At 39.9% G+C, this 144,179-nt stretch overlaps 1 protein-coding gene across 2 annotated transcripts; it reads right to left on the reverse strand.

The window, feature by feature from the left end:
- Positions 1-9,976: 9,976 nt before the first annotated feature.
- LRRC3B (leucine rich repeat containing 3B) lies at positions 9,977-91,979 on the reverse strand. Of its 2 annotated transcripts, none has more exons than XM_054595840.1 (3): positions 91,832-91,979; positions 67,404-67,490; positions 9,977-11,164 (listed from the first exon to the last, which is right to left on the reverse strand). In XM_054595840.1, the coding sequence occupies exon 3, from the start codon at positions 10,998-11,000 to the stop codon at positions 10,221-10,223; it is 780 nt and encodes a 259-aa protein (XP_054451815.1). In that variant the 5' UTR covers positions 11,001-11,164; positions 67,404-67,490; positions 91,832-91,979; the 3' UTR covers positions 9,977-10,220. The 2 variants fall into 2 exon arrangements, with proteins under 2 accessions (XP_054451815.1, XP_054451816.1); XM_054595841.1 differs by lacking the exon at positions 91,832-91,979 and adding an exon at positions 89,556-89,618.
- Positions 91,980-144,179: the final 52,200 nt, after the last annotated feature.

Genomic DNA, 144,179 nt, shown 5'->3' on the forward strand with positions numbered 1-144,179 from the left:
CTCTCCACCGCCACAATCCCTGCCCAGGACACTAGTGTCTTTCCTGTGAATTTAGTGCAACAAAGCTCGGGCTCTAGGCTTCAGTCATCCGCTGACCCTGACAATTCTCTCAGACTACTGCGCCAGTTAGTCTCCCGAAATGTAAAGTTGATCCCACTGTCATCCTATGAGTGTCCAGGAGATGAAGACGGGAAAGGCAGGAACCTAGTGGGCTTGGGGGATAGAAGCAAGAGATTATTCGGGAAAGCTGAACAAGACTGATCAGGAAAGGCCAGGGCAGCATTGAGGAGTTTGGCCTGGACATTATTGAGGGTGAAATGGGGTGTCATCTAATGTATCTGAACAATATGCACAGTACATTCTTTTATGTACAATTTTATATATGTATGTACACAGAGAGAGGCCCAGAAAATAGTTCACAATATTAAGAGTAGTTATTTCTGAGTAGTGGGATTTGGAGTAATATATACTTTCTTTTTCATGCTCTTTGATACTATTCTCATTTTCTACGTGATTCTGTGGTCTTGGATTTTTAAACATTGAACTTATTTTCATTTTGCAAGCAAAATAAAATAAGTCCTGAGCTCTTTCTTACCACTCCACAAGGCAAAGTAAAACTCAGGGTTAAATGGGCCTTCATGCACTTGAGGCTCTCAGAGTAGCCGAATCTGTGGCCTAATGAACTGTTTCCTTATATAGGCTTCCCATTGTCTCTGGCTTCTAAGTTCCTTGCCTACAGAAGTCTTTTGAGTCTCTTAACCAGCTGTACTGCAGTCCCTGATAGTGTGCCATCGACCAAATGGTGAGCCGATTCTAATTACAGTGTTTTATTGCTCTTTGAGAAGTGAGAGACAAGAGCCATCCTTTACCATCTTGGTCAGAGTTTTCAAAGCCCCGAATCAGAGAATTGATCATTGGCATTATAAACTGAGCTAATCTACTGTGAAAACTGCTGGAAAGGAACTCATTTAAACCCTTCTCATGGTAAGGCCCCTGCTCTTAAGGACAACTGTTTAATGGAGTCATTGGGATTTTTAGCTCTGAGGAAAGTTCCTAATGAAGCTGGGATAGGAGGTGGAGTAGGATTTCGGATGTTATTTGGATGTAATTAAATGTGGGGCACACAGATAATTATATCATTCTTCCAATTAAGATTCTTTATTACCTATGGCTAATCTGGAAAAGAAGCCCGCACAATCCTATCACTTATTCATTTTGTCTTTTTGCTCTCATATATCTATATGGATGTCCACATTTCTCAGAATTACACTTATTTTTCAGCATGGAGTCATTTCTGGAAGAAAGAGATAGCTCCATTTTAAAAGCAAAGTTGTCTGTAAAAACTGAAGGCAACACAGAAATCCAGATGGGTGATGGCATTAATTCATTGCATTTCCTGCAAAATACTCGCTGGTAATCAAGGGTTAAGGTAATGCATTAGTTTGTTAACACTGCTGTAATAGACTACCACAGACTGGGTTACTTAAACAACAGAAATTTCTCTGGCTTGTGGCTCAGTGGATTGAGCACTGGCCTGTGAACCAAAGGGTCACGGGTTTGATTCCCAGTCAGGGCACCTGCCTGGGTTGGCAGGCCAGGGCCCTGGTGGGGGGCATGTGGGAGGCAACCACACATTGATGTGTCTCTCCCTCTCTTTCTCTCTTCCTTCTTCTCTCTCTAAAAATAAATACGTAAAATCTTTTAAAAAAAACAGAAATGTACTTTTTCATAGTTCTGGAAATCTAAGATCAGGATGTCGGCAGTTTTGATTTCTTCGGAGGCCTCTCTCCTTGCAGACGGCCGCCTTCTTGTTGTGTCCTCACAGGGCCTTTCTGGGACACTCATCCCTGGTATGTCCTGATCTTCTTTTCTTATAAGGACACGACTCCTAGTGGGTTAGGGTCCACCCTAAAGGGCTCATTTTAACTTAATTGTCTTTTTAAAAGGCTTTCTCTCTAAATACAGTCCTGTTCTGAGACATAGGGTGTTAGGAATTCAGCCTATAACTTTTTTTTCGTGCAGAATATTTTATTTTATATATTTTTAAAGATTTTTAAAATCTATTTTTAGACATAGGGGAAGGGAGGGAGAAAGAAAGGGAAAGAAACGTCAATGTGTGTGCCTCTCACGTGCCCCCTAGTGGGGACCTGGCCCGCAATCCAGGCCTGTGCCCTGACTGGGAAAGGAACCTGTGGTTCACAGGCTGACACTCAATAGGCTGAACCACATCAGCCAGGGCATCAACATATAATTTTTGAGAGGAACAAAATTCAGCTTATAACATATGACACCAGTTGGAAAGAGTAAATAGAAAAATAGCAAACACCCAATAAAATACTAACTATTGCTTGTTGTATTATAATATCAGAAACACTGACAATATAATCTGCCAGCTTTGAGTAGAGATAAATGTGAACTTCTTCTCACCCCAGAAAACTGAATGTTCTTTGGAACCAGATCATTACTCTTTTCTGTTCCCTGAGGCGTCTCCAAAGGCATTAATGACTCATAAATGAGAAGTGGATAGAGCAAGAACGTTGTTGTCCCAGCTCTCTCAGTTGTTACCTGGAGATACCTTGGGTGGGTCACTTAGCATCTCTGAATCTCAGTTCTGTCATTTGGAAAATGATGTTATCATACGCTCTCTCCTTCCTTCCAAAGTGGGTGGGGGAATCATATGACAAATAGCTATTGGGGGCTGTGGAATTGTGAGGCTTGAACTTCTGTTTGCTCTTAAATCTTGGTGATTCAGGTGTAGTGTCATAGAAAAGGATGACTGGATATCAAACTGTTTTGGCACATGGAAGCAAGGGGGAACAAATTATAAGAAATCAGAACTTAAGCAATATATAACAGGAAATGAGTGGAATAATCTAGAAATTTGAGGAAAATGTAAAAGGCAAAAAATAAACATAATTTTTTTGTTTCATTATATAAATGGTTTGAAGGATCTAAAAGAGATATTTATAAAATAGAAAAAGGCAAATAATAAATTAAAAAGTCAGAATAACTGATATTGTACATGCTGCAGCAGACGAAAAGTAGAAGAAATTAAACTGTAGCTCAATGGGCTATGAGATGATATAAAGTTACTATATTAGAAGCACAGGTTTCTTTTTTTTTTTCCTTTTAATTTTCTGGCATGTGAGGTAAAAGGGAAACTTTATCGTGGGTTCACATGACACTCACTCTTTATGATGGGAAAGCAGTTTATTTTTTTAAGGGTAGCAAAGTTTCTTCAAGCACAATGTTTGAGGAGAGATTCTCAGTTCAGGACGTCCTGTTAGTCAGTGACCAGTGATTGATTGATCACCAACTAATCACCCTAAATCGCCACAGAAGAGAGGAGCCAACAGAACACAAAAAGGCCTGAGCCCAGCCTTCGGGGGCTCTGGTTCAGTAGGCCTGGGTAAGGCATTAGTACTTACATCTTTCAAAAGCTGTCTCAGGCCGCCAGATCATTAGCCAGCCATGGAGCACATTGACATAGGGCATCCTCGGGTATCTTAGTTTGGGTTCTTCCAATTAGCAGGCATTGGGACGGTGATTTTGAGTGCAAAGAGTTTATTTGGGAGATGAAGGAGACACTGATAGATGAATGTGGAAATGAGACAGGGAAGGAAAGACCCCCGAAATACTGCCCCACCAAGCCTGTTACCATGATGGGTAAGTGGAGCTTCATCATGCTGGGGAAACTCTGTAACACAGCGTAGGATGCATGTTTCCAAGAGCAAAGGAGCAGAGCATTTAAACACCAAGTCCCCAGTGGTCATCACTGAAGTATTGTTCCCAGACGGTGACAACTCCCTAGCATCTTCAGCTTTCTCTGTCAGTGGCAAAGTGTGCTGTGATAGCCAGAGAAAATCCTCATGCAAATGTATGCAGGAGGTACCAGTTGGAATTTGGCTGGTGGACATGCAGTTGTGGGAGTGAGGGTCAATGTGGCTACCACAAAGCAATGCATTGGACACGACCCTTGCCACCGTCCCAGGAGCAACAGAGGAACCGAGGGGCATCATTCCCTTGATTGAGAACTGTATTCATGTCTGCCCTTCCCAAGAGCATGGCTTACTCTTTGCATGGGATTTCAGGGCTGGGCACAGAGGGGTGGATGTGAAGAGAGGATGAACCACTGTGGTCCCCAAACACCAGGCTCTGCTAACTGCTGAGTAAGCTATTACTTTTTCCTATGAACCTCATTTCTCTCTTGAGCAAATAAAAAATGTATTATCCTATCCTCCTCCATTTATTATTATAGGCCTTAAGATGAGACTTCACAAGACTTAAGGATGAGGTATAACTAGGAAATGTGGCTTAGGTGGAACAAACGACTTTGCAGGTAGCTCAACCTGGCCCTACTATTGCACATCAGCTGTGTGGTCTTGGGCCAAATACCTTCTGGGTCTTCGTTTTCTCATCTGTAAAATGGGAACCATGATAATGCCTACTTGGCAGGACTGTTGTGAAAACCAGAGAAGGTAGGAACAGATGGAAGGAACACTATGCCAGGTAAATGATAGGTTTGGTTAGGGAGAGGTGAAATTATTTGACAAAAGGTCCTTTTGTTTGTAAAAGGTTCTTTATCTGTGATTTATACACAGGGCTGCTTCAGTTCATGTGTCCATGTGAAGAGAGGTCAGTGGCGAAGGGCTGAACATGTCAGTTTCAGTCAGTCCTGTTTGCTCCCCTAAAGCCTTGCTTCCAGGTAGCACTTTCCCAAGTTTTGGTTCTTCGTTTCTCATTTCACATTCCCCTCTTGCTACTGTAGCTCATGCCTCTTACAGAGACAGGGAATTGGCAAGACTGTCAGTGAGGATGAAAGCCTTGGAGACAGCCAGCACCTCACGTGTATTTTTCTTACTGAAGCAATGTGGACAACCCCAAGAAAGCCAGAGGAGCCCCATTCTACTTTCTATGGACCATTTAAAAAAAAAATCTGTTCAGCAATCAATGCCATTAACTCAAGAGCTGGCTTGTTAGTCTTTAGATCAACAGCCAGATTTCAGATTGCCTTTTATTTCACAAACCCTTTTCTGAGAGTAAAAAAATAAATGAAATCTCAAAGCAAAAAATAGAATGCTGGTCCTAACCGCAGGGAGACCCACGAATGTATTCTTTTGCAGCCTACCTTTTATGGTCGGATCTGGAAAACTTTTGCCAGTTGGATGCTCATGCATCCACAGGCAAAGAAAGTAAATGCACTGATTCTTTTTTTTTTTAAATAATGAGCAAAATTTAGAATATTCATCAGCCAAAGAAGGAGCATAGCTCACAAACTTGATTAACTCAGTAGCTGTAAGTAAGAGGCATAAATGTTTTCACTAAACTTGGAGACAGCCCAATAATTTCCCCAGAAACTTGAAACCTGGGCCACCCATGAATCAAACTACTGATAGGTAGATTTTGTTTTCAGTGTTCTTAGTATCTCTTTTCCCGATCCTTTCAGGACCCAATTCTCTGTTACTCCAAGGTGCACCTGGACACACACACACACACACACACACACACACACACACACACACACATTTCTTAAGTGATTCATGCTAGTTCTGGTTCTTTCAATGTTGACAGAGTTAGAGCAATAAATACAAGTGGATTTCCTTTCACTGTCATCCCCCTCTTCCCTGGGTTGGAAGGAAAACGTCTTAGACCTTGAGAAATCTCCCCTGCTGTGTCTCTGTGACCCACTAATTCATTTGGTGTGTTTGTGACCATCTGTAAAATGAGTGTGGGCAAACATGGGAGGAGGAATTCAGGTCTTCCTTTTCCCTCAATTCTGATTCACCTATCCAGCTTTGGGAGAGCGCTGAGGAGGGCATTTCCAAATATGTTGTAAATCAGTTGGCCTCTGGTTTGCTTTTCTGGGTCAGACCCAGCCAACTCGTTGAATCAGTGATAGCACTTGGGGAAGCCAGGTTAACAGAGCTCTGGAGATGGAGAAGAACCTGGTTTCAGGGCACTCATTCCCCCACTGCCAGCAGGACTGCGCTTGGCCATTCAGGGTTTACATCGCTGCTCGAGGTAACAAATGCTAATCAACTCTTCCTCCCCAGGAAGTTGCACCAAGGTCATTTTCTCCATGTCTCCCCTGGAAAACCAGACTGTGCACAGTGTTGAGCATGTTATTCAGGGGCTATTTTTTTTTTTTTGAAAAAGAAACAAATTCTCTCATTATATCTGGGAGAAATAAGCAGCTTTTAAGAGTCATGGATGTTCTTTATTACAGCTGATTGACAATGTAGGAATCTTAAATGTCTTCTGAATCCACAGAGAAATGACTGCCCATAGTCAGTGGCATTTTCATGGTGTATATTATTATGCTGATCTGTTTCTTTGAAGATTGGGAAACAGTTTATTGTGAGGGACACTGGATGGGGACTATGGAGACATGAGTGTCAGTCCCCAAACTGCAAGAGTTTCCATTTCAAAACTCATAAAATCAGTGGGTGAGATTTTCCCTAGGATTCTTCTAGTCCTGAAATGTCAGGACTTTGCCTATCTCTAGTACATTTAATTAAGCATCTTTTTCCTTCTTTATCTGTGCCAGATACATGAGAGAACTTAACTATATGATTTGAAAGTCTTGAGCCAATAAGGAAAACCTACCCACATCCCAGACTGCCTTATGCTTGTTGATGTCAGAACAAGAATTATTGTGGGTAATCAGAGGAGGACCTGAAAAAGAACAGTGTGTACCTGGCAGAATTTGTATATCAGTGCGTACGATTTGCCAGCGTGTTCTTGAAAGTTTAATCTTCCATTACATAACTTTTTATTCCTTTCTTAAAAATGTTCCAGTTGGGTTGGCATGTTTTATGATTTCCCTTGCTTCAGAGATTAGCACATTGTCAGTGATTAGATTAAAATCCCCAGGTACTTTTTTAGTTTAAAAGGCGGAGGTTGGGATATGAAAGGGGAAGGTTGAGCAAAGAAGTTGTTATTTAAAATATTTAGAAAGTAAGAAGGTATGTGCCTTAGATAATGAGATTAATTTGGAAAACGTTACAGTCCTAAAATAGGTAGTTCTCTATGTATTCAAACACCTGCAAAGGTTTGAAAAATTAAGAAGCAAGTTGGGGTCAAAATCAGAGCATCCATATTGGGCCTTTTTCTACATAGCCATGACCCTCAGTAAGCTGTCCCTGCTCGTTGGCATCATGAGCTGCTGGTCCATTGGGGTGCAGCATCCGTACAAGCTGCTGAGAAGAGCATTTCCTTTCATTCTGGTCATGAAGGAGTCCTATAGCCTGTTACTTATTCAAGAAAAAAGAGAATTTTCTCCTTCAATTGATTTTAAATGAAAAAGATAATAAATTTTATTAAATAGTGAAATGGATCTGATTTATTATTTCAGAAAAAGTATTTGCGCTTATGGCACTGTTAGTGGAAAATCTACATATAAAAATCGAGCAAGAGGATAATTATTAACCTAGGAGGCATCTCTTAACTCTATGTATGCAGAGAATTACAAACTAAAATGTGGGAATTTAACTTTGCCACATCTGAATAAGAATAGGACTATACTATAACACTCCCCAGAAATTTTTACTATATACAGTGCTTACTGTATATAGTGCTTTCCTATGTATAGTACTTGGCTAATTGGCCATTAGCAAAATAAGTTTATATTAGCAAAATTTTAGAAGGAGCAACCTGGAATGGTTATGCAATTCGTGAAAGTTTTTCTAAAATGAATGTGACTCACACACTGAAATAAATACAATTTATTTAAAAATTTAAAGGGTTATCTCAGCAAAGGCTTGCTTTTCCTATTCTTTAGGTGAAAGATAGGGGGTGTATGCAGGTAGGCATCTTTTTACAGTAGTACTCACAGAGACCTATTATAATAATGTCCTCCAGGGGGCGTTAAATCTTCAGCAAAACTCCAAATTCACCAGTAGGCCTTTAAATCCAGTTAGCAAAAGCAGACAGTCCAGCTCTCTTCTCACTGGAATGCAGGAGTTCTGGGGCCCATATCCTGAATTTCACATCTCAGTCTTCTAGAGTAGGCTGCACAGTTTTTAGAAAGACTAGGATGGCATGAAACGCCCATGCCTTGGAGTGTGCGCACCAGTGTAGTCTGGCCACGTGGCTCTGAATGCCCTACAACAGGACTTGGGTTGGCTGACCCTCATGGTTCATGTTGGTAACCCTTTTAGAGACAACTGATATGTTTAAAAACTGTAGTGCCTTTTAAGGGCAGAAATGTGATTCCTGGAGGCCCAAAGGTAACCTGATATGGATTGAAGAAGGTGATGTGGGTCAAAATGGCAAAGGATACCTCCTTCCTCCTTAAGCCCACAAAGCACTATTTTTTTCTGTTATTTTTAAACGAAATCATCATGTAGGGGCCTGAAAACCTCTAAGTCTAGGCAACCAGCAACTTTCCATAGTAAAGTCTACGACTATAAAGTAACGCAGTATGGTGGTTAAGAGGTCTGTAGGTTCTGGAGTTGACTGATTGGGTTTCCTTATCTGCTTTGCCTATTATAAGCTCTAGGGTCCTGAATTCATTGCTTAAAACTCCCATGTCTCTGATTCCTCATGCACAAACTACCTCCTAGGGTAAGTGTAAGGATTAACTAAAAGAATCTCAAAAAAGTACTTGGGGCATAGTAAGTGTTCCATAAATGCAATCAGTGACTCCTATTCCTGAGTCTGGAACTGAAATCCCCATGGTATGGCTCCAATTTGTCTCTCGCTTCTCCCCTATGTAGACTCCTTCATCCCAAACACCTGCCTACACTTTTATCCTTCTGCTTCTTCTACCTCCCTTGGCTAAATCACCAACTGATGATATCCCACCCAAATTTCAAGGATTAACTGTAATGTTAGCTTAATGCCCTTTCTCCTCCCAAACCCTGTAATTCTCTCCTTTAAGAAGTGAGCTTTCCTGCCCTGGCTGGCATGGCTTAGTGACTGAGTGCTGGCCTACAAACCAAAGGGTTACTGGTTTGATTCCCAGTCAGGACACATGCCTGGGCTGTAGGCCAGGTCCCCAGTAGAGAGTGCATGAAGAGGCAACCGCACATTGATATTTCTCTCCCTCTCATTCTCTTTCCCTCCCCCTTTCTCTAAAAATTAATAAAGTCTTTTTAAAAAAACAACCCAAACCGATCTTTCCTCTATTTCTGAACAATATCAGGGACATAATAGTTTGTTAAAATTTATAGAACTGTACACCTAATATGGGTGCATTTTTAAATATGCAGATTATACCTCTTTAAACCAACCCAGTAGGAACATAATGAGAAGACCTCAATTTTGGAGAAAGATTTTGTTCAAATTCAACTTCTGATACTTTCTACCTGGCAGGGCATTGAACCTCTTTCACCTGCAGTTTCCTCTTACTTAAATAGGGTACAGTTGTTGCTTTTCCTCCTGTTGTAATAGCTTAAAGACATAATAGTATAAAAATGCCTTGCCCAGTGCTTACACACAGCTGATGTTGTGTGACTATGAGGACCTTGCTTTTTAGCACAGCTATTTCTATGTTGGTCACACACCCCTGTCCATTAGAAGGTAATGTTGGGAACAGAATATGGTCTGCCTTTCTCTTTTCTGTGTTTTTAGAATAAAGTAGAAGTGGTGCGTTTAGCTATAAAAAGACCTTTATAGCTAAACACACTAGTTTTCAGATAACAAACATTTAGAGGCATCCCGATCGATTAAGCCTCTGCCGGACACCGCTCTGTGTATTATCACCTGGGTTTACCAAGGGTTGGTATTCGAAAGTCTGACAGATACTTGGTGAATAATTCAGCTATGGCTCCCCTGAGAACAGTAGGGTTTAATAACACATCTTTCATTATCAGCTCTGTAGGTTCACCAGGGTTGTTCGTCTCTTTTTAAAGCAATGGGATGACTATACTGTTTTCTTGACCAATAAGTCACTCTGTTTTCCATGGTTCAAAGTTAAGCTTTTATTTGGTTTTAAATTAAAAAAATAAATTTCATTATTAAATAGTGAGATGGAGCTAACTAATGTTCAGATAGTAGCGGACTCAGGGATATACCACGGGGGGTACAATGGAGAGGTGGATCACCTAAACTAAAATCATTTGTTATGTTGTCACATCTGTTAAAAGTTCAACAGTGGCATAATTCAAAAGAAACTCAGATACAAAGTTTTAAATGTTTACAATGGATGGGAGAAGTAAACCACTTATTCTACTGCAATTGCACACAGATTTCTTTCTCAATGCCAGTCACTTTGGACACTATACCACAGTGCTAATGTCGTCGGGTTCATCCGCTTTCTTTTGCCTGCTTGGCAGGGATTTCAAGTATTCAAGGTGTCTGCGGGCATCCTCCTGATTTTGCCTCACATAATACACCACATATGAGATCACCATGGTGAACCAGCCAAACATGGTGACCAGCATGGCATAATCGGTAGTTTTTTTAGGGAGGTTACAAAGGTCAGCATCATTGGCAGCGTTGAGAAATGGCCTCCCCGCATGTTCATCCAACACGGATGTCTTGCAGATCACGTTGTGGGCCGTCTCGTGATTGGACGCCATGCTCCGCAGAACTTGCTGTAGAGTACAGTCGCAGTGCCAGGGGTTATTGGCAATTCTGGCCCTGGCCTTCAGGTTATTGAAGGCATTTTTGTGCACACTTTGAATCCGGTTGTCAGACAAGTCCAGAGTCTGCAAAGTTTCAGCTACTCCTTTGAAGGCATGCTCATCGATAAACTCAATGCCGTTTTTGGACAGGTTGAGAACTCTCAGTTGATGGAGGTCCTTAAAAATCTCATTGGGAATAGACGTGATCTGATTGGAGTCCAGATACAATAAGACTGTTTCAGGAGGAAGATCTCTAGGTATTTCCTTGAGATTTGCATTGCTGCAGGTGACATTTAAGCCCCCAGAGGAAGAACACAGACAGCCCTTGGGACACATACTGGCAGAATGAAAGCACAGTATCATAAGAACAAAACTTTGGAGGAGGAGACACATGGAGAGGGAACGGGTTAACCACAGGTCTACCAGATTCATGCTGGAATGTCCGCATAATCACAAGCCCATTCCTCATTTACTCCAACAAACAAGCGTGGCAACGGTTCCAGCCCTGTCCACACCGTTAATTTCCTTCTTGCGTGGTTCAAAAGGCTGCCACTAACACATGTGTCTCTTCATTATTCCTGTCCTTGCTTGGATACCTAAGGGAAAGCGAAACAGATGCAATTAGCTCTTTTGCAAAGGGAAGTACATTGCAATTAAAAGTATTCTCAGGCACCTGGCATTCTGTGTGGACAGGAGAGTTGGTTACGCAGGTAATTTCCATTAATACCACTGGGATTTATCTGCGTAATGGGAATCTCCTGTTCAAATCCCAGTTGCTGGGGAAGAAAACTGTCAATAAATGAAAACGTATCTGAATTATGTTGCCTTGTTTTTAGTTGTGCAGAATTAGAGCAAACGGTCCAGGTTTCTCTTGTCTCTATTGGTTCTTCTGAATCCATTCTAATGTCTACAACAGTAAACTTTAATTACACCTTTCTCCCTACAATAGCACGCACTAATGCAATTTAGCCCCGCATTTGGGCTACAATGAAAAATAACAATGATATTTCACAGGTAATGACTATAGATAGTAGTATCTGTCATGGCTTTTGACATTCCAATTTGGAATATTTTCTCTTATAGACATAAGAAATGAATGAATAAATTCCAACCTTCACAACAAAATGTTTCTAGGGATGTCAGCCCAGAATCTCCAAAAGAGTTCCCTCTCCTGTAACCTCCTGATTTTACATTATACCTGGGGGGATGCCCTTAACTGAATTTCCAAAGGATTCTCTTTCTGTTTTCTAAACAACATACCCCCTCCCAAATAGATCTTTAAATATGACACATACCTCCATGCCTTTTAAAATTTTTTTAAATTGATTTTTAGAGAGGTAAGGAAGGGGGGAGAGAAATACCAATCTGTTCCACATATTTATGCATTCGTTGGTTGCTTCTTGTATGTGCCCTGACCAGAGAGCCAACCTGCAACCTTGGCGTATTGGCATGACACTCTAACCAAATGAGCTACTCAACCAGGGCCTCTCCAAGCCTTTTTAAAATATAAGATTAGAAATAAGAAATAATAGCATCTAAGATTTCCCCAATAACCTATTATTTCCTTCCAGCAATAAATACAGGGTGGGGCAAAAGTAGGTTTACAGTTGTTCATATGGAAAATAATACAATAATTAATAAGTAATACAAGAATTAACTGTTTCATGTACTCACAACTGTCAACCTACTTTTGCCCCACCCTTATAAGTGTTTGAAGGGGCCTCAGAAATTGCAAAAATTAGGTAATATGAGCAAAGTTATGAGCTTACTCAAAAACAGAGATGAGAATGTAAGGTAACCTTCAAAGCCACTCTACCCTGTGGAGAGGAGAGGCATCTTCGGGGCCAGTTTGCAGAGGAGGCAAGCAGATCTGGGAGAGATTTTGTGACTTGCCCAAGGTCAAATAGCGTGTAGGTGGTAAAGAAAGGACTCAAGCCAAAGACTTCGTTCTGACTCATTAATCTCGCAACTCTTTCTGCTATCTCCAAAGCTCTGTTCCAGTTCCATCTGTTCTAGAAGGACAGTCAGGATCCAGGGAACATTGCTTGTGATTCCTGATGTTGTTATGTTGCAGCTCAATCCCAAGTGGAATACCCCATGGAGCTACATGGAAGGGGCTTTCTGCCTTGTGTAGGGAATCCATCCCTGACCTCAGAGTTTTCTCTCTCAGGACTGATGCAGCAACCTACATCCCTCTTTTTTTTTTTTTTTTAAAGATTTTACTTATTTTTAGAGAGGGGAAGAGACGGAGAAAGAGGAGAGAAACATGACTGTGTGGTTGCATTTCACACGCCCCCTGCTGGGGACCTGGCCTGCAAGCCAGGCATGTGCCCTACACTGGGAATCAAACCAGTAAAGCTCTGGTTCGCAGGCTGGTGCTCAATCCACCGAGCCATACCGGTTAGGCTCATCCCTCTTACAGCAGTGAGCAACAACATCTTTCAGCATGAGCAACAAATGACGCTCTGCAAACTTATCTTTTCTAAAGATCCCAGATGGAGAAATACAGAGGGAAACGACTTCAAATATCACCAAACTCACAGAAGAGAAGATTAATGTGAGCTGAAAACATAATGAACTGGGTTGTTAATCATGAAAAAAATGAGATTAGTGACAGCAGACTAGTGTAGATGTGCTTTTGGAATCCTGAGTCCCTTAAATGCCAGAGAATGCTAAAGAAGGACCCCTAGCCTTACTAGGCCATCCATCAATAGCTCATTTCTATTGCAGTGAAATTTTCTCTTCCTTCCATGTTGTCCTTCAAAAGTGGCATTTGGGGAGTCTAGGAATTGTCTAAATGGGAGAGAGAGAGAGAGAATAAACAGGTGTGGAGAGGAGGACACTCAGAGGAAAGAGGGCAACAGAAGGACAAGGCAAAGGGTCCTAGGAGAAGGGCACGGGAGAGGGGAGAAATGAATGTGATTAGACAAAATAAAGGGTGTCCATATCATCAAGCAACTTCCGCCAACTGAGTACATATGGCTAGCCTAAATCCTGCTCAAGGGTGGGAGGCCTTCTCTGGAGGACACTCCATGTCTCTCCAGAGGCAAATTAAGAATCTATCTGAAGAGAATTGTGTTCTAATTTAGACTATAAGCTTCATGAAGGAAGAGACTTCTTTTGCCTCATACAGGAACAACAGTAAACAAAAGCAGAAACTACACTGGATGTGTATTGCAGCTTTAATCTTCAGCAACAGTGTGCTGCTGGGCGAGTTGTTTAACCTCACTAAATCTCATTCCCCATACCTTCGTGTAAAGATTTAAAAAGTACCTAATTACAAGGTTGATTTGAGAATTATACAAGATAATCCATGTGAAGCATTTAGCATAATTCTTAATAGGTAGTATAGAGATGGATAATTATTAGCTATAGTTACTATTATTATCCTAGATACATTCCCAACTTCTAGCATAGAGCCTTACATGTAGTAAGGAATAAACACCTATTGTATGAATGAACCAATGAAGTACTGAAGCATCTAGCTGTGCTTTTTCTTCCTTACGGTAATTACTTTTGTTATTATTAATATAAACATTAGCCCATGAAATATCTATTGGTTTTATATTTCAACATGAGGGTTTTGGAAAAAAATCCTGAGTGCAGGCTCCTGGTTGATGAAAGGCAGAATGGGATTCTTTCTTAGTAGGCTCCTCCAGATTTAATCATGGTTTCTCCAGAATGGTCAATCCAATGGCCACAGTCACAGATAAGAAATGGTTGGGGCATATCCTGAGCTTTCCACATCAGAGTGCAATCCTTATTGAAATGGCATCCTTCCTGCCCCAAATGGTCCACCTACACACTAGATGGAATGCCTATTAGGAGTACAAATGCAGAGTATCCCTTGCATTTCAAGAGGCAGGACTCAACCTCAGTATTTCATTTTTTCTCCCTATAATGTTTGATAAAAGGAACATAAAGCTTTTGGGATTGGCTAGATTGCTGGGAGCTATGACTCAGCCTCTAGAGCCTCCACCCTCAGCTGGGACAAAGTGACAAGAGATACAGGATGTAGAAAGAGGAGCCCTTGGATGTCCAGGAGGCAGATAGTAAGGCCAAAGATATCGAGTCAAGGTCATCTTCAACAGATGATGGATAGAAGAGCTGCCTCTTCACTCTATTATGCTGAAATACCATTTCAGAAAGAGATTGCCATATTGTTATTGCCCTAAATTACTGGCTAGGGGAACAGTGGTTCTTGAAATAGGAAAACATGGGAAAATGTGACTTGGAGCAAAAAAAGTGGGTATTCTTCTGATATTGTGCAGCAGAGTACAGAGCCAAAGGGGAGCCTGAAAACCTCAGACTTTCTCCTTCTCTGTTTCCAGTTAGTCCTACTCACAAACCCAAAGTAGCAAACAAAGAGTGAGCAGAACAAACAGAAGGCCTGAGGTCCTCCTGGTCTGGGCAACAATAACAGCAGCAATTACTGCGTGTCCTTCTGATGAGGAACAAGACCCATCAGAGGGATAGACCAAATCCTACAGCATCTTTTCTCCTTCCTAACTCCCCATCTGCAATTCTCAACTCATTAGACTATTCTGTCCTTATCCCCTCATCTCCTTCTAATAGGTCTGGGGCAATCAGGAAGCTACAGTATTTCTGGATGTGGTGTCCAGGAATACCACACACGAATGAGCTGTGCCCCTAAGGACGGCTATTTTATCCCGGGTCCCGTGCCTTGCTCATACTCTCCTGTCACCCATGCTTCTGGGATACAGGAATTAATGTCGGGGTAGGGTGTAAACCATCAAACACTGTTTCCTGAAGAAAAAAAGTGGGGCCCTTAGCAGACTGCCTGAGAAGGCTTCTCTTTTAGTAGTTGATTAACATCCCTGTTTTCCCTCCTGTTTCTTCCATCACATCATTAGAGGACTCTCAATGTTTCTAACCCCAAAGCTTTCATTAACTCTTCTGAGATAACAGAGTGTATCAATTCAGAGAGAAATACCAGACACTTCAATTTCTTCCAATTACAGTCCATGTAATTCAGCTACCAAACAAAAGAATTTGATTAAAAAGCAAAAGCAAAACAGAAGTTCTTTCAATTCAAGACAAATAATTCAAATCAATGAGAAAAAACTTATAAATTTAAATAGTTAAAATTAAAATTCCTGTATGACAAAAAGTAAGACCATACACAAAGTGAAAGAACCATACACAAAGTGAAAGATGATTTAAAAACAAGGGCTTATTTCCTTAACATAAAGAAGTTCTTATGAAGGAATAGGAACTGATCCAGTGGAAAGATAGATAGAAAAATCACCAGTAAATCAGATGAAAAGATTCTTGATCTCACTGACAGTAAAATAAATTCAAGTTAACGTACCTATCATCTTGGTTTAAATTAGGAAAAATATCTAATGTCAATAAAAGTGGGAAGAACAAAGCACCCTCAGACACTTGATGAGGGGATAAGTTGGGGCACTCTTTCTGTATGAGCAATTTAGGAATATCTATCAAAGATAAAATTTTAGAACGAGATAGACTAACTTGTACTGATGTAAAGTTCTCCAAAGATGAAGACAAAAAGCAGCTTGAATAAAAAGAGCCCTTGGCATAAGCACAGCAAAAGTTACAAGTAGATTACAAAACAAATATCACCCAGAATCATCTGAAAAATCAAGTTATATGGAAGTACAACAACCAAGGAATTAAAGAAGCCACATTCATCCAGATGGGACACAGTACTAAGACAGGGAGTCAAAGCAGCTCTGCCTAATACACAGGAACAAACACAGGCAGGCTTCCAAAATAAGGAGACAAAGAAATAGGGCCCAAATGAAAGAAGAGAACAGAACTCCAGAAAAAGAACTAAATGAAATGGACATAAGCAACCTATCAGATGCAGAGTTCAAAACACCGATTAATAGGCTACTCAAGGAACTCATTGGATACTTCAGCATAAAAAAGATCCATGCAGAAGTGAAATTTACACTAACTGAAATAAAGAAAAATTTACAGGGAACCAATAGTAAAGAGGATGAAGACAAAAATCAAATCAATGATTTGGAACATAAGGAAGAAAAAAAATGTAATCAGAATAGCAATAAGAAAAAAGAATCCCCCAAAAAACAAGAATAGAATAAGGAGCCTCTGGGACATCTTCAAATGTACCAACAACTGAATCATAAGGGTGCCAGAAAGAGATGAGAAAGAGGAAGAAATTGAAAACTTATTTGAAAAAATAATGAAAGAAAACATCCCTAATTTGGTGAAAGAAATAGACATACAAGTCCAGGAAGCACAGAGAGTCCCAAACAAGATGGACACAAAAAGGCGCAAACTAAGACAAATCATAATTAAAATGCCAAAGGTAAAAGATAGGGAAAGAATCTTAAAAGCAGAAAAAGAAAAGCAGAAAATTACCTACAAAGGAGTTCCCATAAGACTGTCAGCTGATTTCTCAAAAGAAGCATTGCGGGCTAGAAGGTACTGGCAAGAAGTATTCAAGTGATGATAAAGGACCTACAACCTAGATTACTGTACCCAGCAAAGCTATAATTTAGGATTGAAGGACAGATAAAGTGCTTCCCAGGCAAGGTAAAGCTAAAGAAGTTCATCATCACCAAGTCCTTAATATATAAAATGTTAAAGGACTTATTTAAGAAAAAGAAGAAGATCAAAACTATGAACATTAAAATGGCAATAAATTCACAACTATCAACAGTTGAATCTAAAAAATAAATTAAGCGAACAGCAGAACATAAACAAAATCACATATATGGAGATCATTGGGAGGGAGGAGGGAGAGAAAGGGGGAAAAGGTACAAGGATAAAAAGTACAAATTTGTAGGTACTGAAAATAGACAGGGGGACGTTAAGAACAGTATAGGAAATGGAGTAGCCAAAGAACTTATATGCATGACCCACGGACATGAACTTAGGTGGGGGTGATTGCTGGAGGGAATGGGAGGTATCAGGTAAAGGAAGAAAAATTGGGACAACTGTAATAGCATAATCAATAAAATATATTTTAAAAAAGGATTCTTATAGCATAATCCCATTTGTGTAAAAAGTTTAAAAACAGAAGGTAAAAATGCAACCGTAGGTATATAATTTATATATTTACTTTTCTAAATGGCTGTGTAAGGAGCTATTAAAAGTGGTTAACTCTGGGGAGAGGAACTCAGGGCTGGCAGGGGAAAGAAACTGTCTTTTTATTTTATACCTTCTGTATGGTCTTAACTTCTTATGGTATGAAGGTGTTTTGTTTGTTTTTGTTTTATAATAAAGATTTAAAAGATTTAATACAAAAAGACAAAGAATTAGCTGGAAAACCAATCTGAATATACACCTCAGAAAGCCACTTTTGAGTACATAAAAGGGTTGATAAAATGACAATAAATACATATCTATCAAAATTTGAATTAAAAAAACCAAAATAAACGAACAGGCAGAACAGAGACAGACTCATAGACACAGAGATCATTCTGACGCTGGGCAGATGAGAGAGGAATTGGGGCACAGGGGGTGGGGGTGGGGGAATCTGTTAAAAAGTACATATTGGTAGTTATGGAATGGTCATGGAGATGTAAAATACAGCGTAGAGAATATAGTCAATAATATTCTAATAACTATGTATAGTGTCAGAGGGATATGAGACTTTTTGTTATTATATAAGTTAGTAATTTATGTAATGTGCAATCACTTGGGTGTACACCTGAAATGAATACAATAATGTATGTCAACCGTAATTGAAAATAAAAATGATAAAATAAGATTAAAATTAAAAAAGAGTTGGACAGAGGCGGCCAAGAGGGTCAGGCAAATGAGAAGACAATCAAGTTTTAAAAGCTGCACGTGTTTGAACATGCGAGCCCAAATACACCAATGAACAATTTTGAGGCCGTATATAAAAATAAAAGTCTAACTCATGGCCTGCAGTGACCAACCCCAATCAGCCAGGCCTTGATCAGTAACTGCCAGCTTCCCTAATTTTTGTCCCTGTTTCCAACTTCAGAATAACCACGGACAGCCACATCTGCTCCCCTAACAAATCCCAGAGGATGCTCTGGTTCTAATTAGCCTGCTGCCAGCCTCCCCATGCCAAGAGCCTTCATCAGGGCATACTGAAGCTGTTCGTTTTTCCCACTATAAAGCTTTTACACTTCCCTTCTCGCATTTGATTCTCTGCCAAATACAAGGGATCATGGTTAAGCCCCTTGCTATAAAAGGCTTGGAAAAAATGGCCTTTGCTTGTTCTCCTTTGGGGAGTGTTTGTTTATTTTCATAAACCCTAAAGTTTGAGTACATGATATTTTCAGTGCAATATTTCAAAAATTAGCTTTATCACCTATCATGGAAATTATATACTTATTTTTTAATATGCTCAGATCTTTTTATTATAAGCTACCTGTAGGTTGCATAAGCCATCAATGTGTGTAATTCCTGACCAGAAATTTAGGGAGACTTGGGACCTGAAAAATTCAGGTCGAATGAATTGTACAAGTAATTTTCTCTACTGTTGCTCTTTGAGGTCATGTTTGTAGATACTGCTCCTTCCTTCACATCTTTAGCACTGAGGCCTGCCACAAATTTTAGTTCTACATATCTATTCACAACCACCTCTCACCATCAGATTCCTCCAGGGGTTCAAACTGGGCATTCTGCAAAGTAAAATCACTTTCACCCTTCACCTCCACCCAGTTACCTTCCTTCTCTGCCGAAAATCACCCATTCTTCCCTCCTGCTTTTATTAAACAGTTTTTATTTTTATTTTCTCTTCTATCTCTCCCCTGCTTTATATTTCCACTGTCTCTTTCCTGTCCATCATAGTATTCTGAAAGCAGAAGAACTGCCTTCCAGACTGCCCGTGTACAGTCGGCCCTGGTCCCATCCCCCTCTACTGTCAGGGTAAAGGAACACTCTAATCAGGTATTCCCACTGGTCAAAAAGCTTTCATGCCCTGCTGTTGTCCACAGCAATCCTGCTTTTCCAGTCCTATCTCCCATCATACTTCCTTACCCAGGCACAGGAACCTGAGCTTAGTAACACAGATCAATGATTAAAAAGCTGAAATGGCATTTGAAATATGGGATTTATCAGGAACCATCCTCACAGAAGAGCTCTACAGTTTGCAATAGCTTTCCTGGCTTTAAATCTGACTATGGCAATCTGGCCCATGAGTCATGTAGGTGGTCCATTCCTAACAGCAGTATGATAATTTAGTTAAGGATATGAACTGATAGGCAGGCAGATACAGGACAACATGGAGGATCTTTATACTTAAAAAGAGTATAAGCTGCTTGCAGATCCAGAGCTGTTTAAGGCAGGGAGCTCCCCAAACCTTCAAACTCTCCTTTCTCTAATATCCTAGCCTACTATATTATTTATCATTTTCTTGTTCAATGAATATAGAAATCCTAAGTGAGGTGTCAAGTTTCTGTGTGAAGGTTGGCTGGTACATGTTTTGTGAATCTAACATCTTCTTACCCACTTTGATGGCAAAAGGAGTCAAGACATACCTATCCTGTCACCTCCCCAAGAAGAGGTGAGAGTTATTATATGACCCATGGAGGTAGACAGCAAAGTGTCCTAAAATAAGAACCAGATTGGCTCATTGTTTGATGATGGAGCTGGGTGATGTTTTAATGTTGGAGGGAGCCTTTACTCCCAGAGTTTATCAAAAAAGGGATGGGAACTGATTTCCTGTAGGTCAGACCTGGCCACCTGGGGGAGTGAGATCCCCAAGGGAGGATATCCTGTGTTCCAGAACTCAGTTTCAGGCACTGATTTTCCTCTTTTGAAACCTATTTCATAAAATAAACATTTAAGCAAATCCTCAATGTATTAGGGTGAAAAAACTCGACTCTTATGAACACATTGCCTCCTTTCTACATGACCTGATGCCCATAGATCTCCAGGGTGGATTTAAAAGTTCTTCCCACTCAGGAACACACTGGAAAAACAACCAACAAACAAAAAATCACTTTTTTTGAGCCATGATCTATCTTGCTATGGGTACTAAACATAGAATAAATATGACTATGTCTTTGCTAACATCTGTATTTATTATTCAACATGCAAGTTTATAGAGAGTCTGTGTGGGAACCCATATATCCAGTTTCTTTTTGCTATTCTATTATTATTATTTCTCAGCAAGTGCCTATGGCATTAACAATATTGATAGCTCTGCAAACTCTTAACACATAATCTACATAAATGTAGACTCCCAAAGACTTGTCAGGACCCAGAGGCAACCAGAAAGTTTTGGAAAGCAGTAATTTAGGCTGAACTCTCTTGCATTTCTATGTAGGATGAGTGACTGTTACCATTATTCAAAAATTGATTATGCTTAACCCTATCCATTGACTGGGTCAGAAGGGTACAGAATTGACGTCCAAAACTAGGGTTCAGAAACTGGATTCAAACCTTCTGAGGAATGAATTTTAAGAATTTAGTGAGTAATTAACACATCCATGCCTTAGCTGCCCAAGGACTAGGATCAATAATATCTACCTCACTGGTCTTGTCAATGACAAAATGAAATAGATATATGTGAAACATGCTTCGGAAACCATCAATGATCATTCAAAGATGATGTTCTGTTATGGGTTTCAGTATTTAGTTGTTCCTCTAAAATGTCAGATCATTCTTTTTCTAGAGAATTATTTTTTCACTAAGAATTATTTTATCACTAAGAAGTGATTCCCACACAATGGCTCCCAACCTTTTTGGCCCCAGGGACTGGTTTCATGGAAGGCAGTTTTTCCACAGTGGTGGGGGGGAGGTGGAGGAGGGGAGAGAGGAGGCAGAGCTCAGGCAGCAATGACAGTTGTGTCTGTGGATGGGGAGAAGGGAGGATCATGCTACAATATATTTAACCTGAATCTCATGGATAGAAAAGGATCTGACCAATCCAAAACTTGAGACATTTTACAGGGTGACTAGGGGTTTTTAAGGGTCATTGAAGGGAAGTAAGAGAAAATGAAAACAGGTTGCAGAGGTGTTCTAGATTAAAGGAAAAAGAGATGTGACCACTAAAGGCAATGCAAATGGACCTCTGGATTAAAAAAAATGCTAGGAAAGGTCATTATTGGAACAATTGGGTAAAATTTTAAATACAAACTGTATGTTAAGTATTATATCAAATTTACATTTCTTGAGCTTTATCATATGAGTGGGAAGGAGAGCTTGTTTGTTTTTAGGAGGCACGTGCTAAAGTATTTTTGGGTAAAGTGATAGGGCAACTGCAGCTTTCATATCATCCAGCAAAAACAAAACTATATTTATATGTGAAAATAGAGACAAATGTGGCAAAGAATTAACAATTGGTAAATGAAAAGTGACATGTAGAAAAGGGTTCATTGTACTAATTTTTCAATGTGTCTGAAAGTCTCCAGTTTTTCCAAATGAAAATTTGGATGAGGGGAGAGTATATCCTTAAAAATAAACAATAACAAAAATGAACTTTGAGAGGTGGAGAAATCCCATTTTAGGAATACTAGTCAGAGTGTGGCTGATATCCTTGTAGTGACACAAAATGGAAACCCAAGGTAAAACGAGCATTTTTTAAAATTGCATTTCATGCAAGACTAGAAAAAGGGTTGGCACACTGACACAGGACACATGGGAGGACCTGTTTTTCACTGGGCTGCTTGGAATGCATGGCTTGGCTACTTACTAATCATGTAATCTCTCTATCCCAAAATTTTCTCAGCTGAACATGGAGGGTAATAGTAGCTTCCACCTCAAAGAAAGCACACATGAAACACTTAGAAAGGCTTCTGTAACATGATAGACTCTTAGCAAGAGTTGCTATTACTGTCATTTCTATTACTACTGTTATCGTCATCATTATCATCCTCCTCCTCATCATAATATTACACTTTGCCTTCTCTCAGCTAGGACAATAATGTGGGATCTAGGGAGGGCTACCCTGCCCTTATTGCAGTAAGGGGAATAATTCTGATGGTGGCTAAAATTCCTGGGACATCTGCTATGTACAAGGCACTTAACCAAATGCTTTACTTTGAAAGTGGAGATAAATTTTGCCCCAGTTTCCTCATATCTCCTTTAGAGGACTTAGATGATGAGATTTAGGATTCTAAGATGATGATATTTAGATGAGATTTTGAATTTTGAGTTGTTGCTATAATGGGTTAAGACTTTTGGGGATGTTGGGATATGATGAACATATTTTCCATGGGGATGGGTGTAAATCTTTGGGGGCCAGAGAGTAGATCATGGCAGACTGAAAAATGTTCCCCAAAATATCTAGGTCCTTATTGCTAGAACTCATAAATGTAACATTTTATGGTAAAAGAGACTTTGGAAGTGTGATTAGGATTTTGAGATGAAGGGATTATCCTGGATCAACTGGGTGAGTCCTAAATGTAATTCCAAACACCCTTATATGAAGCATAATTGGGATAGTCGACACATAAGAGAATGAGGTAATATGAGTACTGAAGTGGAGATTGAAGTGATGTGGCCACAAGTCAAGAAATGCTGGCAGCCACGAGAAGCTGGAAGCATCAGGAATAAGTTCTCCCCTAGAGCCTGTGGATGGAATGCACCCTGCAGACAAATTGATTTTGGTCCAGTGAAACACTTCAAACTTCTGACCTTCTGAACTGTAGGAAAATAGATTTGTGTGATCTTAAGCCACACAATTTGTGGTAATTTGCTACAGCAGCCATAGAAAATGAACACAGGTGTTAATGGCATTCTATCCAACTCTCCATTACACAGGTTTAAGGACTTCTGCAGCAACTAATGCCTGGCTTAGCTCAGAGTCTCCTGGCAGCCAAAGGAAGAAGACAAGTATATCAAATTACAATATGGTCATTATCTAATATAATACAAAGTATTAGTTATTAGCAGAGCAAATCTTTTTCAAAACTTCTAAAAATTTTCAGAATTTTTAAAATATCCTATAAAAGGGCTACCATACAACATAATGGATGATATCATTAAATTTTCACTGATGATGTTTCTATATTCTTCTTTGGCTTTAGGCATAAGGTGAAATCACTGCTCTGTGAAAGACTTGTTAAGCCACAGGAAGCTAAATGATCATTTAGGAATGATGTATACTACAAATGCACAACAAAACAGAGATAGAATAATTAGGACGTCCCATATAATGTATGTGTGTGAGTGGGAGGTTCATAAAATTTACTATACGAAGACTCTGACAGTGAGAAGCAGTACTTGGACAACAGGCTCAAGCAGAAACTGTTCCAGACAAAATGAGACACAAGATCCTATTACTATACACAACATTCTGAAGAGTTAGGAGAGAACCTACGCAAATCTACAGTATGCCATTTCAAAAGAATATGTCAGTCCCTGACTAAGACTAAAACAACTTTTGTTTAGAGCTCACAGTCTTCCAGGACATCAACATAAATTTTCTTCTGTGGACTACTAACTTTTAATTTTAGAAATATTATAAAACAAATATGATTTTTATAAATTAAAGAGACTATCCAGAATTCAAACATCTAACAAATGAAATATTTTATTCTTCTACACCTAATAAAATATGCACACACACATATCATTTTATAATTGCCATTTTAGCATAGGTAATAATTTTTTTCTTTTCTAAGGTTCTAAATTGTCATGACATTTATCATTTTAACATCTGCATAATGCCTCAGTGAATGGAATTATATATTAGAGCTATTTAAATATTATTCTTTTGTTAGATATTCTGGTCTTCTCCCAATTTTGCTAATTATTTACCATAAATAATGTGAAATTGAAATGCATATTTTGAGTCAATAAATTTTCCCTGTCAGATAATTTTCTTAAGATAAATTCTGAGAGGTGAGACTACTTGAGTCAAAGGTTTCTCAACTTCTCATCCGAAATCTCTTCATGGTCTGTGATCAAGAGGGTCCCACCTTTTGGTGTGTCTGGGCCACACTGCAAAAAGAAGATTGTCTTGGGTCACACATTAAATACACAAACACTAATGAAAACTGATGAGCAAAAAAAAGGTTTAAGTAAATTTACGTGTTTGTGTTGGGCTGCATTCACAGGCATCCTGGTGGCTGCAAGTGGCTCATGGGGCTACAGGTTGGACACTTCTGGTACATCATTGAAAGAGCTATTGCAGAACAGATGGGCAATGTCTTTAAAATGACAGATTTTGTTATTTCTGTCCAGTTTATATTGAATGTGTGTCGATAGTGTCAAAACTAAACAATGTAGAGTTGTTCCATGGGGAAGGTCGCAGCTCCAAAAGGCTGAGTCTCCTTCCCCTACTTTCAACCATTGTGGATCTTAGTCATAGCGGCACTTGAAGGAGCTGGCTCTGTCCATTTTCTCCTTGGTCAGTGCAAAGCAGACCAGAGAAGCAGGATACTATTTTTGGTCAAAATTGGTATTTAAAAAACCTGTTTATTTTCAGTTCCTAAAACATTTTCTTGGCCATAGCCCACTATTTTTCTTAAGAGGAGTCACTGGGGGAAAATAATGCCCTGTATATGTTTTTGTTTTTTATTTAAAACATAACTGTGCAAAGATAAATGTATAAGATTGTTTCTTCACTAAGGCACCATTTGTCATAGCAAAAGCAAAAACAAAAATTAAAAAATAAACTGTACCATAAAAGTCCATCAGCCCATCACAAAAAAATTAAATATGGTACATCAGTACAGAAGAAAGAAGCAATCTACAGAGCTTGATTTAAAATAAAAAGGATCTCAAATATATATCAAGTGAAAAGTGTACATGTAGGATCACATTTATGGAAAGCAAAACAGAACTATCTATACACACACATGTCTAGTTAAAAAGTTATGGAAGAACAGCAAAAAATTGACAATAATCTTACCTCTTGGGGTTGGTTCTGGAGTTCATGGTAAGAAAAACAATTTTTATTTTTTATCTTATACCTTTTTCTATTACTGCAACTTTTGGTCATGAGCATGATCATAATAATAACTAGGTAATAAACAAAGGGATTAGCCAGTAGGCATTGACTGATAACCTGTTTTCTATTAGGAGCTGCAAGGATTACAAAATATGCAAGGTACGGTGTGTCTTTAAACCCGTTGAATCACCCTGGGCAGCCGTTGAAACTTGGCGAACCTCAGCAGGGTGTCCCAGTTATGGCACCACTGGGAGATCCTGGAAAGTGGATTAACTGCTCAGCTTCCCCAACTATAAATCAGAATAACACTTATTTCATGGGTTTGTAATATGATTCTGATAATGCCTACACCATAGCACATGTTATACACATATTATTAACCCCACATATACCTTCAAAGAGATCAGAATCAAGTTTAGATTTTCCAAGGGCTCTGTGGAATACTATGTGTCTGAGAGTTTTACCAAATGAATATTGTGAAGTCACGTAAGTCTGAGAAATGTCCTTTTTGAGAGTCACAATAGGCACCAGCCTTTAAATGTTCTGAAAAATTATAGCAAAGTCACCCATGAACTCAGCATTTCCTGAAAGTACTTGGTCCCCCTGCCAAAGGCCTCCCCATGCTCCATTATTTTGCAGCATAACCACCTACAGGATATGATATTTGCTAACCAGATCTAATTAAACCACATTTACTACTACTACTACTACTACTACTACTACTACTACTACTACTACTACTACACTCTTTACCCAAATATTCTGGAGTTGACAAGCTTTGCAAATAAAAATTCTATTTGCACTTGATTGTCTTAGCCTTTATAATATTACCACAGAGAAATAACCAACACCAAAAAGTTAATAATCCACAGCTATTTCTAAGGGTAATTTTGTTAAATTAAGGAAATGCCCCTTGATTAAAGTTCTTCATGCCAGTAAGGAGATGAAAAAGAATGGGTTAGAATTATGTTGAATTTTATCCTCTCCTTTTGCCTCATCCTCAGTCACCACTTTCATGTTTGAAAAGGCCATTAATGACATGCTCCCTAAAGGCCTTGAAAAGCTTACAGAGTGGTGTTTCAAAGGGCTTTGATATTAGACATACCTGAGTTTGTCTAACTTCGCCATTCCACCACTTTCTAGTTACCAATCAGTGCCAGTAACTCACTACTTACCACTTTTATGACTTTTAGAGAATGTTACTTAACATTGGACATCAATTTTTTTATCTATAAAATGGTCATGATAATTCTTATTTCACGTAGTATGGTGAATTGTCTTTAAAAAATGACTTCCACTATTTCTGATCCTGTATTATCCATCCTCTTTTGCAATGTAACCTGGAAGCCCCTCCCATCAAGAGGAGTCTACACCCTCCCTCCTTCAATCTAGGCTGTCTTTGGGATTTGCTTTGACCGCACATGAGGTGGAAATGACATTATGCCAGTTTTAAGCATAGGTCTTTACAAGAGGCCATGCTTACTCTTGCTTTTGATCTTGGAATTGCTGCTTCCCCCAGCTACCATGTGAAAAATCCCTGGCTAGCCTGCAGGATGATGAGTGGTCACATAAAGGAAAGGCCAGTTGTCCAACCAATGCACTCCAGCCTAGAGCCAGCCATGCTCCAAACATGTGAGAAAGCCCAGCCTAGACCATCAGAGCCAACTATCTGACCACAGAGTCATGAGAGAGCCCAGCCACAACCAGAAGAACCACCCAGTTACTCATGAATTTGTGAGCAATAATAAATGCCACTGAGTTTGGGAATACTAGTTATGTAGCAAAAGCTAGGTGATACACATGAGTATTTGAACAATTAAAAAAGTTGATATATTTATGTTTCTTATGACAAGGCTTATTAATATGTTTAACATATATATATACTAACAACTAATAGAACAGTATGCTTCTTAATAAAAGTCTAATAGAGAGCTCATTCAAGATTGTTGTAATTGCTCAATGTTGAAGGCCATTGGCAGTCAGGTTATCATTAGAAACTAAATTATTTAATTCCCTTTGCTGACCATGATAGTTAATAATGTTCCAAATCATCATGGTGACCTCCAAGTAACTCAGAAAAACTCATACACAGATGAAGGATATCCACCCAATTCCAAGGTCAAATCCAAATACTGCCTTTAATTACTGCTTGCTCACATAGCCTTGGTGCCTAGCACCGTGCCCGGTGTGGAGGCAGTGCTCTTCCAGGCATCAGGTTAGGGGGGAGGCCTCAGCTGTCACACTTTGTGAGTCTGAATCCCAGTTCCTTCAATCCCTTTGTCCTGTTTCAGTTTCCTCATCTGTAAAGGGGAATAATAGCCTTGCTTACTTTTTTCATTTGCAGTAAGGATTAAATCAGATTCCTTAGGTAAATTACTTTGAATAGTACTCAGCCCATGGTCAGTGCACAATAAATGTTGGTTATTTCTCCCTGTTGAGTGACTTTGGTTTTAAACACACTACAGAACACAGAGCCTGTGCAGAAGTTCTGGGCACATGTGTATAGCTGTCCTAGTGCTTGCTGGTCCTCTCAGGCTTTCAGAAGCCCTCCTGCAAACACTAAGACAAATATCAAAGAGACAACTACATAGAAAGCAGAGTTTCTAGAGATTCTGTGAATAATTTAAATGTCATGTCTCAGCAATCAGGATGAAACAGAACTGAAATAAATAACACTGTATTCATTCAGAACCTATGGCCAGCAGGTATGACACTTACAGGTGTGCACCTGTTGTTTTGTCTGCAAAAGATTCCATTAAACAAAACCCCCTCTGATGCAGGCACAAAGGGGAGGACCCCAAGCTACTGCTTTCTCCAATTTCATTTTGGCCACTCACCCCACCACAAACCTGTCATACCTGTGCTTTCACACAAATTCTCACCGAATAATTCAGGCTGATGACCTAAGGGTGACAAGTGGACCAGATTTCAATTAAAGGTGAATAGAGAACTTATTTGCCCTCAGGTTGTCTTTCCTTCTAGAACCTCATAATTTTTCCATTCCAGAACTCCTATCTATCAAACCACGGAGAGAATTGCTACCCCTCCAATTAGTTAACAGAAAACAAGGAGTATATAAATTATTCTCAACCTTCACCTAAATTTTCCTTAACTTCACATTTAGACTCTTCATTGTGTTAAACACTTTTGAATTTCATCTCCTCAATGATCACATAGGGGATCCTGTAAGATCAAAGTTGACCTCATTTATCCTGTGATAAGTATTTTTCAAAAAACTTAGGTCTTCCTTAAAGAAAAAGGCAGAATGGAAAAACCAACCAATATACACAGAACAATAATCATACAAAGAACTCACATGGGTATTATCGATTTAATTCTACCAGGAGGATCATCAGACAGGCTGCCTTCTGTTTACCTAGCTACGCTATGAGGCAGCCCTTGTAAGATCAATGGATTGGGTATAGTTTAAAGATACTCTTATATCTTCCTGTTCTATACCTGAGCCTTCTACCTTCTCAGTTAAACAGAAGCTTATCCCAAATATATTTTTTAAAAATCTTCCTTTCATAGTACAGAAACTCCACAAGACAAAAAAAATGAAGTCAGAACTAAAAAGATGGTTTATCTTTTCCATACTGTGTAGTTCACTGGAGTTCCACAGGGGAATGTGCAGCTTGATTTACCTCTGGGAATCACCCGGAAAAATTAACAGCTACCCAGGGACTTAGCTTGTGTCAACAACAAACCAAACACAACTTTCCAAACTCACTTAATTGTCTTCAGGATGCAGTGGGTCTTCCCCTATCTCCTTGCTCAGACATGATATGCCAGGTTACATAAAACTAAATTGGAATTCTCCATCCTAGCACTTACTCTGGCTCAGTGAAACAACCAGCCAGGTGAAGAGCAGCAAAGAATAAGACTTGGTCCAGCAAAGCTAAGAAAGTCAAGCAGAGGAGAGAGAGAGTCTTTTCTAGATAAAGATAATATAAACTCCATCCTGTCTCCTCTAAGTGCTTGCACAATTTTTAAAAAGAAAACCATCACTCCTTACCCCAGCACTTGTTGCCCTTCCTCTCTTTCTACTTCAGCAATTTCTAAAGTCACAAATAGGATGGTTGGACGGAACAGAGCAGAACATCCATGTGTGGGTAAGCCTGTGGACCACATGAATAGCCCATAGGCATCCCCACAGCTACCTTGGGACCAACAGCAGAGTACATGCTCAGTGAAAGGTCAGATGGCTGAAAATATAGCAAAAGCTTCTCAAGAAACTAATAATCTGATGAGATGGGAGCTGAGGTCCTGGAATTCAGCTACCCTCCCCTTACCAGTGGTGACTTCCACACCCCCAGTCCACCTGCAAGGCAGTCCCCATGGAATTGGAAGAGGAGACAGAGTCACTAAGTGAGCTGCTTCTTCTGCAATCAGGTTCTAAACAAAAACAGAGAGCCTCTCACACTGGGGAAATGAAGAAGGCAGAGTCTAATTCATGAAAACCAGTATCCAGCAAGATGAGGAGGATGATGTCTCTGCTCCCCACAAGCCACCCAAGGATGGCCATGATCACAGGAGGCCATGCTCTGAGATGGCTTGTTATTATTAACATCAGGATGGGTCCTGGTGTCCCAGATGCACTGTCATCAAGTCTGTGACACTGGCTTGGCCCATGAATTTCAGAGACATGTAGTCAAAACACGAAGGTAAAGTATTTATAGGGAGCAAGCAGCAGAGACAGACAGAATCTGTACCAAGGGGATTTTTCACTTTAATAAATTTGCAGCTTTGCCCTCATTGCCTATTTTGTGTCTCAGCTCTAGAAGATACATCTGCACCTGCAACCCCGCAGGACATGGAGTGTCTGAGAGTCTACACGGCCTCCCAGGGCTCAGCTGCCGGGAACTCCCTGGAGTGGGGGCGACTGTGACAGGGCCACAGGCACTGAGTTCTCTCCAGCTGCAGAAACAGATGATACTCATCCCATGATGGGGAAACCACGGCCTTGGCCACGTGAAGTGCTGATCTGTCTACCATCCAGGCTGTAGATTCTTGTCTGTTTGGGGGATCCAGGTGGGTCTGCTCCAACCGACCAATAATTAAATAGGGCTGAGGCTGCCCTGGCTCATCTACAGCCAGGATTAGGAAGAGTGATGGAAAAGTCTACTCTAGGCAGTAATTATGGGAGTGAGAAGGAAATGGTCATTATTCTCCACTGTGCTGGCAACTATTCCCTGGCTAGGCTGGACTTCCGCCGCCCCTGGCACAAAGAGCTAGCAGGACTGTTCTTCCCATGGTCTTTTATCAAAAATGGGTGCCTATTTTCTGCAAGGGACATTACTCTTATATACTGGACAGAGAAGGACAGAGGCTGGGTGTCTGGGTGTGAAAATATTTTTGAAGGCTCATCCTTTTCCTATTAATCTGTCATTGAAAAACTTTCATGTTTTGTCTTTCCCATGTACAGCACCCGAGCCTTTTTTGAGATGACCAAGATGAAAGCTTCCATGAGGTGTCTTTATAATGTCAACAAAAGGAAGACTGACAGAAATCTTTCCAGCGGCCACTCGTGGAACATCTCCATGTTTGGCGGTACTGTCTGGTGGCCGCAGGAATTAAAGCCATGGGAGATGAAGGAGACAAGGCTAATTCTTCATTATTCAAACTAAGGATCATCTCAACCCCAGAATTCTCTCCCCCGTCCAACTCCCTCCTCTGTCCTGGGTCACTTCCACTGCTCGTTATCACCAGTACCAAAGGGAAGGCAGAGGAAATGAAAGGAGACGAAATTCAAATGAATCTCTCTTGCCACTTGTTAGCAGTTCAGCTCACAAGTATACAAGGGGGAGGCAGCTGCAGCTCTTCTGTGGGTTTCAGTTCTTCATGCTATTCTTGTCCCCCCTGCTGCCAGGCAATATCGAGTGGGTTGCATGGAAATGATCTGTGGGATGAAAGAAGAAAGGAGGGGGGAGGGAAGCTCCCTCCAACAGTAGCTTCTTCAAAGAATAGGAAAGGGAATTATATGCTCAGTGGCAGCACGCCACATAGATTAGTCCAAATTGTATTAAACAAACTCCTGTTTGGAAGCATCTTATCCCCTTAGAACTAGAGGAACAGGGATGCTGAGACCATATTTAGAGCAGTTATAATGCAGAGGATGCACTGATTGTCATAGCAGCACAAAGAAAATGAGAAAATATTCTTAAAAGAGTGTGCCAAGGACAGCAGCAGCAGAACCAAGCAAAGGCTGTCTCAAAACCTTAAAGAATAATGAAAAGAGAGAAAAATACAGTACATGAAGATGTTTAAACCCACTCTCACCAACAACACAGAGAATACTGCAGGGGGAGGATGGGACCCTTGGGCAGAAGCAAATGTCCTCCTCTCTCTGAGCTTATGACACAAGAAGGGGTTGGACTATGATTACCAGTGTCCTGTCCTGCTCTGTGGTGCAGGTGTGCCACACAGATGCCCCTGCCATAAGGGGCTTCTCTCAGCTGCTGGGAATGATGGAGGCAGAGAACTTCCAGCTGTCAGATCCTATGGGGCATGTGTCCATGGCAGACTTACTTTGCCTTTCAGCCAAATAAATGACTACATCCAATGACTGACTACATCCAATGACCGACTAACATAGGAAGACAAAGGCCTGCACAACTTGGCCTAATGTGGGTCAGCTCTGAAGGGCCATTCTAGATCCAGGGCTGCTTGTGGGGTAGGCTGAGGCTACCACTGGGTCTGCATCACATCTCAGCTTTGCCCTCCCTCTAATCCATCCCATCCCATCCACAAATGTTGATCTCAAGGGTACCTCTTAATAAACCTCTTGCATGTGGAATCCCGTCTCCAGAATCTTCTCCCTTAAAAGCTCACCATGCAGTGGTTACTACTTCTTTCTCATCCTGCCTGGGATGCATAGCTTATTATTTTTTCTGAGCTGAAGATTCACGTTTGTGTATGCTGTTGGCATATGCAAGAAGAGAATCTATTGCAACTAGTCAAAGAAGAAATGCAAGTTGGGGGTGGGGTGGGACATGCAGGAAAGAAAAAAGGCTTTCAATAAGGTAAATGGAAATAGAATAGAGATTTGGCTTCAAATTTATTATAAAAAGATGCAGTATTGAAGGGACCATAAGGAACATGGAACTCCAAAAAGTCCTAACTACACCAGTCAAGAAATGTTTATGGCACCAAGCATTGGGAAGAAAACAGTGAAGAGAGACAGCATGGTGTTTACCTGGGAAAGGTAAGGGGTATAATCTGTGTGAATCCTCTGCCATACCTCAATCCATTAATGAACAAGTAACCTTTCTGGCTAAGCCTAGGACCATGATATTTTCTATTGGTGGGGAACTGTCTGCAGTACAATCTTAGAGAATGTTTGCCACCAGATAAAGATATCAAGAGCAGAGAGACTGGACTAAATTATTGACTGATCTGGACATACTCCCCCACTGAATGTCATTAGACACAGCCTTTAGACCCTATGTCTGAGAGGAGTAAAACAGGATACATCTCAATCAATGAAGATTCAAGAAACTAGATCTTCCTGAATTGTCTTATAGGAATTTTCCACCAACTGAACTGCCTAAGAAATTTAAGATAGAGCCAAAAAAATAGAATAATATGCAGTTATTTTTAAACAAGGTGAATGCATACACACTTGTACACATGCATACATATAGGCACATATGTAAGTCTACCACATCCTAATATTAAAAGGAAAAAAAAGCCAGTTGTAGAATAATGTACATGATTGTATAATTCCATTTTAATCAGCAAATACATACATAGCATCAGAAACTACATTGGATAATTTCACAATTACTAACTCATTGAACACATATAATCACCTTTTGAGCAATTTACAAATATACTCCCCATTTTCCAGTTGAGGAAATTGAAGCACAGAGAAGTTAGTTAATTTGCCCATGTCACAGAGTTAGCAAGTAGTTCAGCCAGAACTAGAATTGCTCGCTCTCTCATCAACATATTGAAGCTGGCCTTTGCAGAGAGGAAGTATATGATACCACCTAACATCTGGATGATGTCTTAGGGTTTACGTGTGTTTTACAGATATGTGGATGTCATTACAGTGCTTCACAAAATTTTCAGTGCTCCTTATGGGAAACAGTAGCATTACCTTTCTTCATCCTCTTTGAAGTTATGTGTGATCATGTGACCACTTTGGGTAATGAATTCTGAGCTGAACTTAGATAATTTTTAAGCACCCTCCCCTTCCCTTTGCATCTCAACCCCTTCCATCTTTTTGGACTAATCTGTAACTGAGAAAAGCAGATACCCTCACTGACTCATGCTGGGCATGCAGTGCAGACAAGGAATAAACTTTTGGCTTTTTAAGATGCTGAAATGGGGCTTATTTACTACTGCAGCATTACCAAACCCATCCTCACCATTACAGTATTTAATCTCCTTATACTAGTAAGATGGAAAGCCCTTGGACAGCCGATATTGAGGGTCAAGATCATTTTAGAAAAAAAGAACAACTTGAGCAAAATCAATAAGGCAACAAAGCATTTTTGAGCAAGTGCAAATATCCAGCCTGTGTGCGAATAGTGAAGTGCTGACCCGGGTAAAACCAGAATGCTGACTGCTATGTGAATAAGGAGTTCATTGTGAACTTATGAAAATATGTCTTTAGGAAGTTAGTAAGAGAAATGGGGCAAAGACCAGAAATTGTCAGAGAAAAGATAGAAAAGTGTACGCATAGATGCAGCATGTGTTATGGTCAAGGCCAAGACATCATCAAGATTTTCCTAACAACCTGCCCAATTCCTGGCGCTGCATGGTTCTTTCAATGCCATGCAGATTGAGGCTCAGACTTGATTTCATGGGAACTAGCTATACTGGCCTGTCCCATGCAATCTGCCTTCACCTTTGGGTCCTTGGCCACTATCAGAAAATGCAAAGCCTTCCCAGAGAGGGCTGGAACTTTCCCAACTTTATTTTTAAAAAAAGAGAGAGAGGAAAAAAAAAGATTCCAAGGGAATGTTCACCCTGTTGTGATGCTGACTGAATAACCAGAAAGCCATCCAAACTGGCTGATCCATCAGCAGAAATGGGACAAATCCACAGCAGACAACTCAGCCAGAACATCCTGGGACAGTAGAGAGAGGAACAAGCCTGCAGACTAAGGACCAGCCAATGCCAGACATCACCATTTCTTACACTCAGAGGAGCTGGCTCCAAGATTTGCCTGGCAAACTGCTGGAGAGTAAGAATGAAGATTTAGTCATGAGAAATTCAGCTGCAGGTAATTGGGGAAGAGTGGGTGTCCCACGTCTATACAATAAGCAGAGGAATACAAAATGGAAGTCTGGCCGGCTGCTCCCGGAGCCAGAATAACTGATGACTACGAGGCGAATGAGTGGTGGGGCGGTCCCACTCTGAGCAGGCAGTATTTTAGGAATGGAGGCTGGGATTGGTTTCAGTGCTTCAATAGATTAGAAGCCTCAGGTGTCTATGGATCCACATAGCCAGAGCCCTTATGTATTAGACCTTCAAAAATGGCTGTGCTTCCATTCCTGATCTGTACCCCAGAACACTTGATGGGGCCCTGCCATGACTCTCTCTGCTCCTTGGGAAATCCAACCCCCTGAGTACCCTTGCCAACCCCTTCTTCATTTCTCTAGACCTTGTAAGAGCTTGTGTTGGTCTAAATGGATGGGACCCCAGGAACTGTGACACTGCAACTGCTCAAATCTGGGTTTGCCAATATTTGGAGATTACAAACACCACTGCTGCAACTTACCCAACAGATGAGATGACTGTGATGTTAATGCCATCTTGCATCAAGCCAGTGCTTGCCGTGTCCCTACAGGTGTGATCTGAACTGCTTTCTCCTATCTGGATGGAGCAAGGGACGCCCTATAGCCTCATTCATTTCCCTCTCCCAGATCCTGACCTTTCTTAATCTCCTTCCATTTCCAAAATGTATGGCTGAAGTCTCAGCATGCCTTGGGACTGAGCATGATTAGAATATAAAAGATCTCAAAATTGAGTTGCTGGGGTTTAACTGGTATTTAAAAATGAAGACAGATTGTTTTTGCATGTCACTCTTAATACATGCTGTGGAATGCCTGTGTAGAGAAACACAGCATGTAAATTAGGAAATCGCAGATCTCGCATTGTTTTGGGTAAACACAATGGAAAAGTGAAATAAAAAATAGAGAGCTAATTGATGTAGGAGAACGAAAAACAGCAATTGTTTGATGCTAATGTTCTGTGGTGAACACCACATGCAATATGCAATGGCAGGCAGAGAACCAGCTCACTGGGGTAACGACACCCCCATGTAAGAACCCTGAGGTAAGGGGGCTTCACAGAAGTCCAGTGTGGCATTAAAGTGAACGATACCACCACCAAAGAGAACATCTGATTTTTCTCCAGGCTGGGGTCTGTCTCTCTAGTGACACCCATCCAAGAAACCTATTTTTCCATCTCAGTGACAGGACTTCCTGGGGGGAAATAAATAGCTTTACCCACCAGGAACAGAAGCAAAAGGCAATGTAGTTATGCAGTGAACCAGCTGACTAGAGAGCAACCAAAGCTGTTCTCTTCTGCAGGTGACAATGTGTGTATGCAGGAGTGGGGGTGGGGGGGCAAAGCAGAAAGGGGGAGTAAACTTGAGAATTTATAAGGGGAAGTGGCAATAATGGGACACAGATTGTGTGTAGGGGAGGTCTAAATCTTAGGCAGTGTATAAGAGAAACAAAATCAGCAGGAGATAAGTGGGTAGGAGGACAAAGAGCAGGGGCTGGCTGCAAAGCTGTTGCCATGTCCTGGGTGAGAAAAGATTGAGGGTTAGCTGTACAGCTAGGCTATGGTGTAAAATAGATCTGGTTAACTGCTAAATCTGGTCAACCCTGCACATACTGATTTATTAAGTGGGTTATTTGATTTAAATTTTCAGTTTGAGAGCCTTTGCCCATTTCAGAGATACTTTCATTCATACCAGGTTTGTCATCCATCTCAGTTTCAGGCAATTATTGACATCAATGATAATACAGTGATAACACTGATTATTATAATTGCAGTGGATGACATTTATTAGCCTTTACTTTGGACTCTCTGCTTTATACACATCAGCTCATCCTATCCCACCAGCAGAGCCATCGGGAAGGGTGGGAATGACTATTGTTCTATTTTACAGATGAGGAAGTCAAAGCTCAGAGAAGTTTGCTTGAGTCAGTGGCAGACCCAGAGAGGCTGACCACAGAGCCTGAGCTCATAAATGGTATGGAATATCCTCTTGCTGTGAAGAAGTAATGGGTTATGTCAACTCTTCTCTACTAGATCGTGAAGAAGAAAGTTTCATGTGCTAGAAATTTAGCTGAGGTTTTCAAGTTGATTTCCCTATATAACTACATCTTCAACATTATACTACTTTAGCCATAAAATCTACACTTATAATTTTTATGTTAACACAATTTAGTGCAATCCTAAAGGACTGACATTAGGTAATCTCTGTCTAGAACACTTTGATGTCAAAAGAAAAAGAAAAAGGACAAGCAAATGCCAATGAGAATAGGAACTCTATATTAGTTACCTCACTTTCTAATCTTTTCCTAATTCCTTCTAAAGCTATATTTTTAAAAGCCTAATCCAGACCACATTATTTGACTTGTCTTATGTAACATGTGACAAAAATATATGAAAGAACAAAAGGCTGGGTTTTCTCTTCTTGGTTAAATGTTACCTTTGGGTAGTAGCTTTCAAAGGAAAATCCTATAATTAATAATGAAATAGGGAAGACAAAGCTGAAATATTTGGAAGTCTGTGTTTTAAGATATGCCAAAATATGTCCTCCCTTTCGAGATGGACCATACTTTAATTCTTTTGATGACAATGGAACAAAAGATCTTGGAGATCAAGGAGGAGGAGCCAGCTATAGTTTCCTTTACCAAATGCAACACCCAAACACTTTTTACATGGGTTTTTGGCATTCTGTCAACACACAAAAGGTCAACTGTTTGAACAATTCTGGGCTGCAGAGCAGGCACAGCATATTTGTGACATGGAGTGACAGAGATGCTTTAGGAAACTAAAGAGGTCTTATGTGTGACATTTCTGGGCAACCCACCCTTCCAACAAAGGGGTAAGATGTAAAATCATATTTCTCAGTTCCTTCGGGGAGTTTACAATCTCTGCTCATGGTGTTAGACCTCGTCCAGAAGAAATGCCATCAAAACTATTTTTAAATTTTATTTGTGAAACAAAGACATAGTTGATTTTTAAGTAGATCAATGAGGTATATTTCAAAAGTGCACTTAGGTTGCTTTTAGCACTTGGCTCAGAAAACTATGGTACATTTACAAAATGGAATACTACACAGCAGAAAGAAAGAAGGAGCTCCTACCCTTCTCGAAAGCATGGGTGGAACTGGAGAGCATTATGCTAAGTGAAAAAAGCCAGGCGGTGAAAGGCAAATACTGTATGATTTCACCTATAAGTGGAACCTAATCAACAAAACAAACTAGTGAGCAAAATAGAACCAGAGACATGGAAATAAAGAACAAACTGACAGTGACCAGAGGGAAGAGGGAGGGGATAACAAGGGAAAGAAGGGGAAGGGTCATCAAGGAACATGTATAAAGGACCCGTGGACAAAGCCAAAGAGGGGTAGGATTGACGGTGGGAAGTAGGGGTGGGTGGGGCAGGGGAGAGTGGTGGGGAGAAAAAGGAGAGAACTGTACTTGAACAACAATAAAAAAAAAGTGCAACTTAGCAGGATTTTTAAACAGAAAGTTCCAGCACAGACCATTCATAAATACAATTTTCTTCATTAATGAATATTTTTATTGGGGAAGTTTTTAAGACCTTGGGACAATAATCATTATTTATTGATATCTCTGGGTTAACATAAGAAGGGACAATTTTTACATAGCAAGAACCAGGAGATTCAGATTCCTATGGAAAATTTCCTGGGAGCTCCCAGCAATTTCAGTTAATACTAAAGCTCTGCGCATCCTTTTTCCAATGTATTGAGTACATTTGACATTTCTTCCATAAAAACAAAACAGCTATTCTAAACTAGAATCTATAAATCATCAACTATGTAACTTTCGGCAAGTTACTTTAATCTCTCTGTACCTTGGTTTCTTTTCTGCAAAATGGGGACAACAATTGTCCCAACCTCAAGATTTACTTATCTGCTTCCACAGTCATTCCACTAATTCTCCGTCTGTCTTTTAGGTAGGGTAGTAAGGACCTGTGGCTCAAGTCTGCAGGTGAAATGGAAGCCAATATCACACAGGCCAGAAACTTTTGATAGTCTTGCAAAAGTAGTGCTCAGAATGTCCCTCTCATAGAAATAATAATAATAATAATAAACAACTGGCAGTGAAATGGATCTTCAGGGCAGCTATTCTCTTTTGCATCCTGCCATAACATGGACATTACCTATATTAATCTAATAATACATCCTTGAAGTTCTAAAAGGATAGCTTTCCATGCTGGATTATGGTGGGTAGGTGGTAAATTGGTGTCTGGTTTCTAAATCACAGCCTTTCTTCATAAAGTATGCCTCTGGGCTGGGCCTCACTGCTCTTCCAGGTCTCTGGGTGGAGAGTGGCAGTGGGAAAGGAAGTGTCTGAGGTTTCAAACAAGGGATACTGGGTGAAGATGCCAGGGACGCTTCTGTGTCTCTTGCGTTTTGTGTGGAGGAGAGAATAAACCTTTAGAAGACAAGGAGGATGTGGAATGCTACTGGAGAGGAAAAACGTGACAAGTAAAATCCAACCACAATGAGTCCCACTCATAGCACAGGTGTTGCTGCATCCCAGAGTCCAGAACAGTTCCCCATAAAATGGAATATTTATCTTAGCAAATAATAATGGCATCCATTTATTCAACAACTATGCATTAGGAGCCTACCATGTGTCAGGCACTGATTAAGGAGCTGTAGCTGCAGAAATAAATACAACAGCATAACCCTTGTGTTCACAAGGCTTGCTTCCAACCAGCAAGACAGGCACGACCTCCCTATTTGACAAATGGTTCCTATGTCTAAACCTCAGTGACCACAAAGTATGGTGGGATGCAGGAAAGAGCTCAGGGCTGATGGACATGTGGTCCAGATTCGGCAGAGTGATTCCGGGCAGATGACCTAAGTGCTCTGAGGTTCTGTGAAAATACTCAGAAAATGAAAGCAAGACCATATGGTCTCTCATGCATCTTCTGTAGTCTTCACCTGTTAATTCTAAATAAAATACAGAGAGAAGATACTTTCCTATTCTGGCAAGAAAATCTTCAGAACAATCAATATAGAACGCTTAACACTACCGATGTAGGATTCTTCACGCTGTCCAACACACAGTTCTCATTTCCTAGAGGAAACGATGACTCACCATCACATTTCACTGGTCACCCCAGGACTCTGAGCTGTTCAAGAAATTATCCAGTCATGCTAACACTGTTCAAATTCCTAACCAGACTGGCCCAGCAGGTGTCTTTTTCCACTATCAGTAGAAACAGAGTGAAAAGGCTAAATAACTCTTTATACATTGATACCCAAATTCATTAAAGAACTATCCAAATAAAAGGCTCTTACGTTATTTTGGCTCTTCAGCAACAATGAGACATTTGGAAATTGAAATTTTGTAATTTTAAGAGAGAAGACAGACCCTGGACAAGTTTTTTTTTTTTTTTTCATTTCTTTCCCCTTGAAATACAAAACAACACCTGGGAAAACAAGGATTATTTTTAAAAATAAAAAATAGTAAAACAAAAAATAAATCCCAGAATCCCAAGTAGTCTGGGTTTTTGTTACTTTATAGTTTCCTTGACCTTTAGTAACTTTCTTAAAAGTCAAAAGTAGCATGAAATTAGATACTTAGGACAACTAATTCAGGGGCCATTTTTCTTGGGCGCCCTGGAGTGAGAAGCTGATTCACACCTGAACCTTCGTCTTTCACCCATCATGACTCCATCTCACCTGAGACCCAAAGGTGTAGACAGCAGGCGAGTGGGCCACAAGGACAGGGAAGCTCTTGTACCTTAGGATGGCTTTGTTGCCCTTGTCCTTCCCTGGCCTATGGACCAGCAGCACTTACATTCTTAGAAATACAGCATCTCAGGTTCCACTCAAGACCTACTATATAAGGACCTGCATTTTGTGCATTAAGGTCTGATTCTCTCTGTCTGAGCATCCTCTGCAGGCTCAAGGAAGAAAGCAAGTGAGCACTGTAGGGGGTAATGTAGCAGCTGATGGAGAAAATGAAACTAAGGGATTCCTACTCTCCTTCGTATGACATTCTTTTGCTTTTCCCCCCAACTCAGTCCTTGTTTTGCATCCCTTTTATTCATTCATTTGCCCTTTCAACAAACATTTTCTTATGAGCCTCCCCAAGTGCCAGGAACTTGGGGAGTGCCAGGAACTGCTCCCCAAGTTGAAGATATAGCAGTGAATATGAGAGACCAGATCCCTGCTCCCATAAAGCTTCACATTCTGGTGGAGGAGAGCAGGGCAAACAAAAGACAAAGTAACCATTGAAAGTTAGGGAGCAACAACTCCTGTGAATAATATTAATGCAAAACAGAAGAATGAGGTCTGGTGGTATGTGATGCCGCTATTTACAATAAGAGAATTGGGGGAAGCCTCTCCAAGGAGGTAACTTTTCAGCAGAGACATGGCTGAAGTAAAGAAATGGTCTATGAAGATAGGGGGGAACAGTGTTCAGGCAGGAGGAACAGCTTGTGCTAAGACCCTGTGGCTCCCTCAGCTTTTCACCTGTCTTTGAGGACAAGTAAAAAGTTCAGTGCAGCTGAAGCAAAGCAGGCAGGGGCACAGTAGTAGAGACAGGTTTGGGGAGGTCAGCAGGGGCCAGACCACAGAGGTCCTCAAAGACCGTGGTAGGGGGTTTTGGTTCTACTTTAAATGTATGATGAGAAGCTGCTGGAGGATTGTGAGCAGAGAAACAAAATGGTTTGGTTTCTACACTGAAGGGATAACTCTGGTTGCTGTGATCACACCTAGGCCATTTGCCATCACTTTTCCTGCAGAAGCACCTATGCCGCCATAGCTTGTCTATCCTTGAGGATTTTGTGCCCCCAGTTCAAGCATTTGATGATTGAATGAATAACTGAATGTATCCATGAATGAATGAATCATTCTAGCAGTCAAGATTTTGCCTACCCAAAGCAAATAATCCTCTGGTATGTCATTCATTAAGATCTTTTCTCATTAAATCTATATGGATTTGCTATAGGAGAACAGATATATCAACAGAAAGTCCGCTCAAATATTCCTGGAAGATCTAAGCTTCCTAGAGGGAACCTAGTTTTCACAGAAAGATACTGAGAAAATACACATTTTTTTCTCACAGGGAAAACTTGAGTATAAGAAAGGAATTCTTAACTCTTCCTCCTATAAAGCTCTTCTTCCGTTTTTATTCTCAAAGGCTTCCATGCTAAGTAAGCTTCAACAGACTGTGGATTGGGTATTGGATGACCTCCAAAGTTATTTTTATTGTTGTTTCTATGAATGTATGATTTTATGTCCTCCGATTATGGTGTTTTTCCAACCCTCTTACAGAATAAGCTTCAAAAACCAGCAAGCATTATGCTCAGCATGGGCTTTGAGGGTCCCCTGGCTCACAGGCACAAAATCTGGTCCATTGGGCACCAACACTGACCTACATCTGACTACTTTCAGATGTTCACAAATTTCACCAACAAGTCCTCTCTGGGGCTTTCATGTGTACCTAAAACAACTTCTAAATATCTTAGTCTGGCTACTTTATATTCAATAATTTTCTCTGCAAGTTAAATCATACACAGAATGACCTAGTTGTTTAACCAGGAAGCAGAGTTTTTTTGATGTGACAAACATTTTGGTTACTGGACAACAATTTATTTCAATGGGTTGAAGCCTAGAACTGGAAAGAGGGAGAGTACACAGTTACCACGTTTTTGAAAGATCTATAAACTGAGTTTAACAATGAGTCCTTGTTGCTCTATTGGGTTTTCAACTTTCTTGCATGAAAACAGATCTAGTTTTTAAAATCCATAACATTTTAACTCTTGGCCTTTCTGTTAGGGAAGGATGTGTGCAAATTTGCTCAAGTGTGCAACTATAGAAGAAAATATTTTAGGACAAAAGCTCGAAGGCCCAGGATGTGGTACTGGTTAAAATAATTTGCTTCACATCCTTGAGGCTCAATTTCTCTATCTGCAAAGTGAGGCTAATCTTCATACTCGAAATATAGGCATTATTTTTGTGAGATACATGAGAAGAGGACTGGGTCCACCTCGCCCAATGCTAAGCACACTGTGATGAAATTGGCATATATGCTATGAAGGCGCATTAAATGAAAGAATTGAAATATCACAATTCTCTGGCTAGTTCTTTCTATGTAATAATAAAGACATTAATGATTACTGAGCTTCTATTATGTTTCCAATATCACACTGAACTTTTTATGTGAATTATTGTTTTCCATTCTCTTAACCTAATGCGGTAGTAACTATGATTACCTCTATTTTATGAGGAAACTGAGACACAAAGTGATCAAATAACTTGCCTTAGGTCACATGATTAGCTGGTAGGACTAGGAATTCATACCAGATTCATTATTTCCTTCCAAAATAAAGACTTTTGCCTTTAGCTTATTATAAAAGCTTTGATGCCACAATAATTTCTTATATTTTCATAGCACATGTGGTATTTCATGGGATTCCCAACCAACCAACCTGGAAATATAATTAGCTTCATTTTATAAATTAAAAAACCCACAGACCAGAAAGAAGAAACAAGATACAAGTGGCAGTGTAAACAAAAAGTCAAGACTTCAGAATAAAAATACAATGAATGGCCTCTTGTATCACCCACTGTGACTGTCAAGTAAGCAATGGAATAGGAGGGAGGGGACAGGACTCAAAATCAAATCCCTTTAGCTTTTATGGGAGCTACACTACTAATATTCTGTCTGCATTCTAGGAGACTGATTCATGTCTCTTATTTCTACAAGGTAAAGTGATTAAATGATTTCTCTTTGGAACTGAGCATCTACCAGGAAATGTACATCCTTCCTTAACCCCCCATCTTTTCTCCTGTAATGAAAGTAATGGATTAATTAACAGCACACACAGGATAAAAATGAATGGGACAAAGGGGAGAAATGATTAGAATGAAGCACTAAACTGATAGCAAACTCAATCAAGTAGATAGAAAAAGGAATATTAATTCAAATAACTTCAAGAAAGATAAGCAGTGTGTATAGGAAGGAAAAGCCTTTTATTAAGCTCAGGGAAAAGTGATTAAAGTTGGAATATAATAGAAGGATGAGAAGGTCTTGATCTTTCACCTGGGAGCCAGTCCCCACCTGCCAAGTAACAGAGCAGAACACAAACAAAATAAACTAAAATAATTGGTTTGGAAGGGGTATCTGTTAACACTTAATTCTGCTTATGGAAAATCCAAGGAATCACCTTTCACCAGCAGCCATAAGACTTTGAGTAAGAGTCAACTTTGGGGAATGAAAAGTAATAAAAGTGTGTAATATTTTTTTTCTTTAGAATGGCAAATAAGACACCTCTTTTATTTTCCAAGTTATTGGTTTGTTCTGCTCCCATAAGACAGATTTAATGAAGAGAATAAATTTGAAAGAATAAAAAACAAATAATTAATAAAAGTTGAGGTTTAGTTCCATGATTCTTGGGGTCATAATGGTGTATAAATGTTAAAATCACCATCTCCTAATTTTATAGATACTAGTACATTTAAAAAATATTTTTGCTTCAATAATCAGATCTTTCATTTTCTGAATCTAGCTAAGACAGCTCAGGTTTGTTAATCTAGCTATGGAAGAAGGATCACCCAACTATGGAAACAATTTGCTTTACTTTAGCAAAAGAACATAAATGGAAAATCAAAGGCAAAAGGGGTGGTTCTGGAAGCACATGACTGACATGGGCTGAAATGTGATGTGGTAGAAGGAGCAATGACTCTGCAAGTCACTCATCCCCTCATCCTATTTTTGTGTCCACCTTCACAAGCACAAGGACCTCTTGGGAATACCAGTGCATCTGTAAACCTACCATAAAATAGTTGAATTTTTTAATATTCATTGACTGAAAAAAAATGACAGCAAAGTACTCTAAATTCAGTAGTGCTTCTGAATGAATTTGCACTTATTAATCTCAATAAATAGCATCTTTGTATGTTTACCCAATGGTTGAACATATGTGTGTCAAGGGGACATTAAATTGTTCAATCCATAGATAATGTTTGATAAATGGGTGGATATGAGGACCCTTGTAAGTAATCTGTGGCTCCCGAGGATTCTTCAGCTGCCACATGGGAACTAGTAAACCTTTTCTTTCTACTAAAGACTCCATGGTACAAAAATAGATTTTTAGAAGGCATTCCAGCATGCTATCTTGCAAGAACTTGCAGTCTATATGCATTGAAAAAGAGCCAAAGGATTATACACTAAAATGGTAACAGTATGTGTTTCTGGCTTAGAATAGTTTAGGGAGGTTTATTTTCTTTTCTGTATTTTCCAAATTTTCAGCAATAATGATGTGTTCCTTTCGCAGTAAAAACAAACAACAAAAAAGCTAAACAAAAACACTTAACCAAAGGTCTCCATGCCACTACATCAGGGAGGCCCTAGCAGTCCTCTGTAAACTTGGGAACCCAGATTCTTGGAAAACGCCCCCAATATTTGCTCTCACTCTCTCCTGGGGACCCATTCCTACAAAGTGATGTCGGAAACTATGGAAATCTAAATGCATATTCTACTACCATGACATATTATACAAAAACAAAGTTTGGGGCAAGAATTACTCCATTTTCATTGAACAAGTAATCCTGTCTCGCTCCTGCCTAAATCCTTTAATGGCTCCCCCATTGACCTGTAGGGTAATTTCATGCCCCAAAGCTTTCTGATACTGCCTCATGCCTCACCTTTCTGCTTAGTAACCAACTCTGGATCTGTCATGACCCTTAAAACCATCTTACATGCTACTTCTTTGGAGTTTAGTCACTTCCCAGAACACATCCTCTGGAAAAAAGACTCTCCAGTTCTCTTAATAGAGCTCACTTATGTAGGGAAAAAGAGAGCTTCACTATCGATACATTCCCAAGATAGGTTAAAAAGAAAATAAACCCATTTTTTAAATGGGTTTATCCATCATCTGGTTATTTGAAAAGTAGAGGTCCAAAACACTATTTATGCAAAAATTAATGACAGGTCCTAAACAGTGTTGAGTCCAAATACTTTACATTGATGAGTGACTGAAAATTGTTAGTAGCCCAATTATCTGTGTCTATACATGCAGGCGGGATGTACAACAGCACCAAGAATGGTAGTGACCACTATTTATCTCCCAGTTTTCAGTCAATTTTTGCTTGGTGCATGACCACCTGAAATAAAAATCATGTTCCGCAGCCTCCTCTGTAGTTATGAGTATCCATGTGACTAGGTTTTGGTCAAGGAGTTAAAGGGCAAGCATTGTGTTGTGCTGTACTTCAGATCTCATCAGTGGGAAGGTACACTCGTTCTTGTTCCATCCTATTGCATGGAATGCGGATGGGATGAATGATGAATGGATATTTATGAACCATTCTGGACAAGTAGGACGGGGGCATGCTCTAGAAATGACACAACAGTGAGTTGGAAGGGATTAGGTCCCTGAATGAGTAAGTTCTATAGCTCTCATTCCAGTTCTGGATTGCCTACTCTGAATCGTTTCTGGGTGAGAAAAGAATAAATCTTCAAGTCTGCAGGATAATTTCTTTTTTAAGATCTCTATACTTGTAGTCCAAACTAATCTTAAAGTATATATGAAATTTGTATGACAACCAAGCATTTCAGAAGGATACATAATTAGAACCCTTAATAAAATTAATAATGCACTAAGTTCACTGGGTGAGTATCATGTATTAGTGATATTTAGCAACTCATTTAGAAAGTTAACATCCTCATCAAATCTCCCAGGGGCTGAAAGGCCATAGGGTTGAGTATACCTGTCTAAACTGAGTTTCTTTTTTTCTTGAATGGGAGCCTTTACTAACAGTGTAAAAAAAATCACAGGAGTGTTCCCAGAATTCAAGGAGCCCAAGATTCACTACAAGACAGTTCAAATTCATTCTTAGTTTTAATGGGGTTGCAGGCAAAAATTATTAGTGACACTTTTCTTTTCAGCCTAAATCCCTATCTTTGAAAAAAATGTTATAGCTGATATAGTTCTAAAGTATAAAAATAGCGATTTCCATCTTACAAAATACCAAACCAATACTCCTCAAAACCATCAAGGTCATGAAAAACAAGAAAGGATTGAGAAATTGTTACAGACCAGAGGAGATGAGGGTGCATCAACTAATGGTGACACAGGTCCCAGACTGGATCCTGGGGGAAAAAAGCACTGTGGTGGAAATAATGGTGACATCCAGATAAAGCCTGCAGTTGGGTTGGCGTTCTGTGACAAATAAAGCCAATATAAGGTATGAACAATCAGGGGAACTTGGTGAAGGTACACAGAAACTCTCTTTCCTACCTCAGCAACTTTTCGTGTACACCTAAAATCATTCTAAATTTTAAATAACTTATTTAAAAATAGCAATATCTATTGGTAAGTGGTTGAAAGAATTGGCTGGAATAACAGGTATAAAGCCAAGGGATCTGTAGAGATCCACTGCAGATGGGATCTGAAGGGACCCAATAAAAGGCAATATCTTTCCTTCCAAGTGAGCTCTTAAGTCTCACCAATGCTTTTGTTATCAGATAATATCTTTGAAATGTACTTCTGTCTTGGTATGGCTGAAAAACTTATTTTCTTATCATGAACTTTCATAAATTTGAGGATGTTTTCCTGCTCTTTTCTTCTCTACCATTAATTATCTGTCATCAGTTTTTCCTCATAGTTACTCCTCATTCTTCCTTGAAATCTTTTCTCTCTGCACATAACACTAGATTTAGGATCTAAATCATACTAAATGTTCTCACAAAGGCATCCCATAATAAGCTTCTTTACAACAAAATCCCTCTTTTCTCCCTGGTTATCTCTCCCTCTCCTCTTCCCCAAGTTTCACACAGAGTAAGTTCTCAGTATGTTTCTGTTTAATTGATTTAAATGAACAAACTTGGACTACAGTGAAAGAATTGCTTCAAGATTCTTGAATGATTTATTACCTTTGCAAATATTTCAGCATGATGTCAGATTTAATTACAATGTTAAACTTTTATCTCTCTCATATTTATTTCAAAGCACCAAGTTAGACAGATTTTCCGGTACATGAGTTACTCCTGTGAACATCAGATGCTTCTGGGAGCTCCATGAACTCTGTCAAACAACCAGGATGAAAACAGTGAAGGAAACTGTTATAGTAAAACAAAATCATACCTAATGTTTGACCAGAATTCCCACAATTGCTAAAAGACTCCCTCACTTATTTCCAAAGAGTGTCTGGCAAATCAGCACTCTATTTTTAAAATTCTAGGTTCTTTCTTGCTCATTTAGCCAATTTTAATGTCTGGTTACAGATTTCTTATACCATATATATTTTATCATCTGTTGCCTCAACTCTCTTTTCTGTAGTTGCCAGTAATAAATTCCACTCTTTTCTGACAGATAACATTTTGAAGTTTGTTTTGGTAAATTATGATAAAAGAGAACACAATGAGTCAACTGGGAAGAAAAACACATCAATAAGACAAAACAGTGGTGCCTCTAGGAAATATATTTCTTAGCAGAACTGAATGAGGAACAAGAGAACAAAAGATGATAAGAAGAAATAGTTTAGTGCATGTGATTTTTAATCACAGCAAAGTGAAATTTCATTTAGAAGCTAAATGCTCAGTAAGTCGGTCCTCCAAATCCCAGTTGGCCTCGGGTTAGAAACGGGGCCAGCGGCACTCTGCTCTGGGCAGCTCGGACCCTCTCGGGCATTAGTCGGGACCCAACCCTTGGAAGCAGATGCTCTACCTTCATTACCAGGGACCCCTTGATGGGCTCAAGTTCACCAGCTTCTGGGGTACTTTCTCTCCCTAAAACCTAAACCCGTGCCTTCATTGTAAGATGACCCTCATGGTGCTAGAAGCCACTTCGCTTAATCCAGCACTTCTCAAAATATGATCCACAGACCAGAAGATTTGGCATCACCCAGGGACTCACTGGAAATGCAAATTCTTGGGTCCTACCCTGGATCTACTGAATCAGAAGCTCTAGGGATAGGGCTCAACAATCTGCATTGTAACAAGCTCTCTACTTGATCCTGACACATGCTCAATTTTAGCCTCACTGACCACAAGTGGAAAGCCAAGAGATGGCGAATTTATATTTTTGGGAAGAGGCAGCCTTTTGTCAATGCCAATAAATGTGGGAATATCAACACCTCAGCTGCCTCACCCCTGGGGGAGTACAAATCAGAGGTGGAATCCAAACTGTCTCCAGAACTACCATGCAGAACTGAATCAACATGACACTCTGTGGCATTCTCTTGATGCACAACCTTACTTGGCTTCCTTCCCTTCACTTTCTTGTCTCATTGCCCCACTCTCCTATCAATTTGTCCTAGGACCATATCCCAATAAATCATTTAACATGGATCTCCAGCTAAGAATCTGTTTCTAGGGGACTAAACCAAAAATACTTCTTTCAGGGAAAACTTCAATGTCATTGATTACAGCCCGGTGGCTCGAGGCATATATATACCAGCGGCTGCCCATAACAAGATAAATAAGAGTCTTTGACCTCAGAAAACTTAGGGCCAGTGGCAACAGTCGTAGGGAACAGACACATGAATGCATATTATAAATTTAACACTACTGAAATTCTCAACAGTGCTAAGAAAACATTTTTACCAAAATCCTTAAAAGAGGCAATAGGCCAACCTAACTTCTGAAGCGTGGACAAGAATTCATGAGTCGGGATATGAAAAGTGAAGAAAATATTTCAGCCAAAGCTGTGAACTAAAACGTGGAAATGAGGAACAGAGAAAAGCCATGCATCATTTGGTGCTCATGTGGTGTCAAGTTGAAATTGAAGATAGGCAGCTGATGAACTTGAAAAAATGAGAAAGTTCTAAAGCACAGGAAGACTCCTATATCCAGTTAAGCTGTGTGGGCTTTATGGTGTGGATGATGAGTATCCACTGATGAGTTTTAAGCATGACAGTAATACGTTCAGAAGTGCATAGAAAACTCCTTCTGGCTGAATTAAGAGGAGCAATTCCATCAGCAGGGAGACCAAGTCAAAGACTATAGTGATCATCTAAGCGAGACATAACGAGGGCCCAAACTCGAGGAGCATATGGAGCTCAAGAAATATTTAGGATGTGAAATTTGCTTTGGCTGAATAAATGTAGTCTTGAATGACAGGGAGGAATTAGGCAAGGCCAAATCCAGGTTTTCTGGCTTGAGTGAAAAAATTAACTTAGAGTCATAATCATTTCCATTTTACTAGTTCAGAGTGAGGACTAAAACATTCATGCTGAGAATTGCTCCCCTACCTTAGGAAAGCAAGATATAATTAATATTCTAAATCAACAGTCAATAGAAAACTCTGTTGGAGCTGAAAGACACAAGGCAGTTTTGATCAGCGCTGATACGGAATTGCCACAGATACAGAGGGGCTAGGGTTGCCAGGATATAATGGAAATGGGAGGAAGTTAAGGACTAAATGGGGACCCCTAAAGGGAACATGGTGGCAAAAAGTATTTATTAATCAGTACTAATGCTTTTCAATATTTCAACATCTGGTATGCAGGTACCATGCATGTTAGATGAGTAACAGTCCTAGAAAAGAAGAATGTTTTTCTTGTATGAAATTCTCCAAATCTCAGAACATGGAGTATGGAAGGAGTCTAAGAACAGTAATAAATTAAGCTAACTGAAATCAACAAAAACACCAGGCACAATCAATAAGCCCTTTCGGTTAAACACAAGTTAGGCATGATTACTTTAAATGGAAAGTTAATGAAATGTTTCATTCTTTTTTAATTAATAAAATTCTAAGTCAGGAGAAAATTAGACAAGTGACATGCAAAAGTTTACTAAAAGAACAAACAATAAAATGAAGACGTATGTGTGTATTATGTGGGAGAGACAAAAACATAACTGATTTGAGCTGTCAACAAGTCAAACTGAAAAATAAATTCCACAAGTTACTATTTGGAGAGAAACAAAGTTAACACCCAACTCTGGTATGTAAATATTCCAATTAAATGTGGCCCTTTTTCAAAGACAAACCATGATATATATTAATCAGTACAGAACTTTATTTATTAACCAGATGGAACTATATATTAATCAGTACTAATGTATTTTAATATTTCAACAACAGGTTTGCTGGTACCAGGCATATCAGATGAATATCAGTCCTAGCAGCCACTGTGGAAAGCAGTGCAGAATTTCCTCAAAAAGCTGAAAATGGAACTGCCTTTTGATCCAGGGATTCCCCTGCTGGGACTATACCCTAAGAATACCAAAATGCCAATACAAAAGAACCTATGCACCCCAATGTTCATAGCAGCACAATTTACAATAGCCAAGTGTTGGAAGCAACCTAAATGCCCATCAGTAGATGACTGGATCAAAAAGTTATGGTACATATACACAATGGAATACTACGCAGCAGAAAGAAAAAAAGAACTACTAAACTTCGTGACAGCATGGATGGAACTCGAGAGCATTATGCTAAGCGAAATAAACCAGGGAGCAAAGGACAAATACCATATGATCTCACCTATAAGTGGAACCTAACCAACAATACAAAGATGCAAGGAAAATAAGACCAGCAACACTGAAAGGAAAAGAAATCAACAGAGACAAGAGGGATGGAGGGAGAGGGGGCGGGGAAAAGGAAGGGAAGGGGAAAGTCAAGGAACATATAGAAAAGACTCATGGACAAAACCAGAGGGGAAGAGCTGAGGGAGGGAAGGAGGAAGGGGGCAAGGGAAAGTGGTGGGGGGGTAGGCAGAGACAAATGTATTTGAAAAAATAAATTAAAATAAAATTTAAAAAAAAAAGTCCTAGCAAACGAATGTTTTCCTTGTATTAAACTCTATCAACAAAGCCAAAAGATGCCTGCAAAAAGGGAAAAGCCCAGGGAAGTTGTTTGTAAAAGGGTTTTTACTGGTGTCTTAGTGTCTGGAGAGGCCTGAAGTACAACCCAATCTGGTCCCATCCTCTTGTTCCTGATGCATTAGTAGCAAAATGACAGAATGGCAGAGCCAGCACAAGAACTCAGTTCCCCCTCTGCCCAAGGGTCCAGACTCTTGAGTCTTAGAAAGACCCCCTTAGTAACACAGATGCACATGCTCACCTCTCTCCTTTCCCTCTACTCCATTTGACCTCACCTCCTTGGTATCCAAAATGAGAGAAATTCCATCAGGAAAGATCAGTTTCAGACTTTCACAAAAATAACAAAAATGTCAATGGGCTTCATCAGCCCACCATATTCAGAGAAGAGTCTTTCTGCTAGAGAAGCAGGTTGGGTTGGTAAGCACCACAGGCAGGGGTGGGAATCAAGAGTTATCTCTACCACAAAAGCAGCTACACTCTCTTCAAGAAATTTAGTTATAGACTTAAATCTCAGTTTGCATAAAGCAGAGCATGGTGTTAAAAACACACACATTTTTATCTATCTATCACCTGAGGACACGGACAAAAACAAGTCAGCATGAGCAATGCCATAGATACAGCAGAGCTGAAGAGCTGGATGGTAGGGAGATTTTAGAGGAGCTGGGGTTGCCAGGGTATAATGGAAATGGGAGGAAGTTAGGGGCTAAATGGCGGCCCCTTAAGGGGATACAGTGGCCAAAACTATTTTTTAATCAGTACTAATGTATTTCAATATGTCAACAACTGGCCTGCTAGCACCATGCATATCAGATGAATATCAGTTTTAGCAAACAAGAATATTTTTCTTGTATTAAACTCTCCAAATCCCAGAATGCAGAGGCCAAGTAGAGCATGGAAGAGAGTCTAAGGACAGTAATGAATTAAATTGACCATAATGATCTAGAAAACAGAAATGATAGGGCAGTCCACCATTAATAGCTAGAAGAAATGACAATTATCTAACTCAAGAGACGGCTAAAGGAGGAGTCTCATTATAAGATCTGAAATTCACATTTTTTTGAAATGGTGAGGTTAACATGACCAGTTTGTTGGAACCAATAAGTAAATGCTGGCGTGATACATGAAGGACAAGAGCATTTCTCAGAAAAGCCTCGACCTGAAGTTTTTGAGGACTCACAGAGACCAGAACCTATAATGAGGGGAGCAGAGTCACCAGGGCAAGTTCTCTACATAGGATGAGTAAACTCTCTCCCTTCTGGGTCTATCTGCACTTCCCTGACCTTCCAGCCTTGGCTAGATACAGTAATGTCAGAGACCAGCTTTGGATTTTGGTCTTGAGCTGAAGGAAGCTAAGATAATGAGAAAATACAGTGCACGAAATTGCATCAACCAAGTTCCAACTCTGATGATTTTCACAGAGCTGGCATGTGCAGGAGACGAGTGACCATTTTAAAAAATGCTGCAGTGTTAGTGTGCACAAAAACATTCATGACAGCAGTGTTTATGATAGCTAGTTGGGTAGACACACCACAGCACATCCACTCTATGTGATGTTACACAGCCATTAAAATGGTGTTTATAAAAACTTTATCATAATGCTAAATTTTTTAATATAGTCAATATGGAGGTTATAATATAACTAGCTGTACAGTATGATTGCAGCTAACTATAACAAAATACATAAAGATGTAAGAGTCACCAAATATTAATAGCATTTGGGTGCAGGGATTAAAATTTTGAGTGGCATTTCTTTATCATCTTATTTATTAATATTTTCCCAATTCATTTTAACAAATGAATAGAAAAAAACAGTGTGCTTTGGATAAATTGTAGGCACTTACACTAACAGAATTCTGTACATAGTAAATGTGGTCTTCAGATATAAATTATCCATCTGGCTCCAAATTGAAGCCATAACACTTTTTATTCTCTTCTCGCATGATCTTCCCTTAAACAAAGGCCATTGCAAAGTTAATGTGTGTGTGTTGTGTTTGTCCGCGTGTAGTGAGGGGATTTCAATTAAAGATGCACACACCTCTGGAGTCAGCATTTGCATGGGCTGGTTTGAAAGGCATCCATCATCCACTCAGGATATTACTGATATTGTTCAAATATCAAAAAAAAAAAAAAAAAAAGAGAGAGCGAGAGAAAGAAAGAAAGAGAAAGAAGAAAACTATTGGAGCTGTTAAGATTATACATGGGTTAATAATAATAGGTCAAAGATGAAATTATCTTAAAATTAACTGGAGAATTCTTATTGTTTTAAAGAAATATATACTATGCCACACACTATGACAGTATAACCTCCATCACAACCCTGTGAGCTTGGTACACTTATCATCTCCATTGTAAAGATGAGGAAACAGAGGCTAAGGCAAGATAGGTAACTCACTAAGGGTCATGCAGCTAAGAAATGGAAAAAGCAGGACTTGAGTCAAGTACTCTCAGTCCTCAAGTTCTGCCTCTTTGACCACTACTCCACATTGTCTGCATTTTTTGACACCAGAAATACACACCTAGATACCTCGACAGTCAGTAGGCCTCAGAGACCATCCTTGTCTATCAATTTTTGCTCTAGAACAAACCAGAGAAGGTAAGCGATGCACTGGAAGACACAGACACATATTGACCACTAGAGTTTCTTACACTGGCCAAGTCAAACACCTAAATGAACCCTATCTTAGAAGCCACAGTTAAAGAAAAGTGATGATGTAATTGTTTATGGTACTCTTTTTATGAAATCGTCTTTAAAGTGTTACCTATTTGTATGCATAAAATTCATTCCATCCTTGTTCCATTTTTAATTTGCTAATTTATTTAAGGAAGCTAATTCTATCTAACTCTAACATTTAATCTGAAAGACTTTAACCATTATCTTTTGCCTATAAGAAAACAAATTCTGATCTGGCTAAATGAAATGAAATAGAATAAAGTTCTAGTTTAAAATTCACTTGCTTTACTACTGTGGCTTTCTGACAAAAACAAAAGAAAAATAAAGTTTTAATTATAACTTTTTAAATGAATGATCACTTCCACCACATACATTGAGGAACCAGAGTCATAGAAACCTTGGCCCAAGCAACATAAGCAAAACCACAGCAATTCTTCCTCCTTCAAGCTCCCTATTCTCAAGGGCCCTGAAGTCTTAGGCTGAGTAGGGATGAAGTGATGCACAATGCGGAGAGGCGCCTTCTCTTATCTCCCACTAAAATTTAGAGGAAGAAAAGCGTGTGCAGCTGGAATATAAAGAGTCTAAGAAAAGTGAGGTTTTTTTGCAGAATGAGAAATATGCTGCAGTGAGACAAGGCAATAAGAAACATCATGGGCTAAATCTGACTGTAAAATTCTATGGTGAAATTGATTTCATGATGAAACACCTTTCCAAATGAAGAGCCAAATGCAAGAGGAGCTGGAGAATCATTTCATTTCAGATGGGCTGACACTGACAAGAAGAATTTACAGGGAATAATATTTCACAAAATGGGAATGAATGAAATCAGCTCATGGGTCTTCTATTGGTTTTTACCTTCTACAGAACATTCTATTTTCAGAAAACCTAAGGAAAGCAAATGAAAAAAGAATTTTTTGTTTGTGTGTTTTTTGAAGTGTTCAGGCAAAACAAGTTCCTCCAGAGGAGGCAGCAAATACATAGAAATATAGGCCAAAGAAACATGAATTGGCTATTTACACAATACTATTTAGAATATCTCAGCCCTGGCAAGGTGACTTGGTTGGAACATAATCCCGTTTACCAAAAGGCTGCAGATTCGATCCCAGATCAGGGCATATACCTAGGTTGAGGGTTTGATCCCCAGCTGGGGCGCATACAAGAGGCAACCAATCGGTATTTCTCACTCACACTGATGTCTCTTTCTCTTTTTCTCTTCCTTCCTCTCTCTTTAAAATCAATAAACATATCCTTGGGTGAAGATTAAAATCAAATCAAAGCAAATCAAGTCAAATATCTAAATGATAATCAAATGCTTCCATCTAATCCTAGAATGTGTCTGCACAGTTGTACATAATCTATAAAATTTCACATGCATTATCTTATTTTGACTTCTCAACAATTCTGAGCGGTTGCCAGGACACCATTAGGCTCATTTCATAGACGATGGAACTGAGACAGAGAGACCAGAGGATTTATTAAAGGGCAAATGCAAATTGTGGAATCTAAACCTGAACTCACATGTCCTGGTCACATGTAAATCTAGGAGAAGCATGGTAAGAGAGTGCAGCCCAGCAGCCAGCCTGCCCAGATTCAAAATCGGTCTGCCCAGCTTCAAAATCTAGGCTCTGTTGGTCTGGGCAGTATAAGAAATTAACCTTTCTTTGACTCAATTTCTTTATTTATAAAGCAGAGATAATAATAGTGCCTACTTCATAGGGTTGTTGTAAGGATAAAGTGAGTTAGTATTCATGAAATGCTTGGCATCTTGTAAGCACCATCCACGTGACTGTTATTATTAACATACCTATAGATATTTGGTTCCACCTCCTCTTTTAAATATAAAAATATGTTTGTGAAGTTATGTTTCCAATTTTTACACTTATATGTACTAAAACTCTCAACGTGCGGAGCAAAATCATTAGCAAGTTAGCATCTGACACCAACCCAGAGTCTTAATTGTCTGTGGCTCCTCGTACACCCCTGCTCTTACAGCCTACCATCCCTTCTGTCAGGTGATTGATTATAGTCATGCTCATCCCATCACTCAGATGGAATGGGATCTGCTATCTTCCTGTTTATTGTCACCATAGAGGGGATTTTAGAAGCAACACTGCCTAAATTATGCAAGTTTACAACGCCCCAGAGGAGCACTCTAAAGTACTGCAGATTGAAAAAACAAGAAAGATCCCACTTTCCTCCTGATGGCAATTTTTTAAATCTATTTCCACAAGTGCAGCCTGATGTGTACTCCTTATCACAGAGACCATGGCATCTGAAAATGTCTTGAATAAAGAATGAGGCCTTGGTAAGAATGGGCCCTGCGTTACCCCCAACTTTTTCCCTTCTTCTTAAGGTGTGGTAGCTGGACTAGGACCAGCAGGACCTGGGAAGCCTGTGAGAAACACCAGATCCCAGGCCCCACCTCAGAGTGACAGCATCAGCATTTGCATCTTAAAAAGATCTTAGGTTCCAGTACAGATGAGAGCTTCAGCAACACAAGGCAATCTCTCTGCATGCAGGTGGTTTATTTGCAATTTCACTTTTGCTGAAAGAGCCATTTAAAGAGTATAACACTCCACTAGTGGTCAGTGGCTGGGTAAAGTCAAGATTAGCCTAAATTTGATAGTCAGAACTATGATAAACTTCAGCAACCACTCTAGAACCAAAGACAGCCAGTCTCTTGCTGATTTTCTCTAATGTCTCTTGTTATTTACTTATTAAAGCTTGAAAAAGCAGATGTGGCCTCACCTGCCACAACCCAGAAAAAATACAAGAATGAGTCATCACACTCCATAATTAGATGAGCAGGCTTGGATTCATAGCTGGATGAGCCCAGAAATGAATGAAAAGCAAGGCCAGACAATCATCGCTCTGCAAAGCCGGGCTCAGAAGGCAACCTGGAAGGTAATAAGCATCTTGGCTGGAATGAAGAAATTTAAAAGACTCCACTAAGTTAAAAAAAAAGGGGGGGAGGGCAGGGTAATAACTTAATGAATCACTGTAACTCTGGAACCACTCAATGCCTGAAAGAAAGTCTGTGTCTGTTTAAATGACAAACACCATCCCTTCAGGAAAGTGACTTAGCAGAGAGAAAAGTAATGTGATCCCTCTGGATAAGCCCTACCCTCAAAGAGAGAGATGGGAGCTGCCAGAGCTCCAGGTTATGTCCTGAAGGAGTTAGTCACTAACCATTATTGTGCTGGCTTCCTGGTCACTTCTCTTAGGGAAGACAGTTTATTTTAAAACTGACTATAACTCAGTAAGTATGAATGGGGCAGCAAGGATATACCCAGCATGGTGGGAATGTCAGACGCGGAGGTGGTTCGGGCTGCTCTCTCAGGAATCTGCAGTCACTCATGGGGTGTTATTTTCATGCATAAATACTCTATTTCAGTTTTGAGAGGAGAGAAGGGCAAAGCTGGGAATATGGGATTTAGAAAGCACTCTCCAGGCAATGGGTCCTTAAACAGCAGGACCAGTGAGAACCCAAAACACACATTTTAATGTGTCTTTGACATTTGGTGGTTTTCAAATCCTTACTCATAGGCTATTGATTTGTATACACTCTGGGTACCTATAAAGAAGGTAAGGGAAGTGCTTTTCTGCCTTGATTTAACAGAAAAGGCTCTACAGCTCAGAGAACTGAATAAGTAAGTCATGCTTACATAGCCATGAAGGGGCAGAAAAAAGAATTGGAACTTGGATTCTCTATACCAATCTAGGTCTTTGTCTATTCTTCCATGCTTAGTCTTAAATTGCATGCCAAGAATATCCATGTGCCTATTTCACTCTAATTTTGACCACTGGTTATCTCATTGAGTAGAAAGCAGTGGGGGCTGGTAATATTCAGATGAGAAACTTGTCTAGTGGCTCTAGCAAAAGGGTCATCAGGATTGAAACCCCAGTCTTTGGATTCCTGGAATGGGGAGCTTACCGCTGCTTCCCCGATGTGAGTACTCTCAAATCCATTTCTTCATCTTCTCGGATACTTGGTTTGACTGCATTTTATCACTTTCCTTTCAATTCGGTGCAGCCATATGACTTAATTTTGGCCAATGGAATGAGAGTGCAAGGGATACACACCTCCTCTAAAGCTTGGTTCATAAAAGTATCACATGTACAGTCCTCTAAGCCTCTTTCTCTTCTAACTGGAATGGTGACAACAGTGATTGGAAATCATGTATTTGATAGCAGAGCCACAGTCTACCTAGGTCCCTGAGTGACTGCATGGATCAAAGTCACTTTCCCCTTCAACCTGACTACCAACCTCAAATTGTCCTGTGATTGAGAAATAAACTTTTGTTGTGCTGAGCCATGACACATTTGGGTCCATTTATTTTAGTGCTTAGATAATCTTGGCTATGATGTACAACCAGCTGTTTGGGGCAGCAGCAGCGGCCACGTACCCCTTGCTCTGCTTCATAGAGGCTATCAAGTCCATCCCTGCAGTGATTCTTTAGGGCACTCATAAATCATTGAGTCAAAATCACCTGGGGAGATAAGCAATTAGACACAGCCATTTGGAGGCAGTGTAGAAAAGTAGATGAGATCAGGCTTTGTGAGCAAATCTCAGTTTGAAGTCCGACTCTGTCATTTATTAGCTGTGCCAATTCTGGCTGGTCCCTTAGCCTCTCAGAGCCTTGGTTTCCTCATCTATAAAATGGTGATAATAAGTAGCCACTAGGTTATGGTGAATTTTAAGCCATATTACAAGTTGATATGATATGTTTGGCACAGACTCTGCCACATAAGGGATACTTGGTAACCTCTAGGAATTATTGATACTATTTAGCATGTGTGTGCCTTGCTGACCTTTTCAGTCACCACAACACAGCTTGAGTGTACCTGAAGGTCATTTGGGTAGTTGATAATGGAGTAGAGACATAAGCTCTTCTTCATTTGATATTCTAAAGAGTACAGAGCTATGGAAGGCAGTTAAGACAATTAAAAAGATAAAGGTAAGCGCTGTTGATGCAACCAGGAGAAATGAATTAGTGAAATGAAGAGAAGTTTATTTGTCTCTAGCATGCTGGATTTTACTAATAATCCTCGGTCAACCTGCCAGGTAGGATCTAGTCATTAGCAAGTGCCTAAGTCATGCCATTGCAGAAGGCTCTAGGTTGGATTTTACCAACAGTCTGCATAAACAAAACAGCATGTAACTCAAGATACAGACATTGTTATGCTTCTAAGAGGCTTCCAGAGAACTCCAGAAGGCTAAAAAGAGTTACATTTTCTTATCTATTGATCACTGGCTTTAGGATACAGTCACAATGTTTGCTTTATGATTGCAGACTTTTTTCCTTCATTACTATCTCTGCCTTGTAATTTTAAAACTTGACTTTGGAAATTTCCCATTTACCATAGTGCTTAGTGAATGTAACACAGATATATAGACACACACATGGACACCACAGGGTTTCCATTGCTCCAAATCTAATCAAACCATCACCAAAATAAAATGTGCCCATATAAAACTATAGCCATGCAGTACACTATTTTCAAATTCCGTGGCATTCTATATTCTCTTGTTATTCGATGTCGCATTTTAAAAATGACCATCTCTAAGTTCAAGTATATTTATTGACATTCTATGTTACCAGTTAAATTCATTCACATCTAGAGTAAGTTCATCCTTCCTGGGACTAACAAACCATCGGGAGCTGCCTTTTCTGCAGGCAGAATACAAGGAGATGATTAGACCTGAAAGCTCCTTCAAAAGTTCGCTGCTGTGACTTTTACTGTGATTCTCAGCCACGTTCCTTGCTTGTATTTTAGCATTAAAGCTGATGCATGGCAGACCATGACCCCGTTCTCTGGGATGGCACTGACAAAATGCTCATCACCCCCCTGCAGAGCCAACAAGGACCACTGGCCAAAGTCTGGTGCACCTGCTCCGAGCTGTCTCATCTCCATTCCTTCTACCCCATCCTCATGGCCATCACCCTGCATAGCTTACTTTGTCTTTAACACCACTTGCATATCTTTCCTTTCCATGAAGAGACTAGGCCTCAAACTCAGAATCGCTGGCAGATAAGAGTATCTAACAAGAAACAACTTGGTTTTATTTTTGTAGTATTAGTTTCTAAGACTCAATTTCTATTTATGAAAAGTAACACTAGTGTTCCACTGAGGATGCTTTAGAAGTATTAGATAAACAGATAGATTGATAGATATAGATGTATATTATATACAGATATATTTAAGTAAAAATAAGTAAGTCCATTTAAAAATATTAGGAAATTATATACACAATAAAACCATAAAGATGTAAGGTAATAACTAAAGGAAATGTCATTTTAAAGCAACATTAGCCTCCTAATGTGATGTAGGTTTATGGTTTATGCTTTCTTATAGGCACTTTTTGCACACTGGTACTCCATTCATTAAAAAGACAAATGAACACATAAACAAAAGACCTTCGCTGTCCAATAGTTACATTTGCCTGTGAAACTACACATATGATTTTATCAGCCTGGCATCCAGCCTCTTTTCAGCACTTTCTGAAACTCTCTGACATTCTCTGTTTCTTTATGCCTCCGGGCAACAGCCAGAAAGAAATCGATACTGCTTCACACACGCTTCCTTACCTCTGCTTCTGCTTGCACTGTCCTTCTGCCTAAACCACGCTCCTCACTCCCTGCCGAACAAGCCTTTGCTATTTCTCTCATCTCCGAAGTACTCCTAGAGCATGTCCGCATTTCCCTTGAGCATTTATTACACCTTACTTTATTTTATAGCTGTGTATCAAAACCTCCAGAGAGATCAGAAAATATCTCTGGTGCCTTAGCCCCGCCTTAGAAATCCTTGGTTAATGTGTATAGAGTATAGCCTTGGATTTGGAGGATTTTAGACACTTTCCAGGGGTCTGTAGCATGTGGCAGGGTTCAGGAGACATCCTAAGAGACATTTATGACCTTCCTTAGGCCCCTGCTTTGGACAGTCAGCTTTTTACGTTTGGCCACCGTGGTACAGATGGAATGGCAGTGGGGAAAAAACTCAAGAATCCATTTGCTCTTTCTGAACAGATCTGGGTCTGGGCTGCTAAGCCTGACCTGGTCTTATTCTAGCACATGCAAATCTCTGATGGATTTTTCATCATGATTCTGTCACATAATTGTGCAGATTATTAGAAACAGACCACCAGAAACAGGAAGGCATCACCGTAAATTCAGCCAGGCTTTGGACTGCTTCTGCACTTAGGAAACGTGTCCTGCAGGCTATTTTAGACTGTCACTTAGACACGAAAAAAACAAAACAAGTCATCTGATGTCACCAGGTATGGACCTTATAACTTCCTCCAATATCCACAAGATACAATTCATGTCTTTATAGACTAAATGCTATCAATTAGATGAACCATTGTTTTCAACATGGCACTTTTCAGTAGGAGGACTGTGCCTAATGCTTCCTGACACACACATGGGTACAGCCTGTTCTCAAAGACAAACAAGAGTGGATTTAAATGGGTAGCATTATAGGTCATAGTAAAATCTAACACCTGGTCCTGACCTGTAATCAGAGAAATGATTTAAGGGCCTAATAAACTCAGCATGATCAAGAGTTTTCAAAATCTCTGCTAGACTTCAGGTTATCTTACTGTTATTTAAAGGACGCTGTCAGCTTTGTTTTCTGTGAGTTCTTCCTTCTGACAGTTTACAGGTTTTGTTTTATATTCTACCTTTCTCAGCCTCCCCAAGGCTTAAATTGGTGAGAAATGACATGCCAGTTTCTCCTAAAACATTATTAATGACAGACCAATTTCTGAACTCACATGTATATTTCAAATCAGTCCTTCTGCTGTTTTTGTTATTCTGCCTGTAGAAAAATGACAGAAATTCTAGGTTTCATGGAGAAACAATCCTGACATAAGACAAGTCAGCTAAATTTAATGTCAGAGAGATGCATGTCATTTTCCTTTCATTAATTCCCACTAATATCTTCTTCTTCCTCGTTTTCCCTTTCCCCACCTATGTCTCTTCAAATTTTTTTTTATAGTCTTTCAGGCACTTTTGTTCTCTCTTCCTTAGTATATCCACTGACATCTTATCCATTCTTTTACCTCACGAGCTCAGCCTCTTCTTTTGGGGTGACCTCCCCCTAAGCGTGTATCTACCAGGGGACGCTGTCACCCCTTCACCTCCACCTGGGCCCTGGCAATGCCTTGCCCTGGTAGCAGTGAAAACAGCTCCTTCCAGAAACAGATCCAGCACGTTAAAGATACAAGCTTATGCCATAATAAAAATGTGTGTGCATATAAATCAGAACTGGAAAGGCAAGAACCCAGAAAAAAATTGAAAATATTTTGTAGTATTGTAAAATTTAGGGAGATGTTTTATTGAATTCCCTTGGTGTTGTTATAACTGTGTTAGTTGAATATTAAACTTTTAAATAAAAAGAGTATGCACTTTTAAAAATTTTCATAAAATCTCTAAAACATCTATGGATTATTTTTTAAAAGTTGGGTTGTGGGTGAATCATTCAAAGCGTGAGACAAAATAATGACTACCTTTGCAGAGGCTTACTTAGAACATGTACATTGGAAATGGTGTGTCCCCTTTGCATGAAAGGATTCTTATACACATGCCCCTGCAGAGGACCTTTATTCTTGCAGAATATTGAGCTGACCCTATTTTCTTGCCCCTCAGGAGCCTCATATTTAGTTCCCTGGCTCCTCTACGCTATTCCATGTGCTTCTCTCTTCTGCTCCACTTCACAGCTGTGCGATGATACCACACACTTTCCGGTAGCAGACGCTGCTAGAAGCAGGTGCCAAAGCAGCAGAGGCTGTGAGAAACGGAGAGAATGCCTCAGTGGGTGGGGCTCTGCCTCGCAGGCCCCCCTGTTCCTCTTTCCCAGTCCTGGGGACAGGACAGGCCTAGGTGATCACACAAGTATTGTCATTTTCTCATCTATAAAATGGCTTTTTGAGAATTCATTGAGGTAATACATATTAAAGGCCGAACTATAGTCAACTCTCAATATATGGTTATTTTTACTACACTGCCACCTTCTGAGTTAGCATTGCAGGCAAAATTGATCAGTAAGGATGCTGGGGCAATTTTCTATTTATTTCAAGAAAACCATGTTCTTTAGGATAGGCAGAAATGTACTTCTGTAACCCATGTGAAGATCTGTTTAAATGGGCCCCAGAGAGAAGAAAATAAAGGAACGGTGTCTGTGAGATATATTAGGACACTTCCCTCATTTACTCATTCACTCAACAGGTATTTATTGAGCATTGATTCCATGCTGAATGACCTTATAGGTCTCCAAGATACAGCACTGATAAAGCAAATTTCCTGACCCACTGAAGCTGAGACTAACAGGAGAAACAAACACTAACAAACACACACACACACACACACTCACATATAATATGTCAGGGGTGATAAGAGTTGTGGAGAAAAGGAACTTGGATAAGAATGACAAAGAGAGAGGTGTGTGGGGGTAGGGGCATGATCACATATCTTGGATGGTGATCAGAGAAAGCCTCTCTGATGAGGTGACATTTACATTTGTGTAAAGCCATGTCTGGAGACCTCAGAAATTGTTCTTCAGTAAAACAAGAACATCTGATGCATTGGAATTCTTACTATATATAACTCTAAGAGTAAGTCATTTTTAACACACCCCTCCTCTATATGGAAGAAATGACTTTCCATGATAATTATGAAATGGAACAAATATACTTCATGAACAAACTAAAATGTGCACACACCAAACAGAATCATATACTTGGAGGTATCCAAAAGTTAAGCACAAACCAAAACCATAAATGGTCATAGAGAATAGCAGAATTAATATAACTCAAAGTCTATCTATTTTTATAATCACTGTGCTCCACTGTTTGTTCCAAATCTATTGTTTAAATGCAAGAATACATGGTACCACAGAGCTGGAGCTATAAGCAGCGCCAGAGCAAGAGAAGGATCTGAGACCATTTGTCCTCCTTGTTCAGTAGATAACAGAGGCTGTGTGCCAGTCTGTATTATTGGGACTTCTCCGAATTAACTTCCATGTAGGCTACAGCATTTATTCAATAATAGTAATAATAATATGCTTTGCCGCTTGCTTGTATTATTAAAAGTTAACAGTAACAGAAATGCATATTTTGGGGAGGAAAAATATTTTATTACTGACATTGTTTAGATACTCCCGTGTTTGGAGATAAGAAGCAGAACAACTCTTAGCTGGTTTCATGATAGTTTTAAATCCTCCATGTGCCTGTTTATTGTCTGCCCCCACAAAATGCCATTTCTACTGTCTCACCCTAGATATGCCACTTGAGTGGGGGAGCCCTTTCTCTTCATTTCAGATCTAATATGCTCCCGCTTCCAAATACATTTCGCTCTCTTTCATAGACCATTTAGACTCTGGATAAAGCAGCCATATATCTGGATAAAGATATTCTGGAAGCAAAGTGATTTGACACAGTTTCTGAGTCTAAACAGAAAAACTTATTTGACTCATAAGACTGAAAAACTCAAGAACCATATGATTTCACTCATATGTGGGCTGTAAAACTGAAAGCAACAAATGAACAAGCAAGACAAAAACCAAACAAACAAAACATCATAGTCACAGACAATAGAATGGTGGTTACTGGAAGAAAAAGGGGTTGGAGCATAGTAGAGGGTAAGGGTAGTCAAATATACGGTGATGGGAGAAGTTTGACTTTGGGTGGTAAACACAACATGCAAAATACAGATGATATATCATAGAAATGGACCCTTAAAACTACATAAGTTTATTAACTGATGCCATCACAATAAACAATACAATTTTTTTTAAAGAAATGGAAACCACTTAGATTTCCTGTTTATTAGAAAGAGGCTTGCTTCACTTTTAAGAACATGTAACAGATATTTGCAGAATATCTATCATGTCTAAGATGGGAAGCTAGGCAGCGAACAGAGGCATACCAAGTTATGAGACATGGCCTTGGACCATAAGACATTTAGTCTTGGATAGAGCTTATAAAAGGCAAAATAGGAAAAAAAAATAGAGCAAATAAATTCAAGAGGAAAAAAATTTATTTAAACGGGGAGATTACTTTAATCAGAGGTGGTCAAGGAAAACATTTGCATTAGTACTTTACCTGTGTTTGGAAAGGAGGCAATAGCACCAGATAAATAAAAGAGGAGGGAGAAAGCCTTAAGTGGATACTACATTGGGGTATAAAATATGTACAGTACGTTCAAAGTCCATCAGTAGTGTGGATGATGTCCTGCACGAGCACTGAGGTGCTCCATGAGATACATTAGAAGAAGGAGGAGGCCATCGTGGGCCTTGAATGCCATCAAGGAATGTGACAATCAATAGCTGAGAGTCACCCAACACTTTAAGCAAGTAAATAACCAACTCCTAGTGGTATTTTAGGAAAATAAATCTGTTTGTAATATGAAGCAGGCACTGAGGTAGAGGGAGAAGATAAAGAACAAGCACATCTGAGAACAGGCATAAAATGATAGTTACCTGAACTGAGGAAATTCTCCTTCAAATATAATGGGAATGGATGGCCTTAGGTCAAACACTATCAAATTAAAACTCTGAGTTTGAATTTCTTTATTCAATTTGGGGAATATGAAGATGAGGTCCTGGGGAAAACTGTCACATGACTAGCATCTAGGAAAACTCTCTTAATTTGTTGATGTGGTATTCTGAACTAAAGATGAAATGTTCTGAACTAAAGTTTCCAAAGAAAGAGTACAAAAAAGTCAGGGAGGAGTTGAACATTCTCTTTGAATATTAGAGCTCAAATGTTAGTCTCTTCACAAAAGCCAGTGGAAGCTTTTTTTGTTCTCAAAAACAAGCAAACAAGTGAAAGAATCACTTGTGTGAGGTTCCAAGAAAATTTTGTCCTGTGGTTGGTCTTACCAGGTGCAGCCTGGCCTTGAGTTAGATGATACAACATGAAACCCTTGGACACACTCGGAAATTTAAGATCCATCTTCTATTTCTAATTGTTTTCTTGAAAACATAAGAAGCTTCAAGGGGGGGAAATGTGTTTAAATCCCCTGAATAAGCTATATTTCAGGGCTGTGCTTACATAGTGATTTCTCCTGTGCTAATTAACTCACCTCTCTTCTTCAAACAAAACTCCCTACAAAAAACTTCAGTTCTTCAAAACACAAAAATGCCTCTTCTTATTTTTGACTTGTCTTAAGGGAGAAAATGTAAGTTTAAGGTAGCAGACATTCAGTATATTTATCTTCATTATGGATAATGTATTCACTATAAGACATAGTCCATATTATAAATTTGGCGTTGCAATTGCTTGTTCAAGTCACTCAAATTAAAAAATAATATAATTTAAATATTTTTTGCATCAAAGTCCTTATGATATAGATATATATATATATTTATATATATTATTTTTTTCAGGAGATATGTGCATTTTTATGAGGGCATCTCTTGAAAGTCTAATGAGAAGACCCCATGTACCAGGAGGTAGGGACAGGATCGTGGTCTTCTGGAGAGGGGAAAGGAGAAATTGGATTGGCTGTGCACTCTCCTTTTCTGACTCAGTTTACCAAAATTCTTATACTTCAAAATAGAGGGAGATGATACATTTTGAGAGCCACAGGTGAAGTCATTCTCCTCAAATTCAAATTTTGGTTTCATTTTCTTAAACTAGAAATCTCAATTTTCACTGACACTTAACCCCCTTTTAATTTCCTGGGAAAACTGGGAATGGAGAGGGGAGAAGGCACAGCACCCTTGAACACTGTCTCTACATGGTGGCAGAGAGGAAGGGGTTTTGCCCTCTGAAATAAACATAATTTGCTGCCTGAATCAGTATATTTCAGGATGATTTGCTCACTGGTTAGAAAAACACACCTTTCTAAACATCATGAATAACGGATGGAGATTTCTAAAACTGCCTGTCCTTTCGCTCTACAATTTAAATCACTCTCTTTCCAATCCAACATACTACATCTTGATTGAAGACTGGAAAGGTTATAAACAGTAAAGAGTAAAACTTTTCCACAAAGGTAGATAGATGAAAAAATAATCCTCCTCCTGTCCATGGGCAAGAGGTCCCCAACAGCTCATTGTCACCGCCGCCCTCCTTCATCACAGAGTTGTCTTGAAAGAACACAAGGACCAAAAATAGTCCACAGCCATGGCCTTAGCTCCACTGTGCCTGCCACCAAGCTGAACCCCGTGCCTTTGTTTCCTGCCTCCCCCAAACCAAGCACAAGATGCCATTTTCTCTAAGACTAACTTGGCACGGGGAAGCTGTATGTAGCTTGAGTTCTTAATACAGTCTGTCTCGGAGGCCGGGCATTGTGTAAATGCTGCCTACTCTGTGTACTTACATCTGTAAACTGTTTGCTGAGTATCAGTTTCCAAGCTGGAGAATTTTTCATCTTGCTTCAAATTCCTCCAAGTTTCATTTGAAACCCCTGCCAATGAAAGCAGTTAAAGTATGTGTCAGAAATGTGAGACCTTCATAGAAAATGCCACAAGAACGTGAAAGGACACTTCAGGCAGGGGCAGAGGGAAGGGGTGCTTCAGGCAGAGAAGGCTTAATAATAACTGTTTGATCATTTCCAAACGACTCTCTAAAAACTATGTCATCTGACCTTCAGAACAGCCACCCAAACCTCTCCCATTAGGTGCAACAAATTTTTTGAGCACCTAATATGTACCAGCTGCTGGTATCCCCACAACAGTCAAGGTCTTTATTCCCATAGAACTCAGGGTTGAAAGGGGGAGACAGATAATAAACACAAACAAACAAATCATCAAGGTAACTTACGCAGTGAGAGGAGCCACGAAGAAAACCCATCAGGGTAATAGGTTAGAGAGTGACCAAGGGCGGGAAGGCTGCTCTGAGTGGTGACATTGGAGCTGAGAGCTAAACGTGAGTAGAACACCATGGGGTGATCTGTGGGGGGGGCATGCCAAGCAGAAGGAAGTGTGCGTTCAGCAGCTCAGAAGCAGGAATATGCTTGGCATGTTCTACAGACAGTAAGAAGACCAGCATGACTGACTGCAGCTGCGGGACAGAAGGGTGGGGGACTCCTTACTTGTGCGTGCGTGACCATGCCTAAAGGAAGGAGATGGAGGAGAAGGAGGAAATGAGGCTCGTATTTGTTGAATGTTTACGATGAGCCAGGTCTTGAGCCAAGTTCACAGTCATAGGTGGCAGGGCCGGGCCTCCGTCCAGGTTTTCTGACTCTAAATCCTTTAGTTTTATACTATACCATGCTGCCTGGCCCAACCCTGCCATCTGGAAGAACAGCTTTGGTTCACCCAGGTGGAAACAGAGGAAAGAGAAGCAACATTGATATTCAGAATCCCACATAGGATCTTTTTTACCTGCTGGCCTATCTCGTGAGTGATTTTATATGAAGGGCATATGTTGACCTGATTTTTAAAAATTGGAATTTCTCTCACACTAAGAAATATTGTTCCTACTTCCTGTCCTTGGTGGCCTCTCAGCTGGAGAATCAGCTGATGGATTCTACACTCTGGGATAAACTGAAGCACAGCAGATAGAGTACAATTATCAGATGTAACTGAAAAGGTGACTGAAAAAGGAAAAATAAAACATATTTAATGCCTCCAGGAAATGAATCCAAATAGACCTTGATCTTCATTACAAGGAGATTGCAATGTAAGTTCTTTCCCCCACCCGCCTTTAAGCAAGTTTGAATGCTCTCTCTGTCACTGTTTTCACATGAACCCAAATTGCTTTAGAAACCTGTCATATTAAATTAGCCAAAGCAGATAGTAATTCAGAGGGGTGCCAATGTGGCATTATTGAAAATTGCTGGTTGGAAGGCTTCCTTGCAGTATTATTCAGGAACAATAACTCACTTTCATCACCATGTGTCAGTATGAGCACATGATGAGCTTTGTGTGGTTTTTAAATTAAACTTCCTTAAAAGTCCATCATAAAGATAAAAAGTGCACAGAGAGCACCTGCATTTATCAATAAGAGAACAGGCAAACAAGAGCACACCTATGCGCTAGTCCCACTCTGTAGTGTCACTTGGTGTGAAATACATTGGAAACACTGACCCCATGGAAGCCTAGCAGATGTGTCCAGTTTCAGAAGATCCTAGACCTTGACATCAAGGACAAGCTCAAAGGCCATGGGAATTAGGACTACACAGCAGAGATGTTTAAAATAAAATAACTCTTCCTTGTGATATCAACGATCGATCATCTCCTCAGAGAGGCCTTCCATGACTACCTGCTTCATCACTCCCTGTCACGTTAACCTCATACTTTTTTTTTTTTACAAGACTTAGCAATTTTTTTATATCACCTGATTCATTTCATTTCTTGCTTGGCTACTTCTATCCCTCCCATTCCAGAAGGTAATCTCCATAAGAAGCAGGATCTTAACTGTCTTCATTTGCCCCAAGGAACAGCACTGGGGCCACAGTCAACAACAAATAAATATTTATTGAAGGACATTTGAATTCACAAAATATCTTTGTATACCAGAGCAGAGGCTATTCTGTCACAGTACTGATATATCAGCTGTAGGCTATAAGCCAGGCAGTCACCATGAACCGTCTGTCTTGGGTTCTGCTGACCAGAGACTGGCTTTGTGTCTACTGGTTACTTGGCGGAGGGAACATTAGTGGTGGAAAGGCTGCGGAGCTATTGTGGGTCTCGGCACGAATGTAAGTATGTTCCTCAGCAGGTCGAGAAAAACCATATCCCAAATCATCAATAAAACAAAAAGACAATCTACTGAATGGGAGAAGATATTTGCAAATGATACATGATAAAGAGTTACTATCCAAACTGTATAAGGAACTTTTGTAACTTAACATCAAAAAAAGTTTTTAAAATGGGCAGAAGACCTGAATAGACATTTCTCTAAAGAGGACATACAGATGGCCAACAGACGTATGAAAAGATGTTGAACATCACTAATCATCAGGAAAATGCAAATCAATTGTAAATTGGTGCAGCCAATATGGAAAACAGTGTGGGGATTCATCAAAAACTAAAAATAGAACTGCTGTAGAAGCCAGCAATTCCACTTCTGGGTATTTATTTAAAGAAAAAAATACTAATTTAAAAAGACATATGGGTCCTTATGTTCATTGCAGTATTATTCAGAATAGCCAAGATATGAAAGCAACATAGGTGTCTAATGATAGATGAATGGATAAAGAAGATGTGGTACATATATACAATGAAATATTATCTAGCCATAAAAAACAGAATAAAATCCTGCTATTTGCAACAACATGGATGGACCAAGAGGGTATTATGCTAAGTGAAATAAGTCAGACAGAAAAAGATAAATACCGTATAATTTCACTCATATGTGGAATCCAAACAACAACGAATAAACAAAACCAAACAGAAACAGATCCACAAATGCACAGAACAAGTTGACAGTTGTTAAAGGGAAAGAGGGTGATGGGTGAAATAAAAACAAGAAAAAAAATTTTTTAAATAGAGTGGAATAAGGAATAAAAAATAATGGTAAAAATTTTTAATTGTTATCTAATTCCTGAACACCTACTTCTTGATTTACACAATGAAATTCTTTTTAATTTTTATTGTATTTTTTCCATTACCATTTAACCTCCTTATATCCTTCTCACACAATGAAATTCTTAGATTATCTCTGCGACCTATCTCAAAAAGTCTATTATTTTCTTGCACCATTTTTGGGGAAAAATTTTAAGTCTAATAGTACAGAAAGGGAGCAAGAATTGCACAGTGAACACTCTGGGTTAACCAACTGTTAATAGTCTGTCACATTTGCTTTCTCTCTCTGTGTTCACATGTCTATGGTATATGTTGATGTATGTGGACACATATATCTGTGTCTGTGCATATGAATGTGCCTATGTGTGTTATGTGCATGTATATATCTCTGTGTGTTTATATGGGCCTTAGGTGTACATATGAGTATATGTAAATGTATTTATATTTTGGCTTAAACTATTAGAAAGTTAGTTGCAGATATTGATATACTTCATCCCTAAACACTTGAGCATGAATCTACTAAGACCACGGTTATGATACTATAATCATTACACTTCAGAAATTTAAAATTTCAAAGTATGCTATTCTCTAATATACAATTGTTTTTCAAATTTCCTTAAGTGTACCGAAGCATCCTTTATAACTAATATTTTATCCAGGGCCCAATCAAGGATCACACATTATATTTAACTCTCATATTTCTTTAATCTCCTTTTCTCTAGAATGGTTTCCCAGACATGGTCTTTTGGGTTCTGTTCATTTGTTTGTTTGTTTTGGCCTTTACAACATTGAGGTTTTTGTAGAGTCCAGTTGTTTTACAGATTTTCCCTTCATTCTAATTTGCCTGATTATTTCTCCTAATTATATCTGGTTAAAGTCTCACATTTGAAGTACCTAGCATGACCAAAATTAAGTAGATGTAAAATAACTCAAATTTCCAAACGAAATTTTTAGGGAGAAATAGCAAACCAATGAAGAATGAAACACTCTGACAGAGGTATCAGGCGTCACCTGATCAGACCTTGCCTGAATTTGTTCAAATCCTCCTAACACAATTAAGTTAGTGCTTCCCACACATTAGACACTCACATACTCCCTTCAAGAATTCTGCTGCATTGGAGTTCTACTTGTATTAGCATTTATGCAATCCTTCAATTCAATTGACTTATTTAAACTATTTCTTATCCTAAGAAGTAATACTGGTATGAGTGGTTTTGCTATGCTTACTCAATTTTTATAATGCCTATCAAAGTATACATAAATGCCAAAAAATATTCGTGCGCATCTATGAGGGGAGGACTCAAAATAACACAGCATTGTCTTCTGGAGGGCAGGCCCCTTATAGTACAGGCTTCAACTGTTAGGTAAGTGTCCTAGGAACCCATCTGTATCAGTGTACCAGCTGACATTGTTGTGAGAGATTATGTTCAGCTTCAGTGAATTTTTCTGAAGACTCTTTCCATGCATTTGCCCATTTCATGATGGGTGACTATAGATAGAAGCACTGTCAAGACGCAGTTTTGTCATGGGCAGCTTGGCTGCCAGCCGCACTTCTTGTTAAGACCCCCCCCCTGCCCGCACTGGGTTGAGTGTTCAGCAGTTTTTGACCAAAATCAGCATGACCCCCATGCCTCAATCCCCCACTCTCCCAATCTCTCCCTGAGCAAATATTTTTGTTTCCCTGGGTGAAAAAAGTCCTCAAAGGAAAACATTTTGCTGATGTGGAAAAGGTGGCCAAGAAACAGCAGAAGCACTAAAAGGCATCAAAATCGGGAAGTTCAAAACCTGTTTTCAGCAGTGGCGGAAACATCTTGATAGGTATATTGCATCAAGTGGAGAGTATTTTGAAGGTGACTGAAGTTTAAACATGTACGAATAAATACACAATTTTTATTAATAAATTCCGAGGTTTTTGGGGTCCCCCATCATACAACTACCTCCCACACCACAACAGAGGACTTAGGGAAACTCTGAGTAGAGTGTAGTCAGATTGCGGGGTGGGTGTCGTGCGTGTAGATAGAGTTGGCAGGAGAGGGGATGCCTTCTCAGAAACTAAGGAACAAGAAGGTGCCAAGGCTGGCAGGCCAAGCTGAGGACAACATCAAACAAATGACAAAACTGGCGATTCTTGAGAGACAGTGCTTCTATCTATAGTCCCCAGATGTCAGATTGATTGTTTCTCCATTCATTTTCCAACCGCCCTTAACAGGCAAGAAAGAAAAGCCTTCTCAGGCAAACTCGGACACTGATGGAACAACTGTGTCTTCTGGAAGATCGGTCTTTGTGGCCTGCAAAATATGCATATTGGAGCACAGGATTCCTGATATTTTACACCCTCTACATTTCCCAGAAGGAGACTGAGGTCCAGAAACATTTTGTGGACTGTCCAAGCTCATACTGCCAGTTGGTAGCAAACCAGGAACTTCATCCATGACTTCAGATGCTCAGACCAGTTCATTCCACTCCCCAGGCTGAGGCCTGAGCCTATATAGCTATTTTTATATAAAACCACCTATACATATACATATATAAAACCATATTTATACACATGCATACATATAATGACATCCATATATACCCATACACATTCACACACGTATACATGTAAAAAAATTCTAGCTTCCTGAGTCCCTCCTAAATTCTCTTTCAGCCACAAATGTGTCCAGCTCCAAAGAGATCATTCTCCAACTCTCACCTCTGTCATCTTTGCTACTTACCGAATGGCCACCTTTCTCTGTGTCCCTGCACATGCTTGGATGCTTTTAGTGACTCTGGCCATCCTAGGTTCTACCAATGTATGGTCACACTATAAAAAGCCAGAGTTAGACCCCCAGATAATTATTCTAGGACAGGACCTTCCACCACCTTTCCACCTCAGGTCAAACCCTCCGGAATAGAAAGGTGGCTCAGGGGTGAACTGAAAAACACCCCACACCCGAACAGGCAGCTGACAGACATTCAGCCACTTATTGGCCTAGGATCTCCTCAGGGACCTGCTCCTCTCTTTGGTCCCCACATCTAATAGGTTATTAAGTTCTGTAGCATCTGTCTCCTGAGCATCTCTCTCCATCCTCGCTTCGCCTTGCTGGTTCATACGCCTCGGTGCAGGTCCTCATTTTCCTCCCAACACTGTTATAAGATCTCCTTCATAATTCATGTGCACTGCCTGCCCACCAAGCCACCTTCTACATTAGTGGCTTTTAAAGGGTGGTGCAGGGACTCCTGGAGGTCCCTGAAATCCTTACAGGGTATCCATGAGGCCAAGACTGTATCTATAACATTGTAGGACTATCAACAGGACATAGACTATTCCCAGAGTATTATATCTAATACTAAAGATGGAAGTTGCCTTTGCTATCTTACTCTGTCACACGTGTACAGAGGAGTTTTCCAAAGTCTTTCTGACATGGGATATCACAACAGCGTAAATGCAGAAGCAGACATGAGAATCAGCCTGTCTTCGATTATGCCAGGCATTAAAGAGATGCGCAGAAATGTAAAAGGATGTTATTCTTCTCACAGAATTTTTGTTCTCGAAAACAAATTATTTTTCATATAAAAACATGTTTTTATGTTAACATGTAATGGGGTTATTGTGATTTTTAATGAATTAGTACCCATGTTTTCAATTTCTCTTTTAACTTCTAATATGGTAAATATGAATGATATAACACATAAACAAAAACTCTTTGGGATCCTCAATAATTGTTGAGCATCTAGAAGGTTTCTGACACCACAAAGTCTGAGAACCACTGCTTGACTTATTTTCTTAAAGCAAACTCATATTATCATGTTATTCCTCCATTTATAAACCACCGCTATCTGGAGGACAAAGTCCCTGCTATTTACCAAGGCCCTCAAGGCCATCACTGTGGCTTTATCTCTTCACAAAGGCTGTCACCCGCCTTACCACCTCACTACCCACCCCAACACACCCTATGCTCACGCCCCCTCCAGCCACCCCCCTGCGTAGGTTTCCTATGCCAACTACAGTGGTTTCATATTATGTTGACTTCATTCCATTTGGACCAAGTTTCCTGGAAGTCCCTTCCCTGTGGGGTTCAAGTTAAGGCTGGCCACAGTAGAAATCCGCATGAAATTTGGAAGCAGAAGTGAGACCTCAGCATTACACGTGAAAGGCAGTGTTGTGGCTCCCATACACTGTCACTGATGGTCTAACTTACCTCCTCAGCGAGGGCAGAGGTGGACTCCTATCTCACCCAGCTCCCACAGTGTTTCCACCCTGAGTCTCTGAGTTTGTGTGTGCGGCTCCTGGGTAAAGGATGCCAGCTGCTTCTACAGGCACAGGTTTCAGTTTGTCTTCCCAGGTGCCAGGGTATCCTTGCTTCCCCTCACTTCAGTCCTGCTTTTTCCCCTCTGAACCCTGCTGACCTAGAGCAACATCAGGCCCACTACCACCAGCAGCAGAGGCGATGCCTCTGTGGACCTCCTCATCAGCTTCCTTCACGGTCCTTGCTCAGTGATTTTTCTCTGCTCCGTCACTTGTGCTCCTTCACCTGTGCCCCACGAGACCTCCATAACCCAAGCAGCTCCCACAACTCTGCAAGGTCTGACCCCTCCAGGAAATCCATTATTCCATGTCATTCACAGTGGCTCTGCGTCCCTGTTGCAACCTAATTCAGGCTAAATCTCCAGGTGTCTTTCCCTTCCTCTCTAATGGAATCAATTTTATCTTTCCTAAATCAACCCAGGGTCTCAGAAGCCCTTTCAAACCATGCTCAGCAGCACACCACCCAGGTGGATCTGCCTCGTCTTCTTCATGCCCTTGCTGCACTCGGCACGTGCATGCAGCCTCCACCATAGTGCTTTATGGACTCGGTTTCCCACCGACGTCCCTCCGTCCTGTGTCTGCGAGCTGTCTAAGATCAGAGACAGGATCTCATGATCTATATCTCTATATCCCCAGTCCCTGGAACAAATGCATGCTTGTTAAATGACTTGAACACAGAGGAGGCAGAACAAACATGGCACTGTGGATTTCTAAATGTCAGACGCTGGGGAAGAGGATGAACGGGATAGGACAGCAGTGAAAAATTCCATTTTTCTAAGCTGGAGGGTTTGCATAGAGTTTGAAGGTTTTAAAGTCTAATGGGCATAAGACGTACTAAGGAGCTTGTTAAAAATGCAGATTCCTAGTACCACAGATATTCTGTGAATATGTGGATATTTCTGATATTCTGATTTAGTTGCTTCAGGACCTAGAACTCTTCAGTTTAACAAGTCACATTGTTCTGACCGAGGGGTTCCTCAGAACACACTGCTTAGGGCAGTGATTCTTAAATTAGGTTGCTCTGAATCACACAGTAGGAGAGGTAGGAAAAGCAAGGAAGACTTGATAAAAATGTAGTTTCCTGGGCCTCGCCCAAAGCTTGAGGCAGAGGTGTTTTGAGAGTGGTGGGTGTCCAGTGGGGCTGAGTCAGGAAACTCACTACCGTAGTCTAACTGCTTAGTCATAAGAACCTGAGGCAGCGGCATTACCTTCCTGTCTCCATCAAGTCATCTAAACTCATCCCTGAACCTGGCATCTACAAAGCCCAGAGCATATGGTGGCCCTGGGTGTAAATGATGCATACCAATAAGGAACGAACTTTTAGAGGGTCACATAAAAGGATCCTAAGGAGAAGAGAGGAAACTTTTGGAAAAATACTGAATTGACACAATAAAAGAATTGATTCATAGAAAGGTCAAAAAACTGGAAGCCGGGCAGCTTTCCCCGGTTTTTTCAGAGATTTTAACTGTCTCCACTGTGCCTATGGATCCTCTCCAGGTGTTTCCTCACGTCACCTAGACTTGCACCATCCAATATAGTAACTGCTAGACACGTGTGGTGACTGAGAGCTTGAAATGTGGCTAGTGAAACTGAAGAGCTAACTGTTTAATTTTGTTTGTGAATAATATAAATTTAAATCTAAAAATTAATCCTCAACCCAGTGACTGGAAAACATTTAAGTATAGTTGAAACAACTTTGATATGTAAATCTTCTTTTTGAATTGTAAATTTTATGAATTCTAAATACAAGTCGAGTGTTTCTGATAAAAATCCAGTGTTCAAGTACAATATACTGTAAGTATAAAATACGCTCTGGATTTTAAAGACTCAATATGAGGAAAAAATTCAATAAATTTTATTTTGACTCTGTGTTAAAGTGATAATCTTGGATATATTGGGTTAAGTGAAATTATTATTAAAATTAATTTCATCTTTTTCTTTTTACACATTTAATGTGGCTATTGGAAAATTTTAAATTACATAAAGAGCTAGCATCATATTTCTATTGGAAAAGTCTATTTAAGAATATGTGGAATGTGACTATTGAATGTCATCACTAAATATTTTGAAATTATCTTAGAATTTTACTTTACAGAAGGAAATGAGGGCCCCTCCATTGTCACTTTAGGGGGCTATCACTTGATTTCAAGGACACACTCATTCTGGAAAAGCAATCTTTTCAGGGTCTCATCCCCTCTTCCTTCTACCTACTATGGAGCAGCCTTCAGGGTAGCTGATGAGTTCCCTTCCAAAAAGAAGCCTTGGGATTTTCAAGTCCCAGTCTGATGTTTACGCACCTTTATCACCACATCACTCAGCAGACTTACTTCATATGACTCTGGCTTATTTTAAAATACCAGACCCACCCTAAAACAGTTGGAGAATTAATACTGATGAGAATATTCAAAATATTTTATTACTCTCTCTCAAAAAAAAAAAGATCCAATACTATTTTGAATAAAGGCAATAGCATCTCTTTCCTCAAAGGTCAGTTTTGAAGCTAACCACATTCTCTAGGTTGAATTCTGGCATGTTTCTTATACAAATTCTCACACAGAAAATGACATTCTTTTATAATACCTTCTGTGACTCTCATCTGTCTGAAAACTGCTTTGGTTGTAATTTTCCATATCATCAGGTGTTGACTCACACATTGAGACAGAGGTTTGTAACTCAGTCCATGGTCCCTCCGTGCAGCCATAGCTGGAATACAGGGCATCCACAATTGTGAAACACCTTTTCTGATTTTTTCCCATTGATCTCCAATGGGAATTTGATATTTCCATTCATATTAAAGGAAAACAACAGACTATACTACTATTATCATTACCTATCATGTCACCAATAAAAATCACAGCTTTTTTTTTTTTATATGACAACACAGTTGTTCCAGAAATCCTGAAATATCATTTATGCACATCAGGACTTTAAGATAATTATAGGTAATTCTTCTGATTATAGCTCCTCAACTCCTCATCTGGCAGTCGCCAAAGGCGACGGCTGCATCTTCTCATAGTGATCCAGACACCTAAGATGCTTTATGGTCTTCCTTATTTATACTTGTTTGTTCTTTATGGATAGATGAAAACAAGTCAGTCATTTAAATTATTTGTTACAGTTTTGCAAGCCTCAGCAGTCCAGACAAGACATTTTAATTCTCATAAGTTGTCATTGTCTTTTGAAATTTAATAGTCATGTGAGTTCTAAGTCTAGACAAGGCAAGTTCAAACACCTCAGATGGGTAAGTTAACTACCGAAGTGTGATATTTCAAGTAATTTTTAAAAATATTTTTGACAGGTTAGCCAGAGATACAGGTCATGCCAACTGTAAATTATGAGAGAATCAGTATATTTTGTGTATTTTTTATTTTTAATTTTAATTTCTGGTTTTTATAAGTCTGTGTACTTAAATTATTACATTTAAAATATAAGTTTACATTTAATTTTAACAAATTAAAGAATATTTGATTTTTACATTAAAAAAATAAAGAGTATATAGGTTTCCATAGACTGCCAAAAGGAAAGGTGGTTAAATAAAACCCCCTGACCTAGGCATTACCTTACCAGTGCAGGCCCCTGAATAGCCATGTGTTTTTAACTAGAGATACCTGCTATGTGTGGAATCCACAAATGTTACCTCGCGCTGGTCAGAGTCATGCTCACACATCCCACTCCACGCACAGCCAAGTGGAAAGAAGTGGTCTCTGTATTCCTTCTCTATTGTCAGTGCACACACACACACACACACACACACACACACAAGGAGAGACAAGAAGTTAAAAAAAGTCATGGTTTACAATTTCACATGCAAAAGACTCTGAAGTTAATGATGACTTAGAGGTTTTGAAGCTTCGAAAGCAAGCACTAACTTCCTAATAACTCAATAAATTACCATTATTTTTTTCTAGAAACCAGCCGACTCTTCCAACTTCAATATGAAAAGTGAATTAAAATCTTGCTTGTTATTACTGAAGCTATCTCCCTTTGTCAGTTGAATACAATATAAATGTATATTTAGAAACACTACAGCACCTACCACTTGAAAGCTATGCGGGGCTCACACAGGAAAATCGGGCTACGCAGAAGAAAGCGACGCATATTGGAGGCCCATATTTCTTAAGCACTGTTGTCCCAACATTTAGAAACACCCCAGCATAAAACAACGTTGTCACTTTTAGAAATTTTGTTCTGTTTTTTTTAAACACCAAAAGCAAGATTCAGCCCACAATTTAATATTGTCAATACATATTCTTCATTATACAACTGGCACGCCAACTGTTACCTAAGCACTTCAGATTCTTCAAATCCCACACCCACACATTCTGAACTCATCTGCACCCAGATATGAATAAAGATGAATAGCATCTTGAGGAAATAGCTTCTCCATTCTCAAATGGCAAAAGCCATGGAGCAAACTCCTTGTAGTGTCTAAGGGTTTGCTTAGACAGACAAGAAAGAACCCAAATGCCGCCATTGTTTTTTTTTCCAGAAAAATCACATCCTTCTATGGCAACCTGTCCATTGGGGATTTAAAATGAAAAGGTACCTCAGAAGTGCTTCCCAATATTGAGGTGTTATGATTCTCTTATAAATAAATTACATTTTTTATTTTTGCTAAACTTAAATTAATTAGGTTTTGGTAGGTCAGCAACCCGACTCAGCATCATTTGCTAGCATGCTGAGTAAATAGGAAACCATGCTGACTGTATTTATTTTACTATCATTACATCTCCATGGGGTGAGCTAGTAAAAAAATGCAGCCTGCTAACAGTTTGGTGATATATATACACACATACACATACAATAAATTAAAAAATTTTTTTTCTTCATCTCGAATCATGATTTCATGAGCTCCCCAACCCCTGACTGAGTTTTTTTCCAAATATTTCTTTATAAATTGGATATTTTCATTCCATTCATTAGTGTTCATTCATTCATTCAACAAGTAGCTATTTAGTGTCTACTGTGTACTGGGTTGGTGGTGAACATAGGTAAAGTGGTACAAAACAGGCACATTTTTGTTCAAAAAGATGTTTCACGAGGTCCCTACAAACCCAGGCTAACTTGCAGTAATTTCCTGTATCAGTCAGCTTGGAATCCTGTAACAAAATACCATATTCATAGACTCAGTAGAACAGGAATTTATTTTTCAGTTCTTGAGACTGGAAGTCCAAGGTCAAGGTGCTAACAAGGTCAATGTCTAGTGAGGGCTCTCTCCTCAAGTTGCAGAAGGCCACATTCTTGCTGTTTCCTCACAGGGCCTTTCCTCTGTGTTTGTAGAAGAAAGAGAGGAAGCAAGCTCTCCCGCTTCTTCTTAGCAGGGCACTAATCCCATCATGAGGTCCTCACACTTGTGAACACATCTAAACTTAATTACCACCCAAAGGCTCCACCTCCAAATACCATCACGTTAGGAGTTAGGACTTTGACCCTTCCTTAACAGCAAATGTATTATTTCATCTATAATGTTAATTCAACGGACCAAAATATTTCCAATCCATCTCCGAGTCGTGGGCCCTTGGCTATTTCGGAGCTTCTGCAGTGGGTAACAGGGACAGGGTCCTAGACAACAGCAGGGGATGAGAGTTAGAGGGGCATCAGACACCTCAGTACTAAGGGCCCAGGTGGCTTAGGGCTTGAAAGAGAATGAACTTGAGGCTCAGGCCAGCTCCTGAAGTAGAGGCGGTAAGATCTCTGCAGTGGGGCCAAAATCCATAACTGACGTGCTTGTGTAAACCAGGTATCCTTACTTCAAGGCCTGACTGCACCTATTGTTTCTTTTTGATCTTCATCCAGGGACATTTTTTTCATTGCTTTTAGAGAGAGAGTAAGGGCGTAGGGGAGAGATAAATATTGATTAGTTGCCTCTCAAAGGCTCCCCAGCCTGGGATAGAAACCACATTCTAAGTATGTGTCCTGACCAAGAATCAAACCCACAACCTTTTGGTGCACAGGACGACACTTCAACCAACTGAGTCACACTGGCCAGGGCAACCTGCTTGCATCTCTGAGGCTTCTCAGAATCAAGTTCAATCAAGCAATACAGCAAAACACATAAAGATAACACAAAATCAAAATAGCACTAAGATTCAGTGTATTTAAGATAAGCTTGTTTTTTTGTTTTTTGTTGTTGTTTTTTTTTTTTCCCCAAAACTGAGGTTATACAGTGCTTTTAACCAGCTGGAAACCAATTGGCTGGATGCATAGCCACCTCTCTGCTGTGTGAATGCCAGCATCCATCAAGCTCAGCCCCTCCACTAGAAATAATTTGACTCTTTTTAAGGTCCTATCATTTCTTTAAAAGCCTGCATGATCAAAGCCAGCTTGGAATGGAAAGAGATCAAAAGAGGGGAAATTACACAAAATGCAGGTACAGGTTTTAACATGGCCTAGGCTGATACCTAGGAGGGCTGACTTCCCCTCAGAGAACCCTCTTTCACCTTAGAGAAACAACACGCTCCGCGCAGAGGCTGCGCTCGCCTCTCCCCATGATCCTGGATCCATGCAGGAGCAATCGGTAACCCTTAGCTGGATCTCTGACACACAGACTTCCAAAATGGAATGTCAAGCTCCTTCGTGATGATTTTAACAGAAGGAAACACTACTCCTACATTTCTCTTCCCTCATCTATTGTTAAAATTAAAGAGGCAGGTGAGGACATTTGGGATGTCTTCAGGTGACTCAAATGAAGCTTGGGGCTGCAATGAATGTTGGCTGTGCCACGTAGGACTGGTGAATAATTCTAATGCGTGTCTTGTTCTTTCCAAGGGCTTCCATCTCCACAGTCCAAAGCCTCCTCAGTGCAAGGGATACAGGACGTGAAATATGATAACCATTTGGCAGAAACCAGAGCTCAGAGGGTTTAAGAGACTCTACTTGTGGTCATACAACTGATGGCAGAATTATATTCAAAATCTGGAATTCTGATTGTAGATGTTACTTTCTACAGGCTTGGAAACTCCACTCTCTGCAGGAGGCTGAATAGAGCCTGTGGATGACTTCTGTTTTTAATTGAATTAATTCTACCATTAAACAATAAGAGCTTGCACGTAAAATTCTGGATTCTGACTTTCTCTTTGAAAAATCCAGAGGTCTGACCTGTACTGGTGCAGGCAACAGTGGATCTTATAATAACCCACCTACGATCACAGGCCCCTCTCTCTCCGTCCATGATCTCATGCTCAGCTACAGAAAACTCTAAGAGCCGATGCTGTTCCCTCATCCATGCCTGTGCTCAGATAACTTCCCTCCTCCTGGTATGTCTCTATCTGTCTTGCCAGTTCGGAGGGTATACGTGATCAATCTTTCAGGATTCAGTTCAAATGCCCCCGGCTCCAGGAAGCCAATTCCCCTATCTCTAGAAAAACTAACCAGGCTTTGTTTGAGGCTCTTGAACATTTTCTTGTGCTTGTTTTATTGAACCTCTTTTCACATCACACATGCATATTCAGTGCTGAGCACATAGAAAGCAATCAATAATATTGTAATCACTCCTGAAAACAAAGACTTAGTGTTTCTCATGTGCCAGGCACTGTACAAAGCACCTTATACAATTTAACTCATTTAAGCCTCACAACTACCTATTATTATAAGCATTTTACATAGAGGAAACTGAGGCATATTAAAGGTCGGGAAATTTTCCTAGAGTCACTCATGTAGCTATTCAGTGGCAGGAGAGAAATTAGAATGGAGTTTGGTTATCTCTGGACAGACCGGTGGATGGTTGGTGGATGGACAGTTAGATGGATGGGAGGGAGAGAAAAGAGGGAGGGAAGGAAGGAGGGAGGGATGAACCATCAGGAAACAAATGGAGAGAGATGTGAAGGAGCACTTCCTCTTGTAGAAACTTCCAGTCTTTTGGGGAGGCAGAGGCAGTGCACTGTGTTGGTAAATTTTAACAGACTGTCTGGGGGAAAAAGCACTGCTTTGTAGTGTCTGATGGTTTCTGTGGTATAAATACTCCTACCATAGCTGATCTCAAGCTACCGACATGATATTACTGAATGGCGAGATGGGGGGAAGGCGTGTGAACAATTGCCTGTACTAACCAGAACAAAACCACCAGCATTGGCACACCAGGTTGTAGGATGTGCCAAAGAAACTGACAGATGCAGTGACAGGCAGGGCCATGTCATAAAGGACCCATCAAGCCATACTAAGGGTATGATCTTCCTCTATGCAACCAGGAGTAATTTAAAGGTTGTTAATAGGGAGTGACATGATTTATGTTTATAAAGAGTTGGACACAAGATGGACACACAGTCCAAATTTTAGAAATTTCTAGTTATCTTTCCTACATCATTTCTGGGTAACAATTATGACTGTAAGGAAACTTATCAATGGTTCCATTTCTTTCCTGCTCTATCCCTTTATCTGTCAGGTATTTTTTCTCCACTTTCTACTCATCCCCTTATTCTAGGCTCCCAGGAGGGCTCCAGGTGTCATAGACCCTCAAGACTAGTGTCCATCGATCGCTGTAGGATCTGTGGCCTGCAAGGGCTAGAAGGCCTAAGCCAAAAAGTGGGTCTGAACCAGCTTAAACAGAGAAGCCCACATATGGAGTAGAAATAAAACAATGCCAGGCACTTCGGCATTACAGGCCATCTAGCTGGAATGGGTTTTAGAAACCATTGAGCTTCCCAATCATCCTCTTGCTGGGGAAGTGGCATGGAGGGTAGCCCAAAGCCACTAGGCTGGCTACAACCAAAGCTGGAATTATAAGCAGGTCACCTGGTTCCCAGTCAAATACTCCACGTGCACATGAAGAGAGTGTTTTCTGAGATATTGCCTTCCCCCTGCAAAGTCAAAGGCTTTCTTCAAAGATCTTTTTCTTCCACTAAGCAGGTTCCACTTCACCAATTAGAACTGACAGAAACATGGTGATATCCTGGAGCAGGGACATTCTGTCACCCTCCCTCAACACAGGACAATATGAGCCATCTGTTTAGGAAACACTGCATGACCACAGTCCCCTCCCTATCCCTCAAGGCCTTATTGTCCAGTTTGAGAATTCTCTAGATCCTGGCCTTTTCCCATGGGTTTCCACCCACCTGCCTGTACCGAGGCCATTTCCTGATAACTAGGAAGTGGGCAGGGAAAGGGAGTAAAGCTTTAAAAGCCACTGTAGCAGCTCTGCTTTGAAAAAAAGAAAAATTGTTAGAGGGGAAGTTTAAATTTTTGGCTGAAATGCAATGCAGTCGGATAACTGAACCTCGCTTCAGGTGAAATTGGCCAAGGCTGCAGGGCATCTGGCCATGGGGCCATCGAAAACTGAAACGGAGGCCCTTGTTCACCCAGTTCCAAGTCAGAGAGCCTTCTGCTCTGATGAAGCTCGTTTCCAGTTCTTACAAAGCACCCCAAAGCCGGGCTGTGGCCCTGACAGGTGACCTTCTTTCAGCTAAAGCTATTCTCCCTTCCAATGCCAATCAGTCTCCACAACCATCATCCCCTACAAATAGGACAAAGAGAGCCAGTTCCTTGGGCCAGAGAAGTGAAAACTGGTTTGTGGAGAAAGATCTGAGAGAGAGACAAGCTCTTCCCAGGCCCATCCCAACTTACACCTGCTGTCTTAGGATAACAACTACGATCCTTTTCATTCTCAAAAGTATCCCAGTTGTAGAAAGTAAATTAGACAGTTGCCCCAGTCAAGGGTTCTTTGGGGGTCACACTTCTCTAAAGCATCTAGCAATAGAATTGATGGGATCCATGAACTCAAATGGAAAACAATCACTAATCTGCTCACTAACCTTGAGTGACAATTTAGCATTTCAGGTTATTATGAATGCAGGCCACAGGCGTCAAATGCAAGAGCAGTACCAACGATTTTGTCAACAATGTAAATCAGATATTTTCATATCACGACGCCATTGCTGCAGTCGCCTCACGGCAGCATTTATGCTCCTGCCTCCTGCAAAATCTCAGTAGCCCTTAGTCCCACCGGTAGATCTTGACACAATGTTTTATACAATTACCTAGAACATATAACGTTAAATACATACTATAATCATATATTGCATTTAACACATCATTCTGGAGTCCCTAAGCTTGTCAGACCACCAAAGCATGCCAAGGCATTAATGGGGTTAAAAGCCTTTGACCTGGGATTGAGAAGCCACATTAACAAGGGACAGGTGAATGTGAGAAAGAGAGAAAGAGACCGTGTCCTCTACTTGAGGCGCTAGCCTGCCTTTGAGTACTCCCGACCACGAGGAGTTATTTAGGTATGATACCTTGCCTTACACACCTCTTCTTCTTTATCACTCCTACTAGCTTTCTTTATCTTCTCTTATTTTTATGTCTTTTTTTTCTTATCTTTCAGTTTCAGTGTACTCTCAAGTATCTCTTCATCTTCCTGTGTTAATGGCTAGGTTCTCTTCCCTGGGTTATTTTCCCTGATGGCTTGACACACTTACCCCCTCCCCATTATTCCAAATCCCACCCCCACCCCTCAGCTGCCTCTCTGTTGCCTCTCTGGACCCTCATGGCCTGGTTGACAACAGCCACCCCGCTTTCATGAGTTTTGTAGTGAATACTTTGGGGCCCAAGAGTCGATACTATCTTTTCCATTATGGTAACGTATTAATTTTGTTTCTAGAAAGTGTTTTTGAGAAGAAACTAAAAAACAGACTGTCCACCCAAATAATCAACTATGAAACACTTCATGGCAGGAGGCCACATAACTTTGCAAATTCAAGTGCTAATATAATTTGCAGAAAGGATGGAAAACATTTCTTCTTGATAATCCCCATTGATCAGACTTGTAGGGAAGGTCCACAGAATGGGTAGGGATATTGCTTAGTCACTGCCAACAGGGGTAGCCCTCTGTAGCAGGCCTATACAAGGAATCCTTATCTAAAGCAGAACTGAGGTTAGAAGACTAAAGAGGCCAGTGTGACTTCATGACCTTTGTGTGTTAGCTTTGGACAAATATACGAGCGCCCTTACCAGGGGAAATATTTGTCCTGCAACAGCCATCTCTCCCAGCCAGATACTGCATATTTACATGCAGACTGAAATTCTATCAAAGACCTAAAAAAGAAGGAAGGAAAGAAGGAAGGAAGGAAGGAAGGGAAGGAGGGAGGGAGGGAGAGAGAGAGGGAGGGAAGGAGGAAAGGAGAGAGAAAAGGAGGAAGGAAAGGAGGAAGGAAGGAACTAATCTGCATTTGAAAACAGTTTTGTCAAGCGTTACTTCATATATGAGAATGACTCACAACATTTTATACTTTTATATTTGTTTCCATTTTATTTGTAATAAAAGGCACAAAGTCTTTTATAAAAACTGAAGTATAATGACACACGCATTGGACTAATAATGTTAACAAAAAAGGCAGCTCAGAGAGCTTTGGATAAAATGAAACCATAAATTTCATAAACTTTGCTGATCTGTTCATTCATCTTGTTAAAGATTATCAGCATGGTTCTTTTTAGTATTTACTAAACTGTTTTTATTAAATGAATTATAGAGCCCTTACTGATAATGTTATTCCCTTTGGGAAAGTAGTATGTTCCAAGTCTTTAAGCTTTTGAGAAGATTTCAGACTTCATTCTCATATAAAAAGGGCATTTCATGTGTCATGTTGTGATGTTTTAATTCACTAAGTTTTTATGAAGCATATATAGCTATAACTAGTATATACATCAGTCACAAAAGCTCCCATCCTGGTTCCCAACCACTTGTAGAATAAAGCTCTTCAAAGTGGCAATCTGTGGGTAAAATGCTAAAGTTCATAATCTTATGTTATTCAAATCTAAATGTAGATTAAGATATTATATATTTATTTAAAATAAAATCCATGAGCGTAAATCCTCTCAGGTTTTACTTAGTCATGTTTTTTTTGTTTGTTTGTTTCCCTTTGCTAACTTCTTCAAACTCTACAGAAACTTATTATTTGGCTCTTCTTGTTATTAAAAATAGATTGAATCCAGATGCTCTGGTTCTTGATTTTTTTTTTCATTTTTAATTATCTAACCAAAACTGAGAATTTTAATTCATACTATATATTGCATAAACATATTTATTCATTGTGTTTTGAATAAAAGAAGTATTTTTATCATCTTTTTCACAGATCATGTTGCTTAACAGTAATTGTTACTTCATCTATGAATATATATATGAATATATATGTATATATGATTTAAGATAAATGTACACTCAAAGAATTGCATGGGCCATTTAACACTATACACAGGAGTAAAATAATCAGAGGGGATGTGGACCTTGTAAATAAGAGGAGGCTACAGCTAACTCCCCTATGACCTCTGGAAAAGCTAGGAATTGAGGACAAGGATGCACGCCCATGTGCAAAAAGCTTCTCTTGCTGTGATTCCTAAAAAGACAGACCATTTTGTTTAGATTTTGTCTTACCCGATTTCAATAATGCACCTTTTTTTGTCTAACACCATGATAATCCAACTAAATCAATATCCCCACCTTCAGAGAGTTACGCTTCTGGGATGATCTGGTGTTCACTGGTTCTTCCTGAGGAGTGGGACAGCTGTGCATATTCCCCCTACTTACGCAAAAACAACGTTCATTTCTAATGAATGCTGCACAAAGTGTGCTTTCCTTGAGGTATCTGAGCATGCCGGAAGGCAGATCAGCCAACTCAAACCAGACGGCAGACTGAGGCGGTGGAAAGGAGGGAAAGGGCGAAGAGTGGCCCTGAGCTCAGGCTCTCCACAGCCATTGCAGTCACACCAAAGCCCTCGTTAGCCAAGCCCCACCTCCCTGACCATGGCTCCTGGCCAGGGCTATCTCTTCACCCCCACCTTTCCTCCCCCACCCCTACTCACTGCTGGAGGGCCTCTGTCCTGCTTGTCACAGCACCAGGGGTGAAAATCCTGTTCCAGGTGACATCAATGCACCAGGTTTCCACTATCTGCCTGTAATTCTTCCCCACCCCCCACCATGGGATACTGAGACACAGGCTTTTCCCGTTCCCCGCTCTGTCTCCTCCAGCGGACTGTTGTTTTGTCTCCAGGGGGAGGATATCTTGGTAATGCAGCTACAGGGGAAAGGCACGGGATATTCTTAGAAACCACATTTCTGTCCTACAGGAATGCGTAGGGGTATGTGGGAACCCTGAGTTCCTGGAGAAGGTCCCCTTTATGAAGGGGCTCAGTGGGTGAGAAAGTGGCAAAGAACTATTTTTCCTCTTTCTGAGCCCCAAGTACGTTTTGCCTGATTTACTTAAGCCTAAAGTTTAACCCAAGGGTCAGAAATCCAGAGGAAATAATAACAAATCATTTCATTGGATTCAAAAGGATTTTTCCCTTTGAAGTACCGTTTTCTCTTATTTTCAACAATAATTGGGAGTGGGGTAGGACAGACTTCCACAACTTGAAAGAAGAACTTTGCTAAAATGGTTGAGAATCCATTAATTTTTACTTAGAATCATCTTAAAAAGGTGGTATAGTTAGTCAATTTTTGTTGATTGGAAAGATAAACATTTTACTGCAATCTCTTGCAAAACAGGCAATTTGTGGTGGTTTATCCATTATATGATGGTGACTTTTTCTGGTTATGCTAATTGAGGCACTTATGAAAAATTAACAAAATGATCTATTTTTAACAAATGGTTTTTCGCTAGTTAATTAACTTTCCCTAATTGATTTTAAGATGCCGAGAAACAGCAGCAGTGAGCATAATATATTTGTGCACAAACACAGCTTATTTTGACCAGGGTCAGAAGACGTGGTTCCAACACTAGTTACTCTAGGGACACACTGAGTGGCCCTGCCCATCACTCAGTCTCCTCCCTACCCCTGGAGTGAGAGGGGTGATATCTGAGATCCCTTTAGCTACAACAGTCTGTGATTCCATCACTCAAAAGTGATTCATTTGCACAATATGGTGTCTGTGGTTTGTGACCACAGAGCAAATCTCTGCTCATGTATGGATCCCTCCTTCCATTTTTCCTCACATTTCAAAAGGCAATGTCTACCCAAAGGTTCAGAAAAGATGTCCAGTGTCAGCAGTCGAGTCCCTAAATCCGCTTCCAGTACCAGGATCCCATCCTGCCAAGAGGCAACCCAACAGACTCTGGGGGAAGTGAGATGTACCATCAGTCTCTCTGGAGCCCCAGCTTCAGGGGTGCATGGGCATGGGCTGACCCAGTCTTGCCACTGGGGAGGCCTCACCCACAATTCCTTGTGGGCAAAGGGTCTTTAGGACCAAATAGGCAGGGAGTGTGGGACACACCCAATGTTCTCTACTCATGAGAGAAACCTGCCCCACCACTTACTGGCTGGCTGACTGCAAGCAAATAATTTCTCCACCACTTAGTTTCCTCACCACTAAAATGGGAAAAATAACTTTAATTATCTTCCCGGGTTGCGAGTATTCAAACTACAACAGTGCACATACAACATCTAGAATGATGCCTGGCACAGAGTAAAGGCTCAATAAATGCTAGCGCTGGTTATTAATATTAGTACCTGTCTCCCCAGCATAGTTTCGCAACCTGAAAACAAAAACAATACAAAAACAAACAAACAGAAAAACAACCTTGGTATGGATTTGAATTCTTCTTCCTTCAAGAGTTCTCAGAGGACAGGCTCCAACCTGTTTCTACGTGCAAAGGGAAGTGGCCTGCGCTCAAATCCGGGTGATAAGCATCCAGGGAAAAAAAAAGAAGAAGAAGAAGAAATGGACCCTGGGGCATCAGAAGCTAAATCTTGCCGAGGGAGGGACTTAATTCTGGGGTCCTACCTCAGGTATCCAGGTAATTCAGAAGAAGCCAACGCTCTCTCCCCGACGCCTGGCCTGCGAGGGTGTGGCCTTCGTACTCGGGAGCACCTCCTGGAGCCAGAGCCGAGGGAATCCCCGTTCCCGCTCCTTGGGGCTTGCCGCTGGGCGACAGGGAACCGCTGCTCCGGGGGTGCCCCGGGATGGGGATGGGAGGACCGACCTCGGGACTCCTCCCCAGAGCCCTTGCAAGTCGAAATCTCTTCCCGGAGGGTCTAGCCCAGGAATGGGGTCCAAAAGAGGGGACTACGTTGAGCGGTGCTTTCTCCCAGTTGGTGCGGGAGGGCAGAAGGCGTCTACAGGGCAACTGCAGAGCCAGCCGTGCCCCTAAAAACCTGCACGTGGGAGGTTCGAACAGGGAGCACCAGAGGGTTTTACACGTCTCCAGATCCACGCAACCTCCAAATTCTTCTCTTATAGGTTGAGTAGGAAATGAGAACCGAACTCTAAGCCAAAGGAACCGCTAGTAGATGGGCGTGCACCCACTCAAAGAGAGAAGGGTTAAATGAGGTGCATCCAGGCCTTGGGCAGCCCAGTCAGTATGTGCCCCACCAGGATAAATGGGGCCTCGGGGGCTGCCCCTCTCTCTTTGCCACAGCGGCCTAAGCCCCCTCCCGCAAATGCTCTTCCATCTCAGACTGCTGGGGTGCAAAGGAGAAAAGAGACTTCGCTTCCTGCATCGACCAAAGCATCTGGAACAACCCGAAGGATCTACCTTGGGGCTGCAAACTGAACAGCCCACCTCCGCACGGGGCCCCGGATCTGCGGGGTCTTCCCTCACCCAGTGCCCACACCGCTTCACTCCTCACTCCCTGCAGCTCTGCGCCCCTGAGCCTCCCCCAGCGCAGCACGCGGACTCCCCCACTCCTTTGCTCCGCCCAGGTGCGATTTGCGGAGAGACGCGGGGGCGGGGGCTCCCAGTGCAGCCTTCACCCCTGTGCTCTCCTCCAACAGTTAGGACCCCTGTCTACTGTCTCTGCGCTGGGGAGTCTCCCCGTACTCCGCACACTTGTCTCCCCCGAGGGCCAGGAATCCCGTTCCCACCCTGCAGCGACGGAGGCGCCCTTAACTCCAGAGCACCTCTCAGGGAAGGTGGGCGTGGGTCTGCAGACCTGGCTGAGGAGATGGAAGGGTGTAGAAGCCGGTGCCAAGGAAAGGAGAGGGACTTAGGTCCTTATAGATCCAGGAAAAGCATCCCTGGTCCATGATCTAAACCACTCAGTCACCGCCCAAGACACCAACGCAATTCAGAATCTCGCCGGGAGGTTTGTTTCTCCAGGAGAGGGAGATAGCCCCATCCCAGTCACCCAGAAGCCTGCCTTCCCAAGGTCCCCGGGGCCCCAGGATTCCAGGGCTCCATTTCGTCTCTCTGAGCCTCCCCAAGCCTCCCCAGGTGCCCAGCCCCTCCCCCATCTGTATTTACACACCCGGCCAGCACCCTCCGGACTCCAATCCCTTTTCCTCCCTATCAGATATCTGTTCGGGACTGGCCCCTCGCCCGCATTAGCAGAGCCTTTTGGTCCCCCCTCAATTAGATGTATCCTCGACACTCAGCTTCCTTCTCTACCCGCAAGCAACCTTTTCCCTCCCAAAACCACTTACTTCACCCACCCGGATCTGCACTTGGCTTTCGCAGGGCGCAAAGCCGCAAGCCCCTCCAAAGGTTTCATTACCTAGTTGGGGGTGGCAAACGCAAGGATGCACCGACTTCCGCTGCGCTGGACAGAACCCCGGGGGTGGCCGCAGCCTTTTCCCACTCCCCACCTCTCCTATTCCACCATCTCGGCTCCTAAACTGCCCCTACAGGCAGGATGAGTACTGCTGAGTCCCAAACCCTCGCCTCTCTAGCGGGAGCTGCAGGGAGTGAAAAGTCGACTGACAAGAACACAGAAATGGGCAGATGTATTCGGCAAGGGAGGGGAACTGGGGGAAGGGCGCACATAGAAACTAGACCTGCAACTTGCACGGCACGGGGTGAGTACCGCGCGGAGGGGGCGGGGGTGCACAAAAGTTTGCAGACTATTGCGTGGCAGCTGGCTGCACGCGAGCAAAGAGGGTCGACTCCCCCTGGCCAGGAGGGCTGTCTCTAAGGGTCTGCGCTAAGGGGAGCAGGGGGTTTGGACCTGGCTCAGAAGTAGTGTTATAGTTCTCCTCTACTTGTTCCCGCAGGAACGACCTAGGCACCTGGACAAAGGGATGATACCGCGCTTTGCGAAAAGCAACAGGCGGCCGCACCTTACCTTGCGCCAGTCCCGGGCTGGGATGGCTGCTCCATCCTGGTGGCGCAGGGAGGAGGCGTTAGGTACGTGTGCCTGGGGGTGTGCGCGCTGCCAGAGCTGCAGCGCCGCTATCCGCACGCGGCTGCTAGCCGGGCTGCCCGCCCCAGACCGGTCGGGCTGGGCTGGCTGGTTCCCCCGCTGCGCCCGCTGGGTTGGTGCGCGGCGGCTGGAGCGCGGGATGCGGGCGGGCAGTGAGTGGCTCGGCTGGCGTCCTCCAGCACCTTCACCCGGAGCGGGTGCGGCCCCAGGCGCCCGTGCAGGGCACGGCTTGGCTCCAGCTGCTGCGGCGGCCGCTGCAAACCCTGCGCCGGGCCCGGGAGCCTCGCAGGAGGAGGAGACAAAGACGTGAGGGAGGCGAAGCGCCTCTCACCCAGATGCAATCGGCTCAATCGCTAGAGGGGAATCGCTTCCAAACCTGGGCTGGGGAGGAGGAAGGAGGGGCGAGAAGGCTGGGGACTGGAAAAAGCAGCAGGGACTAACGAATATGGTACAGCCCTACCACCACCTCGCCAGCGCTGCCCTCTCACCTCCCGGGTGCGGGTCCGAAATAGAGAGAGGGCGGGGGCTGAGCGTCTGCCGCCGGAGCTGAGGAGCTGAGGTGGGAGTGTTTAGCACCCCCTGCAGCCCTCGCCTGCCTTCCTCACACTCTCTCGCATAGCTTCACTCTCAGGATGCTATGGCCCCATTCTTTCTCTTGCTTTCCTAACTACTGAGATCAGAGCTAAATTAAGCTGGCAGAGAAGCAAAGCGTGGTGATGGGTTGATTGTCCTCTAACAGGGAAAAAGGAGAATGCTTAAAATCCATTTGACAAATGATTGCCTACTGGGTGCCAAGTACTGTACTAGGCTATTTGGAGGGATGGGGGGAGATGAATATGGTGAGATAGCCCCTCTGAAGATTCCTTGGTCGGATCTCAGAATGATCCCCTGCAGGTCTTGAAGCCCAAAGTTTTGGAATTGAGTCATGACCCCTGTTCCATAACCCCAACCAGTCCAGTTTACCAGAGCAGAAGGTATAAGAAGGATTCAAATTTTCCTCACCTTCCAGGGATAACTGGAAATGTGGAGCTGAAATAGAGTCTATATGCCCCTTTTAAGAAAGTGTGTGTTTTTAGATTAAAGCAAATTATTAGTTTTAGTAATGTTCTTATTTCATGATTTAATTTATTTATCAAATATGCACCAAAAAAAAAAAAAATCAATTTGGGCCAAAGGAATTGTCCATCCCAGCCATTATAAATACCTTCATTTTTTATAGCCTTTTCCAACTCCACACTTCATCCCTAACCCCAGGCAGAATTAATCTTTCTTTTGTCTTCACTGTCTTAGTTGTAGTTCTCAATCACTTGCAAAATTTACATATCTATAGATTTTTTTAAAGTAGACTTCTATTGTTTCACTCACCTGTGAGTATTACCTTCTTTCTTTTTTGGTTTCCATTGCAACATTCAGCATTTTTTTGTATCTAATGGGCATTCAAGGGAAGCTTAACCAGTTGAAGGTCATTTCCTGCTTTACACCCAGTTAAATCCCAGTGTCTCTAGAATTAAAGGGACTTGGTGATGAAATTTTTAAGAACTTGAGGCGGGGAGAGGATGCATATAATTATACTCACAGCCCCTTTGACCTAGAAATGTGAAACTGTCTCATTTATGTTTGTTTCTAAGCAATCTTTTTCCACTGACCATCCCACCTCTGTTTGCTGAATTTCCAAAGGCAAAGGAAGCCAAGCTGTTGCTCACCTGCCTAGAATAAAGGACAAGTACTGAGCTGCCAACACCTGGAGCAAACCCATTCAAGGTGGAAAATGACCAAAAAAATCTTTATCATTTTGTGACCTGTGTCAGCTTCGTTAAAAACTGGCCAAAGTTTCCCCATTTCCAGTGACATTCTCTTATTCTCGGTGAATTTTACAATCATTTGGAGAGTATTTTATTGCTGAGAGTTTAAAAATAGTTTGGGCTATTTAAAATTATTTAAAAATTTTTTTCTGTCCCCAGAACTTTCTACAGATTATACAGAATGAGTAACCTAGATCAGAGATGCACTATGAAAAGGTCTATAATGTTCAGGAGATTAGAAAAGATAACTCTTAAGATAACTCCTATTTCTAAGATGAGACAGTGATTAGGGAGGTTGTGGTTTGAAGTTTTGTTTATTTATTTTGTTTTGGTTTGGTTTTTTAAATGAGATTTTAGGACCCAGACATAGGTACATATGAATGGTAGGTAGGTAATTTGGTGTAATTTCTCTGAAGGGAAATTTGGCATTACTATTAAAAACATAAAATTTTTGCACACCATTGTCCCAACAACTTAACTTCTAGACTCAGGAAATAATCAAATATGTACAAACAAGATTGACCTACAAGGATATTTATTGCAGTGCTGTTTATACTGTTAGAAAATTGAAAAAAACAAAATCAAACTCAAATGTCTAACGAGAGGAATGGTGAAAGATTTTGAAAAACTGTAAGTACTAGTCAGACATTAAACTGTTGTTGTAAGTGAATAGGCAAATATTGTCATGAATGATGGTTGTAATTTTAGTTTAAAAATTCAGGTGTACAAGATGAGAGAATAGTAAAAATTACTAGTTGACAGATCTAGGTTTGGAGTCAGACATTTCTATGTGCTACCTGTGATCTAGACCTCCAAGACCTCAGCTGTATAATTGGGTAATGTTATTTGTCTCATAGTATTTTTGTGCTTTAAATGAAATAGTATTTATGAAGCACTTAGAACAGTGCCTAGTATATAATAAAATCTCAATATGTTTTGGGTTTTTTGGCAATCATTAAATGTATAAGGATGAGTTCATGGTACAGTGCATTTTCGTCACATAGGTATGTATTTAGACTCACGTCTAGAGAAATATACATTCCAGTATTAACAGTGTTTATGGCTGTTAGTACGGAGATTAAGGATTTCTTTTTTAAAATTTGTATAGTAATCAATAGCAGTGTAATTTGTTTTTAATTTAGTTTACTTTATGTTTTTTAAAAACTTCTGATAATTGACACAGGAAATCTGTAGACTTAGATGTTTTCTGCTTTAGTTGATTCACATAGTCATCAACAAGACTTGCTGACTACTGGTGTCACCCATGCTATAAAAAGGATAAATGACAGGGTATGGAGTTTGTCACCTCTGATATAAACTTAGATTTGTTTTGTAGCAACCAGGAGTCAAGTCCAGCTCAGCAAAATACACTGTTTAATATAAAGAGCTGATTGGTTGCTGCCTTGCCTTGTCTTGACAACCAATAAAAAAGAAGAGGAGAGAGGAGGTATCAGAAGCTATATTTGTAATGTTTGATTAGTGAATTAGAGAAGAAAGCCCAGCCTTGAAGGATCATGAGATTAAATGACCTTCATAGATACAGTAGTAGCCCTTTTGGGTCAGAGGTGGAGATTTTGTAAAAACTTGTCTATATATATTACAAATGTTAAAGATGCAAATGTTATAGAGACAAATACCATTTATTGGTGTTTTTAGTCTAACCCTTTTTAGAAATAGGAGTGCATCATTTTAAAATTAATATTTTAGAAATTTTGCATGTAAAGAAAATTTTCTTAAGTTTTGAATTGCCTTCTCCCTTTGAAACTCTATAGAGAAATGGAAATGCATTCCTCTAAACTCCTGAGTTAAGTTTCTAAAATCTGAATAATTGGGGTTTCTAAAACCTTGATGTCTAAAGAATAAAGGAATCAAGGCAAAAAGGTGTTACTGTCATGAATTTTTCGTGGAAGGTGTTCCAGTTAACTGTTCTTAATAACAAACCACCCTTGAACTTCTTGGCTTAAAAATAATAACAGTTTTTATTAGCCTGAATCTGGGTAGAATTTGGACAAGGCTCAGGGAGGGAAGCTCACTTCTGGCCCACTTAGGGCATTCAACTCAGGGCTGGAGGATTTGCTTCCCAAATGGCTCACTCACATGCCTTGCAGCCTGTGCTGGCTGTTGGCATTCACAGGAGCTGAGGGCCAAGGGCCTAACTTTCTCTCTACATGGGCTCCTCCATGTGCATCTCTCCATAGTTTCTCATGGATTTCCCCTCTTCATTGAAGTTGGGTTCACAAAGAGAGCTGTAGTAGAAATCAGACCTTCCCTGGATAATGAAAACATGAATAGTTAATGGCTACCCATTCTCTGCACATTCCAGTCTTCCCTCAGTATTATAAATTTTAATCCAGAACTCACAGGGCAAAGTAAACCAGTGAACTAGCTCATCATTTGAGTGATTTAGGCAAATAGATCAATTTTTCTGTCATTTATTGAGATCATTTAATTAAGAATAGAAAGAGTAGCTGGGAATATAAATTGGTGCCACCACTTCAGAAACTGGTATAGAGGTTTTTAAAAAAATTAAACATAGATCCACTGTATGATCCAGCAAATCCACTTCTGGGTATTCATCCAAAGGAAGTGAAATCATCATGTATAATGGTATGTCTGCACCCCTCTGTTCATTGCAGCATTATTTACATTAGCCAAGACATGGAAACAACCTAAATGTCCATTGATGGATGAATGGGTAAAACAAATGTAAGACACATACATACACACACAGAGGAATGTTTTTCAGCCATAAAAATGAAGGAAATCCTGCCATATGTCACAACACAACTTCAAGACTTCAAGAGCATTATGCTAAATGAAATAAGTCAGATAAGAACAAATAGTATATGATTTCACTTATATGTAGAATCTAAAACACGAACTCTTAGATACAGAGTACAGATCTGTGATTGCCAGTGGCAGGGATTTAGAGTAGGAGATATGGGTTTATTATTGATTTAAAAAAATTAGAAAACCACCCATGTAAATGAATTTATAAGAAATGTATATATGTAGATTTTAATGATGAATCTACATATTAAAGACCAAATTCCTTATGGTTTTCATGGGCCTCTGCAATTTAACTTTCTTCCCAGCCCTGTTTTATAGCTTCCTCTAGCTTGTCATGTTTATCCATCTTATTTGGGTCTTAGGATGACTTGCATTAAAGGTAGCTGTTGACAAGTTCACCTTTCCTGCTAAGCTTAAGTTCCATGAGAGAAGAGACTTTATTTCCAGCGGTTTATAACCCCAAAACTGTCTGCCCAGAGCCATGCATGCCCAGAGTAGATGCTTGATACGTGCTTATGGAAAAGATGAATAATTCAACACCCCTTGCCTTTCCAGCTCAGCCATCCTATCTCCAAAATGGCAATATTCCTCCTGAGCTGCTCCACAGGGGAGCTAATTAATTCTATGAAACTGGAAAGTGGTTTGAGGTTCCATGGTACTTTGGAAGCACTCAAGAACATTAACGTGTGCAATAAAGATATTACTATTACTTCTCTGACACCTAAGTGGTGAATAATCCATTTTAATGTGTTTGTTTTGACTATATTTGACCAATTTGCAGAAAATAATCTACTCATGGATACCTATGTGGACTGAATAAGATGAGGCCTCTTCTAGCTCTGTTGTTTCATTCATTTCTTCAGCTTCCAGAGCTGCTGTTCTACACGCTGCCTGCCAGGAAGGTGTCCACGATGAGAGGATTAGCCTTGTGAAGGATCCCTGTCTTGACAGGTAGTATGGGATTCTAGCAGTGCACTTGTAGCCCCTCCGCACCCACCATATAATTGGTGTGGGAATGACGTGTAAATACACAGCTGAATGACCAGTAGAGAATTCCTGTCTCAGGCTGTGACTATCAGAATCTCTTCCATGGAAATTTTAGATGAGAAAACTGGGAGAGCTGGGTCAGTCTCTTTGGTAGCTAAAGTGCAAGATGTAAACCGTAGCAGCCATGAACAGGCACGCTGTCTTCCATGTGGAGAAAGTCACATTGCAGCGTGAGTGACAAAGCTGCCACATGGGGACAGGTGTGAGAGGCACAGTGGTTCTCCGGAGGGTCTCAGTTCCTGGTCCCAGCTGCTTGGAGGGCCAGCCATGTGTCTGCATTTCCTAAAACTTTTTATTCATCCTCTGTTTTCACTAAATTCTCCTTTTTCCTTAAACTAGTTCAAATTTGGCTTCTGTCACTTGAGACCAAAAAAATTCCAGCTAATGCAATATCAAAGAAAGATTTGAGAAATCCTTCTAAGAATATGTTTGATTAAAGGTTGGAGAGAAAACCTTTGGGGACATTTTGATATGAAGCTGATATTTTGAGAAGTTAAAAGCCCAATGAATAACATAAATTAAGCTCTGTTTTGCCAGACAATGAAAATAGAACCTGACATGTACAAACAGAATTCCAGTATTTGTGATTTACTGGAACGATGGCTTCATGAAGACAGAGATTTCAATTCTTTGCCACTCTATGCCAATGACTGTAATAGAATTCTGCACATAGTAGGAATTTAATAAATATTGGTTGAATGAGTTAATGTATTTTTTGTTGCATCTCCTCCTTACTCCCAGTAAGAAATATGAAAAAAATACCCCACTACTTATTGAATTCACATTATAAACCAGCCACTGTAATAAAGATCATCAAACATCTCATTTTATTTGTTACCGGACTGTGAAGTGGACTGAGAGAACCTGCTCTCAGAGATTAAACAGTTTGCTCCAAGAGTTTGCACACAGATTCTATACATTGGGGTCAGGTTCTGAAACCAGGAGCATCAATCTCCACATTGTGTGCTTTCTCTACCACAATACAATCACATAGTAACACATTTCTTTAAAGGGCAGAAATCTCTATGAACTGAAAGGGGGTAGGGCTGCACTGGAATATTGCTTCATATATGATTCCAGTTTTAATTATCAAAGATTTAGTGAACACAGACTTTGTCATTATTTTTATAGACAAGTTCAGGGCTATGGTGCTACCTCCAGCTGCCCCCAGTCAATGCCTCATTGGAAGGTCTCATTATCAGGATGGAATCCCTCTTTTTCTTCCTGCCTTTCTCATAAGGAGATATTGTAACACTCCCAGGTGCACATAGTTTTTGGTGCCTCCACATCCCCTTGGCTTCACCATTCACAGTCCCACAGCTTCTACAGCAAGAACCAGCTACTCTATGCCTGGTCCCTTGAGGGTTAGCCTAGCAGGGCTACCCAGGGGACTGACTGCCCCACCCCCAGTGACTGATAAGAGTTGATGGGTAGATACCCTGCACACTACCCCTCTGTTGGTATGACTCTAAGGAATGTTCTACACTGTCTCCCAGAGATCCTCGCTGTGTCTGTGCCCTAAGTCCCCACAACACTAACTTGCCCTTTACTGGCTTCCTTCCTTTCCTTCCTTGCCTCACTCCTCTAGGCCTCTCCCAGAACTTTCCAAATAAACTACTCAAACTCTCACCTTTGTCTCATGGGTCAGCTTCTAGGGTAACCCAAACTAAGCCATCTCTCTGGCCCCTTCACTATGATCCCAAAGGGAGAAGATTGATGTGTTTGAAAGAAGGAACTGAGCATTATTTATTTATTGCATCCCTCTCTGGGAAATGGTAAGCCCACAGGACTTGCATGTTTGGATTGGCCTCTGCCATATGTTTAAGGACTTGCCCTCATGGGAAGGTCATTAGTCAGCAACTTGATGAATAAGTCAGCTTAATTTGGAAGTGATTCATTAGGTCAGTCTTCAGGACCTTATAGGTCTAAAATTATGTTCTTCAATCAGCTTTATCAGCAATATAATGGACCTTTTGATTCCATCAAGATTAGGTCAACATGATTCCTGAAAGCCAACAGATGGAAACAACCCAAATATACATCAACTAACAAATGGTTAGATGAAATATGTTATGTCCATAAAGTGGAATATTATTTGGCCATTGAAAAAATGAAGTACTGAATACATGCTACACATGGATTGACCTTGAAAACACTATGGTAAGTGAGAAAATTCAGTTATAAAATGCCACATGTTATACAATTATATTCATATATAAAATGCCACATATTATACAATTATATTCATATGCAATGTTCAGGAGATTTACAGACATAAAGTAGATTAGCAAGTAGTTGTTTAGGAATGGGGTGGGTGGGGGAGAGGGGAAGGGAAGAGACAGCTAAATGGTATGGGGTTTCTCTTTGAGGTCATAAAAATGTTCTAATATTGACTGGAGTGATAGTTGCTCTTATCTATAAATATACTAAAAACCATTGAAAGGTACACTTTAAATAGGTGAATTATATCTCAGTAGAACTCTTAAAGTCAAGTGCACATGGTGATGCAAAATGTCAAAAATAGGAGAAGCTGAGTGAAAAGTTTATGAGAATCCTATGTACCATCTTTGCAATTCTTCTGTAAATGTAAAACAATTTTGAAATAAACAGTTTTTATAATTGGATCTAAACTTGGGAAAGCCCAAATGTGGGAAGGTTCAAAACCTCTCTAACTCAGTTGATACTCATCTTATAACGTGCTTATTCGAATAAATTGAGATAATGGATGTGACACTAAAATATCTGGTGAATAGCCCCTCACCCCTCTCTGTACTAAAATAGGACCCTGGGTTCATAAGTCAGAATCACCACTGTGTCACAGGTATTTCCTTTCTCCCTGAGATCGCCTTTATCCTCCATGTCTCCCTGTTAATTCCAGGTGTAAAATTTATCCTGACAAGGTGTGCTCAGAGTTCAAGCAATAAAGTTAATACTCTTATTACTACAATTTAATAGGTACATGAGTCAGCTTAGTTTCAATGCCAGAGATTTTTGCGGGGGGCGGGGAGGGTAAATTTTTATAAACAATTGATGCCAAAGTGGTTCTCCTTAGCAATTAGTTGTTACTACTTTTTACATCCCATCCTAGCCACTTCCTCTGTTATTTGTGTTTTCTGAAAATGGTATCTTTCCATCAGACCCACGTCCCTGTCTGTAATTGCCGAAGCAGGCTTTCCTCTCCTCCTCCCGGGGCGCTTATGGAAGTAACACAATATTTCTGCTCGTTGGTCTGGAGTCAGTTCTGTATGTAATTATGGGGTTGATTTTCTTTTTTTGTATTGAAGTCTTCTCCACCTCCTGGGGGTGTTAGGGATGTGATGAGGTAGCTTTTCCTGTAGTCTCTGTTTCACGGTAAGAAGCCCAGGGCATTGGGGAAATGCCCTTGCTGGAGTGGAGGCTGGGTTTTCAATTCTCTCTCCAAATTTAAGGGACAAGGGAAGCTATGGACAAACCATTTAATGCCCAGGCTTCAGTGTTTTCCTCTGTAAATGGAGAGGACTGGCCTCAATCATCTCTCAAGTTCCTCTCAATCCTGACACCCTCCAAAATGCAAGCCTTTTTTTTTCCCCCTGAAGTTTACTGACAAGTAGTTGCCAAACATGGAGGAGTGCTGATATGTTGTTAGCTAATATTATCTCTCATCTGTCTGCAGCATCTTGATGGGAAATTGTCACTGGGAACAGCTCCATGTTCTGGTGTCTGTTCTGAGCAAAGGGTTAGAGAACACAGGCAGAGGGAATTCGGGAGAGGGAAGGTCTGTCCAGTATGGACAAGGATGGTGTTGTTTTGCCATGATGCCGAAGCGGATACAGAGAAACCAATGAAGGCTGGTCTCTGTGCCTGGGAGATGAGTATTACATAAGTGCAATTTTACTTTCTGTGCTAATCTCTGCTGAGGTAATTGCCGTCCTTCTTCTATTTTCAGTGTGTTGTTGGCAATGTTGCATGGCCTACTGACAGTTGTTCAATAAAAATAGAGATGATACTCAAGAGGAAAGTACAATATTCACATGTGGCCAATGTTATGTTTCTATGAGCCACAGTACTCGATTCCTCAAGAGTTGGATGGGGAGAGGCACTTACCAGCAAGCTTTACCAGGAATCAAGGCTGAGTTCTGTTTACAGGTTGCTAGATATGGCTGGCACACAGCTTGGTCCACAATGAGCCGTGCAACAACTACAGCAAGGGGGGATCTTTTCATGATGGAGACTGGAACTCATAATCTTCTCTCTGCTCATCATATATTCACCCCAAGCCATATTCACCCTTATTCAACATATACACCACCAAATAGAACCAAGTTTTTACCTCCTGAATATCTCTCCGATCATTCTATACCACATTATCAGCTCCCCACTCCGTGGTTGCCTTGATTCAGAACATTATTCTTTCTTACCTGAGTATTGGAACACCCTCCTGAAAGGCCTCGCTGCCCCCAGCTCTCCACCCACCCTCCCTTTCTTCTCAGCACTGCACCTGTAGTGAGCCCCTAGCCTGCAAATGTGACTGTGACATACTTTCCTCAAAATTCTTTAGTGGTTCATACTAAAATCTTTATTATACAGCCTACATTATACAGTCTCATTTATAAATCTTTAAATAAAATCTTTAATTATACAGTCTCATTATAATCTTCTGCATGACTATTTCAATAGCCCCACCCTCTGCCACTTCCCCTTTCTCTAAGGTTCAGTGATGTTAAGCTGCTCAAAGTACCCCTGGATTCACCACACTCTGGTGCTTCTCGCTGAGGTACTGCCCAGCATCTTGTCCTCATGCAGCCAGCTTCTCCACACCTTTTAGGTATCTCTCACCATATCATCCCTGAGTTGCCTTTCCAAACTCTCTGGGAAAACCTAAAGACTATTTCCTCCCCATTCCCAATGTTCTATGTACATACTTTCAATATATGGCAATAATGAAACAATCATTGTCATGGTAAACTCAGGTCTGATCATTTAAAGGCTGGGACTATGTGTTGGATTTTCAACTCTACCACCAAACCAGAGAAGAGGTCCCTAAAAAATGTGTAAGGGAGAGAATGGAAAATCACTTACTGAGCACTTATTAATACATTAATATATGTCAGGCTCCATGCTTGTGGTTTTGAGTGGTGGTAGACAGAAAGGGAAAGTAAGCTGTCTCTGACCTGCATCTGGCAGAATGAAAAAAGTAATGAGAGGATGGGCAGAGATATAATAATAAAAAATCATGCATATTGAAAATTCAATAAGCCAGAAAGTCCTCTAGTCTTGGTTAGAACTTAATAAATCATGGAAGGGAAGGCATACTAAAGTTAACATTAAGGAAATAAGAATTTGGACTCCTAATGACTTGTAGTCTCTGAGTGAATGGAAAGGCCCTGGAGACCTCAGTGTTAAACCCTCCTGGGATATTTGGGAATGACCTTGAAGATCAAGCATCTAAGATATGAAATAGATCAGGAACTATAGATGTTCTAAATCAGTGGAATCCTTGTAATCACTCTTTATGATCTGTGAAGATATTTAAAGGAATTCTTAAATGGATGACTTTATACCTGTAGAATTTAATTATCAGTCCTAGGAAAATTACTCTCTTGCTCTCTTTAAATCAAAGACTTTGACTTTGGTAGGGAGTGTTGGGACGTTAGGCTGGACAAAAAGCAGAGAGGAAATTATAGTGAGACTAGAAGACTATGCTGTGGAGTTAATATTTTATCACAAAGGGTGTGGGGGACCATTAAAGAATTTTGAACAAGCTATATCATAGTCACATTTGCAGACTAGAACTGCTGTATGCAAGATGAATGAGAGGTATAAATTCAGGGACGGGGACAGTGAGATCATTTAATGCTCTATTACAATACTCCAGGTGAGAAATGTTAGTGCTCTAAATCAATACCATAGACGGGGGGGATGGTAAGTCATCGACCAATAGAGGGAGATGGTGATGAAGCAAATGAAGATATCTGATGTTATCTAAGTACCCACACTATGATGCATTCCAATCATCCCTTCCCTGGGCTAACTCAGTGGGGTGTCGCTAGCATTTTAAAATGTCCATGGACAACAGAACCTCCACCCCACTGTGGCAGATACCATTGGCTACCCTACCACATGACCATTTTCCTCCCCACTATATTTTCAACAGAGCCCATATCTCACTATACAGGTTGAAAACCTGCTTTCCCCGAAGTCTTTGCCGTGAAGTATAAGCATCAGACATGATTCCTGTCAATGGAATCTAAGGGCAGTGTGCTACTAGTAATTTTTTTAGTAAATGCCTTTTTCCCTTTAAAAAGAATCATAGGAGAAAAAAATACTCCTCTCTTACTAGTCACACACTTTGCCATGCCTGCGTGTAATGTTTGGAATTATGGCAGCCATTTTGAGACCATGAGGGAAAAAAGCCTGAAGACAGAAGTTGTCATGTGGAGAAGAGAAAAAATGGAAAGACCCTGGATTCTTATTGATGTCATTTGACTTATGATGATGCTTGTAACCATCTACCTCCAAACTTTTGTTATGAGAGAATACAAAACATTGTTTTGAAAATGTTTGCCACTCAAAAGAGTGGTCAGTGGACCAACTATATTGAAATAACCTGGAATGTGCTAAAACTGCAAAATTTTGGTTACTATCCCAGAAGTACTGAATCAGAATTTTCATCTTAACAAGCTCCTTCGTACCAGCGTAAACCACTTTGAATTAGGTATTCTGCTACTTGGAGTTGGAAGCATCCTAATTCATATACTCACTATGCAGAGCTTTTATAAGTGAATTAACTGTACTTTCTTCTGTTATTCTATAATATTTGACCACTCCTCTATCATTTTGCCTTGTTTATGTAGTATAGTTAGGAATATCTATGAGAGTCTGACCCATATGACTTCATAAATTTCTTAAGAGGAGGCCTTATGTCCTGTTGACCTTTGTATTCCCCTTTCTGCCTAACATTAATCTAAGTGAAAATGAATATTCAAATATCTGCCAAACAAAAATAAATAAATAAATGGAATAATAATTTCTTTGCAATTCCTCTGGCCAATGAAAATTTTACACACCCCTCTAAATAGCTATAATGGATTCTAAAGTATGCTGGTGGTCTGCCTTAGGCTATAGATGTAGTCTATATTCTTAGTCAACCAATTTTCCAGGTGGAGCCCTGCTCCACAGAGATATTCAGAGTCAAGATGCTCACTAAATCCTGGGCCTTTTGCATGGTGGGCCAAATCACTGCCGTCTTCCCAAAGCTTAATTACCTTGTTGTCACTAGAATAATAAAAGTCATCTCAAGGTTTCTTCTATCAAAATCATCAGATCTAGCCCTCTTGGGATCACTCTATACATATGATGCTTAATTTAAAGTAATCAATGGCACAAATCAATTTACCATTTAGCATCCAGCATTGACCCCTGGATATGGCCAGGAAGGAAATCCCTGGCCCTCTGGAATTCAGAAAAAGCCAAAAAGGGGCTGGCACATTCAGCTGACTTAGCTTTTGTTAAAAGGCTCTGGCAGTAGCCACGCTTAGTGAAGCTAGAATGCTGGGATAAATATAGAAAATTGATTTGTCTTTTTCATTTAATAAAAAGCATTCACAGATTTTATAAAGCAGAAGCCCTGCATATAGGTCATCCAAATAGAGGACATCCACACACCAGACACACAGAGAATAGCTTTTAGCCACCTTACCATGCAATACACTAACAGATAGCAATATTTTTGACTTCCTGTTTTATCCATGATTTTGTAAATAAAGTTTCATAACCAACCATGTATCTGTCTGCTGGCTTGCTTCCTCAATATCTGGCAAAGCAACAGGCATTGTAGATGCCAGGAGCATAGCCCAGGAGCTAAAATGAAGAGACCCAGGCTCTGGTCCCGACTCCACTCTGATTAGAGGTAAGAGGTGAGCCTATGTCGTGTCAGCCTCGGTGTATCTGAGCGAGTGCCATACTATTGATTTTAAATACTCCTTGAATTTCAAACTTTAGGGAAGATAAGAAAAATCATACCATTACTTAGAGGAAATAGTTTCACAAAAATCCTGGGAGGTTTTTTGTTGTTTTTTTTTTCTGTTTCAACATCTGATTACGGACAGCTCTAATTGGGCAAAGGAGCAGATGTGATGTAGCAAAATAATCCCCAGCAGTTCCTGCCATAATTCAATATTGTCAACCAAAAGCTTAACTTTAATGAACCAGATTGCCCAATAAGGCCCACAAAAATCCACAGATAGACAGCTGTGGTTGTAAGCCTTCAATTGGCCTTTGCAAATAGGGAAATTGCAGAAGCTATTTCAGGATCTGGGAATGCCTATTAGCAATTTTTTTCCTCTTCAAATTATGGCGTAGACTGAGAAAAATCAGCCCTATAATTGGTGGGGGCATTTTTTCACTTCCAGAAAGAAAATTAATTTGATGTTTATATTAGTGTGATATTTTTGAGACTGTATTTATTTGAAATTCTTTGGAAGTTAATTCCTCTGAAAAATGAAGTTAGTTAACTAATTTCTAGAGTTTCTAAACTTGGGTTAACAGACATTCTACTTATGGGTATGACAAACACATTGGGAAAAAATAGAGCCCTAAGAGGTTCGGTGGCTTGCCCGAGGTCACTCAGAGGAAGAACCAAGACCACAGCCTCACTGTCACTTTTGCTTAGAGTAGTGATTCTTAACTGGTGGAAGTTTTGCCCCTCAAGAGACATTGGCAAATGTCTTGAGATATTTTTGGTTGTCACACTAGGAGGGAGGTACTACTTGCATATACTGTTGGGAGAAAGGCCAGGGATGCTGCTAAACACCCAACAACTCACAAAACAGCTCCCTAGTACAACAGTGTTGAGGCTAAGAAACAAAGGATAGAAGTAACATTCAAATATAAAGGCTCCCATGCCACACACACACACACACACACACGTGCACACACGCACGTGCGCGCTAACACAAAAATTACCAGAAAAGGATACAGTGATTGTCTACATTATTTCTAACACTTGCTTATAAGCCAAACAAGGACAGTAATAACAAGAGCCCACCTTAGCATTTCCAATGACATGTCTCTCTCACTCACATCATTTCCAGCATCAGCACATCCTGTCAACACCATTTTCAAATTATATCCCCAAGCCAGCTGCTTCTTACCACCTCCACTGATATCTCCTAGCTCCAGCTATTGCTGCCTTTCGCCTGGACCACTGCAATAGCATTCTAAATGGTGTTATCTTCTTTAACTTCCCCGCCCCCCGACCCTGCCATTCAATCTGTTTTTTACTCAGCAGCCAGAGTGACCTCAGCAATGTTAACACCATCACATCACTTCCTTGTTATAAGGCTTCGTCCTCCACCAGGACTAATTCTATATACCTGTGTACTATTTGTACATGCGATGTTGTTAGCCTTTGATAACTGGGGACAGAAGATGCCAATTGTCCTGTAAGAAGAGGAATTATGAAGAAGTGACTTGCCCAAACTATTCAGCCCCTCTGGTAAGTTACAATAGCCTTATTGCTTACCCTGCTCTTCACCTTGCTCTCTGTGCTCCTGCTAGTGACCTTGATACTCCTTGTCAATCATGTTTCAGTCTCAGGGACTTGGCAGTAGTTGCTCTCTACCTAAAAGATCTTCCCCAAATATATGTATGCCATGCTTCTTCATTTCATTCAAGTCTTGGCTTGTCATCTGATCTGAGAAACACTGCCATAATCTTATCTAAGTTAGCATCCCCTTCCTTAAGGTGAGGTGTTATTCTGCTAAACGTTTCTTTCATTTATTGATATCTGATATAATAACACATGTTTGTCAGTGTATTCATTTTCTTATCTGTCTGCCCATTATAAAGTGAGCTCCGAGAGGAAAGGCATTTTGTCTGTTTTGCTCATCCTTGTATCTTCAGTGGCTAAAACAGCGCTTGGAGCATGGAAGGTATTAAACAAATACATGTGGAATTAACATATAAATATGTGTCTTCACTTGGGATAAAACAAATTCCTCTGGAAATGTCTGGTGAAAGTACAGAAAAATCATAAATTTCCCTTTAACTTGATGGCTGTATATTTTTTAAAAACTAACATTTCTGGGGAAAAGGCTCTTTATTCACCAAGTACTGCTTAGAAAATTATACTTAGGAAATAGTCTTAATTGCTATTTTAATTATTTGCTGACCAAAATCTGTCTTGGTGGACCGAGTACTAGAAATAGGTCAAAATATGTTTCAAGAACTTCAAGAATCATGAAAGAAAAAGAACAGAAAATAATCAATTCCCATAAGGTATAATTAATAGCCTTATTAAGGGATGCAAAATTTCATGGACTCTTTTATGCTGACAATCTTAAATGTTTAAATTCAATAGAAATTGTAAAGTAAGAAAAATTTCTCTCCATTAACTTTGATGGGAGCTGGAAATGTAGCGCAACTGCAATTGCCTCGAGGCCTGGTTTCAGGCCAAGGAAAGAAACTGCTCCTCTCAGGGAAAAGCTTGAATTTGGAAAGACAAGCTCCTAGCAGTCTTCTGATTAGTAGACAGAACTTGGCATCCTCCCTGGCCACACTTTTCTGAGTTTTGATTGTCCCTGCCTCTCCTTTAGGCCCCTGGCTAAAAAACAATAGTGATAGAGTAGGGTCAAGAAGAATGTCAACTCTGAAGGCTCCTTGTCATTTGGATGTGTTGAGCCCACATGTTTTGAGACAGGTTCCATAGACCCAGAGCCCTAGCGGGCATTTTTGTGAAAGTGATTTATTGGCGGCTGCTCCCAGGACCAGGGGAGGATAGGAGGCCTAACAGAGCAAGGAAAGGAATCCAAGCAAGAATGTAGACTTCGTTGGAGTCCAGTTTCAGCCTGATCCTATGGGAAGTTTTGGAATATGAAGTGTACCGTGGACTTGGTCCTTCTTAAAACAAGACGACTGGCTTTTTATACACCTTTTTGTCAGTCCTGAGCCTTTGCTCAGTAGGATGGAGCATGGCTTCCCAGGGGAGCATGAGTTCCCAGGAGCATGACAACTGCGTACCCTCAGCAGCGACAATCACAGAAGCTGGGAGTGCGGTGCCCCATCCTGTAAAGGGCATTCAAACAAGGCACCAACAGCATTTGCTTTGTGTCTGCCAGTTCCAAGGAGACATGAATCACAGTTTTAAAAAAATACCCAAGAGCACTTTCTCTCAGTACCTTTGCTCGACACAGCATTATTTAGAGTGGCCTTGAGAATCATGTCTGGCATCTTGAGTTTCTTCTAAGGGAATTCTGCTAATGCAGGGCAATGTCAACATGGTATTTGCAACGCCAAATAACATTTCCTTTTCTCCTTGAAATATTTCAAGCCATATTAACAAGTCTCAGAGAGCAGTGGAAGAGGTTAAAAATAGATGTTAAAGAAACTAAAACATTTTTAAAAGAAGTCCATTTTATCAACAACTTTGAATAATAATCAGCTGAAACCATTTAAGCAAGTCTTTTAGAAATGTTATTTGCATTTGTTTTCTTTACGAAAAAAAAAGAAAATCTCTGATGCAGCCTGATATGACCCAGGGTTCTCAACCTCAGCACTATGTGCATTTGGGACATTTGGGTCCATTCTTCGCATTGTAGGATGTTTACCAGCGTCCCTGGCCTCTCTCCCTACTACATGTTAGTGGCACCCAGGCCCTACCTCTCTCCCCTCATATTGCCAAATATCCCCTAGAGGGCAAAATCCTCCCCAGTTGAGAACTATTCTTAAAGCAAAGGGAACCCAGGATAATCTTTGCAGTCATGGCAGGGCCATCGGCTAGCTATGTGTCTTGAGCTGGCTGGTAGCTATTCTAAAAGTTGGTTTTCTGATATGTGAAACACAAATAACATATACCTCACAGGACTGTTGTAATGATTTAAATAAAAACGTTTGTGCAACTTCGAATCTGGCATGTAAGTCAGTGTGTGTGTGTGTGTGTGTGTGTGTGTGTGTGTGTGTGTGTGTTGGTTCCTTTCCTTTCCTTCTGAACTAAAATCCTTTCAAAAGTGGTTTGTCTTATTATGGGTAGAACAGCAATTAAAGGACCATTTGATACAAACTAGGATATGAAGCGTGGTTTAACTTCAAAGATCTAAGGTTGATGGAGAAAAAAACTAATTCCTTCTGATTGGAAAAGATGTCACTCCTACCTGTTCCCTCTCAGTTTTTACTAAATATTCTTCAGGGAAAGTATATTGGGAACTTAAATAAGAATTTAAAATAACATTTTCTGAATGCTTAATTGTGTAGCAAATACCATAATAAGCACTTCATGTACAATATCTCTTGAGTAGATACTACTATCTCCAATTCATAGATGAGAAATAGAAGCAGAGAAAGGTTAAGTAATTCCCCCTAAATAGCAACAATCATGGGGCTAAAATTTACTCTGAAGTTGTCTGTTGGAAAGTAGGAGGGGGTTTGGAAAAGGAATACACCAAGAGGTACGGCCACCATGATTTGACAACCCTTTGTTGACCTGCTTTAAATTCTAGTCCAATAGCCACAATTCTTCCTTGAATTAAGAGTTTAGAGACCCTATTATGGAAGTGTTGCCTCCACATACCATAAGCAGTTCAAATTTAAAAGTGAATAAAATTTAAGGAACACAAAAAAGTCCTATTTTTTCTATGATGAATACAGTAATTATTTTGGAAACATCTAATAATATTTTTCAAAGCTATATCCTTTATATTTAGCTTGACTGTTAGGTACCCAGTATGATATCTCTGAGTTTTATCATCCTTCCCCCCGCCAAGCATTTATTTATTTATTTATTTATTTATTTTTTAAATACATTTGTCTCTGCCTCCCCCCGCCCACTTTCCCTTGCTCCCCTCTCTCCTTCCCTCCCTCAGCTCTTCCCCTTTGGTTTTGTCCATGAGTCCTTGCTGTATGTTCCTTGACTTTCCCCTTCCCTTCCCTTTCCCTATCCTTCTGCAAATGTCTTGATATAGAATCAGTGATATTAACTTTGTAATGAAGGACTAATAACCTTGGAATAAAAGGTTCATGACCTTGGATTGAAAAACTTAGCTCCACTCTTCTAACCTTGGTTAGACAGCCTTGTTTTGATCCTCCATGTTTCTTTTGGTCTAGGGGAGGCACGAGCAAACTTCTGCAATGGGCCAGATAGTAAATATATGAGTCTTTGTGGGCCATGGCATCTCTCTCACAGACACTCAACTGTGCCAGTAGAGTTCAAAAGCCATCACAAACAATATATAATAAACACATGGACATGACTATGTTCCAAAAATATTATGTTCCCTAAAATGGGCAATGGCTCGGGTTTGGCACATGGACCATAATTTGCTGACCTCTGGTCAAGGGTCATGTTATGCAACTTTGTGCAAAGTTATACAATAAAAACAAAAGGATTTATGAGAAAAAAATGTGGTTCGGGAAACAACATTCAAACAGGTGCATAGAAAAATATAGGAACCTAATTAAATCAATGTTACAATTTACAATGTTAAATGGTTAAGAAATACAGGAATACTGCAATCATTATAGCACTTTACCTTGAAAAAAGACCTGAAGTTTGCCTGCAGAAATATGCTTTGAAACTATTGTCCTTTGTGAGTTATTGTGAACCCTGATATCATACTGGTGCACCTGCCACTTGTGTAAGGTGCTTATAGCCTGTTTGTGGGGTTGTTGAGGTGGCAAGAAAATATGGAGTTTTAAAAATTTATAGCATATCCTAGGAAGAAAGAAAAAAATGCTGTTCACATCTACCTGAGCAGGATGTTTCACCAGAGTATGGGCGGTCATGCAAAAAATTTCCAGGTCCTTCCATCAAATCTCTCTCTGTGGTTTGTGATTTATATTAATACGCAAATGAATCAGACTATGGGCTCTCTTTTGGACCACCAGACATTCAACATTTTTACATGCTTCCCACGCATATCACCTCACTCATTATGTGCTTACTAGTAAATATGTTTTTCCCTAACTGCTTTTCTTAGAAACTAGCTGTACACCAAATGTAGATGAAAGAGGTATTTTTAAAAATATTTAGATTTATATTGGTGTTTCTTTAAATTAAAAACTAATGACATTGAATTATCAGTAATACTAGAAAATCTCAGGATGGAGTATGCCACGTGTTTGGTTTTTTTTCTTTTCTATTTAAGCATTTCTCTTTAAGGCTGAAGTTATGAGATAAAGCTGATGTTTTTTAGATTAGAAACCTGGGGCTAAGAGAGGTAAATAGCCCACAGAGGTCACACAGCTAGCAAGTGGCAATGCCAGCTCAGTCTGTTTAATTTCAACTTTCCAATCTAACAACAAAGCTGTATTAATTAAATATTTCTGCACAATCCACCCCCCTAAACTTAGCAGTTTAAAATAATCAATATGGGTAATCTCACCTCTCTGAGGGTCAGGAGTCAGGGAGAATCTGAGATGGATGGTTGCCACTGAGGGTCTTTCTTCAAGTTGCGGTTAAGATGCGTCCTGGGTCCACAGTGCTCCCAAAGCTTCACTGGATTAGACAGCTGAACTCACTCACATGAATGTTGGCAGGAAGCTTAAGCTCCTCACCATGTAGGACAGCACATAGGGCTGCTTACACTGTGACAGACAGCTGGTCTCCCCAGAGTGAATGATCTGAAAGAGAGAGATCTGTATCAAGATATAAGTTCTAGGTGGTATTTAACCTAATCTGAGAAATGGATGTCATCACATTTGTCATAAAATGCTATTGGTCACAGAGGCCAACGCTAGTAGAATGTGGAGGGCACTGCACAAGTGTGTGACTCCCAGGAGGCAGAGACTCCCGTAGGCCACCTTGGAAATTGCACATCATTGTCTACCAGAGTTGACATTATCATGTGAAAGGAACCCAACAGACCCCTTGGGTCAAGGTCTCCCTACAGCTACATATTAGCATGGAGAGAGTAGAGGACCAGGAAAAAGGGGAAAAGAAAAGCTATATAAATTAGTTACTTTTGCATACTTCACAGTGCTTTGGATTGCAATGATTGAGTATGATATGTTGAGGGTAGTTAACCCTTATCAGGACACACACACATACCTATTTTCGTGTGTGTGTGTGTGTGTGTGTGAGAGAGAGAGAGAGAGAGAGAGAGAGAGAGAGAGAGAGATGGATTGCTTTTCCAGAATCCCTATGTACAGATGCACCATCAAAATTACAATTGTTTTACTGTTTTTCTCATATCAGGACAGGACATAATCTTGCCTGGGAACTGAGAAAACCTGATGGGGAGAGAAAGGGAGATATGAACCATAAATGTTGGAATTACTCCGTAGCACCAACAAATGATAAACTCCCGCTGTTGTTCTCATAGATCTAAAACCATAATTGCACTTGTCCCTTTTAAAAATAGCAATTGGAGTCAAGAGTATTTCTAAGATAGTAGAGTGTCATACTCATTTTTAAACATGAATAAGCTACACAGATGAAGCCTGTGAGGGCTAAAGCATTAGACAAAAGGGACTGAGAGCAGAGAGAGGGGCCGAGGCAGATTTTATTGGGAGTTCCAGAAAGGGGTTGTTTGTTCCTTCACTCCTTCAACTAGCATTTAGGCAGCTTTTGTTATGAGATGCCTCCTAAGCATTTGAGGGCATGTAAAAATGTGCAAAGCATAGGCTCTGCTTTCTATAAGTGGAAGATTATTGATTGATTCCCATAGACTTAATAGACAGACAGAGCCTCAATCAGCTATTCACTCATTCACCATATTTTGCTGTGTCAGGCATTGTGTTAGACACTGGTGTGGCAAAGATAAATAAAATAAATTGTCAGTTCTCCAGAGCCCACAGTTTAGATGAGGGTCTGAACTGAGGTGGACTCAAAATAATAAAAGAAGAAAGAAAGAAGGGGACACTTGATTCATTTTGGAGGGGGGAGGATGTGCAGGTGCTAGGATAAGTTTCTAATGGGAAGTGGTACTGTGGCTGAGTCTCAAAGAGAAAATTTCAATCAACCTTTAGATCCACGTCTGCATATCTACCTTTCTATCTGTCTGCTCATTAAGGGTGTATGTGGCTTAGAGATTATAATCATGGGCTCTGGTTTGAATCCCAGCTCTGACACTATGAGCTGTGTAGCCTTAGGTAAATGGTCTTCTTAATGCCTCAGTTTTCTCATCCATAAAATGAGGATAATAATAGAAATTATTTCCTATGATCCTTATGAGAACAAAATGGGCTGATAGTGGCAAAGTGCTCAAAAGGATACCTAGGCCCAATAAGCTCTATGTAAGTATTGGTTATTTTTATTTCTACCTATAGAGAGAGATAGTAACATTTTCCACTGGGTCTTGGGAATTAAAATGAGGGCCCATAAAAGGAAAGCCCAAGGTGCAATTTTGAGAGGGGTTCCCAGAGACAAGGTGGGAAAGCCAGGGTGGCAAATGTTTCTCTTAGTGGCAGGGGTAGGAGCCAGGCCTCTCAGGCTCTTCACAGTATCCGAGCCTTGAGGAGGAAGTTGTACTGACAAATCCGTGGATGTTGCTGCTTATATGACCAGAACGTGGAGGAACAAGAGCAGTCTGGTGTCCCTGCAGAAGACTTCTGCTGGGAAGAAGGGGCAAATAAAAACTTATTCTGACGTCAGTCTCTGCCTTCTCATCACTTCCCTCCTTCCCCACTCTCCCTCTTTGGGTGGCCCAAAGACTGAACCCACTGTAGAAATTTAGGTTGCAAATCAGTGTATGACATGTATCCAAGTAACTGCTTTACAAAGTATGGAGTGGGAAATCTTATTTGTAGCAAAGAAATAACATTAAAAGTTACAATATTTTGTTGACATTGTGGTACCATGATATATATGTGTAGTTCCATGTCATTTAGTCCCAAATTAGCTTCCTGAGGAAGCTATTATTATCTTTCCCACTTTAGGATGAATGACGAGATAGTCAGAACAAATAATAATTTTCCAATGTCATTATTAGTAATTGGAAGATCTGGGTTTTGAGTCTAGATCTATATGACTCTAAGGCAAGTGACTTCTGTGATATGTGGTATCAGAACTAAGGAGTTATGGAGTTTCAGAGAAGGGATAGAGGGGGAAATGATTACGATTTCTTCCGGGCGGTGGTATTTGCGTTGAGGATTAAAGTTGGGCAGGGTGTGCAAGTGGAAAAGGTAGAGCACATCATTCTCAGCCAAGAACTGCTTAAGGTTATGAGGACCCGAGAGCCATAAACTTCCCAGGGAATAGGGAGGAACCTGGTGTAGCTAAAGCATGGGGATGTGGGGTCAAGGTCAAGGAGGGTCATTTGTTTCCTCAACCTGATGGAAATGCAAGCCCAGCTATAGAGGGAGGTGGAGAGTAGGAAGAATGGAGGGAGTGGCCAAGTGTCAGATGATACACCACACATAGGCGCATTCTATCCCCCCAGCCTTTTGCCCAGGGTGGATTCTCAGTTTCTGCAGCACTGTCTGAAAACAGTGGCACAGAGCCCAGTTGCTGGGACTCTAGACACTGTGAGTGGCCCAGACGTCTGGATTGAACTTGTTGATGGGAAATGAGGGCCAAAGAGAAACCAGTAAGGAGCTGCACTTGAGACTGGAGCCTGATGGATTATGAAGAAGAGAGGGTGCCTGGCTATGCAGGAAGGAATCCTTTCTACCTCCTATAGACAACACTGATGATGTCCCACCGCGATGCCAGTCTGGACACAGACTTTCCATAGAGAACCCATGTTTCCTTGAATTGTGGTTCATGGAGATATCCAGTCTAGCGTTTGTTTTTAATGATCCTATTCTTTTCCCATACAGTTTTTTAAACTAGAAATCATCCCCAGTCAGCTGGTTTGTCATTTTCAGAGATAATGTGAATCCAAAACAAAAATAATTTTGATCTAGTCATTAGAGGAACAAATATGCAATGGCAATAAAGACATTGCAGCCGGCATAAGCAAGTTACCCACGTAGCCATCAATAGATGAGCGATAAAAAAAAGCTGTGGTACATATATGCAATGGAATATCATTCAGCTGTCAAAAAGGATGTCACAAATCACCATTTGCAGCAGCATGGATTGACTTAGAGGGTATTACGTTTAGTGAAATAAGTCAGTCAGAGAAAGAAAAATACCATATGATTTTACTGATATGTGGAATCCAGAGAACAAAATAAATGAACAAACAAAATTGAAACTGATTCATAGATACAGGAGACGGACTGATGTTTGCCACAGGGGAGGGGGCTTGGGAGATGGGTAAAAAATGCAAAGGGATGAAGCAGTACAAATTAGTACCTACAAAACAGTCATGGGGATGCAAAGTACAGCACAGGGAATATAGTCAATAATATTTTAATAACTGTACGGTGCCAGGTAAGTCCTGGAAATGTCAGGAGGAACTCTTCGTAAAGTATGTGATTGTCTAACCACAATGCTGTACACCTGAAACTAATACAAAGTCATATTGAACATAAATTGTAACTGAAAAATACAATTAAAAAACACCAAAACATGAATTGGTTTTGTAACCAATGGTTCAAATGCAAGCCCCAGCTCTTAGCATTAAACAATTCTGTGATTTTTGGACAGAGCGCTTGCCTTCCCTGAGCCTCAGTTTTCTTAACTGTAAAATGGGGCTAAGAAAGCATATTTCACAAGATGGATGTGAGCAGAAATGAGATAACATGCGTGAAAACATGCCCCTATTTTAAAGCAGTGAGCATTGGGACTGCAGGAGGGATAAGAAAGCTGTTTTAGAATCTGAGGGAAGTGTAATCTGCTTCCACAATTGTGACCTCTAAGGCGCCCAAATGCAGTGCTCACAGACACTATTTTATGTCCTGCTCAGCTTGGTCCCTCAAAGGTGCAATAGTTGCTTCCTTCCAAAGATGGGGCAGCAGAGAGCAGGATTTGGAGCATTAATGGCTCCTCCTTTGTGCAAGGTTTCTGATCCAAAAAGTCTCCCTCTCTACTTCCTCCCTGGCATGATTAGTTGTTACGTTTGCACTTCTAGGGCCTTGAGAAAGTTAGTTACTCTCTGTGCCTCAGTTTTCTCATGTGTAAAATGGTAATCTTAATAAGTATCTCCCTGGTTATTGTGAAGAATACTTAAGATACTACTGATTAGAAGAGTATTTGACATGCACTCAATAAATACTAACTATTGTTAGCACTATGATTACTGCACGCCATTGCAATTGTATCATTCCTTCACGTGGGGGTCTCAGCCCCACCAGACTGCATGTCCATGGGTGCTGGGCAGGATGAGGGGGTCTGGCACATGGTAGATGAAGAATAACTGAATCCCAGAAGGGCAAGTATAGACCACTGGACAGGAGTGGGGAGCAAGCATGGCAGCAGAACTGCTTTGGAAGAGCAGAACAAGAGCTGAGTCTCGCAGAATGCGGAAGTCACTGCCAGGGAAGCCGGGGCGGCCAGAGCACCCACTCCAGGGAGGGGCCCTGTGACTGACAGGAGAGCAGGGCTGCAGGCATCTGCAAGGTGCTGAGAGTCGCTGAGGAGTGGAAGAGGTGGTAATCAATCAACAGGGCTGGAGAGGGAGGTGGGAACTGATACTCGAGGCCTTGTAGGGCCTGGCAAATAGCAGGATCTGGTCATTGTCTTCCAAACTCCAGTCAGTATCACCTTCACAATATTTGCCAGATGTGATTAATGCAGTATCTTTTACTTAATCTCTTAACATTTTCTTCAGATTGATTTACCTTTTACTATTATAAATAATAACCCATAGCATTGTGCCATAAATATAAGCTAATGGTGAAACAAGTAGTAAAAACAAACTCTATCAGTAAGCTCTTGCCAGATAGTTTTTCCTGCAAAGCCTCTGAGCCTACTGTCTGTCTCTTGTCTAAAAAGGGAAATCAGTAGGTTTTCGAGGAGTGTGAAAGCCTTCGAGCACATATGGCCAGCTTTTCATGTAGAAGGATGGAGACAAGCTGGGGAGGGAACAGGCTTGCTGCTGTGGAATCCGACGAGGTAACAATGTCACCATGAGTCTCTAAAAGCTTATTCAGGGCTATCAGTGACAAGGCTCCCATAATTAGGGAAGCTCTCTTTGGGGTGATGGGAACATCTTCAAAGGGTCTTAGGAAGGAAATTGACCCTTTTAGAACATATTTCTGGCTATATTGTTGTGGTGTGGATTTACAGAAACTGACTGGTAACACGGAGATCAGGTAAATGAAAAATGCCACAGCCCAGGTGAGAGTGGATACGTGTTTGATTAAGAAGGGTTGTTGAGCTGGGGAGGAGAGAAGCTATGTAAGAACCATTCAGGGATTGTGCTTGGTGACTATGCAAAGAAAGAATCTAGGATCACTCCCATAGGGTCAGCTTGGGTGAGGGGCAAATGATGGTGGCACAGTAAGAGAAGGAATTCTGCATGAGTGTTGTCTCTTCTCATTTTTGAACTTGTCTGGTCATCTGCTCCCAGGCTCCCAGACTCTTTCTGCTGATTTCCAGGGATGCTCATACCTCAGGATGTCCCTAGTCAGACCCGGGGAAGCGTCCATGCTCCAAACCCATCCCAGGGGAGGAGGCCAGGCTGAAGGCCAATCCTTCCACAGCTCACCATCCCCACTTCACTGCTATTGTGTAAAGTACCAGTTGAAAGGAAAATGAAGCTCTGTGGGGAAAGGACCTCCACAATATACCCAGGGAAGATCCCACTAATCCAGGTGTGGATTTAGAAGCTGACCAACTTTCTCTTTCCAGTTGCTGGCTAAGTAGGGTAGAGAAACTTAGAGGCTGGGTATATGTGTTTGCATCCCAGATCATTTCTTAATACTGCTGGAGGAACAATTTTCTAGGCTTCAGGCTGCCCTACTTTGCTGCTCGGAGAGTATCTTTAATTGCTACAGGGGAATTTCTGCCCTTTCCTTTGAGTGGCAGGAGGCCATCACATCAATTCGGTACCTCCTGGAGATGACACTAGCCATGTTATTCTCCCAATCAAATGAAAGCAGTAACTGGCAGTCACACCAGAAAGTGGCTAACAAACTAGCTTACACTATGGTGTAAGTGACTGTGAACAAGTTAACTGCCTAACATTTACCAACACATTAACCCAAAGCATGAATATTCTATGTGCAGGATCTTCAGATCCTTAGAGCTTTATTTTGAAGTGGAAAATATATCTTTTCCTTTTCTAAATCAACAGACTAAAGCACTAAACAGGCTAAGGCACTAAAGTTCCATTGATTCAGTGGAGTAGTCTATAAAGGATAATCTTAAGAGTATCACTAGTGTGTACTTTCAAATCCAGCCCTAGAGTCACCTAAGTTCTGAAATAAATACCTTCTCCTGTTTTAAGAATGAGCACGTCTATTTCAAAGTGAAATGTCACTTGGTGATGCTTTCAGTTGAAAGTACACTAAAGGTAATGGGAAAAAAAATGCATAAAGACTTTCTGTGGAAGATTAAAATGTTTCCATCTAGTGGATGGACTTTATTAGTGGATGGACTAGTGATATAATCTGACATTTCATATAGAAATTCAAACATATTATCTGAACAGAAAAATGGAAGGGAAGACAGGAGAAAGTGATAAACATTCCAGGAATTAAAGGGGTCCTATGGAATTCACTATTTTCAGAAAATAGTGGTTTCTCTTTCCCTTATAAATATGTCAATTTCATTTAAGTGAACAGCTATTGAATATGTTCTTGTTGACAAATTTCTTACTTGCTAATTTTATTTTGAACTTTTCTTATCTGAAAGATTCAAGAATATGTTTCTAATCAGGTTTAAAATACTTCTTAGCTGTCGATGGGAGGTCAATAGGTGTTGCAAATGGTGGCCATTCAGACTTCATAAGGTCAATGTCAGCCAAACAGGTCTATCTCCTTTAACCTTTGGAAGGACTGTAGTCCAAGCTTATAACTGTATTACAAATTGCTATGTAGAAGAATAAAAATTAATGATATGGTCTATGGAACATATTTTTCTCTACCAAGCTATGTTTTTGTAACCCAGAAGTGCCTTCTTTGACATAATACTTGGTTTATTTAGTAAAATTATAGGTTCTCAAGACAGAAAGGAACTTAAATGTACATATACCCTATGCTGCTACATCTAAAATAATGTTTTTTCATCCCTGGATGATCAGAGTTCCCTGGGGAGCTTTTTAAAACCATGCACATGCCTGAATCGTACTCCGAGCTACCTGTTGGCCCTTGGCATTTTTTAAAGTAACCCTTCACCTCCCTGGCCCTGATGAACAGCTCAGGTTGGGAAGCACTTACTTGGAAATCAAACTCACCTTCCTCTACTCTTTAGAACTTGCTTCTAAATGCTCCAATTCAAGTAATACCTGACTCATGTATAGGGGTTCAATGTATAAAATGAGCCCTGATTTGGTGTTTGTTTTTCCCTTTCCAGGTACAACATGAATTTTTCTTTCTTCTCTAGTCAAGAAAAGGATGAGATTTAGGTTGAGTGGGAGAGGAGATTGGAGACACATATCTCCCCACAACTACCCCTTGGAGAAAATAGCGAGTTTCCCCCTCTTCTTCAAGATTCTACCAACATCAAATGAAGCCATCTGGGGCACACAGCAGTGAACTAACTAGATCCTCTGTCAACTCAGTGTGGCCTAGACATTGTACTCTCTGGCTGCTACGGCCTTGGCTTGAGCAATAATGTAACAATGTACTTCTTCCTGGAGAGTGTGCTACAAGGATCCCCCTCATCTGATAAGCCCTGAGGCAATGTATCCGCTGTAACAGTTGTAAGAGCCAAAGCACAAAGAATTCATAGAAGCTGAATTCATGTATATTAAAACTTATTCTAGTTTTATGATATTGGTGTAATAGATTTGCTTATTCGCACCTATAATGTATACTCCCTACTCTCAAAATAAAGTTTTAGTCTTAAAACTTAATGAGTCAATGAATAATGTTTGACATTTTACTGTGCTTAACATTGTATCATGCATTTTAGTGAACAGAGCATAGAAACTAAATCTTGCCTTCAGCATCTATTTTGTGCACCTGAAAAAAAAAGTATGAATTGAAAGACCAGTCAGCTCTGGGACTTTAAAAACTGACTAACATAGAAAGAACAAAAAAGAATAGACTTGTACTGAAACAGGGCCATATAAGGAAGAGTCCCGAGAATCCAGCAGAGGAAATTACTCTTGGTAAAGGGAGTCACTGGGAGATTTGGTGCCAAGAAACATTCTGAAGGTGCTTTGAGCAGCAGCACAAGCAGAGAAGAGGTGTGGGTGATGTGGACTGAGAGAGGCTGTTGGGGTAACTCAAGCAAATGTGATTACATGACTTTGTGGCAACGGGACCCCACTTTTGAATGGGAAAATGATAAGAACTAGTCTTTGGTTGTGGAGAACAAAGAAAAAGAATGAGTCAGAAGAGATGCAAATTTCTAGGGTAAACGAGGATATAGACATAGTGATGCTGGGAAAGAGCACAAACGTTTGCTTGGAACGCTTTGACGTTGAAGCCATCCTAGGACAGCTAAATAAAAATCTCCAGTGGGTCATTGAAGATAAGAGGTTAAGTCAGAATAAAAAGGGATCTTGAGTTTTAGATTGAGAAAAGATCCACAAAAAAGGTTAGTTGAGATGTTGGGAATGATGGATACTCTAAGATTGGGAACCTATGGAAAAAAACCAGAGAGCCACACAGAGTCTGGGAAACAGCCTCAAGAGGAAAAGAGGTCATCAGAGAGCTCTGCATTTGTAGGAGATACACTCAGGTAGTTACTTATATGTGTAAATACCTCCAATGTAGTTTTGTTTACTTTTGCCCAGAGCAACTCCATCTTATACTGTCAATTCACAAATCATTCACAGAGGATGAAGTTCCTTTTGCACCTCCTGAAGAGGGGTAGAAGTCCCTGCTCTATTTTTCTTTAGTTCCTGTAGTTGGACTAGTAATGAAATGATAAAATTGACACAAGACTAGATAAAGAGGAGAGACACTAATTTAATACGTGTTCAGGGGAGAACCATAATGCTCATACAGTGCTCAGATCATAAAATGGGCTCAAAGAAATGATCAAACTGGGTATCTTTTTTAATACTTTTTGGACAAAGAAACAATAAATTTGTGAGAAACTGACAGGACAAAGAAAGTGAGAGTTTATTAGAAAGGAATCTAAGCTAGGTTCGGGCTTGTGTAGTCAATGAGTAAAGACATTACAAGGTGGGTTTATACAGGCTTTTGGATATTTAACACTTGTGACAAAGTTGTCTCTCAGCCCTCCGAAGCAGAGAGGGCACCTACCACAGGACCATTGATTTCCTGCATTTAGAGAGACAGAGGAGAGTCAGAGAAGTCCTCCCACACCTGCGGCTTCTTGTGTGATTTTAATATGAAAAAATCAATATGTCGCTGTGAGATCCCTGGAGGCAGCCAGCCCTGGCCCCACATGTCTTTCCCTATGCTGACCAATGAGCTCTAACAGGACGTTTTGTCGGGCAGGGAAAAAAATGTATCTAAAAAATAGGGAGACCGTTACCTTTTAAAAATGTGACCTTTCATTTTTCATGTTTTATTCATTGTTTTTTAGCAGGTAAGGTTAAACTTATTGTTATTTAAACTATATTACTAATCTATTGAATGTATGGGAAAACTAGAGAAACTTAACAGTGTTAAGGATTTGAAACATTTTATTTACTTTTAATTAGCTAATGTTACTTACTTTTTTCCTCCAACTGCTTATCGTTCATGGCTCCTTTTTATTCCAGATTATGAAATACGGAGCAGTGCACGGGCACTTAGCAGAGAATCAGGATGTAATGGGGTTCAACAGGCAACTGTAGAAAATAATCACTCTTTCTCTCTCTGGGACTCTTGAGTAACAGAGCTAACCAGTCTGGGCCTATTTTACTTCATCTTTAAAATGGGCCTAATGTGAACTGACTTGCTTCTCTAATAGGTTTTCTATAAAGGATAACATTTAAAAATGTAATAACATATGAAAGAACTTTCTAAGCCATTAAGCCTGTAGCCATGACAGTTATAACTACTGTTGTAAATATTGTGATCACCATGAAGCTAGTCCTCTATCAGCGTAACAGTAAGGAAGTCAAAGATGCATTTAGCAGGCAGATCGCCAAGCAGCTCCCAGGGATACAGAATGTGGGTATGTCTGAGATTGTTTTGGTGTGAGTACCGTCAGAAAAGAGGCACTAAGGCAAGTGACTTTACTCATGTTGTTTATTTAGAAAGTGTTGTGAGGGAGTAGGGAAGGGAGACAGGGAGGAAGGATGGCCGTCAAGGGTGAACAAATGAGCCCTGTACCATTGGCGGCTCCAAGGGCTCGATGTTGCAGGGCATCTTCTGAAGGACTCAGGGCAGTTCTCCTCAGGATTGGCCACTGGAGGCGAGGAAATTCAGGTACTTGGTCACCAACTCCCCACCCCATCCAGCAGGGTAACACCTGAAGCCTTGACTCCTGACACTCCCATGCTTTGACACGGAGAAGCTGAAGAAGACCAGACTATATGACCCCAAAATATACTTCTTTCATATAAACAGTATATTCTGACTTGAAAGCAATTATTAAGCAGCAAAGGCAAGAAAAAGTCTCCTTCCCCTCCCCTTTTTCTACCTAAAGGCAGGATATAAATTCTCTTTTACTGAGGAAGATACCAGAGGAATCTACAAACAAATCTCACCCCATTAGTTTCCTCCCATATATTTACCTTCTCAATCAGCCACCCTTGGAAGCCAAAAACAATTTTCCTTTGCCCTGTCATTTCTCTACAAATTTGCTGTTCTTTGTTGAAGATACTATATAACGCAGAGTTCTAAGCCATCTATTTGAGTCTCTCACTTCTGGGTACTCCCACATGTTACATGTTAATAAACATGCTAATACACATGCTAATAAACTTGTTTGATGTTCTATCTGCCCTTTGTTACAGGGGACCCAGTGGAGACTTTAAGAGGGGTAGAGGAAAAATTTTCCCTCTTCTGCAGAGCCAAGAACACTCCTTTTGGCTTGAGAGCACCTTCAGGTAAGGCATGGCTTGCAAGAAATCATGGACATTTATAGGAACACTTGCAGGTGACCCACAGGGTGGACCAAGGGCAAGTGGGAGTGGCCCTGAGCATCTACTTTATAGCCAGACAAAGCTGGTTTTGGGTCCTGGGTCTGCTCTCCATAAACTGTCCCACCTCAGGACATTAGTCAGCTTCCAGCTTCAGTTTCGCCAGCTATAAATGGAGAACAGTAACAGCTACCTCGCAGAACCTTATTATGCATCTTTTTTATGGCATATACAATAGCCAATGTTATTCAAAAATTTTGAATGTTCTGGGGAAAGTTCATGCTATGGAGTTAAATGAATATAAGGAGTTTCATTTTAGTTGCAGTATGAGTTCAATTTTGTAAAGTATATATATTTTACACATAAGAACCATCAATGGGACAAAACATACTAAAAGATTAAAAGTGGTAGGAATTAAGATTAACTCTAGGTGGTAGAATAATAGATATTTTCTATTTTCTTATGTGTACTTTTCATCATTTAAAAAATTTCCTACAAAGTATGTATTATTCTAAAATCAGAAAAAGGCAAATTTGATAAAACCCATTTTTCAGGGCTCTTGTGAGGATAAATTAATTGTGCACAAAAATTATTAATTACAGTGCAGTAATACAGTAATATTAAATGCAGAATATGTGTGCAATATATGACCATTTTTAAAAAAGCTATTAATAAATATTACTAAATGGCTGTTTACTATGTATCACACAATGTGCATGTCATTTTCCATTTATTTTCTTTTTAAATTCTCAAACCAGTCTTACAAGGTACTGGCCCTACCACTATCACAGAGATGTAGAAACAGAGTTACTAAGAAAACTGAGACTTAGTAAAGAAACACCTTTTACATCTCAAAACTCTTCAGAATGGCTGGGGCACTTTTAAACAAATCATGCAGAAAACTATTCTCTCCTTTACATTTTTTTTAACATCACAGAATGAATAGAGTTTTAATGCTGGCTGCTTTAGCAGAACAATGGTTAATTTTAAATGTCAAATAGTAGCTCCCAGGCCTGCAGCCCTTGAGCAGACTGTGTGGTTATAATATGCAAATAACCCATGAAGCTTTCTGCTCACCCATCAAGGTAAGATTTCTGTGCGTCTCTGAAAACACAGTTATCTTTTGTAGCAACAACTACAAAATGCTGAAGACAGCATTTCGGCCTGTAAAAACCTATCCCAAAGATGAGAATAGAAGAAGAGGCTGCTTCTTGATTAGCTCTGTAGCAGTTCACCTAACAAAAAAACAAAACAAAACAAAAAACAAAAAAAAGAAACCCAGGACATACCTATTATGAGCACAGCATGAGAAATAAAGGAAGGAAGATTTACACTGGACAGGACGGTGTTACTTCACTTTATCTATTTTGCTGACAGTAAAGCTGAGGCCCTTCCCTTTGTCGTTGGTGTGCTGTGTTCTCTTAAAGCATTTAGGATTTAATTAAAATAGTTTAAACAGCCATAGCCTGTCAAGCTTATAATTCTCCTTGAAAACTTTTCTGTACTCCCCTTAGTGAATTTCATTATAAGAGAATCAAAGAGAAAAGCTCAGGAAATTGTCGCCAGGAAAATAAATGGGAAGAGGGATGGTGGAGAGGGAGGCAGGTGGAAGCGCCTGCATTTGTTTGAGTAACAGCAAAGCCATTTATATTTTTCATCTTAATTCTTTTCAAATGAAAAAGGGCTTCAGCTACTGTTTTGTCAGAGGTGGACACCTTTGAAAACAGAGAGAGCACTAAGTCCATTTATTCTCCTAGCACCTCTCTGACTCTGTGTTTTGGCTTGGGAACGGAAGGAAGAAAGAATGACAGCTTTGCTTATGGTTGTCTGAATTTGAGATGGCAGGAGAGCTGGTAAGGTCTTTGAACATGTGTTCTCTTTAAGTAGGAGGAGAGTCCTGTGTGAACCAGCGAAAGACCTCAGGTCTCAGGTAGAGAACAGATGTTGCTCTCGAGGAGACGTGAAAACTGGGACTCCCACCAGTGGTTCTGTTATTTGTAGACTTCATCCCTTGTGAGGTTCAGAAAACTTACAATTAAAATGCCTCATTGCATTGATCTTTTTTTGTGTTTTTAAATTATCATTTATCCCCTTTATAGCCTCATCTACTTCTCTCTCCACGGTCATCACACTGTTGTTTGTGTCCATGAGCTCTTTTTCTTTTTCCCTCAATCAAATCCTGCCACACCCCCATCCCCCCATGTCCAAGAGCTGCCAGCCTGCTCACTATGTATGAATCTGCCTCTAATGTTGCACTGATTTTTTAACATTGGTTCATTTTGTGACAGTTTCCTAGATTTTACCTGTATTTTCCCTCACCTTTTTCTAATTTCTATTCTCTTGTGGTATTTTATGCATTGTTGGAGTTACCTTAAGTCATTTTTGGAAGAGAGTCATGTCTAAAAACATGAGAAAAAATAATTTGTAGGCAGGAGTGAGGGATCTACTCAATACTTGGAAATAAGGTTGTCCTTCAGGAGTACAAATAATAGGAGCCCACACTGTGGAGGGGACGCTTCCCAGGGACTGTAGTAATAGATTGTTTATTTCATCTGGAGAAGGAATGTTTTAGTTGAAAAGAGTAATGTATAGAAAATTGGGCTAAAAGATACAAACTTGATAATCCACCAGTGTTGCAGAGAGAGTCTCTAATAAGAATTCTGCCCATTAGTCAAGGGAATCTCTATTGGAAGAGATTCATCAGACTTCACACTAACCTGGATAAACAGCTTCATATCATCCACTTCCTTTGGTTCTTATCAGTGCCAACCTAGCATTTTCTTACTTCAGTCATCCATCCATCCCTCCATCCACCCATCCATCCATCCACCCACCCACTCATTCCTTTATGGAATGTTCACCATGTGCCCTGGTGAAATGTGCTGGGTGCTAGAGGTCATTGTTGCAGCCCTCTAGGTGCTCTATGTATAGGCTACCAATGTCCTGAAAATCCTTGGGTTTGGCTCAGGTTTATCAGCTACTACTCTCAATATTCATAGAAAATACAAAGCTGATTGCAAAAGCTGTTTGCACACCTACCTAAAAGCCTAAGGAAAAAAGGAAAATGTTAAAAGAAGGTAGGCTCTCTAACCAAATGCACACAAACACAGCATTTTGTTAAAAGCTAGTGACTCTGTCTCAGACCGATGCACCACATTGACCTAATGGTGCCAGGGAAAAGATGTCACTGCCACACATCTAGTGCTGAGTGCTTTCTTGAAAACACTGCTCAATTTTGACTTTATACATTTCCTCAGAAACAGTAAATCCCTAGAGGATGGGGATAATTATGTGCAGTGCTCAACATGCTCTCCACTCTGGGCTGGCTCCACACAGATAGGCACGTAATGCCCTTTATTTGTATGAGGATGATGATCATAGTTATGGCACCCAAGAATAATATTCTGAAAACTCAGGAGCACAGTCAGAGCTGAGACTTTGGAGGCCCTGTTATTAATTTTCTCAGGCTTCTTAGTCTTCCCTGAATACAGGGTTAATGGTGAAGCCATAAAGAACCCTCATCTGTCTAGTGTCTTTTTTTTTTTTGCAATTTATATGTTTCTTTCATTTTCTACTTTAGGGAATGTAATATTAGAATTGAGCTCAAGCATTACCAATTTTTTTCCTTCAAATTACCAAAGTCTTTCTCTTTATTCTGGTTTCTTTTTACCTGCATTTTTCTTTCCAAATACTTTCTTTTATTTTATATGAAGCTAGGAATATACACATTTATGTAGTGTGAGTGGTTTTAGGTGGTTTGCATATAATCTGATAAAGATCAATAAATACCACCTAATCTGACATTTTTAACAGTTTTTCTATGCCCTTATCTAATATCTTAGGTTTTATTTTTATAGCTTCTTAAAGCTATATTTAACATACACTAACTGAAAACATTTCCAGTAAAGTTGACCCTTGAACAATGCAGGGGTTAAGGATGCAAAGCCCCATGCAGTTGAAAATCCACATGTAAAACTTTTGACTGCCCAAAACTTAATTACTATACAGTTAGATGTCTTGACTTACATATAGAACTGAAATAATCACCCCAACAAGTACAATGAACATACTCTTCAAACCCAAAAGCTTCTTTTGTAATTCTCACCTCTGCTCCTCCCCACCAACTCATTCTCTATCTACAAGCAACAACTCATTTACTTTCTATTACTATAGCTTAGTTTGCATTTTCCAGAATATTGCACAAGTAGAATCATATATGAATACTATGTTTTCCTGTGATCTGTCTTCTTTCACTCAGCATAATTATTTTGAGATTCATCTGGTTTTTGGTTTTGTTTTTGTTTTTTGCATGCATGTATGTAGGCCATAGTTTGTTCCTTTTTCTTGATGAATAGTCCATTCTATGGGTATAATATTTTTTTCAGCTGTTGATGGACATTGAGGCTGTTTTCAGTTTTTTATTGTTACAAATAAAACTGCTATGCACATTTTGTGTGCATGTCTTTATGTGAACATATGTCATCAAATTTCCTGGGTAAATTCTAGGGGAGAAATGGCTGAGTCATATGATAGTGTATGCTTAACGTTTAAAGAAATTGCCAAACTATTTTCCAAGTTAACTGTACCATTTTACATTCTCATCGGGAGTATATAAAGGTTGCAGTTGCTCCACTTTTATCAACACTTAGTATGGTCAAGTCATTTTAATTTTAGACATTCTAATAGGTATTAGTGATGTCTCAGTGCTGTTTTAATTTTCATTTTTCTAATAACTAAAGATGGCAAACACATTTGGCTGCTTATCTGCCATCTGTATACATTGAAATCTTTTGCCTATTATTTTGGCTTGTATTTTTAAAGTTTTTTCATTTTCCTTCTTTAATTATTGTGCAATTACAGCTGTCCCGATTTTCCCCCAACTATTGTCCCCTACCCTCCCCACCCCCATCTCCCACATTCAATTCCCCCCCATTGTCTTTGTCCATGGTCCTTTATACATGTTCCTTGATGACCCTGCCCCTTGTTTGCCCATTTTTTGATTGGGTGTTTTGTTTTCTTATCATTTAGTTTTGAGAGTTCTTTATATATTCTGGTTAAGTCTTTTAATAGATGCAAAAATATATCTTTTTACTCTCTTCAGAATGTCTTCCAGAGAAAATTATTAATTTTGATAAAATCCACTTTATAATTTATTTTTATGCATTATTTCAGTGCATATAAGAAATAATTGTCTAATCTAAAGTCATAGAGATTTTTTCCCACGTTTCTTTTGGTAAGTTCTATAGTTTTTGATTTTTACATTTAGTCTATCATCTATTTGATTTATTTTTATGTGGCTTAATATATGAATATCAAGGCTTATTTGCATTTTTGGATATTAATTTCTTTATTGGGGTGTTTTGTTGAGGTATTTTAATTAGACAGTGAAGAAGGCTAAGAGGTAAAAAATTAATTCACTTGCAATATGGTATTTAAGGAAAGCACTAAAGATACCCTGGATTCCAGGAAGACGAACAAGTCAGGCTTAGAGCAAATTAAGTCTGAAACATTCAGGAAGCAAAACTGATCAAGCTGAAGCTGTCCTCCTTTGGGTATATCATGAGAAGACAGGGTTCTTTGGAAAAGACAATAATGCCGTGGAAAATCGAAGGCAGCAGGGAAAGAAGAAGATGACATATGAGATAGGTTGCGTCCATAAAAGAAGCTGTAGGCATGAGTCTACAGGAGCTGAGCAGGGCTGCTGAGAAGAGGGCATTCTGGACATCACTCATTCATAAGGTTGCTAAAGAGTTGCACTGAGTCAGCGCTGACTCAATGGCATGTAATACATATAACTGACATACAACATTATGGTAGTTTCAAGTGTACCATGTGATGATTCAATATTTGTATACTTTGCAAAATAATTACCAGTATAAATCTAGTTAACATCCATCACTCTACATAATTGCAGATTTTTTCTTTCTTTTTTAAAAAAAAATTTATTTATGTATTTATGTTTTATTGTTCAGATACATTTGTCTCCATTTTCCCCTGCCCCACCCACCCTCACTTCCCACTCTCAATCCTTCCCCACTTTGGCTTTGTCTGTGGATGCTTTATACATGTTCCCTGATTTGACCTTTCCCCTCCTTTTCCCTATTACCAGCCTCCTTCCCTCCCTCTCCTTACTGTTCATTTGTTTTTTCTTTCAAGGTTGCTGGTTGTATTTTTCTTGCTTGTTTGTTTTGTTGGTTAGGTTCTACTTATAGGTGAGATCATATGGTATTTGTCTTTTACTCCCTGGCTTATTTTGCTTAGCATAATGCTCTCCAGTTCCATCCATGCTGTCTTGAAGGGTAGTAGCTCTTTCTTTCTTTCTGCTGTGTAGTATTCCATTCAGTAAATGTACCATAGTGTTTTGATCCATTCATTTATTGATGGGCACTTAGGATGCTTCCAGCACTTGCCTATTGTAAATTGTGCTGCTATGAACATTGGGGTGCATAGGTTCTTTTGAATTGGTGTTTTGGGATTCTTAGGGTATAATCTCAGCAGTGGAATTGCTTGGTCAAAAGGCAGTTTCATTTTTAGCTTTTTGAGGTAATTACAAACTGTTTTCCACAGTAACTGCACTAGTCTGCATTCCTACTGACAATGTACTAGGGTTCCCTTTTCTCCACAACCTCACCAGCGCTTGTTGTTTATTGATTTGTTTATGAGGGCCATTCTGACTGGTGTGAAGTAGTATCACATTGTGGTCTTAATTTGCATTTCTTTGATGGCTAGTGATGCTGAGCATCTTTTCATATGTCTCTGGGACCTGTGTATGTCCTCCTTGGAGAAGTATCTGTTCAGGTCATTTGCCCATTTTTTAATTGGATCGTTTGTCTTCCTGGAGTGGAGTCGTGTGAGTTCTTTATACACTTTGGAGATCAAACCCTTGTCCGAGGTATCTTGGCAAATATATTTTCCCACACAGTTGGTTCCCTTTTCATTTTGCTGATGTTTTCTTTAGCGGTGCAGAAGCTTCTTATTTTGATGAAGCTGATAAACAGGTTTTTTCTTGTGATGACAAAAAAACCTTTTAAGATCTACTCTTTAAAATAAGTGATACAGTATTATTAGCTATAGTCACTATACCATATATTACATCCTTATAAATTATTTCTTTTATAACAGAAATATAATGTTGTTTGGTTTTCTTTTTGCATTTCTGGACATTGCATTGTTCAAATAGCATTTAAAAAAAAACTTATCCTTTCTTCACTGAACTGCTTTTGCACCTTTGTCAAATATCAATCAACCATGATGTGTGAGTCTACTTCTGGATTTTATATTCTGTTCTACAGATCTATTCACCTAAATTTATGCCAGTATCATACTGTCTTGATTTTTGTAGCTATGTCTCACATCTTGAAATTGTGTAATGCAACCTGTCAAACTTTGTTCTTTTTTTTCACAATTGTTTGAACTAATCTAGATCTTTTGCCATTGTCAAATGAATAATAAAATTAGTCTTTTTTTTTTATAAAAAATATTCTGGAATCATTTGTTACTACATTGGATCTCTAGATAAATTTGAGGAGAAGTGCCATTTTAATGTAGTAAGTTTTCTTATTCAAGAACAGTGTATATCTTTGCATTTATATAGTTCTTTATATTCTTCCAGCAATGTTTTGTAGTATTCTCTGTATAGATCTTGCATACTTTTTATCAAATTTATCTCTATTTTACATGTTGCTGCTATTGCAAATGATATTTTAAAATTTCAATTCTATCTTGTTCATTGCTAGTATATATTAAATACTTTTAATAAGTGGATATTGATCCTGCAAACTTGTTAATTTCACATATTAGTTCTACTGTTTTTTGTAGATTCTTTAGACTTTTCTTCAAAGTCAATCATTTCATCTGTGATTAAAGAGTTTCTATCTATTCAATCTGGATACCTTTAATTTTTAAAAATAATTTTAGATTTACAGTACAAAAATCGATTTATCTTACACCTACCTCCTCCAATTTTATCCTCTTATGTCCATGATACATTTATCAAGAGAAATTAACCTTGGTACAATACTATCAACTATCCTACAGACTTAATTATGATTTACCCTGTTTTCCTAACATATCCCCTTTTAAAAAATAGGATTCAATTAAGAATACATGCTTCATGCGTACCGTTATAGCTCCTTAGTTCCACAGAACCAAAAGTTTCTCAGTCTTTCTTGCTGTTGATGACCCTACATTTTTGGAGATTTGTGGTAAAGTACTTTTAGACTTTGGGTTTGTCTGATATTTTCTCATGAATATTCTGATATTATGAAATTCAGAGAATATTATCACTTTTATACCTAAAAATTTCAGAGTTATTTACTTTTTATCATTAATGAGTTAAATTTTATAAAATGATTTTTCTGTATCTATGGTTTAATAGTATGATTTTTTTTCTTCTGTTAGTCTAATATATTACATTACTCGGTTTTAAAATATAAACATATTGCCCTGGCTGTTGTGGCTCAGTGGATTGAATGCCAACCTGCAAACCAAAAAGGCTCACCAATTTGATTCCCAGTCAAGGGTACATGCCTGAGATACAAGCCAGATCCCCGGTAGGGGGTGAGAGGTAATCATACATTGATGTTTTTCTCTCTCTCTTTCTCCTTCCCTTCTCGTCTGTCTAAAAATAAATAAATAAAATATTTTTAAAAATATTAATTAAAAATATAAATAAAATATAAACTTATCAGCTCTACTAGGATAGAGCTTCATGCTCTGCTTTTATTTGGACTCTTTTGATGATTTACATTGATATCTATATAAATATGTAGATAAAGAGCTAGATAAGTTGGGTTTTACCTAACATCTTTTTGTTCGTTTTATTTTTACTTTCCTCAGTTTTTTTCTGGTCTCTCTGAATTAATGCTAATTTTCAGTAATGCATTTTATCTTTGTGCTGATTTACGAGTTACATGTCATTCTAAAAAATGATTTACTTATTGCTGTACAGTTTAGTATTTTGCAGTCTACCTTCATATAACAGTGTGCTATTTTACATATAACACTCACACTGCAAAGATATTCAATCATTTACCTCTTCAGTGCTTTGTGCAATTGTTTTCATAGACTTTGCTTCTATATATATTATAAATCTCACAGCACATTGATATTATTTTATTTTAAACAAATATCTTTAAAGAAATTAACAATTAGATCATATTCTTTTGTATTTAACCACATATTTGCTATTTATAGTGCTTGCTGTTCCTTCTTATTGATTTGAGTTTCTATCAATACCATTTTACATTCAGCCTAAAGACTTCTTTAGTATTTCTTTTGGTGATGAATTATCCCAGTTTTTGTTGGTCTCAAAAGGTCACTTATTTTGGTTTCATTCTTGAAGGACATTGTTCCTGAATGTAGAATTCTCAGTTGGTAATTTTTTCTTCCTTTAAACACATTAAAGAAATCACTTCATTGTCTTCCCTCTTGCATTGTTTATAATGAGGACCAAACACTCATTTTCTTTTTGTTCCTTTGGATATAACGTTTTTTTCTCTCTCTCATCTGCGTGCTTCTATAATGTGTTTTATTTTTTTCTGGCATATGTGTGCTTTTTATCACTGATTTTAAACAATTTGGTTAGGATTTGCTTTTGTATCATTTCCTGTGTATTTATTCTGCTTGGGATTTATTGAAGTCATGTCTCTGTGGGTTTTACTTATCAGCAAATTTGGAACTTGTTCACTTTTGGTCAGTATTTCTATAAACATTTTTGATGGTTCCCCCCTCTCTCCTTTGTTTCTGGAACTTCAGTTACATACATGATAAGTTACTTGGTGACCCAAGGTCCCTTTGGCTCAGTTTATTATTTTGAGATTTTTTTCTTTCTGAACTTCAAATTGGTTAATTTCTATTATGGTTTTATGTTCATTAAAGTCTATCAGCAGCACCTAGTTGGTTATTAAGCCCAGTGATTTTTCATTTCCGATATTGTAATATGCAGCTTTAGAAGTTCCATTTTCATCCTTTTTATATCTCTATTTCTCTTTTCATCATAATCATAATTGTTTCTAAATTTTTGAGCATATTTATAATAGGTGTTTTAACTTTCCTGTATGCTAGTTCTATCATTTCTGGGCATGTTTATATGAACTGTGTTTTTATGCTTGTTATAGGTTACAGTTTTCTGCTTTTTTGTGTATCTAGTAAATTTTTATTAGATGCTGGACATTGTAAATGTTATACTGTTAAGTGTCTGGAACTTGTTGTCTTTCTTCAGAGAGTGTTGATTTTTTTTTTTAGCAGAAAGATAAATTACTTAGAGAGCAGTCTGAATCTTTGATGCTGGTTTTTAAGATTTGTTATGGCAGCCTCTTCTCTAGAGCTGATTTACCCCTATTACTAAACTGTCATCTTAATGCTTTCTCTATTAAAAGTGTCCTGCGCATTTAATGAGACCTTACCTCTCTGGTTGGCCAGCCCCATGTGAATTCTGGAAATTGTTCAGCCTACAGGTGACTGGTAACTGTCCTTTACCTGAAGGTTGTTGTTTAGCTAGTAGTTGCTCTGGCCTCATGAAATTTTACCCCACATAAAAACTTGAGGGGACTTAATTTCAGATTTCTGGGGCTCTTTCTCTATATAGATTCCTACTCTCTGGTACTCTGCTTAGGCAAATTCTATTCAGCCTAAACTCCCTGAACTTTCATCTCTGCCTCCTGAACTCGAAAAAAACTACTATACTCTGCTTCTATTTCATCTTCCTGAATGACATTGTCCAAAATGCGTTCATGCAGAAAGCCTGGGTGACAAATGGTTTCAGCCCTTTTATTTCCTTTCTCACAGGATTACTTTCTTTTGCTTCTTGTTGCCTAATGCAATTGTTTTATTTATTTTCTAGTTTTCTACTCACTTAGTTTGCTGGTTTTGCCATAACATAATAACACAGACTAGGTGGCTCAAGTAACGGGAATTTATTTTTTCACAATTCTGGAAACTCAAAGTTCAAGATCAAGGTTTGGAAGGGTTGGTTTCTTCTGAGGCCTCTCTTCTTGGTTTGTAGATGACCTTCTCCTCCCTATGTCTTCACATGGGCTTTCCTCTCTGCGTCTGTGTCCTACTCTTTATCTCCTCTTCTTAGAAGAACACTAGTCATATTGGACCACAGCTCACTCTAATAATATTATTTTAAACTCAATTACTTTAGAGACCCTAACACCAAATGTAGTCATATTATGAGGTATTGAAGGTTAAGACTGCAATATAAAAATTGGGGGGAGGGGTGCAGCAACACAATTCACCCGTAAGGCAGTCAGTAATGGCCACTTTTTCATGCCAGCAGAAGAATTTTTTACTGCATTTATTTCCATTACCATTTATCCCCCTTATACTCTCTCCCCCTGCAATCACCACACTGTTGTCCATGTCCATGAGTCTTTTTTTCCTTTTTGCTTGATCCCTCCACCCCCTAACCATCCCCCATAGCTGTCATCCTGCTCTCTATCGATGATTCTGTCTTTATTTTGTTTGGTAGTTCAGTTTGTTCATTAGATTCCACATATGAGTGAAATTGTATGGTATTTGCCTCTCTCTGGCTGGCTTATTTCACTTAGCATAATGTTATCCAGGTCCATTCATGCTGTCGCAAAAGGTAAAATCTTCTTCCTTTTTACTGCTAGTAGTATTCCACTGTGTAAATGTCCCATAATTGTTTTACCCACTCACTGACTGATGGACACTTGGACTGTTTCCATATCTTGCATGCCAGCAGAAGAATTTTTGAATACTTGCTATTTGCCATTCATTTTATAAGCATGTTGCAGACTTAACTCACTTAATTATCCAATGTTTCTGTTAGATAGATGTTATGAATTCTATTTTAGATCTAAGGACACTGAAGCTCAGAGACTTAAGTAATTTACCTAAGGTTCTGTAGCAAAGAGCCTGGATTTGAATCTATGTATTACTCCAAAACCATGGCTCTTGGCCATTATGCTTTGCTTTCTTTTAAGGCACACAGGAACGGCAGGACTAATGTCTCAGGATTAGACTCTTGGAACTGCAAGCAGATACTTCTGGAATACCTAGACTTGAAGTTTGACTAAATACAAAATTTAACTTCTTAGCAAGCAAGTCACAAATTTTCCTATGTCAAAAAACAAGGAAGTTACTAGCATATACCACATCACTCAAATGTCAAACACCTTTAATTTTTTTCATCTCTCTCACACAAGATCTTTCTTCGTCTATGCTTATATAACTTTCTTTATGATAGTTATAGTAAGTAAGAAAAATTTAAGATTTCTTAATATAAATGAAATGTTACATATCATAATAATTCAGCAAACCCTGAGTAAAGTTTGTTTTATATCTAAATTACCAGTTCTATAAGGAGAGCTGACAAAGATAACTTATCATTTTGGAGGATATCAATATATTCATCAGCCAAATGTAAGAGTTCATTTAGGCATGCAGAGAAGTAATTAGACATTGTTTAATGTTCTTCTATGAGCCCATTTCTGTCAAGGATAATCAATGATCATCATAAATGTATTATGACAGCAATCATTTTTATTCTAAATACTAGATTAGAACTAACACTTGGCATCTGAATTTTAGTTCTAAGTTGTATTTGATGACAGCAGGAGACTTTTGGGAAAAATAAGTAGTCAATATTTGAGGCAGAGACAGACACAGCAGTATGTAATGAGGATTTTCACATCAACATGCGGATTCGGGCATGCGATGTGATTTCTAAGCAGTTAATGCTTTCATGTGTATCTGTGCCATTGATTGTCAAATGATAGTGAGCTCAAAGGGCCTTATTTAATTGAAGTTTCTCCTGTAAGATTGGTCCTGATTTTAAATACAAATACTTATTCTTTATTTTCCTTGCTCAAGTAATCTTTTTTAACCCATGGCTATACTGTCAATATTTTATTGATTCATTCTTTGATATTTTTAAAAGAAATTTTAACTTATTTTGGATGATGAACATACAATACAATATAAAGATGATTTGTACACCTGAAACATATGTAATTGTATTAACCAATGTCACCCCCAAAAATTCAGTAAAATTAAAAACTAACAGTAATAAATAAAAAGTTAAAGAAAAAAATATTGAAACAATTTTTAGGCATTGGGATTTTGAAAGAATACTCCACTACTAAAACTCCTCACTCAACTTATTTTACAGACCAGCCCATAATCTAGACATTGAACTTTGTCTAGTGTCTCATAGTGCAGATTCTAATGTGACAATGATGAGAAACAGAAGTTGGGACAAGGACGAAGATATATTTAACTGTATTTGGGAGGTAATTCCTGGAAGCAAGAATAGGGGACTGAAAAGAGGGGAACACAGAGGTTATCAAAGGCAAAGTGTCTAATTCCTTTTCTTCCAGTGTGCACTGGAACTCTGTCTTGCCAGGGAACCTCTAAGGCTTCCCATAGACTGTGCCTTAGAATTTTCTCCCTGAATGTAGGTAGCATTTTCTGTCAACACTCATGCTCTACTAATTGACATGTACCTTCTGGGACATGAAATTGCCTGTATCTGGTCACTGGCCATGGGGACTTCTTAGCATTTAGAGAAAAGCGCAGAGACAGAAAACCAAAAGCACTCAGGAGTGGGACTGGCATCAGCATCATACATGGAGCTGTGCACCATGGTTACTCTGAGATCAGTGTGGGATGTGACGTGGGGCATTTAAAACATCTGCCACAAATGAGGTGTTTGCTTTATTTTTAAAAAAGTAGAATTCCTTTCTAAGGGTGCACCTCTTCCAGATGAGCATGGTTCTTTCCAGTGAGGCACAGAGCACCTCTGAGTAGGGGCATTTGTCCAGTCTCCTAAAGACAGGCGAGGATGCAATTTAATCTCTCTCCAGACACAGTGCCATCTGGACCTGGTGTTAATGACTTAAAGATGAGATCTTTAAAGCATTAATCCCAATGCAATGGCAAAGGCACAAATATAAACATGTGTGCAAATTCAGGGCTAAAGAGTGTTTAATGACATTCCTTTTATAAGAGATCTGGAGGGAGTATATTAAATGTGACCTTGCAAGCAGATAAAATAGGTGACCATTTACAACCTACATTTTGAGACCTGCCACACCTGGGAGAGAGAGGCCGTCCTGGCAATTTTCCCATCCTTAAATCAGGGAAACATTTCATCATAATGATATTTTAATGGCGTTAATTGACACACACTAAACTACATATGTTTATACTGTACAACTTAATCAGTTTTGACACATGCATGCCTTCATAAACCATCGCTAAGATTAAGAGTGAACAGATCCCTCACCCCCCAGTTTTCCTTATGCCATTCTGGAATTTCTTTCCCATACCCCTCTCTCCCCAGGCAACCACTGACATCACTTTCTACACTGTAGATTGGTTTTTACTTTATACAATTGTTTATAAATAGACTCATATAGTTTTATCTGGCCTTTTAAACTTAGTATAATTATTTTGAGGTGAATTCATGTTATTTCATGTATAAATAATTTATCTTCTTCTTAGGGCTATTTTCCATTTTCTTGATGTACTACAATCTGTTTATGCATTCACCTGTTGATAGACATTTCCATTTCAGTCATTCTGGTTCATTCAGGTTCAGGGCATTCAGGTTCAGTTTTTGGCAATTGCAAATAAACTGTTCTGAATATTCACATAGAAGTCCCTGTATGGACATGCGATTTCATTTCTTTTGGGTAAGATAGAAACAGCAGGATCATATGGCATGTGTGTATTTAACTTCTTAAGAAACTGCCAAATTGTTTTCCAAAGTGGCTGAGCTTTTTTACATTTTCAGCAGCAGCGGATCAGAGTTCCAGGAGGAGACTTGACTTTGGGTGGTGAACACACAATACAATATACAGATGATGTGTTATAGAATTATACACTTGAAACCTATATAATTGTATTAACCAACGTCACCCCCAACAAATTCATTTAAAAAAAAAAAGAGTTTTAACCTGGATTCTATGACCCCTCTGTCTCCAACCAGATTATATGCAAACATCTTTGTGGGAATATGTACATTTTAATGTATAAAGTTTCCATAGCTTTAGTTCAATTAAATGAGAGATTCATGACCCACCTCCCATCCCCCGGCCCCCAGAGACTAAAGCCCACAAAACTGGAATCACTGATTTATTAACCCTGGAGCCTATGCTTTCAGTACAAGGACTTTTAACCTGCAATTCAGGGAATCCATGAACTTGGATGGAGAAAAAGTTACCATACATTTATTTTTACCATCTTCTAAGTGATATTTTATATTTCATTTCATTCTTCATTGTGAATATAGATAACAACCCAGTTCTATTATCAGTACCTGTAACTTTGTCATAAATTGAAAACACATTTTCATAATTTCAAATCATAGAGTTTTTACAACAGCATGATATAGCATTTATACTTATTACCACTTTGAAATTATAGTAATTACCAGGCCTTGGTAGATCTTGCCATTTATTTTATTAATAAAGAAGAAGACATTATTCTATCATAATTTTTATACATTTTGATAACTGTATTCTAATATAATTACTAGTTTCCTTAGCAATCCTATGTGTTTCATTTTATAGATTTGAAAACATTAGTCTAAGAAGATATTCTCTAGATTCACCACATGATCAAAAGAGTCTATGCATGTCTCAAAAAATGGTAAAAACCTGTGGCTTAGCCACTAGACTATGCTGCTTCTGGTAGACTTCCCAGTACAATTTTATTCTGGTTTATGTGGAGATGTATTTTTATTTCTCAAGAGGTTTTAGTTAAATAATGTTAAATCCAGTAAACCTCTCAGATCTCAACTCAGAAGCAGATTTCTCTCACTGTGTCATTTGGTGGGTTTGATCCTGGTGAGTGTTTCTCAATGTGTGGTTTGGTATTTCTACATCAAGATAGGGTTAAAATGGATAGATATTCTGTGCATTTTGAAGCTGGTACAGAAATAAACACTCTCCAGGAAAAGTATCTCTTAGGTTTAGAATCTAATTAAATGATGAAAAATGTTGGCAAATTAGCTTATAATCAATATTGTATTGCTGGATGAATCTTCCCATTAAAAGGATTCCTCTGCCTTCCTGTAAATTATTTCCTCCAAATAGGCTTCAAATTGGCTTCTTTATCTACTTTTTTGTGTTTAAGGAGTAGAAAGCAGACTGCAATCTTTAGTAATAACCTCACCTCTTCAAAATTGAAGTTTAGGTTAATACAAGGTTTGGGTAGAGATCTCAGCCAGCAGTTGTATTTGTCAATCAAACTTGAGCTTATCATGTGATTGGGTAGAGAGATCAGCAAAGCCTTGTGGTGAAACTAATTGTTTATTGGTTTCATATTGTCTGAATCAATGCCAAAGAAATGTATTATTTCAAATTGCATTACTGTAGGGGAAGAACTTTAAAATAAAAATTTAAAAAATTGTATGCAGTTAAGAAAATATTTTGGTTTTACTCAATGTGAAGAGAAAATTGTCGGTTTTTTAACCATAAACAGATGATGACTCAGGATTGTCATCATCCCTGACTGTGTAGGCTAATGTTGGTTGTTATGGTATTTGTAACCTACTCATAACTTTGCATTTCCAAGCTGCCTATAAGCAGTCTCCTTGCCATCACTATGTGTATTCATGCTGGAAGGGAGGGAGGGCTGGGGAGACAACAATACATCATTCCAGGTGATCTAAACCTGCATCTGAGTCCAAGGAAGTTCCCGGGGTGCATTAGATAGGACATTTTGGGTTGCAACTAATAAAACATAAGTGTCTGAACTGGTAGAAGATGGTTATCTTTTTTGTTTGGCTTTAATGTTATCTCCTATAACTGAAAATGGTAAAACTGGCTCGAAGCCTGGCCTCATGCAGTACCCAAGCAATGTGAAAAGGACACAGTTTCTCTCTTGTCATTGAAAGGTTCTTCAACAGTGATACTTTCCTCCTGTGGTCATGTAATGACTGCAGGCATCAGGGGCTACAGGCTCCCTTAACGGGGTGCTACTGGAAAGAGAAAGGCTTTTCTCCAATTGGCCCAACCCAGATAATGTATTCATCCCTAAACCAGTAACTGCAGGAGTAGATGGAATAGGAAGATTAGCTAAAACTAATTTGGGCCCATACCTGGAGAAGAGGATGAAATCATTCCTGTCCAAACCACCAGGCTTGGAAAATACAAAGGCTTCTGTAAATGGGAGAGAGATGCTGGGGAAACTCCTGAGAAGCATCACCTATGCAAGGGAAGTGCCTTCTTACAGAAAGGGCAGGTCCTAGACCTCACAGGTTTTCTAATCAGTCATCGAGTTCTACCCAAGCTGCCTCTAAAATACATCTCTAATTTGTTCTCTTCTCTCCAAGTGCATAGCCAGCTTCTCAGCTCAATTAACCATCACATCTTACCTGGTCCACTACACTAATTCTGAAGTGCTTTTTCAGCCTCTACTCCTATCTCCCCCATTATTCATTACCCACACAGTAGCCAGAAGACTCTCTTAAAAATAAATCAGATTATCTTTAACACATGTACCAGTGACTTCTTATTGCTTATAAAATAAACTCCAAACCCCACATAATAGTTTCCAAGGCCCTGTGGGCTCTGCCTCCTGCTTCCTTCTCCTGCCCCATCCCAACCTTCTTATTCATGGGCTCCAGTCTCAATGGCCTGCTTTCATTGCTATGAACAATTCAAACCTTTTTCTGACTTCAGAAATTTGTACTTGCCCTTCTTGAAATGCTTTCCCCAGCACTATGCGTGTTGTCTTTTTGTAAGGCCCCAATCAAGATTACACAAGGAGGGATCCACCCCCCAAAACAGAATTACCTTCTGGAGGGTAAGACCCCTGTAGTACAGGCTTCCCCCACTAGATGAGTGTTCGAGGCATCCATCTGTATCAGTGTACCAGCTGGCATTTTTATGAGAGGCTGTGTTTGGCTTCAGTGAACTCTTTTTGAAGACTCTTTCAGTACATTTGCCCCTTTCACGATGGGTGATTTATAAGCACACATGCCTACACCGTGCTGAGTACTCAGCAGTTTTTGACCACAAAGGGTATGACCCCCATGCTCCACCCTCCCTAATCACCCCATCTCGCCTTGAGCAACTTTTTGTTTTTAGTTTCCCCAGATTAAAAAAGTCCTCAAAGGGAAATGTTTTGCTGATGTGGAAGACGTGAAACAAAAAACAAAGGCAGAAGCACTAAAAGGCAAAAGGTGAGTTCAAAAACTGTTTCAAGCAGTGGAAAAAGTCTTGACAGGTGTATTGCATCAAATGGAAAGTATTTTGAAGGTGACTGAAGTTTAAACATGTAAAAATAAAGACACAAAATTTTATAAAGAAATTCTAGGTTTTTGCCCCCCGGCCTCCCATATTCTGACTGAAAGTAATGGGGATGGGATGGGGACAGCTTAACAAACCAACCCAAAGCTTAGGGGCTTTAAACAATAATTTATTATTTTTCACAATACTGTGGGTCAGGATTTCAGGCAGGGCTCAGCTGCATGACATGTTAATTGGAGTCACTTAACCTCACTCAGCTGGCTGCACTGACTTCAGTCCCACGTCAGTCCCAGATCATCTCTGATGTACAGTCTTGGGCAAGGCATGTTTGCTCAGAAGAGTCTTAGGTCAGGCACGTTACTGTAACCGCATGATTTAACTTAACACATAGGGGTTATAGGGAGCTGGAATAAGGTCAATTTAAATGAATTAGAATAATGTCTTTTTCAGAATAAATGTGTTCCTACCTATATGTACAAATAAATAAATGTTTCTGAAGAAAGAGCTACTGCAGAATTAGACAGGCAAATCCCCTGTCCTTGCAGCGTCGTTGGCCAGCCCCAGTGATTCTGTCTCTCGAGCACTTCTGGCTCTGTCTTGGAAACAGAGCAGAATGGAAATGGTTACACAAGTTGGAAATGTCAGGCACCTTTGAGACTGTCATCTGAGACAGCTCCAACTTCCCCTGCCAAATATTCTCATCCAGTACTCAGATTGTCTGTGTACATCAGTTCCTCTCCGCTTTGTGATGTTCAGCACTTTCCCCTGGACATGTGTTATGTTTTTATGTTAAACTCCTCCACTTTGTACTAAGCACTGCCATTATTATTATTCTATATTTCTGAACTTATTCCATGCTTTGCTTGCTGAGGATCAGATTCATCTTTAATTCATCATATTTTCAGTTTGCTTAATTATGCTTAATTAAGGATAATTATTCCTCAGAGCCTGGCCCCACCTGCAATCTACTCTCCTGCCCTCTTTCCCTGTAGTCTGTCTCAACAATTGGTTAGTGTTCTAGTCCAGTGCTGCTCAAACCTGTGTCAGAATCACTGAGAGAGACTGGAGGGCTTACTTCCCGAGATTCCCATTCAGGCAACTGGATTGGGGTTGGGTAATTAGCATTTCTAATAAGCTTCCAGATGTTGATGCTGATGCTGCTGGTCCATGGTCACACTTTAACTGGCACTATTCTTGCCCTACTGTATTACCCAAAACACGAGCATATTTACGTGACCACATCTTTGCTTTTTCTGTTCTGTCTGCTTAGGTTATCCTTCCTTGACCACCTCTTTTGAGAAATTTCTACTCATTTTGGGGGCCCAAATTTAGTGTTACCTCCTCTGTAATGCTTTTCCTCCCCATCTCCTACCCTAAAGAATCAGTCCTTCCTCATTAGCTTTACCCTTAGCAAGTGTTCTCACTGTGTTACAGTTTGCTTTATGCGTTTGTTTTCCCCACTAGATTGTGAATTCAGCAACGTCACAGGCTACATTTTTCTATAGCTGTGCATATCATTCTCACTAGCAGAATTTTAGACGCAAAGGTATTTATTAAATATTTGTCCTTGATTAAATTGCCGCTCCTAGTTCTTCCTTTCTTAGGTTGAACTGTAATCACATTACAACTTCCTACTAGAGGTTTTGTTCATTTTTCTTTTTAAAAACATTGCATATACACCAGATGGCACAGGAAGGCTTTAGCTTAATTCTCCAGGCGCATTGGGGGTATTAGGTAACTGCTGTGCACAACAAAGATCTCAAGGAGCATTAGCACAGTCTAACAATCCAAATCCCCTTTAAAACCATTATTGTCCTCAAAGATCCCCAGCAGGCCAGAGTCGTTAGCAACAAAACATGATCAACACACTTTCCAAATAGGAAGATGTGACCTGTGTCCAATGGAAGGAAATTGGACCAGTGAGACTGTTCACCTGACCTACAAAAGTTTCATTACAAGTTGGGACCATTCAAAGCTGGTAAATAAGCTTGAGATTCATGGGGAGTTTAAAAAATATATATCTCAGGGTGGTAAAAGTATATGATTTGCTACATCTGCTTTCTTAAGCTATTCCATAAAGAAGACCTGGAATATCACAATAAAGAAGAAAGATGATTCCCTCAAAGAGTTTCATTTGTCTGGCTGAAGTGTCTTATTGGAGCATTAGCATTTCCAGACAGAAGCAGAGATGGGTTATAGGGAGCTGGGGGACAATCATGTATATTAGCTTTACATAATCATTTATCCTTTCTTACAAAGGATGAGCCATAATATCCTGTAAGCCTGCATTCTTGTGAGACTAATGACTTAACGTTTACCAGCAAAGATCCACTGAACTGGATACTGTCACGTAATTACCCCACATACAAGTATTTTCCTAGTCTCCTCTCTGCCCAAGCAACTCTGTCCCAGAGGGTTGAGTAAGCAGTTTTAGTACCAATGGCTTAGC

This window comes from Pteronotus mesoamericanus, unplaced genomic scaffold (genome assembly GCF_021234165.1).
Source record: "Pteronotus mesoamericanus isolate MK-2021 breed Mesoamerican mustached bat unplaced genomic scaffold, CSHL_Meso_final scaffold_54, whole genome shotgun sequence".
NCBI lineage: Eukaryota > Metazoa > Chordata > Mammalia > Chiroptera > Mormoopidae > Pteronotus > Pteronotus mesoamericanus.

Bases quoted from the DNA above. Each gene is read 5' to 3' on its own strand.
- LRRC3B (XM_054595840.1), bottom strand. From the start codon at position 11,000: ATGAATCTGGTAGACCTGTGGTTAACCCGTTCCCTCTCCATGTGTCTC.